Source organism: Dendropsophus ebraccatus, chromosome 7, assembly GCF_027789765.1.
Source record: "Dendropsophus ebraccatus isolate aDenEbr1 chromosome 7, aDenEbr1.pat, whole genome shotgun sequence".
In the NCBI taxonomy this organism is placed as follows: Eukaryota; Metazoa; Chordata; class Amphibia; order Anura; family Hylidae; genus Dendropsophus; species Dendropsophus ebraccatus.
In genome coordinates this window covers 144,312,513-144,456,691 of record NC_091460.1, presented here as the reverse complement: position 1 = coordinate 144,456,691, position 144,179 = coordinate 144,312,513, and the positions used below count along the sequence as shown (strand labels likewise).

The 144,179-nt window shown below is 45.3% G+C and overlaps 3 protein-coding genes across 5 annotated transcripts; 2 read left to right on the top strand and 1 right to left on the bottom strand.

The window, feature by feature from the left end:
- Positions 1-30,783: 30,783 nt before the first annotated feature.
- On the top strand, positions 30,784-73,812 carry OTUD4 (OTU deubiquitinase 4). Of its 2 annotated transcripts, none has more exons than XM_069978657.1 (20): positions 30,784-31,062; positions 37,916-37,999; positions 40,408-40,458; positions 42,096-42,142; positions 42,698-42,770; positions 43,683-43,764; positions 44,246-44,393; positions 44,864-44,918; positions 46,628-46,739; positions 49,145-49,209; positions 50,401-50,501; positions 52,060-52,166; positions 52,713-52,881; positions 54,101-54,257; positions 59,572-59,686; positions 61,040-61,089; positions 63,506-63,632; positions 64,369-64,623; positions 64,717-64,757; positions 71,592-73,812. In XM_069978657.1, exons 1-20 carry the CDS (start codon positions 30,916-30,918, stop codon positions 72,711-72,713), a joined length of 3,108 nt encoding a protein of 1,035 aa, XP_069834758.1. In that variant the 5' UTR covers positions 30,784-30,915; the 3' UTR covers positions 72,714-73,812. The 2 variants fall into 2 exon arrangements, with proteins under 2 accessions (XP_069834758.1, XP_069834757.1); XM_069978656.1 differs by having other exon boundaries at positions 52,060-52,178.
- Positions 73,813-85,694: 11,882 nt separating this feature from the next.
- ABCE1 (ATP binding cassette subfamily E member 1) lies at positions 85,695-101,443 on the bottom strand. The gene is made up of 18 exons (XM_069976867.1): positions 101,267-101,443; positions 96,520-96,670; positions 95,338-95,423; positions 94,445-94,542; positions 94,072-94,189; positions 93,117-93,254; positions 92,260-92,329; positions 91,688-91,784; positions 91,493-91,582; positions 91,062-91,183; positions 90,759-90,980; positions 89,471-89,530; positions 88,918-88,976; positions 87,714-87,824; positions 87,349-87,491; positions 87,093-87,215; positions 86,893-87,004; positions 85,695-86,108 (listed from the first exon to the last, which is right to left on the bottom strand). The coding sequence occupies exons 2-18, from the start codon at positions 96,620-96,622 to the stop codon at positions 86,061-86,063; spliced, it is 1,800 nt and encodes a 599-aa protein (XP_069832968.1). The 5' UTR covers positions 96,623-96,670; positions 101,267-101,443; the 3' UTR covers positions 85,695-86,060.
- A 98-nt stretch (positions 101,444-101,541) lies between these two features.
- Positions 101,542-136,254, top strand: ANAPC10 (anaphase promoting complex subunit 10). Of its 2 annotated transcripts, none has more exons than XM_069976865.1 (6): positions 101,542-101,759; positions 103,369-103,449; positions 105,044-105,168; positions 106,146-106,236; positions 108,658-108,778; positions 135,995-136,254. In XM_069976865.1, the coding sequence occupies exons 3-6, from the start codon at positions 105,054-105,056 to the stop codon at positions 136,223-136,225; spliced, it is 558 nt and encodes a 185-aa protein (XP_069832966.1). In that variant the 5' UTR covers positions 101,542-101,759; positions 103,369-103,449; positions 105,044-105,053; the 3' UTR covers positions 136,226-136,254. The 2 variants fall into 2 exon arrangements, with proteins under 2 accessions (XP_069832966.1, XP_069832967.1); XM_069976866.1 differs by having other exon boundaries at positions 101,545-101,649.
- Positions 136,255-144,179: the final 7,925 nt, after the last annotated feature.

Genomic DNA, 144,179 nt, shown 5'->3' with positions numbered 1-144,179 from the left:
CCCCCCCTCGGAGTTAGGGTTGTTCCCCCTGGGGTTAGGGTTATTTCCCCCGGAGTTAGGGCTGTTCCCCCTGGGGTTAGGGTTGTTCCCCCTGGGGTTAGGGTAAGTCCCCCTGGGGTTAGGGTTATTCCCCCTGGGGTTAGGGTTAGTCCCCCTGGGGTTAGGGTTATTCCCCCTGGGGTTAGAGTTATTCCCCCAGAGTTAGGGTTAGTCTCCCTGGAGTTAGGGTTATTCTCCCCAGGGCTAGGGATAATCCCCCTGGGGTTAGGGTTATTTCCCCTGGGGTTAGGGTTATTCCTCCTGGGGTTAGGGTTAGTCCTCCTGGGGTTAGGGTTATTCCCCCTGGGGTTAGGGTTAGTCCCCCTGCAGTTAGGGTTGTTCCCCCTGGGGTTAGAGTTATTCCCCCAGAATTAGGGATAGTCCCCCTGGGTTAGGGTTATTTCCCCTGGAGTTAGGGTTAGTCTCCATGGGGTTAGGGTTAGTCCCCCAGGGGTTAGGGTTATTCCCCCTTGGGACTTTAGTATTACCGCTCTGATCTCTCATTGAGTATAGATATACTGCATAGATCACTGAGATCGGTGTTCTATTGCTCTCGGCTGCTCCAGCCAAGAGCAATAGATTGCTGAGGCGGGATCAGAGCCATTACGGCGCAGACCCCCGGCCGAGGCAGATGCGGGGATCGCTTCACGTCCCGGGGGAGGGGGGGGGGATTGGATGATCCCCCACTAGACCACCACGGATGGGAGAAAGAAGCATTTTAAATGCAGCTGTGCACTTAATTGCTGCGGTCCTGGGCTGCAGATGGCACCTGGCAACGCAGTGGTTTAGTGTGGGGTCGCAGCGTGGCCCCCCTCTGAATGCCCTTAACAACACCAGAGTGTACATTTACACTGTTGGTCGTTAAGGGGTAAATGGATTAATGACAGGCAGCTGCGTGGACACTAAAAGCTGAGTAATGTGTGTGCAGGACATCCTGTATGGAATGTTTAGCAGGATAATACCTGCCTACACACTTTATCCAAAAATGTCTCTCCCGACTGCAGCACTTCTTTGGCTTGCCCAGTTGCCAGATTTATCGCCAATCAAGCACTTATGAAACCAGCTGTGATGCCAGCTTTAGCAACCTACAAGTGTGCAGCACCCATAGGCCCAGCTGCAACAAATGTGGACATATGTGCCACAGGATGCGACAAGGAACTTTTATGCCTCCATGCCTAGCCGTATCTCATACGTAACTGTTTTCCCCAATAAACTTATCCTATTGTAATCATTTACATATATCATCATTACAGTCATACATATCATGTTTCAACATAGTCTGTAACCATGGTGATCCATAGATCTGCATAGGAGCTGTAAACACTTTCTAGTAAGATATGTTATAATAATTATGAAAACACATCTAACGAGTTACACGTCAGAATTATTATTAACACTTTCTAGTAAGATATGTTATAATAATTATGAAAACACATCTAATGAGTTACACATCAGAATTATTATTAACACTTTCTAGTAAGATATGTTATAATAATTATGAAAACACATCTAATGAGTTACACATCAGAATTATTGTAAACACTTTCTAGTAAGATATGTTATAATAATAATTATGAAAACACATGTAATGAGTTACACATCAGAATTATTGTAAACACTTTCTAGTAAGATATGTTATAATAATAATTATGAAAACACATCTAATGAGTTACACATTAGAATTATTGTAAACACTTTCTAGTAAGATATGTTATAATAATAATTATGAAAACACATCTAATGAGTTACACATCAGAATTATTGTAAACACTTTCTAGTAAGATATGTTATAATAATTATGAAAACACATCTAATGAGTTACACATCAGAAATATTATAAACATGTACAGAAAAATCACTAATATATGCCATCTAAGCACCAGAGCATCTTTTACGGCATTTTCACTTCTATGCAGGTACATATGCCTTATCTCAACTTCCAGGTAGAGGGCACAAAATTTAAGGAAATAAAAGAAGATGACACAATGCAGCTGGAATGTAGCTGTGGTGAATCGTGAAGATGTAATTATTACTGACCACAGGGTTCCGTCAAGCTGTGCTGAAATGTGGGAATCCAAATGCGTTTGATGTCTGTTGTATTATTCTATAAAACATGGCAGCCAGTGTCCTGTGTGTGTGGTCTCCGGTCATTCGAGTGGGAAATGTTTACATTTATAGAGCATAAAATTGCACTTAAAACAGTCAGTAATGTGAGCGATTAATGGGGGATACAATGGGAGACATGTGCTTTTGCAATACAATCTCGTTTTCCAATGTTTTTCATGGATGGCGTTCAATGCAAGTTTAACACTGAACTAAACGTGACTCTTGTTTAATTAGTACTTATAGTATGATTTGTTCAGATAATATAACTGTATTACCGCACAAATGAGCTCCATTGCGATCGCATAGGTGAAATGTTAAAGGGGTACTCCGACGAAAATCTTTTTCTTTCAAATCAACTGGTTTCAGAAAGTTATATAGATTTGTAATTTATTTCTATTTAAAAATGTCCAGTCTTCCAGGACTTATCAGCTGCTGTATGTCCTACAGGAAGTGGTGTATTCTTTCCAGTCTTACACAGTGCTCTCTGCTGCCATCTCTGTCCATGTCAGGAACTGAAGAGAGCAGTGCTAAATTCCCATAGAAAACCTCTCCTGCTCTGGACAGTTCCTGGGGGTCTCCTATTTTCCTTAATTCTCTCTGAGATGTTTCTGCACCTTTATTGGAGTCACATGTGGTAAACTCAGTTGATTTGACGGTATTTGGAAAGACGCGGCCCTGTCTATATACGTAGCCGACAATGGATATCAGAGCAATAAAACAACCCACCAGGGCTGGATGGAGCAATGTGCAGCAATATTCTCAGTTACAATCTGATGCTCTGAACCTCAGACTGGGCCAAAGACAACAAGACAATGACCCTAAGCCCACAGCCAAGACAACACAGGAGCCTAGGGACAACTCGGCCAATGATTTGAACCTAGTTCAATACATACTCGATATTCGCTCATCTCTATTCCTAACTTTTACCAGAACCCGTCTGTTCCTGTTTCTGAACCCATAGCTAGTGTGTATTTTTAGTACAGTCTATGTTTGACCCGGCTATTCAATATGGGAGTTTGCCTCTCATTTTGGCCCTTGGATCTGTAGCTGTCTGTAGTTTTTCTGGTGCAGTGCTCTATGCACTGGGGGGGACTCCCAGTGTAACAATATCCCCTCCCCTCGATGTCGTGGTCAGGCTTGATCCTAATGGAGGCGCGTCACCGAGGGGAGGGAAAACGGGACACGTTTTAAAGAATGGAAGAATGGACTGCGCCGCCAGGATCTCCGCTTCGCCGCCGACAAGGTAGTGAAAGAGAAAAAATCTCATTTAGGAAATGGTGCATTCATTTTAATAACTAAACCCATTTGCATTTTTGCACAGGCCATAGCGCTTTCATTTTTTCATCCTTTTTTTTTTTTTTTGCGGAACCAAATGTACTTCGTATGACTAGAGATAAGCGAAGCGAATCTGGCTAATCTAGATTTGTTGCGAATCTCGCTGTCAATTCGTTTCGTCTGCAATGCGTTGATTTGTTAAGGAAATTTGCAAAGAAAACGAAATGGCGGCCACACATGCTGTCTGGAGTGTCTAGAGTGTCCATAATCCCTAGCACCCGTCCAATCAGCTGCAGGCCCCTCTGTGATGTCAGCTCCTCCCCCTCTATATAAGGCGGTTCCGTAACGGAGGCGGCCAGTCGGCTGTTTGTGAAGGAGAGAGCAGGATGGCAGCAGCCAGTTACAGCCAAGCAGGGAGAGACTAACAGAGAGATATAGGGATGGAGAGGAGGGACGGAGAGGAGAGGAGGGACGGAGAGGAGGGAGAGCCTAACAGAGTGATATAGGGACAGAGAAGAGAGGAGAGACTAACAGAGTGATATAGAGACAGAGAGGAGAGACTAACAGAGTGATATAGGGACAGAGAGGAGAGCCTAACAGAGTGATATAGGGACAGAGAGGAGAGCCTAACAGAGTGATATAGGGACAGAGAAGAGAGGAGAGACTAACAGAGTGATATAGGGACAGAGAGGAGAGACTAACAGAGTGATATAGGGACAGAGAAGAGAGGAGAGTCTAACAGAGTGATATAGGGACAGAGAAGAGAGGAGAGACTAACAGAGTGATATAGGGACAGAGAAGAGAGGAGAGTCTAACAGAGTGATATAGGGACAGAGAGGAGAAGAATGGCGGAAAATAACTGATTGACATTTTTTAAAATTGTGACTTTCCGATTTTTGGCACTTTTACAACAACATGCTTTAACAAATTCATCCTCCCGTAATAGTCCCAGTATTTTAGCTACTAAAGCTTTGGCTGTTTTAATGAAATTCGTTAAGATTCAATTTGCGACTCTTAATGAGTTTGAACGAAAATTCGCAAAGATCACGAAACAAATTTCCAGCTTCTTCGCTCACCTCTAGCCAGGAGCAACACTAAGCAGGGATCTGTGGTGGTCCCAGAGGTCAGGCCCCATCCACCCAGGTGATTGTATATTTAGCAATCTGACATCACTTTATGAAATGGAAATATTCCTATAACTTTCTTTCCTATAATACAAAGCAGACAGGTTGTATTTCTGCTTCACCGGCCCAAAAACATTGTTGGACAATGATCTCATTTGCAATTTTGACTGGCTATAAAAAATGAATATATTAATATTATAATAACGTATATTATTGTAGATTTAATTTATTTTACGGTCCTACATAAGTCGTTTTACTTTCATACCATAAATTAAATTGCGATTCCTCAAAGGAAAGGAGATTCATTGCGCCTGTAAATCCGAGCAGAGAACAAACTATTATTCAAAGATGATAAATAACGGAGATGAACGAAAGACCAAAGTAATAAGCAAAGCAAACAACAACAACATGCTATTTTCCAGCCTTGCACAGTGTGTACTATAAAGGACAAAAGCATTAGGTATAATAGGGGAACGAGGAGCAAACGAGCGCTGAACTCACAGGTCGGCGCTGACTTGCTCCCTCTCTTCGCCCCACGTAATAGGGGCTTACCATGTATTGGATGGCTGTAACTGATGTCAATCAGTAACTGGTGGGCGGGGGGAGGGGTGTGGCAAGAATCCTATTCTCCTGCATATTAGGAGAACAGTTGAGCAGAATGATGGAAGTAATACACCGACCTGTTCAGCATTTTTGTCACTAGTTTATGCTGCCCTCATTTAAGGCGGACTAAACCTAGTGACACATTCCCCTTAAATATTCTAATTAATGTGTTGTATTTAACTTGTTCCAATATGTGGAATAAGGTGATGCCTTTCCTTAATGAAACTTCATTTATTAGTGTCATGATCATTTTGTAACATTGCTTACGGCCTATTGCCATAAAAAGGAACAATTAAAATAAAATAAAAATTTGTTGCAGTTTTTTCAGCCATAGCCATATATTTTTACTTTGGCTAAAAAAAAAATTAATAAAACACTGTCATAAAATGTCAACATTTGAAAAAAACGACGTGTGTGTGTAACCTCCCTATTTCTTTGAAACTACAACTGGTAGAGGTTTCTGCTGCTGTAACCTTTTTTGCTAAATTTTTTTACAAAATTTGCTACTCACAGTAGACCCAGTCTATACTCGACCCGAACAAAATCACTACAAAATCACTACTGAGCTTGTTGACTCTCCACGTTAAGTGCTGGAATTCTCATGCATTGTTTGCCATATGCAAAACCTCATATACAGTAACTATATGGGCACGTTAATGAAAAGGTTTTTGTGTTAGGCTATGTTCACAGTGTCTTTTCAGCTCAGTTTAAAATGACATCCTTTATTTTGAGTCTAAAATAATGGACGTCATTTAGCAGCCTGGCTTCCCCTGGTGTTTGTATATTATTCTAGTTTGGTTACTAATTGCCCTTTGGATGCGGCTTAATTGAAAAGTCCATTGAATTTAATAGTAAAAACAGAGAACGAATGGTGACAAAAAAAAAAAAACTGTGCGTGAACAACTAATAAAAAACGTCTGCTCTTTGTAAAAGACGTCCGAAAATAATGAGCATGAACATTATTTTGACGTCCGCGGCAATAACGTCCGTTATTAAATACATTGTGTGCATCGGATGTCTGTCTTTTCATTGACTTCAATGCATTGCCATTGCAGTCAGTTAAATTGCGGCAAAAATAGACGTTATTTTAAATTGCAAAAGTGGCCGCCTTTTCTCTATTTTTGACGTTGTGTGAACATAGCCTTAAAGGGAAACTATCAGCAGGTTGGTACGTATGAACTTGCTGATATGTGCCTGTTGTACCATGTACATTCCAGTGCCGGTCTTCTTATTTTTTTTCATGGAGGAATTTGTTCTCAAAGAAATATGCTAATTAATCTGTTTGGTGCAGTGGGGGTGTTCCTCGGCCCCTCGGTGCAAAGTGCTGGCCGGCCGCCCACCGACTTGTACATCCCCACCTACTAATGTATATTCATATTTGTAGTAGTCACGTCTCTCTCCTTGGAGAGAGTAAGAGGAGACATACGAGTCGGTGGGTGGGCGGAGCTGTGCACTGAGACCACCCCCAGGGCACCAAACAGATTAATTAGCATATTTATTTCAGAACAAATTTCCCCTAAATGGCGCCATGGAGAAAAATAAGAAGAGGGGTGCAGGAATGAGGAGCAGGAACAGGTACATAGCAGCAGGATCGTATGTACAAACTCACTGATAGTTTCCCTTTAAATCTAGCAAACTCCAAGTTGCTGCAAAAATCATAATGCTCAAGGAACACATTCTAAAGATGATTAGTTTAAGGATTTTTCCAAGACGTGCTCTTTTTGACAAACATATTTCCATGTAGTCAGCACATCTGGCTGCAGATGGCACATGGGGGATTCTACCTCATTTGACACCTACACAATGATATTTAGAATTAAAACATAACAGACGTCTTTGCAGGGAGGACGACCAAAGAAATGCAGAGATGAATGCTTTAATATATAGCACGTACCATGTGATCAGCAGATGGTCAATGTACTATATCAGACCGTGCATACTTAGATAAAAACATAGGCTGGATACATAGCAACCTGTTTCTACACATCAGTAAAACATCCATACGAACAATATATGACTATTTTAATGAATTAGGTTTGTTTTACTCAGTATACTTAACAAAATGTCTGATATCCAGATATCTAAATATATAACTATAAAGTGTCACAGTTGTCATAAAAAAAACTTTAACGTGTCAGAGACACATGTTTATGTTTAGTAGATAGCTCTCTGTGTAGTCGCCCTTTAGTAGGTGGCCCCCAGTGTAGTCCCCCTTTAGTAGATGGCCCCCAGTGTAGTCCCCTTTAGTAGATGGCCCCCAGTGTAGTCCCCCTTTAGTAGATGGCCCCCAGTGTAGTCCCCTTTAGTAGATGGCCCCCAGTGTAGTCCCCCTTTAGTAGATGGCCCTCAGTGTAGTCCCTCCTTTAGGAGATGGCTCCCTGTGTAGTCCCCCTTTAGTAGATGGCCCCCAGTGTAGTCCCCCTTTAGTAGATGGCCCCCAGTGTAGTCCCTCCTTTAGTAGATGGCTCCCAGTATAGTCCCCCTTTAGTAGATGGTTCCCAGTGTAGCCCCCCTTTAGTAGATGGCTCCCTGTGTAGTCCCCCTTTAGTAGATGGCCCCCAGTGTAGTCCCCCTTTAGTAGATGGCCCCCAGTGTAGTCCCTCCTTTAGTAGATGGCTCCCTGTGTAGCCCCCCTTTAGTAGATGGTTCCCAGTGTAGCCCCCTTAGTAGATGCTCCCTGTGTAGTTCCCCTTTAGTAGATGGCTCCCTAAGTAGGTCCCCACTGTAGTAGATGGCTCCCTGTGTAGTTCCCCTTTAGTAGATGGCTCCCAGTGTAGCCCCCCCTTTAGTAGATGGCTCCCTGTGTAGGTCCCCTCTGTAGTAGATGGTCCCCTGTGTAGTCCCCCCTTTTAGTAGATGGCTCCCAGTGTAGTCCCCCTTTTAGTAGATGGATCCCTGTGTAGGTCACTACTTTAGTAGATCGCTCCCAGTGTAGTCCCCACTTTAGTAGATGGCTCCCAGTGTAGTCCCCCCTTTAGTAGATGGCTCCCAGTGTAGTCCCCCCTTCATCAGATGGTCCCCAGTGTAGTCCCCCCTTTAGTAGATGGCTCCCTCTGTAGGTCCCCTCTCTAGTAGACGGTCCCCTGTGTAGTCCCCCTTTAGTGGACAGCCCCAGTGTAGCCCCCCCTTAGTAGATGGCCGCCTTCTGTGTAGTCCCTCGTTTAGAACATGGCCCCCTCCTGTGTAGTCCTCCCTTTAGTACATGGCCTTCATGATGATAATAAAAGATGAAAAGAAAAAAAAACTCACCTCCCACTTGCTCCCCAGTTGCTGCAGCTCTCCTGGCACAGCTCTCCTCCTCTGTATTCTGGCACAGGCAGCGTTCAGGGCAGAAACAATTGAATAGTGTGTGAACTCAGGCGCAGCCTTCCAGCTTCACATCACTTGGGGTCCCATCGGAGAATCCTCTGGTGGGCCCCCGAGTGATATGCAGCTACAGGACAAGATCACATGGGGTCGTTTGGACAGCTGTGCACCCCCAGGAGCCTCAGTCACCGGCTGCCCGACCCACCTATATTATAATCTGCCACTGCATGCACACTGCATTTAAAACACTTTAAAATCAGCAAAGTTTATGCTAATAAATGCGCAAATAGTGAACACAAACACAGCAACTAGTAGTATCAAGTACTGCATACATTATTGAACGGGGACACCTGTCAGTTCTACACAGTACCAACTTAGATTTTACAGTGCTGTCATTGTTTTGGTTCCAGATTACTTCTGTTCTTGACGTCTCTTCTGTTCCTGATGTCTCTTTTGTTCCTGATGTCTCTTCTGTTCCTGATGTCTTTTTTTCCTGATGTCTCTTCTGTTCCTGATGTCTCTTCTGTTCTCTCTTCTGTTCCTGATGTCTCTTCTGTTCCTGATGTCTCTTCTGTGCCTGACGTCTCTTCTATTCCTGATGTCTCTTTTGTTCCTGATGTCTCTTTTGTTCCTGATGTCTCTTCTGTTCTCTCTTCTGTTCCTGATGTCTCTTCTGTGCCTGACGTCTCTTCTATTCCTGATGTCTCTTTTGTTCCTGATGTCTCTTCTGTTCCTGATGTCTCTATTGTTCCTGATGTCTCTTCTGTTCCTGATGTCTCTTCTGTTCTCTCTTCTGTTCCTGATGTCTCTTCCGTTCTCTATCAGTTGTAGCGTGGTAGAAAATTAGGATTCAGGGTCGAAACAGGCAAAGTCAGGAACAGCGAAGATATACAGGGAAATGCTGGTGATGTAGGCAGTGACCATCAATCCCCCTCTCATTCTGGAGTCTCGGCCTGCACATGAGTACTTGGCCCGGCCAGCCTGGCGTTTCCCCAGACAGCGATTGGATGCCCAGCTACCCCTTGTGACAGTTGGGTATCTATGACTACGGGGTCCCACCTTATGTAGGTGAAGTTCCTGACCATTATTTTATTAAAAAAGACTGTGTGAACATGGCTTGGGGCTGTGGGAAAAATTATGCAGACTAACTTCTCAAGGAGGAAGAAAACTGTCTCTCTTGTGCCACCTAGAGGTAGCTACTTCTTAAGTCAATATTCAGTCCCTTATTAACTCTTTCAGGATTTACTTATTTTTTTTTTAATTGTTGTATTGTTGTTGTATTTTTCTGTTAACATCGCCATATGCTAGCTTGTGTTTTGGTTGTTTTGTATTTTTATGACGTTCTATTTTACCATATAATGCATTGAGGAAAATAATAATTTTTTCAGTGGAGAAAATGCAATTTTACTAGTTGTCTAAAATTACATGTTAACTTTATCACAGTAATACTAGATTTATATTGTTTTGTTTTTCTACATTTTTCATCATCATATTCTGACCCCTATATGTTTCCTTTATATTTGTTCATATATGGAGATGACAATTGTTTCTTTTTATAGTTTAGATTTTGTGTGGGCATGTTTTGAAATGTTAATTATTTTTTGTTAAACTTTTTTACTTTTGAGCTATGTTCACTATAAAATGAAGGGAAAATATGCCCGTAATTTTGAGATACAAATACGGATGTATTTTCAATATATTATAATCATATTGAAGTCAATGGGAAATTAGCCGAAGGTAAACACAGAGTACAGAATAACAGTGCCCCCTGTAGATAGCTCGCAATAGTTTTCTCCCTGTAGATACAGTGTTGCCCAGAGGCATTTGCCCTTGTAGGTAGGCTCCCATAGGCAGTGTCCCCCTGTGGGTAGCCCCCAGTAGGCAGTGACCCCACTATATAGACCCATAGTAGGCAACGTCCCCCTCTGGATAGCCCCAGTGGCCAGTGCCCCCCTGTAGATAGCCCCCCAGTAGGTAGCACTGTGTCTCTGTAGATAGGCCCAGTAGGCAATGTCCCCCTGTATATAGGCCCCCAGTAGGCAGTAGTGTCTCCCTGTATATAGGCCCCCAGTAGGCAGTAGTGTCTCCCTGTGCATAGCCCCCAGTAGGCAATGTCCCCAGTATATAAGCCCCCATCACGCAATGTCCCCCTGTAGATAGGCCCCCATTGGGCAGTTTACTCCTGTAACTTGCCTCCAGTAGGTGATTTCCATCTGACCTCATTGCCAAAAAATAAAAAAACACACAACAAAACAGAAAAACATACTCACCCAGCTCCTGGCTCCCGTGCAGCAGTCACCGCCATGTACTGATCACCTTCTAGGCCGCTGGCAGCTTCCTGCCTGTGTCTGTTTCTTTCGGGTGTATACCGATCCAAAGAAATAGTCCCTGGAATGAACAATGCAAACCATGCGGGCACTACATTTGTTTTCCATGTTTACTGAACACTTCTTAGTTCTGAACTTGACCCCATAGAAAATAAATGCAACGCTGGCCACTTACATGTGGTGCGCACCATTCATTCCCAAGTGGAATTCTCCTGATCGGTGGGGGTCCCAGTGGTTGGACCCCCCGCACCGGTTAGCATGTTACATCCTTCAGAAGAAGAGATACTTTGCATTCTAAACCTGAGGTCTTCAGAATAACACAAAGCAGTATGTATACATCACGGTAATGAAAGAATCTTTGGACCAGGTGTAAAACCCCAACCATCCATCAAGCACAATGAAGGATCAGGACATGTGCGGGAATGTATAACAACATCTGGACATGTTTTCCTTTTGTTTAAAGGTTTTGTGAACACTGGAAAGTCTTAATACATCAGTCCAGATTTATCACTCTGAGATATGTGAGTTGTGATTGGTTGCTGTCTGTTTTCTCGGAAAAGTATTTCAAGGGAATCTGTCACTAGGTGTATTCCATCTTGAATGAAGGCAGAAATTCTGAACAGATCAGTGTATTACTTACATCATTCTGTTCAGCTGTTCTCCTAATATGCAGGAGAATAGAATTCTTGCCACACCCCTCCCCCCACCCTCCAGCTGCTGATTGTCAGGTGACTGCCTAGGCACAGCATGGATAGATAACTGCCAATCAGCAGCTGGTAGGCGGAGTTTTCTGCTTCTCATGAATATCCAGGACTACTGAGCTCATGCACATAATATAGAGGACTCCTTATTGTCCATGTTATTCAGGAGGAGATCCATCATTCTGTTCAGCTTCTCCGTCACTAGTTTGTGTTACCATTAGATAGGACAGTATAAACCTACAGAGTCTCTTTATTTGTACGTCAAGGTTATGTCTTAAGGTGGCCATACATCTTTAATAACAGACGTCTCTCTCGTCCACTGCCCGTCCTACCTGGGAGTGATGGTTATTGGTTATACGGTCAACGAAAGGTGTACAGGGACCTTCAGACTATACCCAGATGCTGCACCTTAGAGATATACTCAGGATGTGTAATATTTTTTGCACCAAGTTGCTTTTAGTTTTTCCTGGGCAGAGTTCATTTCCTTTGCAGATATTAATGATGTCTCACGCACACTCCGCCAATTGACATGTCCATTCTTTGGGCGGATGGAGGGGTGCACGTGAGACACACTATTGAATCAACGGGACAGGCGGAACTTCAAGTGGAGTTCACGGACTCCTCTTGAAATTCCACACTGATTCCGTAGTGTGAACATACCTCAGACATGGCATACAACATGGCATACAACATGGCAGGACACACGGCTGGAACCGGAGACAGCAAGAATGACAGGCAGGAATCACGGGCAGGAATCACTGAGAGCTGGGACCACATACTTACAGGAAGCATGCAGAGGCTCCAACACTAGGGTCAGGGCAAGCTGGAATTTATAGGGAGGTGTTTAGTGCACTTAATCAATTAAGGACGTGCTGTCCCTTTAAATTTTACAGGACCGGCGCGCTTGCGCCATAGGAGGCAGGGGATTGTGTGTCGGCGAGCAGGGAAGCATGCAGGAAGTGGTGTATTCTCTCCACTCTGACACAGTGCTCTCTGCTGCCACCGCTGTCCAGGTCAGGAACTGTCCAGTGTAAGTTTTCTATGAGGTTTTACTGCTGCTCTGGGCAGTTCCTGACCTGGACAGAGGTGGCAGCAGAGAGCACTGTGTCAGACTGGACAGAATACACTACTTCCTGCAGGACATACAGCAGCTGGAATATTTGTGATTTTTTTTTTTAAATATAAGTAAATTACAAATCTCTGGCACAAGTTGACTTGGAAAAAAAGATTTGGGGGGCACTACCACTTTAAATCTGTGGCCTGCACCATGTTAAATCAGAGCTGCAGCTCCTTTATTCTCAGCAGCGGTGGGAGTCCCAGAGATTACACCCCAGCAATATGCCAACACTTAACAAGATGGGAATAACCCTTTAACTGAGGCTGTGGAAAACGAAGGCTTGTGAGGACACATTCCATGCCTGGAGCTCCCAGCAATCGCTTTCTTTTTATAGCCTGACGGCCATCGTTCTGTGTTTCTTGTGTGTATGAAAGAAATAGAAAGTAATGAGAGTGGAGGGGGAGAGTGGGGAGTGGGGGGGAGAGTGGGGAGTGGGGGGGGGAGAGTGGGGAGTGGGGGGGGGAGAGTGGGGAGGGGAGAGTGGGGAGAGTGGGGGGGGGGGGGGGGGGGGGGGGGGGGGGGGGGGGGGGGGGGGGGGGGGGGGGGGGGGGGGGGGGGGGGGGGGGGAGGGGGGGGGGGGGGGGGGGGGGGGGGGGGGGGGGGGGGGGGGGGGGGGGGGGGGGGGGGGGGGGGGGGGGAGGGGGGGGGGGGGGGGGGGGGGGGGGGGGGGGGGGGGGGAGGGGGGGGGGGGGGGGGGGGGGGGGGGGGGGAGGGGGGGGGGGGGGGGGGGGGGGGGGGGGAGGGGGGGGGGGGGGGGGGGGGGGGGGGGGGGGGGGGGGGGGGGGGGGGGGGGGGGGGGGGGGGGGGGGGGGAGGGGGGGGGGGGGGGGGGGGGGGGGGGGGGGGGGGGGGGGGGGGGGGGGGGGGGGGGGGGGGGGGGGGGGGGGGGGGGGGGGGGGGGGGGGGGGGGGGGGGGGGGGGGGGGGGGGGGGGGGGGGGGGGGGGGGGGGGGGGGGGGGGGGGGGGGGGGGGGGGGGGGGGGGGGGGGGGGGGGGGGGGAGGGGGGGGGGGGGGGGGGGGGGGGGGGGGGGGGGGGGGGGGGGGGGGGGGGGGGGGGGGGGGGGAGGGGGGGGGGGGGGGGGGGGGGGGGGGGGAGGGGGGGGGGGGGGGGGGGGGGGGGGGGGGGGGGGGGGGGGGGGGGGGGGGGGGGGGGGGGGGGGGGGGGGGGGGGGGGGGGGGAGGGGGGGGGGGGGGGGGGGGGGGGGGGGGGGGAGGGGGGGGGGGGGGGGGGGGGGGGGGGGGGGGGGGGGGGGGGGGGGGGGGGGGGGGGGGGGGGAGGGGGGGGGGGGGGGGGGGGGGGGGGGGGGGGGGGGGGGGGGGGGGGGGGGGGGGGGGGGGGGGGGGGGGGGGGGGGGGGGGGGGGGGGGGGGGGGGGGGGGGGGGGGGGGGGGGGGGGGGGGGGGGGGGGGGGGGGGGGGGGGGGGGGGGGGGGGGGGGGGGGGGGGGGGGGGGGGGGGGGGGGGGGGGGGGGGGGGGGGGAGGGGGGGGGGGGGGGGGGGGGGGGGGGGGGGGGGGGGGGGGGGGGGGGAGGGGGGGGGGGGGGGGGGGGGGGGGGGGGGGGGGGGGGGGGGAGGGGGGGGGGGGGGGGGGGGGGGGGGGGGGGGGGGGGGGGGGGGGGGGGGGGGGGGGGGGGGGAGGGGGGGGGGGGGGGGGGGGGGGGGGGGGGGGGGGGGGGGGGAGGGGGGGGGGGGGGGGGGGGGGGGGGGGGGGGGGGGGGAGGGGGGGGGGGGGGGGGGGGGGGGGGGGGGGGGGGGGGGGGGGGGGGGGGGGGGGGGGGGGGGGGAGGGGGGGGGGGGGGGGGGGGGGGGGGGGGGGGGGGGGGGGGGGGGGGGGGGGGGGGGGGGGGGGGGGGGGGGGGGGGGGGGGGGGGGGGGGGGGGGGGGGGGGGGAGGGGGGGGGGGGGGGGGGGGGGGGGGGGGGGGGGGGGGGGGGGGGGGGGGGGGGGGGGGGGGGGGGGGGGGGGGGGGGGGGGGGGGGGGGGGGGGGGGGGGGGGGGTGGAGAGGAGAGTGGGGAGTGGGGGGGAGAGTGGGGAATGTGGGGGGGAGAGTGTAGAGAGGGGGGGAGAGTGGGGAGGAGAGTGGGGAGTAGGGGGGAGAGTGGAGAGTGGGGGGGGAGAGTGGGGAGTGGGGGGGAGAGTGGAGAGTGGGGGGGAGAGTGGGGGGGAGAGTGGGGAGTGTGTAGAGTGGGGGGGAGAGTGGAGAGTGGGGGGGGGAGAGTGGGGAGTGGGGGGGAGAGTGGGGGGAGTGTGGAGAGGAGAGTGGGGGGGAGAGTGGAGAGTGGGGGGAGAGTGGGGAGAGTGGGGGGGGAGAGTGGGGAGGAGAGTGGAGGGGAGAGTGGGGAGTGTGGGGGGAGAGTGGAGAGTGGGGGGGGGAGTGGGGAGTGGAGGGGAGAGTGGGGAGTGGAGAGAGAGTGGAGAGTGGGGGGGAGACTGGGGAGTGGGGGGGGGGAGTGGGGGGGAGAGTGGAGAGTGGGGAGTGGGGAGAGTGGAGAGTGGGGGGGATCACATGTCCATTCAATGCAAATGTAATGTAATAAAAGTAATTTTTTCTACCGTTAAACGAAAATCGGACTTTGGTGCAACTTCCTGGATGAGGAAAGAGTTAATAAAAACGATATTTAGTGCTGTGAACTCCAACACTTTCTGGTGAAACGGTAAAATCTATAACTGAAAGGGAAAGTTCTCTGCCCTCAGCGCGGAATGTAACTTAGACCACAATGTCAACGGTTCGGGCCTCGGCTGCCAGGAGATGGGTCACACGCTCCGCTCTAAGAATAGCCACCGATTGGTTTTCACTCTGGAGAAGCCGCTGCCAGTCCTCAGATGCTGCGTGAGACACCAGGAATCTCTATTCTCTCCAGCAACTGGGCTGACACTGGTACCAGGCCAAATCCTGCTCACATAGATCACCTATCCACGGACAGTGCAGAAACACGGACGGCTCCTCCATTCAGCAGGCTGGGACGTACAGATAGCGTTCCAGTAATAGAAGGTGACCTCATGCCTGGTCAATGCAGTGGGAGAAAATCATGTAAGAGATATGACCGTGACATCATTGCACTGGATTCATTGTTGTCACTACAGCTGAGAGCGGGGAAAATGGTGTCAGATTACATGGAAAAGCAGATACATGCAAAGGACGTCTCTATCACTGAATGAACCTAGCAGTTGTATTAAATTGTATTATTTCGAATTAGAAAGTGCCAAAAATTTGTAATTTACTTCTATTAAAAAAATCGCCAGTCTTCCAGTACTTATCAGCTGCTGTATGTCCTGCAGGAAGTGGGGTATTCTCTCCAGTCTGACACAGTGCTCTCTGCTGCCACCTCTGTCCATGTCAGGAACTGTCCAGAGCAGCAGCAAATCCCCATAGAAAACTTCTCCTGCTCTCGACTGGAAAGAATACACCACTTCCTGCAGGACATACAGCAGCTGATAACTAGTGAAACACTTGAAAATTTTTAATAGAAGTTAACTACAAATCTCTGGCACCAGTTGATTTGAACAAAAAATATTTTTGATGAACTACCCCTTTAACTATTCGATATAAACTGATTGAATTCTTATTAATTAATAATTAATGCAATTTTTTTTTCCAGATGACTGATCTTCCTGAATTCTACACATTGAGAAATGGCGGGATCTTCCATTTTGACATATTACTTCTCAGATTCCTTTGATGTGTTTATATTACGGAACTGATCAATGGATTTGTATTAATAAATGGTTTCTGTTGCTCTGGAAAGTGTCCTTCTAGTCCCCATCTGCATATTAGTCAGGCTGTCTATTCCATGATCTGTACTTTCTATTGGTTCCTAGGGAGGGGCGGGATGATAGTGTCACTGTCGTTTATTTTTTTGCAGAAATCAATAGTACAGACGATTTTAAGAAACTTTTTAATTGGGTTTATTAGCCAAGTCCCCCTGGGTGACTTCTATGTTAACTACACTGATCTTTCATTGAGATCTATGCAGTACATATGCACTGCATAGATCAATGAGATCACTGCTCAATGGCTTTGGGCTGCCGGAGCCCAGAGCAATGGACTGCCAAACCATGGCAGCTTTATTAAGTACTTTTGTGAGATAATTACAGAAATTAATAAGATTAGTCTGACATGATCGGCCGCAGTAAAGCCATGCTGGTTTGGGTGCATCAAAATGTGGATTTTTAGGCCCATTATCCATTATCTTTTTTAGAAGAGTTTCCATCATTTTTTGCTGCTGCAGTGGATCTGGCTCTTAATGTGACCATCAGTACGTATATTGTGTTCCTCAGAATATGCCGGAATGTGCGACATAGGTGAATGAAGACCCGGAAACTTCTTTATAGAGAAAAAGAAATACAGTGGGCCGTCCCGCTGTTCTGCTATACCTGTCATCTTCAGCCGTATAGAACAGATGCTTTTTCCTCTGAAATGTTTTTTCCATCTTCGTACAGTACGTGAAAAAGAGTTTTTATTAGAAAAGCTCCTGGTGCTGGGAAAGTGTTCTGGCCGGGATAGAGATCAGCTGGAAATCTATGTTACACTGAACGGACACGGCCGTATCCCCACTGTTATATTGGGGACTTATATTTCCACTTCACAGTCTTCTGTTTCAAAAGTTAAACCGCACTCGACTCCCTTCTCAGTCATCATAACTAAAGCATGAAGATAAATTACAAGCAGGAAATATGTTTTGTTAAAGGGGTACTCTGGCAAATATCTTTTTCTTTCAAATCAAATGGTGTCAGAAAGTTATATAGATTTGTAATTTACTTCTATTTAAAAATCTCTAGTCTTCCAGTACTTATCAGCTGCTGTATGTCCTGCAGGAAATACTGTTTTTTATTTTCAGTCTGACACAGTGTTCTCTGCTGCCACCTCTGTCCATGTCAGGAACTGTCCAGAGTAGGAGAGGTTTTCTATAGGGATTCCTATAGAAAGCCTCTTCTTCTCTAGAGAGTTCCTGTCTCGGCCAGAGGTGGCAGCAGAGAGCACTGTGTCAGACTGAAAATAAAAAACATTTCCTGCAGGACATACAGCAGCTGATAAGTAAGGGAAGGCTTGAGATTTTTTATTAGAAGTAAATTACAAATCTATATAACTTTCTGACGATAAAAATAGGTCCAAATTTTATTAAACAACCAACAATTTCTCGTTGGTCATTTAATCTTTGTTTGCTATTACTCTAACCGAATATCGTTTAAATCCGAACGATTTAACCTGTTACATGCTGTGGTCAAATCATGCCTGCAACGTGTAACACATGTGTAGGTGTCACTTACCCCCACTGGCAGTCGAGTGACGGTATTCCAAGTTGTTGATCAGAATCCATGGCGGCCGAGGGTCTTCTGGAGATCCAATTGGTCAATAATTAGTATTGCTGGGGGTCTTGGAGCCAAGTATCCTAACATATTGCTAGAGTGTCCTGTCTTTTGACTCGTGTTCGCCTCATCTTCATGACACATTGAAGTTTTGCATGTTCTGCCGTATGAGGCTTTTTTGCAGTTTAGTGGATTGCCACATTAGCAGAAGAGTTGCGCCCCCTGGTGGATATTACAACTAATAAACAACCGATCCATACAGATCCATGCAGTATATTAACCATGTCCTATAAAGTCTTCGCTGGACCGTTTTATACATTGCCTGCCGGGGCGTCCTCTCACTGCATAACAATAAAATGGAAATCAATAAGCCCCACATGATGCATTGATTACCATTAGACTGTGATCAATGCAGTAGCATATCAGGAACTGTCCTGAGCAGCAGCAAATCCCCCTAGAAAACCTCTCCTGCTCTGCACAGTTCCTGATATGGACAGAGGTGGCAGCAGAGAGCACTGTGTCAGACTGGAGAGAATACACCACTTCCTGCAGGACATACAGCAGCTGATAAGTACTGGAAGACTGGAGATTTTTAAATAGAAGTAAATTACAAACCTATATAAACTTTCTGACACCAATTGATATGAAAGGAAAAGATTTTCACCGGAGTACCCCTTTAAGTGTAAAATCTGTCTGCCTAGATAGAAGCAGATGTACCTATACTATATGGTGTAAGAGAAACATATGAAAGAGTGATGAGATTTCTGACCTTTATGCAGGAATTGAGCAGTCTGTCAAAAAACATTCCCTTTAAAACCCGGTGATACGCTGCCTACAGCGCTGAGGTGTGTGCGTGCAGAAGAACGTGTGCTTACTATTGATTCATGGGAGGTAAGAGAGTGAAAAAAGTATGGGAGAGCGTGAAAGCAACCGGAAAGAGAAGTAAACAAAAAGATGTCATTCAGATGGGGGCGCAGGGTCCTCGGCCAGAGAGGGAAGTACAGAGAGAAGATAGAACACATAGGGGGAGATTTATCAAACACGGTGTACAGTGAAACTGGCTCAGTCGCCCCCGGCAACCAATCAGATTCCACCTTTCATTTTCCAAAGAGTCTGTGAGGAATGAGAGGTGGAATCTGATTGGTTGCCGGCGGCGACTGAGCCAGTCTCACTTTACTGCTGTGATTTAACACTGGAAGTCACTCTCTCTCATACAGAATGCATTGTAAAAGTGTTCAATCACAGGAGACAGCAGAGGGGTCACAGCAGTGGATGACATGAGCACACGCAAGATTTGAACAGAGCCACGGCACCAAAGCGGGGGGGGGGGGGAATACATTTTTTTTTGTGAACTGCTGCTTTAATTAAAGACTTTCTAGTTATTTTGTGCAAAGTTTACACCATCTATTACTTAGCTTGAAGTCCGCCAGATTCAAGTGCAATTTTTGCAAAATAGACCACGCACCATTTTTTATAAATCCCGCCCCTTTACATACCTGATGGGAAAGTGTCTGAAATGCAGAATTAATGTGGAAAAAACTCCTGTGCGCCACTTTTTCAGCCAAAATTCTCTATATCTCTCTAATGTGTCTTTATATCTGGAGAACTCGCCTCGCCTTCTCTGTATACCTGCCTGCATCATATTTACCCAGTTATAACTATGTTTTATTACGACAAAGCTGCTCAAAATTAAAAGTGGACAACAGCAAGTGCCAAATGTCTTATTCAGCTTGTGCCTTTCACTTCCTCTGGGCTCCATTCTCAAACCTTTGGCAACACGGGGAACATTTCTGCCATAATCTACACTAATATCTGATGTACATTTTGGGCAGGTGACAGGAGCAGCAGTCTGACACAGTGCTCTCTGCTGCCACCTCTGTCCATGTCAGGAACTGTCCAGAGCAGCAGCAAATCCCCATAGGAAACCTCTCCTGCTCTGGACAGTTCCTGACATGAACAGAGGTGGCAACAGAGAGCACTGTGTCAGACTGGAGAGAATACACCACTTCCTGCAGGACATACAGCAGCTGATAAGTACTGGAAAACTGGAGAGAATACACCACTTCCTGCAGGACATACAGCAGCTGATAAGTACTGGAAAACTGGAGAGAATACACCACTTCCTGCAGGACATACAGCACTATCACTCACCAAATGGATCACTGCACCCACTGCGGCCCCCGTAACCAGGTCCCTCAGTGCCGTTAGGCTATTAATTATCTATGGATTATTTAGTGACACTGTGAGTGTGTTCAGACTGTGAGAGTGAGCCAGGAGAAGACTCAGCATGACCCGGCTCTGTGTCACATGATAAGACGGCCACATAATGTAAGTCTATGGGCCGTGTCTTTTCTCACTGACACAGAGGGGAACGGACGGCACAGCAGCACCGGCCGTGACTTTCCTTTTTCACGTGTTTACTTTATAGCCGGACAATAATCAATGTCCATTCTCTGAGCGGAGAGGCGCAAGGGATCCGATTGAAACAGATAGCAGGCGGGATTCCAAGCGGAGGCCTGGGTGGAAGAGGGATCCGCTCGGAATTTCCGCCTGTTTTCCATAGTGGCCCCTAAATGTGATTTGTCTCTACTAAATGCTGTGAATGGTTTCGGTTTATTACATAATGATCCATGAATGTGACTGGCTGGGAGTCTCACCTATCAAGAACAATAGCCGGGATACTTACCTGTGCTGGATACACCTGAAACTTACATGAGATCTCTGAAGGTGCCAAATGACTGTAGGGTCCATAGAAACGGACGTGTAACGTGTCACCTGTGCTGGATACCCCCGGAATGAAGGGGAAATATCCGTAGGGTATGGGGGGGGGCATATATTCCATAGAAACGGCTGTGTAACACCTTACCTGTGCTGATACACCTGGGATGGGCAGGCTCCAGTGAAATGACTGTAGGGTCCATAGGATCGGACGTGTAACGTGTCACCTGTGTGAGATACCCCCGGAATGAAGGGGAAATATCAGTGGGCACAGGTAAAGTATGAAGCATCCGTTTGTACAGTATATACTCTCCTAACCCTACGGATATTTCCCCTTCATTCCGGGGGTATCTCACACAGATGACACGTTACACGTCCGTTTCTATGGACCCTACAGTCATTTCACTCTCATGTTCATCCCAGGTGTATCAGCACAGGTAAGGTGTTACACAGCCATTTCTATGGTATATACACTTATTCCACTGTGCACTTCAGTTATATCCTGTTCATTCTGGGTCTATCTAATGGTACGTTTACACAGACAGATTTATCTGACAGATCTTTGAAGCCAAAGCCAGGAAAAGACTATAAACAGAAACAGGTCATAGAGGAAAGCCTGAGATTTCTTCGCTTTTCAAACCCATTCCTGGCTTTGGCTTAAAAAATCTGTCAGCTAAATCTGTCTGTGTAAACGCACCATAACTCATAAAACCAATTAAAACCTTATTTTGCATTTTTCCCCATTGGTAATAATTAGAGATGAGTGAACCTGGAGCATGCTGGAGTCCATCCGAACCCGATTGTTCGCCATTTGATTAGCGGTGGCTGCTGAAGTTGGATAAAGCCCTAAGGCTATGTGGAAATCATGGATATAGTCATTGGCTGTATCCATCTTTTCCAGACAACCTTAGAGCTTTATCCAAGTTCAGCAGCCCCAGCTAATCAAATACCGAACGTTCGGATGGACTTGAACCCGAAACTGGTTCGCTCATCTCTAGTATTAATGTTCATTGGTTTTTTTTCGTTTTTTTTTAAGTATTATTATTAGTGTATCCCATTACATTATTATTAGTACGTCCCATTACATTATTAGTATTAGTATGTCCCATTATATTATTATTAGTATGTTCCATTACATTATTATTAGTACGTCCCATTACATTATTAGTATTAGTACGTCCCATTACATTATTATTAGCGTGTTCCATGGCATTATTATTAGTATACCCCATTATATTATTATTAGTACGTCCCATTACATTATTAGTATTAGTATGTCCCATTACATTATTATTAGTACGTCCCATTACATTATTAGTATTAGTACGTCCCATTACATTATTAGTATTAGTATGTCCCATTACATTATTATTAGTATGTCCCATTACATTATTATTAGCATGTTCCATGGCATTATTATTAGTATGCATAAGGATGCTGTTTGACCTCAGGGAGATCAACCAAAACACCGCAGAGACACCATCACGTGACGTCAACCAGCGTCCTTTTGCATACACTTACTAGCATTGCTCCCTCTAGCCAGATTCCTACTCCCCACTGATGAGGGGCAAATACCCCGAAACAGCTGTCTGTGGATGGATACCTTGCTGAGGTGGTTTCCTTGATTGGAGACATTCCTTGGCCTGGTTGTTCCTTCTGGAGGGAAGGTCTGGCTAGCTCACTGAAGTGGAGACACATGATGGTGTCTCGGCAGTTTACTTTTGCATTATTATTAGTATGTGATATAGTCTTTTTATCAGCAATATACATAGATGTATCCTTTATTATCAGCATGTATATATATATATATATATATATATATATATATATACTGCTGATAATAAAAACTGTATGTGTGTGTGTACATTGCTGATTATACATATACTGATGATGATAAAGGATACATCTATGTATAATGCTGCTAACTATATATATAATCAGCAGTATACACTTATGATTTACGTTTAGCAGTATATATAAATATATATATATATATATATATATATATATATATATATATTAGTGATGCACGATGCACCGAAATATCGATACTACTATCGATATTTCGGGCAGAAAAAAGGTTTGGTACCAGGATTTCCTGGTATCGATACTTTATGTTCAACTGCCTAATGACGCAGCTTAACATAAAGTATAAAGCAGAGAACACGGCCGGCGGCTATCTGAGCGCCGGCCATGTTCTCTGTGTGCCGCCCCCTGCCCCCTAGTGTCCCCTCCTCCGCCCGCGCGCTCTCCGCTCCCGGCGGCGCCAAATTTAAATAGCCGGCGCATAGCGATCGCTAGTGCCGGCAATTTTCAGGGTAGATGCTGCTGTCACACCTGACAGCGGCATTTAACCCCTCCTGAGCCGCTCCATATGCAGCGGGAGTCTGCTGAATATGGAGCGGCCCCCACTGCTAATGACTGCTGCAGCCGGGTCCCCCTCGTTGCACCACCCCCAGGACCTGCCGGTGCAATGCGGTCCCTCGCACCCTCCGGTGTCCACAATCCTGCCCCCCCCTTCCCTCAGGGTCCTCCAGTACAGTGGCACAGCAACTCCCAGCATACCTTCTTGTGGGGAGTTGTTGTGCACAAGGAGGTATGCTAGGAGTTGTTGTGTCAGGAGGCTGCTAATGCACTACAACTCCCAGCAGCACACCTTCTTGTGCACTACAACTCTCAGCATACCTCCTTGGGCACAAAGGTATAATAGGGGTTGTAGTGCACAAGGAGGTATTCTGCTGGGAGTTGTGGTGCATTAGCAGCCTCCTGACACAACAACTCCCAGCATACCTCTGTGTCCACTACAACTCCCAGCATACCTTCTTGTGGGGAGTTGCAGTGCACAAGCAGGTATGCTGGGGGTTGTAGTGCACAAGGAGGTATGCTGGGAGTTGCAGTTGTGCAGCAGCAGCCTCCCGACACAACATCCCAGCATACCTCTTTGTGTACTACAACTCCCAGCATACCTCCTTGTGTACTGCAACTCCCAGCATACCCGCTTTTGCACTACAAATCACCACAAGAAGGTATGCTGGGAGTTGTAGTGCATAAGAAGGTATACTGGGAGTTGTTGTGCACAGGGATGTATGCTGCGGGGTAGAGGGGAATTAAAAAGTGTTAAAAAAGTTTAAATTAAAAAAAAATCATAATAAAGGTTCTAATAATCCCTGTTCCCTTTTTTTCAAAAAAATTATATTAAGGCTGCGTTCACACTACGTATATTTCAGTCAGTATTGTGGTCCTCATATTGCAACTAAAACCAGGAGTGGATTAAAAACACAGAAAGGATCTGTTCACACAATGATGAAATTGAGTGGATGGCCGACATATAACAGTAAATAACGGCCATTATTTCAATATAACAGTCATGTTTTAAAATAACAGCAAATATTTTATATTTAGGGTGCCTTCACACCTACCGGATCCACAGCGGATCTCACTTCTGCGAATTTGGAGCGAGATCCACAGTGGATCCGGTACCATTCACCCTAATGATAGCACATACCTGCAGCGGGATTGACATCCTGCTGTGAGTATGAGCTTTAACCCCCTGATGCCCGCAGCCCCGCCGCATCCCCGCCTCCTGCAGCTCCACCGCTGCAGCATCCCCGATCGCCGCCCGCACGCATCCTCGATCAACCCCCGCATCCCCCATCATCTCTGCAGCCCATCTGCATTCCCGATCATCCCCGCAGCCGGCACGCATCCCCGATCGCCGCCTGCAGCCCCCCGCATCATCCCTGCAGCCCGCCGCCGAGAGCGTACATTACCTGCTCCTCGGCGCAGCTGCTGGGATGATGCGGGCCGGCTGCGGGGATGATCTGGAAAGTGTGATGGCTGCAGGGATGATGGGGGATGCGGGTGGCGATGGGGGATGCGGGCGCCAGGGCTGATGGGGGCAGCGGTGGAGCTGCAGGAGGCGGGGATGCAGTGGGGCTGCGGCCATCAGGGGGTTAAAGCTCATACTCATACTGCGGGTATGTGCTATCACTAGGGTGAATGGTACCGGATCCGCAGTGGATCTCGCTCCGAATTTGCAGAAGTGAGATCCGCTGTGGATCCGGTAGGTGTGAAGGCACCCTAAATATATAAATAACAGCATTAATAACAACAGATAAATAACAGCAAATATTATATTATACGACGGCCATCCACTCAATTTCACCATTATGTGATCAGATCCTTTCTGTGTATTTAATCCACTCCTGGTTTTGGTTGCTATGAGGACCACAATACTGACTGAAATATACGTAGTGTGAACGCAGCCTAATATTTGTATTTTTACATATTTTTTTTTCAAACTTTATTTAGTATCGAATTAGTATCGAGTATCGAAATAAGAAAGCTGGTATTGGTATTGAACTCAAAATTCTGGTATCGTGACATCCCTAATATATATATATTCAGCAGTATACATATATATATATATATATATATATATATATATATATATATATAATGAGCAGTATACAGTTCTGTCGCGGTTGTTTCCCCCCGGTCTCCGCAGATCTCTCCGTACATCCCGCCGTGTATAAGCGGTGAGGGTTGTGTCTAGAATGGAGTTGCTCCTGTGAGGTATGATGTCACAGTGGGGGTGGTGCCTCTTAGAGGAAGGGGCGGGGACTCACAGTGAATATGCAAGCTGTGCAGAGCGGGAACAAGCTGAGGTCCTGCTGCACTATTCACTGTGCAATAACAGAGGGAGGCAAGCTGCAATATCCACAGTAACATGGGGGGCGGATACAGGGGGAGAGGACTGGTGTGTGTGGGGTCTGTATACAGGGGGAGAGGACTGGTGTGTGTGTGGGGTCTGTATACAGGGGAGAGGACTGGTGTGTGGGGTCTGTATACAGGGGAGAGGACTGGTGTGTGTGGTCTGTATACAGGGGGAGAGGACTGGTGTGTGGGGGGTCTGTATACAGGGGAGAGGACTGGTGTGTGTGGGGTCTGTATACAGGGGGAGAGGACTGGTGTGTGGGGGGTCTGTATACAGGAGGAGAGGACTGGTGTGTAGGGTCTGTATACAGGGGGAGAGGACTGGTGTGTGTGGGGTCTGTATACAGGGGAGAGGACTGGTGTGTGGGGTCTGTATACAGGGGGAGAGGACTGGTGTGTAGGGTCTGTATACAGGGGGAGAGGACTGGTGTGTAGGGTCTGTATACAGGGGGAGAGGACTGGTGTGTGTGGGGTCTGTATACAGGGGAGAGGACTGGTGTGTGGGGTCTGTATACAGGGGGAGAAGACTGGTGTGTGGGGTCTGTATACAGGGGGAGAGGACTGGTGTGTGGGGTCTGTATACAGGGGAGAGGACTGGTGTGTGGGGTCTGTATACAGGGGGAGAGGACTGGTGTGTGGGGGTCTGTATACAGGGGGAGAGGACTGGTGTGTGGTCTGTATACAGGGGAGAGGACTGGTGTGTGGGGTCTGTATACAGGGGAGAGGACTGGTGTGTGTGGGGTCTGTATACAGGGGAGAGGACTGGTGTGTGTGGTCTGTATACAGGGGAGAGGACTGGTGTGTGTGGTCTGTATACAGGGGAGAGGACTGGTGTGTGGGGTCTGTATACAGGGGGAGAGGACTGGTGTGTGGGGTCTGTATACAGGGGGAGAGGACTGGTGTGGGGTCTGTATACAGGGGGAGAGGACTGGTGTGGGGTCTGTATATAGGGGAGAGGACTGGTATGTGGGGTCTGTATACAGGGGGAGAGGACTGGTATGTGGGGTCTGTGTACAGGGGGAGAGGACTGGTGTGTGGGGTCTGTATACAGGGGAGAGGACTGGTGTGTGTGGGGTCTGTATACAGGGGAGAGGACTGGTGTGTGGGGTCTGTATACAGGGGAGAGGACTGGTGTGTGTGGGGTCTGTATACAGGGGAGAGGACTGGTGTGTGGGGGGTCTGTATACAGGGGGAGAGGACTGGTGTGCGGGGGGGGTCTGTATACAGGGGGAGAGGACTGCGGTGTGTGGGGTCTGTATACAGACAGACAGACCCCACACACACTAGGCCTCTCCCCCCTGTATACAGACCCCACACACACACCAGTCCTCTCCCCCTGTATACAGACCCCCCCCGCACACCAGTCCTCTCCCCCTGTATACAGACCCCCCACACACCAGTCCTCTCCCCTGTATACAGACCCCATACACACCAGGCCTCTCCCCCTGTATACAGACCCCACACACACCAGTCCTCTCCCCCTGTATACAGACCCCACACACACCAGTCCTCTCCCCCTGTATACAGACCACACACACCAGTCCTCTCCCCTGTATACAGACCCCACACACACCAGTCCTCTCCCCTGTATACAGACCCCACACACCAGTCCTGTTCCCTGTACAGCTAATAGTCCTATTACACCAAAAGATTATTGGCCGTACTCTTGATGATTTCTGGCCGTTCTGTCTGATAATCATTTGGTGTAATAATCCATGATATCGCTTGATTGTCGTCTTCAAACTGGTTGAGATACCCAGATCAGGATAATGCTGCTGTCTACAATGGGCAGCCTGAGCGATGTAAGAATAGTCCGGGCTGCCCCTCCCGCAGCTGCCCGCCGTTCCCCCGCTCACTGTATGTGCGTGTAATAACAAAAAGACAACGAGCGGGGAACAAGGGAGAAGTGAGCACTGACCTAACATGTTCCCACTCGCTTTCACCTCTTAATAGGGCTGGGCGATATACCGCAAAAATACCTATACCGTCTTTGGCGTCGGTTAACCAACCTCAACTTTGCCAGGATGGTATCTGCGGTATATTTGTAACTCCCTGTCTGAGCAGCCCGGCAGAGCACAACAACCACCCACACTAGTCCCATTCGCGTCCTGTCAGAGCACCCCCCCCCCCCCCCCCCCCGCGCCCAGCCCGTTACAGTCACCCAAAACCCTTGCACCCGGACCGTCACGTCAGAGTGCCCCCCCCGCAGCCTTCCCGTGCCCGATCCGTCGTGTCAGAGTGCCCGGCCCCCCCCTCCCCGTGCACGCATCCGGTCTGAGCGCCACCCCCCCCCCACGCCCGGGTCGGGCTGTCAGTACAGTCGCGTCCTGCAAATGGCAGCCAGTCGTCTAGCCTCCTGCCTGTCTTCCTGGTCCTCTGTTTTCAGTGTGAGGCTCCAGTTTCAGTGTGCGCACACTTGTGGCTCTGGCATGGCGGCCGCAGTGTCCCCCGATTTGCGATCGGACACGCTGGGGCACGCTATCAGCTGTACATGTGGGAGATGCAGCAGCTCTTTCCTGCGGACGTGCGGGGTTCTGTGACCGGGATCTGTCACTACCTTGCAGGAAGGAGCTGCTGTACCTGCTCCGGAGGCTGGAGGAAGGAAGCAGCTGCCAGCGCCTGCAGATCCTCTTCTCCTTTTGAGTGCTCAGGTGCGGGAGCTGCTGTGTACCCCCAGCCTGCCCCAGGTCTCTGCCTGAGCTGTGAGTGCTCATATACTGTGTGCTGGGCCCATATAGTAATACATCCCCATACCTATGTGCCCACCCCTGTATAGTCATACACCCCTATCCCTAGAATCCCCCCCCCTCCCGTATAGTCATACACCCCTATCCCCATATCCCTAAAAGCCCCCCATAAAGTCATACACCCCTATCCCTATAACCCCCCCATATAGTCATACACCCCTATCCCTATAACCCCCTGTATAGTCATACACCCCTATCGTTATGTGCCCCCTGTATAGTCATACACCCCCATCCCTAGATTCCCCCCGTATAGTTATACACCCCTATCCCCCTATCTCTGTAAGCTCCCCATATAGTCATACACACCTCTCCCTATAAACCCCCATATAGTCATACACCTCTATCCACCCCTCCCTGTATAGTAATAAACCTCCATCCGTCCCACATCCCTATGTTCCCCCCCCCGTATAGTAATACACCTCTATCCACCCCTCCCTTTAATAGTAATACACCTCTATCCGCCCCCCATCGCTATGTGCCCTCTGTATAGTTATACACCTCTATCCACCCCTCCCTTTGTAGTAATACACCTCTATCCGCCACCCCATCCCTATGTGCCCCCCCAGTATAGTCATATACCCCTATCCCTATGTGACCCCCTGTATATACACGTCCTGCAGTGTGTATATAGCTGTATACCGGTGTATACACGTCCTGTAGTGTGTACATAGCTGTATACCTATGTATATACACATCCTGTAGTGGGTACATAGCTGTATACCTGTGTATACATGTTCAGGTCTCTGCTGAAACTCCTAATAATAACAAATAATAATGACAATAGACTATATGGCCCTGCCTTGTGTTGCTGCTCAGTGAGTTCTTTTTTTTTTTTCTTCCCCTTCACTTTTTAGAATCAAAATATAGCCAATTTGGCATGTCATAATAAAAATTGTTTCTTTGTATAGCACACACAGATTCACCTTTCCACCTATCAGTATGTTTTTGGGTGTGGGAGGAAACTGGAGTACCCAGAGGAAACCCACGCAAACACGGAGAGAACATACAAACTCTTTGCAGATGTTTCCCTTGGTGGGATTTGAACCCAGGACCCCAGTGCTGCAAGGCTACTGTGCTAACCACTGAGCCACCGTGCTGCCTGTGTCAGAATTATTGTTCAATTATTGTTAACACGGCTACGTGTGCGATTAACTGCTATATTGATTTAGCCCAATATCGCCCAGCCCTACCTCATAATCATGCTGTGTAATACTGCCCGCTCAGTGAGAAGCTCAGAGGAGAGGATACGGACTAGACATTTCAATACTGAATCAGAGTCAGGAACTCAGAGAAAAAGGAATATTCTAGACCTGAGGTGTCAGCAGTTGCAAAACTACAATTCCCATCATGCCAGGACAGGTATGTCCTGATGGGAAATGTAGTTTATAACAGGTGTCAGACTTTGGCCCTCAGCTGTGTTCTAGACATTACAGTACTAAACATGCTAGAATATATGCCCTCTCAGAGGAGAGGATACACCTGGTGGTGAGGATCTACTTATACCAGCCCCAGTCAATGCAGAAGCCATGAACCTACCAGGAGCCACTCCATTCTAGCTGCCTCACTACTGACCTGACTAGAATGGAGTTGATCCTGGTAGGTTCATGATTTTTGCACAAACGAGCAGGTGTAAGTAGGTCCTCCATACGCCAACTCCATTCTAGCTGTCTCACTGCTGAACTGACTAGAATGAAGTTGCTGTAAGGAGAACCTACCAAAAGCAACTCCATTCTAGCTGTCTCCCTCCTGAGCTGTCTAGAATGGAGTGGCTCCTGGTAGGTCCTCCCTACAGCAACTCCATTCTAGTCAGATCAGCAGTGAGACAGCTAGAATGGAGTGGCTCCTGGTAGGTTCATGGCTTCTGCAATAACTGGAGCAGGTATAAGTAGGTCCTCCATACATCCACTCCATTCTAGCTGTCCCCATGATGAACTGACTAGAATGGAGTGGCTGCAAGGAGGACCACTTTTTACTGTAAAGTTATATAAAATGTAATGCTGAGTGTTATTGAGGCATACTAGCAGAAATCACATAAAATAGCTCAGAACATTTTCAGTTTTTAAAATGATGTATTCTTTCCATTTAGACGACTTTCAAAATACATTTTTTCTGAAAATGGACAAAAAGACCACCAGAATCACTGACAAAAACAGTAACACTGGCACCAATGTTACAGAAAAACGGGTTGATTTGATAAAAAAATATATAAAAATTAATACATATAAATTTACACTAAGTGGAATCTTACTCCATGTCTAGTCCAAATTATTGTGCAGCACTATTTATGAATGAGCTGCCAGAATAATGCACCTACTACAATAGAATCCTATAGGTCTTGTAAACAACTCCATTCTAGTCACTTCTGTGAAGACATGTCTAGAATGGAGTGGCTCCTAGTAGGTCCTCACTTCAGCAACTCCAATCTAGTCCCTCCACTAGTGAGTGAGCTAGAATGGAGTTGCTGAAGGGAGGACCTCACAGGAGCAACTCCATTCTAGACGCAACCAAGCGGTGAGTCCCGCCGGCCGCTGTGCGCCTGCGCAGTGATGACACTTCCTGCCCCGCCCCTGGCCCCGCCCCTCCCGCGCTCTCTCGCCGCCCCGCTCCCCTCACTCTTCTCTAAACTGAAAACAAAACTTTTCCCGTCCGCCGTCACTTTCGTTTCTGCCTGATCTCCGGCGGTCCCGTCCCCCCCCGGTGCCCTCTCATGCCCCCCACACACCGGCTCCATGCCCCAGGCCCGGCGTCCCCGCTCCCCGGCCAGCTAGAGAAGGACGTGTGGCCTTCAGTGACTTTCGGTTCGGCGTTTGCTTTCTGGCAGGTCGGCGGCCATGGACGGGAGAGAAGCGGGAGCCGCCCCGGGCACAGCGGGCAGCACCGAGGAGGCGGCCATGGACTCTTATCTGAGGGCCAACGGGCTGTACCGGAAGAAGATCGCCAAGGACGGCTCCTGTCTGTTCCGGGCAGTGGCCGAGCAGGTGGGTACGGGGGGGGGGCCGGGCAGTGGCCGAGCAGGTGGGTACGGGGGGGGGCCGGGCAGTGGCCGAGCAGGTGGGTACGGGGGCCGGGCAGGGGCTGAGCAGGTGGGTACGGGGGCAGTGGCTGAGCAGGTGGGTACGGGGGCCGGGCAGGGGCTGAGCAGGTGGGTACGGGGGCAGGGCAGGGGCCGAGCAGGTGGGTACGGGGGCCGGGCAGTGGCTGAGCAGGTGGGTACAGGGCAGTGGCCGAGCAGGTGGGTATGGGGGCAGGGGCTGAGCAGGTGGGTACGGGGGCTGGGTAGTGGCTGAGCAGGTGGGTACGGGGGCCGGGCAGTGGCTGAGCAGGTGGGTACGGGGGCCGGGTAGTGGCTGAGCAGGTGGGTACGGGGGCAGGGCAGTGGCTGAGCAGGTGGGTACGGGGGCCGGGCAGGTGGGTACGGGGGCAGGGCAGTGGCTGAGCAGGTGGGTATAGGGGCTGAGCAGGTGGGTATGGGGGCAGGGCAGGGGCTGAGCAGGTGGGTATGGGGGCTGGGTAGTGGCTGAGCAGGTGGGTACGGGGGCCGGGCAGTGGCTGAGCAGGTGGGTACGGGGGCCGGGTAGTGGCTGAGCAGGTGGGTACGGGGGCAGGGCAGTGGCTGAGCAGGTGGGTACGGGGGCTGAGCAGGTGGGTACGGGGGCTGAGCAGGTGGGTACGGGGGCAGGGCAGTGGCTGAGCAGGTGGGTATGGGGGCTGAGCAGGTGGGTATGGGGGCAGGGCAGTGGCTGAGCAGGTGGGTATGGGGGCTGAGCAGGTGGGTACGGGGGCCGGGCAGGGGCTGAGCAGGTGGGTACGGGGGCAGGGTAGTGGCTGAGCAGGTGGGTACGGGGGCCGGGCAGTGGCTGAGCAGGTTGGTATGGGGGCTGGGCAGTGGCTGAGCAGGTGGGTATGGGGGCTGGGCAGTGGCTGAGCAGGTGGGTATGGGGGCCGGGCAGTGGCCGAGCAGGTGGGTATGGGGGCAGGGGCTGAGCAGGTGGGTATGGGGGCAGGGGCTGTGCGTTCTGGAATATGTAGGACTTCTCTATCACTAGTCTTTGTACATTAGATCATACAGGAGACACAGCGGTCACAGCCGTCACCTGATGGTGAATTCACACAGAGCTGAAGCGCTGCTGATCTGTTACAGAGTTTCCACTTAACGTCAGCAAGGAAGTAATAATCTGCAGCATTTCGCTCCTGTGTGAATTTACCCTAAGGGTCCATTTACACAGATTATCTGCCAAAGATTTGAAGCCAAAGCCAGGAATGGATTTGAGAAGAGGAGAAATCTCAGGCTTTCCTTTATGACCTGATCTCCGTTTATAGTCTATTCCTGGCTTTGGCTTCAGATCTTTGGCAGATAATCTTTCTGTGTAAATGGACCAGTCTCTGTTCACACCTCGGTGTTTTTGACTCTTCTGACCCCCATGCTCTGCTCCCCGACTGTCTTGGATGGCAGCATACATCTGTTGTATACATGTTACAGAGGGGGGTACAGACTTGGAGCACGGTGCCTATAGAAATGTTTGTCTCCACATCTTATATACACGGCCGTCCTATATACACGGCCACTTCAGGTAATCAATGACACTTGTAGCTGTTTCTTGGGCTTGCACAGATTTTCACCTTGGCCTGCCTGCCGTTCAGCATGCCCCCCAGTACGGTTATTACTGGGGGCAGCAGCTACTGGCACCGCTGAATGCTATCAGGGCACTTTATAGATCCATAAACTCAATTGTTTCTTACTCCATCACATTATTGGTACATTACTGGCAAATGCCTCAATACTTTAAAGGGGTAGTTCACCAAAAAATATTTCAAATCAACTGGTGCCAGAAGTTACATAGATTTGTAATTTACTTCTATTAAAAAAAATCTCCAGTCTTCCAGTACTTATCAGCTGCTGTATGTCCTGCAGGAAGTGGTGTATTCTCTCCAGTCTGGCACAGAGCTCTCTGCTGCCACCTCTATTCATGTCAGGAACTGTCCAGAGCAGGAGAGGTTTTCTATGGGGATTTGCTGATTGTAGTGTAGTGATTAGTGTACCCCCAGCATACATAATGTAGCGCTGATCTGTAATGTGAATGGGGCCTGAGGCAGGAGAACCCATGAGTGATCTGAGCGTTCAGCACATTCCAGTAAGAAGGTGTGTGAGACCTCGCTGAACTCTCTGGTGTATACAGGAGGAGAAGAGACTCAGCGAGAGATCAGCTTGTGCTTAGCATGATATATGTATAGCGCTGTATACATACCGTGTAGGCCGGCCGAAATGGAATATCCAGGGTGTCCACTTCAGGTGAATAAATCAAGGGGTATTCCAACCACCTAAACTTTTAGTAGGTTATAAGAAAGTCGGTACATTAGACAATTGCTTTCTTTTCTTCTTTGTCCCCTTTTTTCTCATTGTACTTTTGATAGCGATTGCCTAGATTCCCGACCACCTTTCTCACTGTGGTGGCCGGGCTGTGACGCTGGGTCTGGCCACTATACAGTGAGTGAAGTCAGTAGCTCCCAGCCCCATGCCCTGTGTAATGAGGGTTCCAGGTTGTGGGTTCTCCTCCCATCAGTGACTGTTCTAGATCAGGGATGATCTCAAACTCCGGCCCTCCAGCTGGTGCAGAACCACAATTCCCATTATTCCTGGACAGCCAAAGCTTCAGGCATGATGGGAATTATAGTTTTGTAACAGCTGGAGGGCCGGAGTTTGACACCTGTGCTGTGTCTGTTTTGCTCAGAAACCCCCTTTAAGTAAGTTGGCCCGTGCCTTTAAAAGAAATGTGTCCCGATTTATGTTGCCAGTACAGGTAGTATAGTATTCCCCCCGCCCCCCCCCCCCCCCCCAGTACAGGTAGTATAGTATGCCCCCCCCCCCCCCCAGTACAGGTAGTATAGTATGCCCCCCCCCCCCCCCAGTACAGGTAGTATAGTATTCCCCCCGCCCCCCCCCCCCCCCCCCCCCAGTACAGGTAGTATAGTATGCCCCCCCCCCCCAGTACAGGTAGTATAGTATGCCCCCCCCCCCCAGTACAGGTAGTATAGTATGCCCCCCTTCCCCAGTACAGGTAGAATAGTATGGCCATCCCCAGTACAGGTAGTATAGTATGCCCCGCCCCCCCCCCCCCCAGTACAGGTAGCATAGTATTCCCCCCCGTCCCCAGTACAGGTAGTGTAGTATGGCACCGTCCCCAGTACAGGTAGTGTAGTATGGTGCCCCGTCCCCAGTACAGGTAGTGTAGTGTGGGGCCCCGTCCCCAGTACAGGTAGTGTAGTGTGGTGCCCCGTCCCCAGTACAGGTAGTGTAGTGTGGGGCCCCGTCCCCAGTACAGGTAGTGTAGTGTGGTGCCCCGTCCCCAGTACAGGTAGTGTAGTGTGGTGCCCCGTCCCCAGTACAGGTAGTGTAGTGTGGTGCCCCGTCCCCAGTACAGGTAGTGTAGTGTGGTGCCCCGTCCCCAGTACAGGTAGTGTAGTGTGGTGCCCCGTCCCCAGTACAGGTAGTGTAGTGTGGTGCCCCGTCCCCAGTACAGGTAGTGTAGTATGGTGGCCCCGTCCCCAGTACAGGTAGTGTAGTGTGGTGCCCCGTCCCCAGTACAGGTAGTGTAGTGTGGTGCCCCGTCCCCAGTACAGGTAGTGTAGTGTGGTGCCCCGTCCCCAGTACAGGTAGTGTAGTGTGGGGCCCCGTCCCCAGTACAGGTAGTGTAGTGTGGGGCCCCGTCCCCAGTACAGGTAGTGTAGTGTGGGGCCCCGTCCCCAGTACAGGTAGTGTAGTGTGGGGCCCCGTCCCCAGTACAGGTAGTGTAGTGTGGGGCCCCGTCCCCAGTACAGGTAGTGTAGTGTGGGGCCCCGTCCCCAGTACAGGTAGTGTAGTGTGGGGCCCCGTCCCCAGTACAGGTAGTGTAGTGTGGGGCCCCGTCCCCAGTACAGGTAGTGTAGTGTGGGGCCCCGTCCCCAGTACAGGTAGTGTAGTGTGGGGCCCCGTCCCCAGTACAGGTAGTGTAGTGTGGGGCCCCGTCCCCAGTACAGGTAGTGTAGTGTGGGGCCCCGTCCCCAGTACAGGTAGTGTAGTGTGGGGCCCCGTCCCCAGTACAGGTAGTGTAGTGTGGGGCCCCGTCCCCAGTACAGGTAGTGTAGTGTGGGGCCCCGTCCCCAGTACAGGTAGTGTAGTGTGGGGCCCCGTCCCCAGTACAGGTAGTGTAGTGTGGGGCCCCGTCCCCAGTACAGGTAGTGTAGTGTGGGGCCCCGTCCCCAGTACAGGTAGTGTAGTGTGGGGCCCCGTCCCCAGTACAGGTAGTGTAGTGTGGGGCCCCGTCCCCAGTACAGGTAGTGTAGTGTGGGGCCCCGTCCCCAGTACAGGTAGTGTAGTGTGGGGCCCCGTCCCCAGTACAGGTAGTGTAGTGTGGGGCCCCGTCCCCAGTACAGGTAGTGTAGTGTGGGGCCCCGTCCCCAGTACAGGTAGTGTAGTGTGGGGCCCCGTCCCCAGTACAGGTAGTGTAGTGTGGTGCCCCGTTCCCAGTACAGGTAGTGTAGTGTGGTGCCCCGTCCCCAGTACAGGTAGTGTAGTATGGTGGCCCCGTCCCCAGTACAGGTAGTGTAGTGTGGTGCCCCGTCCCCAGTACAGGTAGTGTAGTGTGGTGCCCCGTCCACAGTACAGTTAGTGTAGTGTGGTGCCCCGTCCCCAGTACAGGTAGTGTAGTATGGTGGCCCCGTCCCCAGTACAGGTAGTGTAGTATGGTGGCCCCGTCCCCAGTACAGGTAGTGTAGTGTGGTGCCCCGTCCCCAGTACAGGTAGTGTAATAGATTCCTGCACTCTTAGCTATTTGCAGCCACAGGCGGCTTGGGTCTGTTATCTCGCTGCTGCTTGTATCTGCTTGTTACTTGTTTTGTGGACGTCACGAGAACCTCATAAATATTCCAGACACATAAGAGCGTTCTATCAGCCTTGTGGTGGCGTGCAGTACAAGAAATCCCATTGGGGGGGGGGGGTATCAGGTTTGGGTGAGAATTGTTGAGCAGTCGCTGACTATGTGCTTAAAAAATAAGGTGCTTTGTGCGCACATTTTTTACCCCAGTTTTTTTGTAAAAGCAGGAGATGTATTCCTTCAGCCCCGCTCTCTGGCTGTATGACTATATACCTCCAATAGGTCATAGGTAGGGTATGACTATATACCTCCAATAGGTCATAGGTAGGGTATGATTATATACCTCCAATAGGTCATAGGTAGTGTATGACTATATACCTCCAATAGGTCATAGGTAGGGTATGACTATATACCTCCAATAGGTCATAGGTAGGGTATGACTGTATACCTCCAATAGGTCGTAGGTAGTGTATGACTGTATACCTCCAATAGGTCGTAGGTAGTGTATGACTGTATACCTCCAATAGGTCGTAGGTAGGGTATGACTGTATACCTCCAATAGGTCATAGGTAGGGTATGACTGTATACCTCCAATAGGTCGTAGGTAGGGTATGACTGTATACCTCCAATAGGTCATAGGTAGGGTATGACTGTATACCTCCAATAGGTCGTAGGTAGGGTATGACTGTATACCTCCAATAGGTCATAGGTAGGGTATGACTGTATACCTCCAATAGGTCATAGGTAGGGTATGACTGTATACCTCCAATAGGTCATAGGTAGGGTATGACTGTATACCTCCAATAGGTCATAGGTAGTGTATGACTATATACCTCCAATAGGTCATAGGTAGTGTATGACTATATACCTCCAATAGGTCATGTAGAGTTACAGACAGACCTGGTGCTGTATTGTTGATGAGACTGAGAAGTTACTGTACAGGACACGTCAAGCCTTTTACTGATGCTACCAGGGTGGAAGATGCCATAGGTTTCCACCTCCTTCATCAGAGCTCTGATTTTGAGATATAGCAATATTAAAGTAGAAGTCCCGCGAAAATTTTTATTATATTATTGAACCCCAAAAGTGCTTTTTTCCCCCTGCACTTACTACTGCATCAAGGCTTCCCTTCCTGGGTAACATGGTGATGTCCCTTCCTGGATAACACGGTGACGTCCCTTCCTGGATATCATGGCGATGTCACTTCCTGGGTAACATGGGGATGTCACTTCCTGGATAACATGGTGACGTCACGACCAGACTTCCAGAGCTGTTCGGGCTGTGGCTGCTGGAGAGGATGATGGCAGGGGGACACTGAGGGACACGGGGCACTGGAGGGACATTGAGCATCCCTCTGCCATCATCCTCTCCAGCAGCCACAGCCCGCACAGCTCTGGGAGTCGGGTCGTGACATCGCCATGTTATCCAGGAAGTGACATCGCCATGTTATCCAGGAAGTGACATCGCCATGTTATCCAGGAAGTGACATCGCCATGTTATCCAGGAAGTGACATCGCCATGTTATCCAGGAAGTGACATCGCCATGTTCTCCAGGAAGGGACATCGCATTAGGAACTGTCCATAGCAGCAGCAAATCCCCATAGAAAACCTCTCCTGCTCTGGACAGTTCCTGACATGGACAGAGGTGGCAGCAGAGAGCACTGTGTCAGACTGGAGAGAATCCACCACTTCCTGCAGGACATACAGCAGCTGATAAGTACTGGAAGACTGGAGAATTTTAAATAGAAGTCAATTACACATCTGTATAACTTTCTGGCACCAGTTGATTTAAAAGAAAGATTTTTGCCGGAGTTCCCATTAAAGTACTTTATGGCATTCTTAGCTTTTTCTGCTGTCTACATCAAGTTGCATCCATGTATTAGTGTTAGACTGATTATAGATCCATTGATCGGTCATTGGCCGTGATGGAGGATGTGATGTTACTATTTATGTACTATGGCTCTTATGTTCTTCTCTGCAGGTTCTGCACTCTCAGGCGCGACACTTGGAGGTCAGACAAGCCTGTATAAAGTATCTGCGGGAAAATCGCGCCCACTTTGAAGCAGTAAGTAAATGGGATTCCCTTTTCCCTTCACCCAATATATTCCGTTAGGTCTAACAAACACTCGTCGCTCTTCCCATTGGACTCTCCATTTCCAGACGTCAGGCCCGGCTTGTGGCATTGAGGTGACTGCTGTTTATATACGATAGCTGCCTACTAGCGGACGTTCCTCTCCTGTTCTGTTACCTCTGTCGGCCCCGTAGGAGACAATAGGCTTCATGGAGACTGTTAAAACCAGAATTACCTGTCGTACAAGTCATCAGCTGCTGCAGGCCGTTGCATGGTCGCAGGCAATAAGCCTTGTGGAAATACTTTATTTTGCGCAGTCATTGGGGGGACTTGCTCTGTTAGACTCTTCTCACACTGTGTTTGCGGGGCCTGGGAAGCTTCTAGATTATAGCATAAATGTATGTACTGACCTACATTATCAAAGAAGGTGGGAAATGTCATCTTGGTTCATATACATCAGGGGGAATTGCAAAATATGTTTTACATGGGTGCTTTTGTATCATAGAATTATTATTATTATTATTATTATTATTATTATATTAATAAATTATTATTTATATTAATAAATTATTATTATTTATATTAATAAATTATTATTATTTATATTAATAAATTATTATTATTTATATTAATAAATTATTATTATTTATATTAATAAATTATTATAATAATAATTATTCATAATTTAATAATGATAATAATAATAATAATGATGATAATAATAATAAATTATGAATATATAATAATAATAAATTATGAATATATAATACATTATGAATATATTATTATTATTATTATTATTATTATTAATACATTATGAATATATAATAATACAAATATTATATAATAATACAAATATATTATTATTTATTTATCTATAAAGCATCCTTAATTCCAGAGCGCTATGATGTGGAATTCCGAACTACATCGCTTAGACAAATGCTGTGAGACGCAGTGTGAAAAGACCACACAGAGCTGCTTTGTGGCTTCCAGCAGACTAAGACGAGCGGCTGAGCTCTATTAATAGAATAAAATGTATATATCACAACCCCAGCTAAGACCACAGAGCGGCGCGTCGTATGTGATGTGTACAAGGAAGTATACATAGCCGCCTAATGTGCAGTATATAGGAAGTGATGGCCTAGTGTCCAGTACGCTTGTCAGGCTATAACTTCCCTTTGTGTTTCTACGTTGAAACACAAACCAAGCTATTTTATATTTTGTCACAGAACGAATCCAAATATGGCTGTAAAAATGGCGGCGGGTTTAAGGTATAAGGCATATCAGGAAAGATAAAAATGTTAAATGGTTTTTCTAGAAAACACTAGAAAAACATGGCCACTTTCTTCTAGAGACAGCACCACTCTTGTCTCCAGTTTGGGTGGGGATTTGCAACTCTGTTCCATTGAAGTGAATGGAGCTTAAAGGGAACCTGTCACCCCCCGTGCCGGGGTGACAGGCTCCCGACCCCCCGTTAGAGACCCCTATACTTACCTCATCCCGCCGGGTCCCGCTTCTGGATTCGGTCGGGTCCCGGAGATCTCAGCCGCTGCAGCCCGGCGCGCGCGCTGACAGATGAGTCCAACGCTCATAGAGAATGACGGAGCGCTGGACTCTCCCGTCATTCTCTATGGGTGTTGGACTCATCTCTCAGCGCGCGCGCCGGGCTGCAGCGGCTGAGATCTCCGGGACCCGACCGAATCCAGAAGCGGGACCCGGCGGGATGAGGTAAGTATAGGGGTCTCTAACGGGGGGTCGGGAACCTGTCACCCCGGTACGGGGGGTGACAGGTTCCCTTTAATTGCAAACCGGACCTGACCTGGAGACAAGATTGGTGCTGTCTCTGGAAGAAAGTGGCCATGTTTTTTAATGATCAATAACTCATTTAAAGACGTAAATGTTTTCAGAAGGTTATATAGTTGTGTATCTTATTCCTATTTAAAAATCTTCAGTCTTCCAATACTTAGACTGGAAAGAATACACCACTTCCTGCAGGACATACAACAGTTGCTGACACAGTGCCCTCTGCTGCCACCTCTGTTCATGTCAGGAACTGTCCAGAGCAGCAGCAAATCCCCATAGAAAACCTCTCCTGCTCTGGACAGTTCCTGACATGGACAGAGGTGGCAGCAGAGAGCACTGTGTCAGACTGGAGAGAATACACCACTTCCTGCAGGACATACAGCAGCTGATGAGTACTAAGATCTTTAAATTGAAGTAAATTTTGAGTCTGTATAACTTTCTGAAACCAGTTAGTTTGAAATAAAGATATTTACTGGAGTACTGTCTATCCTTAGATGATGATGAAGGAAATACTAACAGGCAGACTAGATGGAGCAGGGGGTCTTTTTCTGCTGACATGATGCTTCTAACTTATTTTTTTCCTTCTATTCTCTTTTTAGTTTATTGAGGGCTCTTTTGAAGAGTATCTGAAACGTCTTGAAAATCCACAGGTATAGTATGGCTGTGTGTGTGTATATATATATATATATATATATATATATATATATATATATATATATATATATAATTACAGTGGTACCTTGGTTTAAGAGCGTTTTGGTTTAAGAGCTCAGAGTTTTTCAAAATTGTGACTTGGTTTAAGAGCATTGCTTTGGTTTAAGAGCTCCCTGTACTGGGTTGGAGGGCGAGTGGAGGAGGGGCATAGTCTGCATAGTGTGGTCTACAGCCCTGTACTCTGACCCAGAAAGTCTCCCTCACCTTCCAAATCATAGCAGATCCATTTCAGGCTGGGGCTCACATCAGGGGACAGGACTGTGGAGGTAATTTCTTCATAGCTGTAACCCCTCTTTCCCTGGACAGAGAGTGCTGCATGTATGTGCCCACATCTGTCCTGCTCATTCCTTCCTGCTCCCTGCAGTCTCTGTCCACCCTTGTGTGCCCCATCCTCTCCATTACTGTACAGTAACTTATAATATCACAGATTCTGCTGTTTCTAAATGTTTGTTTCATCTGTTTGACATGTTATTCAGAATAATAAATCATTATATTTGGGGTGTGGAACCAATTGTCTGCATATCAATGATTTCTTATGGGAAAATTTGCTTTGGTTTAAGAGTGGATTTGGATAACAAGCACAGCCCCGGAACGAATTATGCTCGTAATCCAAGGCACCACTGTGTATATATATATATATATATATATATATATAACAGAACAAAATGGCATTTATGTAAAAAGGAAGACCATTTCCTAGAACAATAATTTATTTATATTATCATGTGGAATATAAAAAGTCGATGCACCTACCTCGTCATCTATTCCGACATTTCTATGTTCCCGCTGGTTTCTACTTTCTGGTCTCCTCCAATAAATAAATAAATAAATATAAATATATATATTATATATTATATATATATATATATATATATATATATATATATATATATATATATATGTATATATGTATATGTGTGTGTGTGGACATATAGCAGAAACATGTTTAGAATGTTTTATCTTATTTCTTAAGGAATGTTTTAATGTTAAACATATTAAGAAATTTTTTCTCATTTTCAATTTTTCTATCTATATTATAAACTAATCCTAAAGCTATTTTTGTTCTGTACAGCATTGCAACGTCATGTGGCACCAGCAGATAGCTGAGACAATAGCATCTCCCTGGGGAATGACCTGTTTACAGGTCACAGAGCGCGCTCAGTAAGGTCTCACATTTATCTCAAGGGGACAGACAGTCTCTATTATCGTCTATGTCCATGAGTCTTGCTGTAAAGCATGCCACTAAATGCTGTTAATAACAGCTCGGGCAAGATGGCCGCCCCCATAACCATGTTCAAATAGTGAAATAAAAAAAATTACAGTAAGACTAAAACAACAAATTTTAATAAATTAACAAGTTTTAGTATCTGACTCCAATCAGTAAAAGAAAATTTAGGTGACACATTCCCTTTAAGTGGTAGCGCAGACTGTTTTTCTAGTCAATGGTCCTCAGTAAATCGTCTTGATACTAAAGTAAAAATATTTATGTAGTAGTTTTAGAGGGTTTTTATCTATAATAAGCTTACTGTCATCCTCATCCTCATTTAACGTAGACTCACTATTTTTTCTTTAGGAATGGGTTGGTCAAGTGGAAATAAGTGCCCTTTCTTTAATGTTCAGGTAAGTTGTGTTGTCATTTTCTTATGGGTGTAGGAAGGACGGCGTAGGTCGGTGGTGCTTAGGGTGGCAACATCCAGAAAGATCTAGAGGAAACCCGGCACTCACCATATAGTTCTGCTCATTTATTGTAGTGCAGACAGTAAGGAGGTGTTTCGGCCTAGCATGGCCTTCATCAGCTAAAGTACTGTCTGTGTGTACATGCGGATTTCTGTAAAAATATTCATACATAAGATGTTGTTCCAGCACCTTGTACATCAGAAATGACCACCTGTAGGTTAAAGCTTTAGTAACATAAAGGGAGGGGATTTTCCCTGTCACTGCATTGGTGGATTAGTAGGACGACATTGGTGACGTTATTCTGACCGCAGGCTTCTACGTTACATCCCGGCAGAAGGCCCAGGCGTCTCTGCACAGCCCCACACTCATACTTTCTCTTACACTTCTCTATAGGATCGCTTCCCTTTTCTAAGGGATTTTTATCTGTGTTTTTTTGGGGGGAAATTAGTTTACAAAATATCAAACTTTCTAAAAAAAAACCTTTTTTTTTGTCTTCAGCAAAGATTTTATAATTTATCAAGATCCCAATACATCTCCGGCCCGTGTGACTGATAATGGCTTTTCTGATAAGGTTGGTTGGATTTTTATACTCTATTAATGTATGTTTTGTCTGCAGTTTATTCATTAGGGTAATAATAATAATAATAATAATAATAATATTATTCTGTTTCTGGATGGACAAACCACCACGCTTGAGTTCTTTTACTCAACATTTTGGAGCTGTGAATAAAATTTTTGTATTTCTATTTTCTTTCTTGGTGTGCACATATTTCCATATTCCTATATACATGCTGCTTTTCTCTTCCCTTTGTTTTCTGATTCCCTAAGCAGTGTAGTTTTCTCCCATTTAAAGGGGTTTTCCACACAAACATAACTTTTGATATGTTGCGGCCCATGGTGAGACTAACAATTCCTTCCATACTTGTTGTTATCTATTCAGTCTCCTTCCCCCAGTTCTCAGCTCCTGTTTTCTGCTGAAGACACAAAAATCTGTGTGTGAGCTTTTCTCGATCTCCTCCCCCTCCTTTCTGAGACAGCTGATGTAAACAAGTTCCTGGCAGGCTGTATCGGTAACATTGTAGCTTCTTTTTAAAGCTGGCAGAGATAATCTCAGTAAGCTTATTAGCAATTTGACCTCAGAATAGCCTTAACAAAGCTTTATAAATAAGCTAGTGTTGCAGATAAAGCCTGCCAGGGACATCAGCTGTCTCAGAAGGGAGGGGGAGACAGAGAGAGGCTCACACACAGATTTTTGCGTTTTCAGCAGAAACTTGGCTTCATCCTCAGCGCCTTGTGGGCAATAGGGACGTATCAAAAGGTTAGATTCTTTTAACCCGCTAATATCTTCTCTTTATAATATTGTGTTGAGACACCTGTCGGTATATCCCTTATGGTTGGTAAGAAGAGATTTTAAAAATAAGGTTTTTTCTTTAAGGTGTCATATAAATTCTTAGTATTTTTTTTCTCTCTTTCTCTCTTTTAGATAATGCTTTGTTTTTCTAATGGGAATCATTATGATATCATATACCCTGCTGATTTTGCTGAGAATGCCGCTATGTGCCAATGTAGGTAAACCAATATAAAACAAAGGACACCTATATATACTGTTTTTCTTTTTTACTTGTTTCGATTTTCAGATTTTTTTTTTTTTTAAACATTTTAAGGGGGCTATTATCTTCTGAGTAATTTTATCTACTACTTTTGGATATACTTTACTGCAAACCTCATGAGTCATAGGGCACAATAGATAGAACCAGCTCAATTTGAATTAGTGAGAAAGGCTTCTGAGCATGCTCAGTGACCTTTTACAGGGGTCATTCTGCAGGGAGGGGGAGGCTGAGCTGTGAGCAGCAGCTGTTGTGTACACCTCGGTCATCTATATTCCACTTTTTTCTCTAATCCTGTGTGTTGATCAGGATGGCACTGTTGCAAACTGATCAGAACAGGAAGTCTCAGCTTAGCTTTAGGCCTAGTGGCCAAAATGGAAACTAAGATTTTGGGACTATTTTAAGCAGTAACGCAATGTTTTTCTATTTTTTTTTTTAGCTATCATTTATGAGTTGCTGTATGAAAAGGTATTTGGGCTTTGTGTTACCAAACATGTGTCAAAAGGAGGAACTTTTGATTCCAAACCTGAAGAAGAGCTCTTCATCAGTGGAGCTTCAGGGTCTGATGTGGAAAATGAAGCTGCTGGGTAAGAGCTGTGTGTGAGTAATAAGCTGTACACTGAACTGTGACTATGGTAATGGCGCTCTGTAGCTTTAATGAAATAAAGCAACGTGCCTTCTCCCATGATTATAGCAAATCATATTGGGAAATCCCCACCATGGTGTAAAGCTCTTTTCACATTGTGTTTTTGCAATATCCAGCGACATACACTTAGAGGTTGTCCAAGAAAATCAAACTCCTTCTTTTCCACTATGCTGTGGATAGGGGAAAAGTTGATCTATCTATAACCACACATGTATTGTATTCCTTTTATCTTTTTACTGAACCTTGCTGAATGAGATATCACAGAGGTCTGCATTATTCCATCCAGCAAATACATAAAGCAGATGGAACCCTCCTACAGGTGATGGCGGCCCATAGAGATTTATGCTATATGCCTGAAGGATGTGCTGCTCTTTAATGTTTGTTCACATCATATTATTCTAATTCTTGCAGGAATAATTTGAGCTTTGTGAATATGAATGGATTTAAGTCTCACAAGGATGGCAAGGTATGTAAGGGTTTATTCTGCTGATCTCTTCTTTTGCAAATCACTGCAAGGGCCTGTTCACACTGAGCAAATGTGGAGCCCGGGCCGCCGTGTGAATGGGCTTCAATATAGTGATTGAAACATTAGGAAATAGGACTCCATGTACTCATTGACTTGTTTCTTTAGAATCGGTTTGTGTCTGCCCATTCTTTGGGCTTAGATCCCTTTGGTTTGATCTTATGGGGGTTACAGATATTAGGTTCTCACTGATTTTGTTTCACATCTAATTGATTTGTGTTAAAAGTAAAATAGTTGCTGCAAAGTAGAAGTATAGTAAGTAGCTGTGAATCCCGATCACATCCTGGGGGACGTCATGAGTTCATAGAAGATAGTAGTCATACGAATTTGATAATATTTATATGAGAGAATTTTTTGCTTCTCTCGTAATCGATAGGACCAGCTTTAAAGTGAACAGGTACATCGCAATTTATTTATTCCCCCCCCCTTAATTGATTGGTGCTGGCTATGCCGGTGGCCTGGTCCTTTTATTGAATAGCCACCCCTCTGTGATGTGGCTCCATTGATTTTAATGGGGGGGGGGGTCATCCCACTGGAGGCCGATGGGCTTGCCCCCAGTGCTCCTGGGTGGAACGGTGCTCCCGGAAAGACCGGGGTGGCACAGATCGATTATGGTAAAAATAACAAAACCCAAAGCAATGTATCTGATGGTACACTTGTTTTAAGAGGACGTTTCAGTGTGAGTGTACCCCCTCCACCTCCATTTACAGACACTTAATCATCATCCAGTCATTGTATTCTAACTTGGAATTACTTCTCTTGAGTCTTCGAGGAAGTTTCGTCACAGCTCCCCATCACTGACCTTCCTGACTAATGTTCAGAAGAATCTATTTGTCATGTTATAGTGACTCAATTCACCACCAAAGGTCCCATTAAAATCCATGGGGACATCAGGGCTGGGCCCACCCCACCACCTGCAGTTCAGCGAGAGACGATCCTTAGTGAGCAATAACCTTAGTGGTAGATGCATCAAGGTCCGCACCTAGCGAGGACATGAAAAAGTAGTTATTTTTTGTGCAAAGCCCCCGCTTAAAGGGCAACAACAGCAAAAAAGAAACAATATTTCAAATTAACTGGTGTCAGATTTGTAATTTACTTGTTAAAAAAATCTCAAGTCAGTACTTATCATCTGCTGTATGCCCTTCACATAGGTATGCAGGACATACAGCAGCTGATAAGTACTGAAAGACTTGAGATTTGTTAATAGAGGTAAATTACAAATCTGTCACTTTCTGACACCAGTTGATTTAATTTTTTTTTTTCTGGAGTACCCCTTTAAGCAATAATTATGTGACTCTTACCAGTTTTGCTTCCCATGAGCAAGATTTATTGTAATCTTTACCTCGATTCTGTAAAATTTAGGCATAAAATCTTCACCAGCTCGGGGCTGCTGCACAGCGTGCGCCTGGTGATAAATCCAGCAGTGAAAACATGGAGCAAATTTCATATTAGAAAAATACATCTGCCCCTTAGTCTGTATTTATAGTAAGGAAACTAAAGTATTTGGAGGGAAGTCTACGAAGACAGGAAGAATTTATCTGTTGTGTTATATAAAGATAATATAATTAATACAAATAGAACCCAAATCCTATTCATTTTATTATAGCACTCTTCTAAATGTTTTTATTTTTTTTTATTTTATCTCTTTTTAGCTTCCCCAAAGAAAATCTGTCCCCCCTTCTGTCCCCCAGTCTGTTCTTCGTTCACTCAATACAGGAGTGTATAGAAATGTGGAATATGAAGTTTGGATGAAATCACAAAGAGGTAAAAATTGAGACCTGGATACGCTGCTGATTTCCCATATTATCAGTGTGAGGCTTCTAATAATTTTCCCTCGCTAAAAATAAATCACCATGTGACAGTATTGGACATTAAAGGACAACTCCGGCCAAAAGTATTTTTTAATATGTTATTACTTATAAAAAGTTAGACAAATTCCTAATGTACATTAATTATGGGAAATGCACATATACTGCTATTTCCCTTAATTTAGTAGATCAGGGAGACTTTTCACTTTTTTTTTTTTTTTTTAAGCGAAATTTAGAGATGTCACGAACCAGGGTGTAATTCCTATGGAGTGGCCAGCAGGGGGCGCAGTATATGTAGAAGCCTATGGACTTAATTGAAGTCTATGGAGTATGAAATGTAATGTGAAACCTACACACTATTAATGACTATGTGTATGGGGGATAAATGGAAGGCACCGAGCAGGGAGGGAGAGAGGTAGGTGCATCTATATACCTCCTCCCTCCCTTCTCGGTGCAGACTCTGTCCCGGATGTCACCCCCAGCAGCTCTCATCATCCGGGACAGAGTCGGCAGGATGCGGGGATGGCAGAGAGCTGACAGTCTGGACCGACATGGCAGGGAAGTGAGTAGGACGTGCGGCAGAGGCCGGGGGGCTTGGTGATGGGGGGCCATAAGCAGGAAGTTACCGGTGGCGGCGGGGGAGGCTAGGTCAAGGAAGTTACCAGCGGGGAAGGCTGGGGGGCCAGGTCCAGCGAGGTTACTGTCGGCAGGGGGCCAGATGCGGGGAGGCTACCGGCGGCGGCAGCAGCTGTGCGGTGGGCGTGGGGGCGATGTCGGCTGAGGGGGGGGGCTTGGTGCTGTGGATCTCCTTAGTACTCCTCCTCCCATCACCTGCTCATACTATGAGCAGATGCTGGGAGGAGTAGCAGTGTCTTTCTGTTTCACTGCACCGGGGAGGGAGGAGGTATATAGATGCACCTACTCTCTCCCTCCCTGCTCTCGGTGCCTTCCATTTATCCCCCATACACAGTCATCAATAGTGTGTAGGTTTCACATTACATTACATACTCCATAGACTTCAATAAAGTCCATAGGCTTCTACATATACTGTGCCCCCTGCTGGCCACTCTATAGGAATTACACCCTGGTTGGTGACGTCACGGTATTTCTGAGAATTTGAAGTCTCAATGATCTACTAAATTAAGGGAAATAGCCCTATATGTGCATTTCCCATAATTAATGTACATTAGGAATGTGTCTAACTTTCCATAAGTAATAACATATTAAAAAATACTTTTGGCCAGACTTCTCCTTTAAGTGACATAACTGACCACCATACAACTATATACTTCGGCAGATTGGAAGGGGAGCATGAAGAGGGCTCATGTTATTGCCAGGTGCTGTCTGTAGCTGATACTTGCCGCTAAAGATCAGTATCAGCAATCACACTGATGCCAGTCGTTTAACCTCCTAAATGGAACTCTAGTCCCCACTGTACCTCTATTCTGAGTTTAGGAACATGACTTTACTGGCCCACTTATCCAGTCAGCTGCTGCAGAAGTGTCTTACGGAGGAGTGGGCCTGTGATTGTGCTAGTAGTGTGCAGATATCACATCTCTGTGCAGTGCAATAGCATTGAGCTGTATAAGCAATTAAATAATTGCCTATGAAAGTCCCCTAGGGGAACTTTAACATTTTGTCGCTCATTTAAAGTACAACTGTTCTAAGGAATAACTAATTGTTATATCCCTCTGTTGATGGTAAAATAACAGGCTGGGTTTACAGTGTGTTTTTTATTTATTTTTTCATCCGTTTTTCAAAGGGCGGATGGAAAAATGGATGCAATTGTTTGCAATTTTTCCATCGACTTCCATTATACAAAAAAAAATCATAACGCATCAGTGTTTTTTTGCGTACACGCGGTAGCACACTTTCTGTCTTCGCTAAAAAAAAAAAGATGCATTGATCTGTTTTCTTTTATAATGAAAGTCAATGGAAAAGCAGATCAAAATGGATGCCCACAAATGCTTCCATTTTACCATATGTGAACCCATCCTTATGGGGCATGAAATAGTTGTTTAGTTGATTATTACCAAATTTTGACAACATAGAATCATGTCCTAGAAGAATTGTTCCGACAGCATCCAATAGTTAAGCAACATACACCATAGCCATTGCATGTTACTTGAATAAACTTTCACCAATTCTTCACTATTCGATGCTGTCGGAACAATTCTTCTAGGACAGTATATGGTCTCTAACTGGGATTGGAGACCCTCTGGCGTGCATCCATCTTCTACAACATTGAGAGGCATCTTCTACCAATTCAGGTGCTGTTGGACTTTTCACTATAACATAGAAACATGGAGAAAGGTTCTCCATCCCTGCTTTACTCCTTACTATATGTGTGTTATATTTTAGATCAGCAAAAGCTTGATTTCTCCATCGCAGCTGGAATGCAGTACTCGGTAGGAGACAAATGTCAGGTAAGCTATTGCAAATTACCTTTTCTTTTTCTTATTAGAAAAATCGTATTTTGAATTGAATAATCTAAATAGTTGCAGACTTTCCCCCCTTGTTTTGGGTGCATATACAAACATCTGTAATACGGTAGAAGTCAGTGCCATCTGTTTTGGATTTAGAACATCAAATGTAGAAATAGTTATGGCTGTCTGCTGGTCATATGGTACAACACTACCCTATAGGCAAGTATGGATAAAAGACTATATTAGGTATAACACTTAACATTTAGTGTTCCATAATTAAAAAAAAAAAAGTCATATAGACTCATTTTCAACAAGCACATAAACGTGTGAAAGAATATGACCTAAATCTCACAAGCACTTGCACTTGGGAAGGGTGATAGCAATATGAGCTAAAACATAGATGATGGTAATGGGACAGGTAGGGATAGTGAACTCTACTGTAGTATTCTTTCATACTGTCCTTTTGGGGTGATCCGACTCCTCAATAAGGTGGCCCCCAACCCAGGTGGTGTTCCTTTCCTATTGTAAGTGCAAGGGAGAAAACAACAAACACCAGGTGTCAAACGCAACAACTGAAAACTACCCCAAACAAAGATACAAAACACACTGTGATCTATTTACACTAATATATGATCAGGACAATTCTAAAAATACAGAAACAGTTTAAAAGTTGACGCTAGTGTACTGATACAGCTGCACGGCTGTGTCAGTACACTAGTGCAAAATTTTAAATTGTTTAGGAGCTCCCGACATCCGAATCAGGATGCTGGGAGCTCCCAGATCCAGTCCATAGAACGCTGACCGTGTACAGATGAAATCTTACAGACATATGAATGACCCCTAACTATCATTCTCAATCGTAATTCATATTTTACATGCAAACATTGTAAGGGTAAATTCACAGGGGTGGATCCGCCGGGAGTCTCTCACACGAAATCTGCAGCTAATCCGCAATACACGTATTATTCTTATTATTAATACGTGTATTGCGGATTAGCTGCGTATTTCGTGTGTGAGACTCCCGGCGGATCCGCCCGTGTGAATTTACCCTAAAGAACATTGTATAAGAACATACCTAAGATGCTTTATGCTACTTTTTTGTTACTGACTGTGATATCCTATTAAACTATATGGTAATGATAACCAAGTATATTGTAGTAATTTCTCTATTTTGGTACTCACCGGTTGTAGGTCCGATTAGAGTCCGGTGGGATGTTTTATAATGCGCACATCCAAGAAGTTGGTGTAGATAATGGACCGGCTGTTGTCTTTGTGGAAGAACTGGGACAGAGGTGGGTATTTCAGTGGGTATTTTCCAAGACTGCCTGCATTTTATTTTCTGCTGAAAACCTAGCTGCAGTTGGTTATTAAAGGGGTATTCCCCCCAAAATTATTTTTGCATTAATACATTGCCCACCCGTAGCTTTCCATCTTTCCAATATAAATTTATTAAGGATTCTGCACAGTTTTGCTGTTATCTAGGTGCCCCAACCCCCACGGATTGCATAGAATCATCAGCTCTCAGTCCACTCCGACACCGCTCCCTGCTCCTGGCCCCGACCCGCCGAGACGGCATCACGTGTCCTCCATCTCTTCAATGGGCTGGGTTAGCGCTTCTAACCCAGTCCACTGAAGTGAGGGAGGACAGTGAGACTCTGCAGCTGTCTGCCTCTCTGACAGCAGCACCGCCCACTGTGTGCCCCTCGCCCTGGAGGTCACCAGCTCTATGTAACCTCCCCACCCTGAGCGTACACACAGTCTGTGCCCCCCGTCTCCCGGTGGCCGCTGGCAGCATCCGATAAGTGCAACTGTGTAGCGGCGCCCCCCACAGAGATCACCCATATCATGCATCTCCCTCCCCCTACACTGTGTGCACAACCCCTTCACTCCTCCCCTCTCCATCAGGCTGTGCATTTACCCCCGCTCACCCGGTGGCTGCCCGCAGCGCTCCTGTGCCTGCAGCCCCAACTGTGTGACACCCCCTTATCCGCGGCCGCCCGCAGCCCTCTGACCTCTGACCTGCAGCCGCCCGCAGCCCTCTGGCTGCGGCCGCCCGCAGCCCTCTGACCCGCGGCCGCCCGCAGCCCTCTCACCCGCGTCCGCCCGCAGCCCTCTCACCCGCGGCCGCCCGCAGCCCTCTCACCCGCGGCCGCCCGCAGCCCTCTCACCCGCGGCCTCCCGCAGCCCTCTGACCCGCGGCCGCCCGCAGCCCTCTGACCCGCGGCCGCCCGCAGCCCTCTGACCCGCGGCCGCCCGCAGCCCTCTGACCCGCGGCCGCCCGCAGCCCTCTGACCCGCGGCCGCCCGCAGCCCTCTGACCCGCGGCCGCCCGCAGCCCTCTGACCCGCGGCCGCCCGCAGCCCTCTGACCCGCGGCCGCCCGCAGCCCTCTGACCCGCGGCCGCCCGCAGCCCTCTGACCCGCGGCCGCCCGCAGCCCTCTGACCCGCGGCCGCCCGCAGCCCTCTGACCCGCGGCCGCCCGCAGCCCTCTGACCCGCGGCCGCCCGCAGCCCTCTGACCCGCGGCCGCCCGCAGCCCTCTGACCCGCGGCCGCCCGCAGCCCTCTGACCCGCGGCCGCCCGCAGCTTGGATATAGACCATCTTTTAGAAAAACTTGTAACTCGGGAACGGAAGCAGCTAGAAAGACGGGAGACAGCTCAAAATTCTCAGGGGGACTTCGTGAGTAAGACTAGCTAGGTTTGGAGGCATTACATTTTTTTAGCTCTTGGGGGGGAATACCCCTTTAATATAATAGTGTGAGTGGTTATACAGGTCTAGTATTTGACTATATGATTCTAGAACTGTTCAGCTTTCCTTGATCTATTGTTTAGTAACCCTTCTATTCCTGTAGACATGTTCAGTTGAAAAATCTTAAACCGATCCCCTTAAACGCCGCTACAGATGGTTGGAACACTGTCGCAGGAAAAAAGATAAAGAAGACCTCTGCAAGTGGCACAGGTGGTCATATAGGTAACCTCTATATCTTCATATTTCTGCTTTCTGCATTAAAGGGGTGCTCCGGGAAAGTCTTTTTTTTTTTTTTTCTTTCAAATCCACTTGTTTTGTAAAGTTATATTGATTTGTAATTTGCTTCTATTTAAAAATCTCCCGTCTTCCAGTACTTATCAGCTGGTGTATGTCCCACAGGAAGTGGTGTATGCTCTCTAGTCTGACACTGCTCTCTGCTGCCACCTCTGTCTATGTCAGGAACTGTTCAGAGCAGCAGTAAATCTCCATAGAAAACCTCTCCTGCTCTGGACAGTTCCTGACATGGACAGAGGTGGCAGCAGAGAGCACTGCGTCAGACTGGAAAGAATACACCACTTCCTGCAGGACATACAGCAGCTGATAACTACTGGAAGACTGGAGATTTTTAAATTGAAGTAAATTACAAATCTATATAACTTTTTGAAACCGGTTGATTTGAAATAATATTTTTTGCCGGAGTACCCCTTTAAGAATGATGGGTGTGGCTGATCCTAACAGTTTTTTCCAATTTATTAGAAAAGGATTACAGAGGTCAGAAAAACTATGGAAAAGCTGCAAAAGCGCAGCAGCTACCTTCACGCCTGCAACAAACTTCCACAAACAAGCAGCATGGGATATCTTCAGATCAAGCTACCCTAATCGAAAACAAGGGACGGAGCAGGACTCCTCCAAAAGTGCCTGGAAGGTAAATTACATTGTCTGGAATTGTTGATATGAATGTAACTAAAAATACATATTCAAACCTATGACACCCTGGCATATCAATAGGATATAGGTTTCATGGATCTAACCATAAGGCTGCATTCACACGTTCTGCGTTTGCTATGCGAAACCTGGACGGCACAGAAGGTGAATGCCTGTCCTGGAGTGTTTTCCTGCCCGGCATGATGTATCCGTATCTCTGCAGCACTGTAATAACAGAACCGTGTGGATTCAACCATAGTGTGCTCCACTGTTGGTGCCAGTCAGAAGGGACTGCTAAAGATAGTTATCATGCAGTGGTTACACCTGTCACATTTTTTTTTTTTTTTGCGTGGGGGCGAAAAAACTGATGCAATTGTGTGCATCCATTTTGATTCATTTTTCCATCGACTTTCATTATAAAGAAAAAAAAAAAGATCTTTTTTTTTTTTTTTTTTTTTTTAACTGACACAACAATGAGGTCGACTACGTTTTTGTGTACATTAAAAAAAAAAACATATTTTTTTTGCTAAGGTGAGTTCAGGGATGGAATATTTGTAGGATCACCATCACTGTTGGGGTAGCATTACACGGGCCGATGAAGCCCCAATAATAACTGTAAACAAGCGGCGATCTGCTAGATCGGCGCTCGTTTACTGGGCCTATTACATGGCGCGATAATCGTTTAACAAGGGCTGCATGGACATCGTTACCGATGACCTTGCAGCCTTTGCTTTTACTTTTTATACATAACCTGTACAGGCTGCAGAGCTCCTCTTGCGGTCTTCTGCTCCCCGGGTCCCGCGTGCTTCAGCTTCAGAGCGGCCTGTCTCAGCTGACAGGCCGCGGCGGTCCTGGCTAGTGATTGGCTGAGCGGCCTGTCAGCTCAGACAACCCGCTCTGAAGCTGGAGCACGCGGGACCAGGAAGAAGACCTCAAGAGGAGCCCTGCAGCCTGGATAGGTCATCTAAATCGTCAGTCGACGCCTGACAATTATAGGTTCAAACCTATATCAATGATCAGCCGATGATCGCTGTCATCAGCTGATCGTTGTATTTATTACACTGAGCCATAATTGGCTGAATTGGGCCGATTATCGTTCCGTGTAATAGTACCCTTACTGCAACCGGCTTGCAGCTGCTGACGATCCTGTCATACAAATGATTGTCCACTTAATATATAAAAAGAACTCTGGATACACGTGACTATTGCTCTTATTACAGGAAGCTTGAGCAGAGTGAAGAATCCAATTATTTTAAACGAGAAAATGTTCACTTTGGCCTAACTCCTGAGGAACGTCGAGAGAAACAAGTGATAGAGGAATCAAAGTCTCTGTATGAAATGCAAAGCAGAGATGTCGACGCCTTTCCAGCTCTCTCTGTAAGTTATTGCTGTTTAATTGCACCCGTCACAGTAAAGTGTTAAAGGGAACCATTAACCCCGTGGCCCCCGGCAGAAACTGACATACAGTGACATAAAGGTCAATATACTTACCACATCGCTCCCGGTCCCGTCCCGGATCCCGTTGTTGACACGGAGAAATCGCCGATTCTTCTTCTCCCGCCCATTATGGTAATGAGCTGAGATGAGTCCAACGTCCATAGGAAACGACGGACGAGTCCAACTTATTCATGAGGTCCTCTTCTTGTCGCCGCCCATCCACGCCTCCTGGAACTTGATTGACGTCTTCAGTCTTCAGTCTTCTGCCGAATTCCCGCGCAGGCGCCGCTGTGATGGTCTCGTCACCTCTTCTGCGCCTGCGCGGTAAACAGGATACGGTGTTCGAGCAAATCGGCGCACGCGCAGTAAACAGTGAAGCTGCGGAGCGGCTTCAATTGTGAACTGCGCATGCGCCGAAAACGACTGTCACGGCGCCTGCGCGGGATTCGGCGAGAAGAAAGAAGACGAGGAGGAAGAGGACCTGGCGTCAATCAAGTGTCGGAGGCGGGGAGAAGGCTGGACTTCGGACCCGGCGGCGCTCATTACCATAATGGGCGCGAGAAGAAGAATCGTCGATTTCTCCGTGTCAACAACGGGCTTCGGGACGGGACCGGGAGCGATGTGGTAAGTATATTGACCTTTATGTCACTGTATGTCAGTTTCTGCCGGGGGCCACGGGGTGAATGGTTCCCTTTAAAGTGTCATTGTACAAAAACAATGAGACAAGTCAAAAGTTTTGATCGTTCCAGGTCTGAGTGTCCACACCTGTGCCAATCGGGAGAATGAGTGAGGAGAAGATGGTGCTGCAGCTCCTCCTCTCCCTGCCGTCGTCTTCCAGCTTGTTCTCCCCATTGGTACGGGCAGGGCCGCCATCAGGAATTTCGGGGCCCCATACAACCAAAGTGTCTGGGCCCCCCACATTAATAAAAAAAAAAAAATAGTGTGTTCGCCCCACGCCTTGCTGGGAGGTATAATTTGGTTCAGATCAATTCTAGAGAACTGGCTCATATACCCCATTTTTCCCAGTGGCTTAAAATGTAACCTCTGTTATACAGTTATAAAATTGTAGAAACTAAATGTGAACAGGGTGCAATTTAAATGTAACCATACAGACACTTACTTGTATAGCTGCCTCTTGTGCTCTGTATGCAGTGCATTATACTCACCCTTGCAACGTACAATTTATAGCGTGTCTACAAGCCCAGCGGGGCTCATTATGATGGAGACTAAAACTTATACAAGAGTGGGGTAGGGGTTCCCCTGTATTCAGAATGCTGTTGAGTACTAGGCAATGCCCCGTTTGGGGTTATTGAATTTCGAGGGTCTGGGGGGCTGTTTGATTTGTATATGTTCACCAATATCTCCCCCCCCCCCCCCGGTATGCTCACTAACATAGAATATGTTGATAAGGCTAATATAATGAGGCTGTTCCATGTTAGTGAGCATATACAAATCACCCCCCCCTAGGCAGACTAGTTTAGCTCACCCAAGACAGTGATAGCGAATACATGGCGGTGAGAACGCTTTCTAGGAGATCCTGTTTGTGCAGCAGAGGTGTCTTTATCCTGCTCTGCATAGACCCTCGAAATTCAATAATCCCAGACTTGGCATTGCCTAGCACTCACCAGCATTCTGAATACAGGGGAACCCCTACCCCACTCTTGTATAAGTTTTAGTCTCCATCATAATGAGCCCCGCTGGGCTTGTAGACACGCTATAAATTGTACGTTGCAAGGGTGAATATAATGCACTGCATACAGAGCACAAGAGACAGCTATACAAGTAAGTGTCTATTTGAATTGCACCTTGTTCACATTTAGGTTCTACAATTTTATAACTGTATAACAGAGGTTACATTTTAAGCCACTGGGGAAAATGGGATATATGAGCCAGTTCTCTAGAATTGATCTCACACACAGACACCAGCACACATGTATACAGACACCAGCACACATGTATACAGACACCAGCACACATGTATACAGACACCAGCACACATGTATACAGACACCAGCACACATGTATACAGACACCAGCACACATGTATACAGACACCAGCACACATGTATACAGACACCAGCACACATGTATACAGACACCAGCACACCAGGGCACGATGAAGTTTGAACTTCTGCAACCTGGAGAAATCACCTGATATCACCTGCAGTCCTATGTAACACCACATAACACAGTGGTATCTGAGTACAGATAATGTAGTAGATGTCACCTGCAGTCCTATGTAACAGCACAGATAACACAGTGATATGTCTGAGTACAGATAATGTAGTAGCTGTCACCTCGGGGCGCCCCTACTAAATGATGTTCTACAAAATAAGAAAACCGTCATACAGTGACTCACAGGTGACGTCTTCTTTGATCTGAGGCTTCACTTTCCCTTTTCCTCTCCATCCGGCCCAGACCTCCATGATGATTCCTTCCAGATATGTTTCATCTTTTCAGAACCTGTGAGACAAACAATTTAGGCTCCGCACATTTCTAGCAACTTCCTTCCCTTTCTCCCTCCTGTAGGCTCCCATAGTAACTGCGCTGTTTGGTGTTATGTGCAGTAAAGCGAGTAGGAATGTGGGATGCCCCCTGTATGTAGGATCCCCTGCTGTGCCCCCTGTATGTAGGATCCCCTGCTGTGCCCCCTGTATGTAGGATCCCCTGCTGTGCCCCCTGTATGTAGGATCCCCTGCTGTGCCCCCTGTATGTAGGATCCCCTGCTGTGCCCCCTGTATGTAGGATCCCCTGCTGTGCCCCCTGTATGTAGGATCCCCTGCTGTGCCCCCTGTATGTAGGATCCCCTGCTGTGCCCCCTGTATGTAGGATCCCTTGCTGTGCCCCCTGTATGTAGGATCCCCTGCTGTGCCCCCTGTATGTAGGATCCCCTGCTGTGCCCCCTGTATGTAGGATCCCCTGCTGTGCCCCCTGTATGTAGGATCCCCTGCTGTGCCCCCTGTATGTAGGATCCCCTGCTGTGCCCCCTGTATGTAGGATCCCCTGCTGTGCCCCCTGTATGTAGGATCCCCTGCTGTGCCCCCTGTATGTAGGATCCCCTGCTGTGCCCCCTGTATGTAGGATCCCCTGCTGTGCCCCCTGTATGTAGGATCCCCTGCTGTGCCCCCTGTATGTAGGATCCCCTGCTGTGCCCCCTGTATGTAGGATCCCCTGCTGTGCCCCCTGTATGTAGGATCCCCTGCTGTGCCCCCTGTATGTAGGATCCCCTGCTGTGCCCCCTGTATGTAGGATCCCCTGCTGTGCCCCCTGTATGTAGGATCCCCTGCTGTGCCCCCTGTATGTAGGATCCCCTGCTGTGCCCCCTGTATGTAGGATCCCCTGCTGTGCCCCCTGTATGTAGGATCCCCTGCTGTGCCCCCTGTATGTAGGATCCCCTGCTGTGCCCCCTGTATGTAGGATCCCCTGCTGTGCCCCCTGTATGTAGGATCCCCTGCTGTGCCCCCTGTATGTAGGATCCCCTGCTGTGCCCCCTGTATGTAGGATCCCCTGCTGTGCCCCCATTATGTAGGATCCCCTGCTGTGCCCCCATGAACTAATGCCCCCAGAGGTATGCCCCATACACTAATAATGCCCCCAGAGATGCCCCATACACTAATAATGCCCCCAGAGATGCCCCATACACTAATAATGCCCCCAGTGGTGCCCCCATGAACTAATAATGCCCCCAGTGGTGCCCCCATATACTAATAATGCCCCCAGAGGTGCCCCCATATACTAATAATGCCCCCAGAGGTGCCCCCATATACTAATAATGCCCCCAGAGGTGCCCCCATATACTAATAATGCCCCCAGAGGTGCCCCCATATACTAATAATGCCCCCAGAGGTGCCCCCATATACTAATAATGCCCCCAGAGGTGCCCCCATATACTAATAATGCCCCCAGAGGTGCCCCCATATACTAATAATGCCCCCAGAGGTGCCCCCATATACTAATAATGCCCCCAGAGGTGCCCCCATATACTAATAATGCCCCCAGAGGTGCCCCCATACACTAATAATGCCCCCAGAGGTGCCCCCATACACTAATAATGCCCCCAGAGGTGCCCCCCATACACTAATAATGCCCCCAGAGGTGCCCCCCATACACTAATAATGCCCCCAGAGGTGCCCCCATACACTAATAATGCCCCCAGAGGTGCCCCCATACACTAATAATGCCCCCAGAGGTGCCCCCATGCACTAATAATGCCCCCAGAGGTGCCCCCATGCACTAATAATGCCCCCAGAGGTGCCCCCATGCACTAATAATGCCCCCAGAGGTGCCCCCATGCACTAATAATGCCCCCAGAGGTGCCCCCATATACTAATAATGCCCCCAGAGGTACCCCCATGAGCTAATAATGCCCCCAGAGGTGCCCCCATACACTAATAATGCCCCCAGAGGTGCCCCTAAAAAAATAGACATCCTACTCACCTAATCGGCGCTGTGTAGCTGCAGGCAGCAGCTCTTCCTCCTCTTCGGGCTCCATCTTGCGAGCCGCAGGGACGGGACTTCCGGCAGGCGTGATGACGTCACATGATCACGCCTGCCGGAGAGGTCACGTCCCGGCCTCCAATAGGCTGCTGGTATGAAGTGCCGGCAGCCTATGGGAGAGAATACAGGAGGAGGACGCTGACAGGTCCTTCTCCTGTATTCTGATCGCTTTAATGTTCCGCCCGCTCAATGTGCGGGCGGAACATCAGAGCGATCAGTGCATCCCGAGAAGCTGCGCGGCCGCAGCTTCTCGGGATGCTCAAAAACAGGTGGCAAGGGGGGGCGTGCGGGCCCCCCTAGCGTAGCGGACGGGGGGCGGCGGCCGGCGGGCCCCCCCCCATGTCTCTTAGGGTCCGGGCCCCATACGGCAGTACCAGTTGTACTGCCCTATCGGCGGCCCTGGGTACGGGTATTAACATTCAGACCCAGAAGGTCAAATCTTTGTCTTTATGACATGTCAAAAGTTTTTTGTAACAACAGTGACACTTTAAATGTAAGAAGCTTTGTAATTGATCTCAAATTTACCAAAGCTCCCAAATCTTATGAGAAACATAGTGTATGCTATTGGTTGGTCACTTTTGTGCTTTTACCATGTCAGTCTTTTGGCAATGGTCCCTGGTAGTGTGATCACCAGTCTATCATGCATTGAAAGGACATTGACAACCTTTGAAGTGACTGGGAAAGTACTGTTATTATTCTAGGTCTCCCCACGACTGTAAGTATATTGTGTATTTTTAGCTGTTTGTCTCTGTTTCAGGCGTCCACCACTGATACTTCTGTACAGAGTTCTGATGTCTCGGCTTCGAAAAAGACTTCAACAAATGAAAAAGGCCCCAGGAAGAAGCCTGAAGCAGAAGATCCGAAAAGTAAAGGTTGGCTTATTAGTCTTTTTGTTTAGGTTATCATATATAAAGATTGTAGACTTGGTGGTGCTGTCAGCGTAGCATGACTTTTATGATGATTTGTACCGCTTGTAAATGGAACTCTGAGCAAGCTACATGTGTATGGGGAGGAGGGACAGTGCCCAGGAACACACACACATGCTGCAGAGAGAGAGAGAGACAGCTAAGAGACAGCCTGCAGAGACAGAGAGACAGCTAAGAGACTGCAGAGCAGAAATCTGCTGAAAATCTACAATATAAGTAGCCAGATATAGTGCCGCTCTTCATTTACATGCACAGGACAGCTGTTCCCCAAGTTTCTTGACGTGACAGGTATGTTTTTCTAAAGGTTCTATTTTCAAACAGTATAATTACAGTATTAAATGCTAGAAGCATAACTTCCTAATATATAAGCAGTGTAACAACAGGACTGTGTGTGATAATTTCTTAGGCCATTTTCACACACATAGTATTACAGCGATCCTGTACGAGTGAAATTAGCCTAAAAGAAGTACCTGTCACTTAAAGACTCAGTCAGTAGGATTATGGTGTCCTATCTCAGGGTAGTATAAACTAGTGACAGAGAGGCTGAACAGAATGATGGATCACTTATATTGTTCTGTGCAGCTGATCCAGAGATCTCCTCCTGAATAACATGGACAATAAGTCCTCTCCATTATGTGCATGAGCTCAGTAGTCCTGTTTACAATTTGATAATATATTCAAGTTAAATAGGTGTGTCGGTGAAAATCATAGAGTACTGTCGGCAGGTCCATTGATATTATTAGACTAGTGACTACATCCATTTCCCACACTGACCAGTTACACTGCAGGAGCAGCAGACCACACTTTTGAATCCCACAATCCCGTTACGGCCAATAATCGTCTTGTGTAATAGAAGGCAACGCTCAGCCGACATGAACGATGTCGGCTGATCGTTGCTGTCGTTTGTTGCTGTAACATGTTGAAAGACAAACGACTAATATAGCAGCGATCTGCTGCCGTTGCTCTGCGGAACAGGAGCGGCGGCAGCAGATCTCTGCTATCTTCTATGGGCTGCTCGCACGATCACCTGTGCAGCCCACCCGCAGCTTCCCACGGCCCCCCTGTACTCACCCGCTCGCTGCCGACGCGTGTAATAACTGACAGCACCTCTCTGCCGCCCTGTGTAATAGGGGGCTTAAGAAGCTGCTCTCCGTTATAAATAAGAGGCGATATACATGTAGTTATCGCTAGTCAGAGATAAATCTCAGGTTGTGTATATTTGCTTAATCTGATTTAGGTGCTGACATATCTGTATAGTGTTTACAGTATACTCATTTTATTTGTTTTTTTTATGTTTAGCCTCCAGACTAGCACCGCCTGCAAAAGTGATTGAGGAGAAATTAGATGAGGTAGGTACAAGATTCAACCTTTTTTTTTTTTTTTTTTTTTTTTTTAATTTAAGGTTTTTATTTTCAAAGACAGAAAAAGAAAATATACAATAGAAATGGGGACTCGGGACGGTAAGTCCCTCTGGGGGACAGGGGTAAATACAAAGAATGGTGTGGAAACACAAAATGCAGTCGTAATTATGAACTGTAACAAAGAACAGTAGAAATATCATTATCCTGGTCGATCTCAGCATAAGTCATTACAAAGAACAATATACTATCATATGCGAACTGTACTGCAGAAATAAGAGGCAGAAGTACAAACCGGACAAGATAGGACAAGACAACAAAGGGATCACAAGAGAGCGGCTGTCCCTGATGGCGAAAGATGGGGGGAAACACCCTCCAGGCGTCTAGATAGAAGAGAGCGTTTTCAGGCTGTGGTGGTTCTATAGGAATCAGAGTCTAGGAACGCGAGCCATTGACCCCACGTGGCCGTGTACCTCTTCACCGCCGCCGGGTTATAGCAATGAGGTCCTCCATGTGATGTGTCTGGGCTATCTCCGCAAACCATTCATCAATGGTCGGAGGGTCGACGGATTTCCATTTCCGGGGGAGGACTGACTTTGCAGCTTAGAGCAGGTGGCGCGCCAGAGATTTTTTGAAGCGCGACTGGGCTGTGGGGAACATGAAAAGCAGTGCACTGAATCCTGCGGTTTCGGTGCCCAGAGTGTACAAACAGCTGACCTTCATGTCACCTCTTCCTGCTCCCTCATCTCCCTCAGCCCCTCCCCTCTTCATAGGCTTACAATGGAGAGAGCAGAGCCCGTCTTCACTGGCTTCTCTGTAATGAAGACGTGTTTGCCTGATAATGCACAGATAAGAAGTCGGGGGGGGGAGGCTGGGAGATTGCTTCTTGAGTACAGAAGGAGGCTTTTTTGGCTATTAGAGTTTCTTAAAATTGCTTATACTACTGATTTCTGCAATAAAAAAAACCATGACAGTTACTCTTTAAGAACAGATAAAATATTTTTAGTACCCATCTCCATATCTGTGCCCCCATGCAATCCAGTCTGAGCTCTACCGCCAGTTCTTTACCCTTTTTGCGCTGATGCATTGTCAGCTGTGATATCTTGTATAGACTGGGCTGTGTCTTTCCCAATCATGTCCAATCAACTGAATTTAAAGCGAGCTCCAATCAGTTTTTAAAAGCTCTGCAGATTGATTGGGGGGAGTCCTTAATTTAGGACATGGGGCATAAACTAAAAAAAAAATGTGACAAATACAGTAATACCTCTGTTCTGGAACTTAATCTGTTCTGGGAGGCTGGTCCAGATCTGAGCAGTTCGAGAACCGAGCAGAGTTTTTCCATAGGGAATCATAGAAATACATCTAATAGGTTTCTACACTCCATGGGTCAGGTGCAGAGAGTGAAGAGATAAGTGGTGATTAGAGATGAGCGAACCTCAAACGTTCGGCATTTGATTAGCGGTGGCTGCTGAACTTGGATAAAGCCCTAAGGATATGTGGTAATCATGGATATAGTCATTGGCTGTATCCATGTTTTCCAGACAACCTTAGAGCTTTATCCAGTTCAGCAGCCCCCGCTAATCAAATGCAGAACGTTCGGGTTCGGATCGACTCGAACCCGGTTCGCTCATCTCTAGTGGTGATGCAATAGCAGCTACCACTGCATCACACTGCTCCTTACTGCAGGAGTGGGGAATCCCAGCTACAAACAGGGTTTCCCACTCTAGAGCAGAAAGCTGCTGCTCTTGTGGGGACCCTGTCTGTATTGCTGCTCAGCAGACTCAGTTTGTAACAAGGCAGGGGTTAAGTTGTGTGGCTGTGCACAGAATGACCTCTTATGGGTGTTGTGCTTCTCTTTGGAAAGGTTTCACATACCCTTCCCTGGCTCCTGACTGTGTATTTATGTGCACTGTAGCCTCTTGTGGAGATCCTGTGACTGTCACTAAAGATTGCTGTGCACATGAATACACAGGTAGGAGCCAGCGAAGGGTATGTGAAACTTTTCCAAAGAGGAGCACAACACCAAACACCAATAAGGGGTCATTCTGTGCACAGCATCACAACTTAACCCCTGCCTGGCTGGAAAACTGAGCTGGTTCAGCAGCAGCAGTACAGACAGGGCCCCCTCTGGAACAGAAGTCTTCTGCTCCTGTCCGGGAACCCCGTTTAGAGAAGCAGGGAATCCCTTCATAATTTCATAATGAAGGGATTCCCTGTTCAAAACAGTGTTACCTGAACACTTTCAATAACTCTTGGTTGAACAATAGTTAATTGGACTGTTATCTTTCTCAGGTTTGTTTAAATACCAAACTAAACTTTGGGGGAAATTGAGGTTCGAACACAGAGGTGTTTGAGAACCAAAGTACAACTGTATAAAATAGTAATCATGTATGTTTATCTTTGACAGGAAATAAAGCCACTTGCTACCTCCGAATCTGTTATTTTACATGATGTCCCCGTTCTTCCAACCACTGCTGAGCAACAGACCCCCACCACAGTGCCTTCCGTACCCGCCGTGGGCTCGCCTTGGTCAGGTTAGTCTGCTGCGCGACCATCCTCTTGCATGTAAATAAACGTAGGTATAAATGAATGACACACAATAAAGTAGTGAGAATGGTAACAAAAGAGAATATAATCTACAAGAGTTAATAAAAATGTAGTCAACTTGTACTAACCACTAGTGTTTAGTGAACCTGTCAGAATGTTTGGGTTACAGCCACAAGTTGTATCCATGTTTTCCTAGCAGTGTCATCCATCGTTCGCAGCCACAGGGTATCAAACACTGAGCGTTCAGGTTCAGATAACTTTGCCAAACCCGAACATTTTGACAGGTTCACCCAATACTAACAATCATCTTAATAGTCGATAGCAGATGGCGGCATAAATAGCCCATTCTGTATATGTTCCTGCAGATTAGTCGTCATATAGTGAACCTTTTTTTAAAGATTAACCAGCTTGCAGGATGGGCGGCAGGAACTGTCCCTGGATTGTACATGCAGCCTTTGCTTTTCATCATTTTAGATGGCACATTCCCAGCTTACACAAGGCAATATATCTGCCCATTGGACCAATCGTCACCCTGTGTAATAGGGCTCTTAGATATGACAGATCTTCTTTGTAAATGGGAATCTAGTAGTACCATGGAAAGTCGGGTAGCTGCCCTCTTAGTTTTATTTATTTGATCTACAGTATAGTTTTCAAATTTTTTTTGTTGTCTATTTATGAAAATCCAAAGCTCTCTAATGGTTGCTGCATTTGCATTTCTTATAGGGATTTCAGTGGAGATGCCTACTTCCCCCACAGCTGGATCTGACTCTGTATTACAACCTCAGGTGACATCAGCCCCGTTCTCACCACTTCCAGTTTCTATTCCAGCAGTTAACCAGCCTTTGCTGCCTATGCCGCAGACACTGAGTGCTTACCAGGACCCTCTCTATCCTGGATTTCCTGTAAATGCGAAAGGGGAGAGAGCGACTGCCCCTCCTCCCTACTCTCTCTGTAACAATGGAGATGATCTGCCCGCCGGTGAGTCAGACTGAAGTTGTCTTTTTTTTAAACAAAAAGTGAAAAATATGAGGGAAATGCTTTGAAATGTTAAACGTATATTTTATTTTTCAGATAAAAGCATCCTTCATTTCTTTTACAATCTTGGCATAAAGGTTAGTCTTCTGTCAGATATCACAGATTCTTGTTCTATGTGTTCGCTTTAAATATATCGTTTTTTTTCTTTAACCCCTTTGTGCTGCAGCTAGTTTGGGCCTTAATGACCAGGCTAATTTTTCAAAATCTGACCTGTCTCACTTTATGCTCTCATAGCTCAGTGATGCTTTAACGTATGCTAGCGATTCTGAGATTGTTTTTTCGTGACATATGGCACTTTATGTTAGTGGCAAAATTTGGTCACTACTTTGTGTGTTTTTTGTGAAAAACATCAAAATATCATGAAAAATTTAAAAAATTTGCATTTTATGAACTTTGAAATTCTCTGCTTCTAAAAAAAGAAGGTCGTAGCACATAAATTAGTTACTAAATCACATTACCAATATGTCTTCTTTATTCTGGCATAATTTGGTAAACATATTTTACTTTTTTAGGGTGTTATGGGGCTTAGAAATTTATCAGCAAATTATCACATTTTCGTGAAACTGATTTTTTTAGGGACCAGTTCTTTTTTTAAATGGATTTAGAAGTCTGGTATCCTGAAAACCCCCATAAGTGACCCCATTTTGGAAACTACACACCTTAAAGAATTAATCTAGGGGTATAATGAGCATTTTAACCCTACAGGGGCTGGAGGAAAGTATTCACAATTAGGCAGTAAAAAAATTTAAAATTTAAATTTTCCAATAATATATAGGTTTAGATTAAAGTTTCTCATTTTCAAAAGGAATATGAGACAAAAAGCACCCCAAAATTTGTAATGCAGGTTCTCTTGAGTACAACGGTACCCCATATGTGGGCGTAAACCACTGCATGGGCACACAGCGGGGCTCAGAAGGAAGGGAGCGCCAATTAGCTTTTCCAATGCAGATTTTGCTGAAGAAGTTTCTGAGCACCAGGTGCGTTTGCAGAGCCCCTGTAGTGTCAGCAGAGAGAAAACCCCCCATAAGTCACCCCATTTTGGAAAGTACACCCCTCAAAGAATTCATCTTGGTGTGTGGTGACCATTTTGACCCCACAGGTATTACAGGAAAGTATTCAAAAGAAGACAGTAAAAATGAAAAACTTGAATTCTTCCAATAATATGTTCGTTTAGTTTGAAATTTCTCAATTTCACGAGGAACAAGAGGAAAAAAGTACCCCAAAATTTGTAACGCAGGTTCTCCTGAGTACAATGGTACCCCATATGTGGGCATAAACCACTGCATGGGCACACAGGAGGGCTCAGAAGGGAAGGAGCGCCAATTAGCTTTTTCAATGCAGATTTTGCTGCAGAAGTTTCCGAGCGCCAGGTGCGTTTGCAGAGCCCCTGTAATGTCTGCAGAATAGAACCCCCCCAAAAGTCACTCCATTTTGGAAAGTGCACCCCTCAAAGTATTCATCTTGGTGTGTGGTGACCATTTTGACCCCACAGGTATTAGAGGAAAGTATTCAAAAGTAGACAGTAAAAATGAAAAACTCAAATTTTTCCAATATTATGTTCTTTTAGTTTGAAATTTCTCAATTTCACGAGGAACAAGAGGAAAAAAGTACCACAAAATTTGTAACGCAGGTTCTCCTGAGTACAATGGTACCCCATATGTGGGCGTAAACCACTGTATGGGCACACAGGAGGGCTCAAAAGGGAAGGAGCGCCAATTAGCTTTTTCAATGCAGATTTTGCTGAAGAAGTTTCTGAGCGCCAGGTGCGTTTGCAGCGCCCCTGTAGTGCTAGCGGAGTAAAATCTCGCCATAAGTCACTCCATTTTGGAAAGTGCACCCCTCATAGAATTTATTTTGGGGTGTGGTGAGCATTTTGACCCCACAGGTATTTGAGGAAAGTATTCAAAAGTAGACAGTAAAAATGAAAAACTCGAATTTTTCCAATAATATGTTCCTTTAGTTTGAAATTTCTCAATTTCACGAGGAACAGGAGAGAAATGTCACCCCAATATATGTAACACAGGTTCTCCTGAGTAGAACGGTACCCCATATGTGGGCATAAACCACTGCATGGGCACACAGCCGGGCTCAGAAGGGAAGGAGCGCCAATTAGCATTTTCAGTGCAGATTTTTCTGAAGAAGTTTCTGAGCGCCAGGTTCGTTTGCTGAGCCCCTGTAGTGTCAGCAGAATAGATTCCCCCCAAAAGTCACCACATCTTGGAAAGAGCACCCCTCAAAGAAATCATCTTGGGGTGTGGTGACCATTTTTACCCCACAGGTATTAGAGGAAAGTATTCAAAATTGGCCAATAAAAATGAAAAACTCGAATTTTTCCAATAATATGTTGGTTTAGTTTGAAATTTCTCAATTTGACGAGGAACAGGAGAGAAAACGTACCCCAAAATCTGTAACGCAGGTTCTCCTGAGTACAACGGTACCCCATATGTGGGCATAAACCACTGTATGGGCACACAGCAGGGCTCAGAAGGGAAGGAGCGCCGATTTACAGGAGCAAAACCGCAGCTAGTAATGGTTATTAGAATAGCGCAGTTACTAAAATAAGATAAAAAAAATTAGATTACAGGTAATGTGGGGTGGTTACGGGCAACCAGGGGTGGTTATGGGCAACCTGAGGTGGTTACAGGTAATCTGGGGTGGTTACGGACAACATGGGGTGGTCACGGGCAACCTGCTGTGATTACGGCAACCTGGGGTGGTTACAGGCAACGTGGGGTGGTTACAGGCAACGCGGGGTGGTTACGGGCAACGTGTGGTGGTCACGGGCAACCTGCTGTGGTTACGGCAACGTGGGGTGGTTACAGGCAACGTGGGGTGGTTACAGGCAACGTGGGCTGGTTACAGGCAACGTGGGCTGGTTACAGGCAACGTGGGCTGGTTACAGGCAACGTGGGCTGGTTACAGGCAACGTGGGCTGGTAACGGGCAACGTGGGCTGGTTACGGGCAACCTGCTGTGCTTACAGACAATCTGGGATGGTTACGGGAAACGTGGGGTGGTTACGGGCAACCTGCAGTGCTTACAGACAATCTGGGGTGGATACGGGCAACGTGGGGTGGTTACGGGCAACCTGCAATGCTTACAGACAATCTGGGGTGGTTACAGGCAACGTTGGCTGGTTACGGGCAACCTGCAGTGCTTACAGACAATCTGAGGTGGATACGGGCAACGTGGGGTGGTTACGCGCAACCTGCAGTGCTTACAGACAATCTGAGGTGGATACGGGCAACGTGGGGTGGTTACGCGCAACCTGCAGTGCTTACTGACAATCTGGGGTGGTTACGGGCAACGTGGGGTGGTTACGGGCAATGTGGGGTGGTTACGGATAAACTGAAGTTCTTATAGGCAATCTGGGGTGGGTACCTGTAATCTGACATGGGCACCGCAATCTGGAGGGGGTCATTGGCAATTTGGGGTGGTCAGAGGCGACGTGCGGTGGTCAGAGGCGACGTGCGGTGGTCAGAGGCGACGTGCGGTGGTCAGAGGCGACGTGCGGTGGTCAGAGGCGACGTGCGGTGGTCAGAGGCGACGTGCGGTGGTCAGAGGCGACGTGCGGTGGTCAGAGGCGACGTGCGGTGGTCAGAGGCATTGTGGCGTGGTCAGAGGCATTGTGGCGTGGTCAGAGGCATCGTGGCGTGGTCAGAGGCATTGTGGCATGGTCAGAGGCAACGCGCAGTGGTTACGTGCAATCTGGGGGGGTTACATGTAATCTGGCATGATTACGGGGAACCTGGGGGGGTTATGTGCAACCTGGAAGGGTTACAGACAATCTGGGATTGTTACTGATAAACTGAAGTGCTTATAGGTAATCTGGGGTGGGTACATGTAATTTGGGGTGGTTACGGGCAATCTGGAGGGGGTCACTGGCAATTTGCGGTGGTTACGGGCAACGTGCGGTGGTTACGGGCAACGTGCGGTGGTTACGGACAACGTGCGGTGGTTACGGGCAACGTGCGGTGGTTACGGACAACGTGCGGTGGTTACGGGCAACGTGCGGTGGTTACGGACAACGTGCGGTGGTTACGGGCAACGTGCGGTGGTTACGGGTAATCTGGGGAGGGGTTAGGGGTAATTTGGGAGTAAACTGCAATTATTACTATAATAAAAAGTGTGTGTTTTATTTTTTTGTATGTTTGTCACTTTTTGTACTTTACATATTCATTTTCACTGTATTACTATGATTACTGTGATATTTTCTATCTCAGTAATCATAGTTCAGTGACAGAGACCAAATTGGTCTCTGTCACTTTAAATTTTCAGAGTTGGCTGGTTGTGAAGCGCATGCGCACTTCATAACCAGCCAGGACGTCGAGGAGGAAGGAGCTCCGTCGATCCGGTGAGTATATGGGGAAGGGGGGGGTGACTGGGGGACGGGGGTGACAGGGGGGGTGGGGGGCGACTTGGGGGGTGGGGGGACATCACTTTTTATCCCCTGTCACCAATCATTCATGGTGACAGGGGATAAAAAGTGCCGGGAGCACATGGTACAAGCGATCAGCGGTATATAGTATATACCGCTGATCGCTTGTACCGGGACCCCACAGGGGGGTCCCCGATGACTGCCCCATGCTCTCCGCTACCTCCGGTGGCGGAGAGCATGGGGCTTTCATTCATTTTAACCTTTTAATCGCTGTGAACCGACGTTAGTCGGTTCACAGCGATAGCGGCGGCCATCTTGGAAATGATGGCCGCCGGGGGAGGGGGGTTAGTTATCGGGGCACTAGGGGGGGCTGATCTGAGGTCTGGGGGATACTTATTTCATCTCCCCCCGCCGTAGATTCACGGCGGGGGGAGATGAAAGGTGGCGGCGGCACCGGTACTCTCATTTACCGACGGTCGCCGCTATAACGTTAATAGCGGCGATCGTCGGTAAGGGGGGGGGCCGGGACGGACCTCACACACTGCCCCAACCCCTCAGCTACCTCCGGTAGCCGGGGGGATGGGGTGGGGGCCGTCCCGGCCCCGCAGCCTTATTCTCTGCCATCGCCGTAAAAAGCTGATGGCAGCAGAATAAGGCCCATTAGTGACCGCCGTAGAAAGCCGTATCGGCGGTCACTAAGGGGTTAACTTCTTAACCCCTTAACGACAAAGGGCGTATATTTACGCCCTGTTGTTGGTAAGGGTATTCAGAACGGGGCCGCACGGTGACCCCGCTCTGAACCGCCGCGATCCCGGGTGCTGCATGTAGCCCAGGACCGCGGCTATTAGCGGGCACGGTGCGATCGCTGTGTCAGCTAATCAGATGCAGCTGTCAATGTTGACAGCTGCATCCTTTTACCGTATGCAGCCGTTCCCTGGTGCCTAGTGGCGGAGATCGATCGCCCCCCCCCCCGATAAATAAAAACAAATACCCCCCCCCCCAATAAACAAAATGCGTTGTTTTTTTTCCAATTTCACCATACGTTTGTTTTTTCTGGCTTTCCAGTGTACTTTATGAAAAAATTCAGCCTGCCATTGTGAAGTACAGTTAGTGGCGCAATAAATAAGGGCTCATGTGGGTTTCTAGGTGGAAAAATGCAAGTGCTATGGCCTTTTAAGCACAAAGAGGAAAAAACGAAAACGCAAAAATCGAAATTGGCTCTGTCCTTAAGGGGTTAAAGGGATTGTGTCACCTAGATTTTCTTTTACTGATTAGAGTCAGATATTAAAACTTGTTGTTTTATTCTAATCTGTTTCTAATTTCTAACTGTCATTTCTTTTTTCACTATTTGTACATTGTTATGGGGGTGGTCATATTGCCTGGGCTGTTTTAAACAGCATTTAGTGACATGCTTTACAGCAAGGCTCATGGACATAGACGACAATAGACTCTGTCCCCATGATATGAATGTAAAACATTACTGAGCGCGCTCTGTGACCTGTGAAGAGGCCATTCCCCAGGAAGCTGCTATTGTCTCCTCTATCTACTGGTGTCATATGATGCTGCAATGCTGTACAGATCACTTTACTGCAGCCTCCACAGACACAACAGAAAGTCTCAGCTGCGTTTTAGCCCCAGTGGTGAGAAGGAAAACTGCAAGATTTTAAAAGATTTTATCACATAGATACAAAAATAGAAAATTAGAAAAAGCTTCACTAAAATTAAAAAGAAAATATGTTTAACAGAAAAATATTTAAACAGTAGGTCATTTTCTGATGACACATTCCCTTTAAGGACCCATGACGTATCTGTACATCAATGAGTCCCTAAAGGGGGGCACAGAAAGGGTTCTCCCTGTGACCCCACTCTGTACCACACTGCTCCTGGCTGCTATTAGCCGGCACAACCCAGTCACTGCACCAGCTAATTAACCATTTAAATGCCACTGTCAAAACTGATTGAAATGCTCTTAAAACCATCATACTTGTCCGGCCAGGCCTCAGCACGGGGCTAGGGGGAATATAAATAGTGTAAAAAAAAAAAAAAAAAAAAAAAACTTTTTCATAATCAAAGTTTAAATCACCCTCTCTTTCCCATAAAAAAAATACTACCACTGTGGGCAGAATCTCACAATCTGTTAAATTCTCTCATTCCTGATCTTGCGCGGTAAGTGCACAAAAACTACAAAATTGCTGATTTTTGGTCACATTATATACAAAAAAAAAACTTGCACAAGAAAGCTACCGATAGAAAGTACAAATCATACAAAAAACAAACTACAATTCCCATCGTGCCTGGACAGCTAAAGCTTTAGCTATGGCTGTCCAGGCATGATGGGAATTGTAGTTTTTTAACAGCTGGAGGGCCACAGGTTCCCCACCCCTGCTCTAGTTCATGTAGTGTGTTTGTTCTTTTTATATGTGCAGTGTTTAAAGTATTGTAACGTATGTTTTTATATAGTGACTTAGTTCTTTTTGAATATTTTTTCACCAGAATACATAAACCTTATTTTTTTTTCTCTTCGCTTTTCCCAGGCTTATACCTGTCCGATGTGGCCTCCACATTTATACCTGCACCCCCTTCATCAAGCCTACTTAAATGTTTGCAGGATGTATCCAAATGTTCACGTTTACCCACAAAGCCATTGGGTACAGGAAGCTGCTATAAACCAAAGTGAAATAGATCCTTCGGCCTTTGCCCATCAGAGTGTGATGCGGAGTGAGATCCAGAGTGAACAGCCTGTAGGCTTAAGCCCCTCAGTGGTTCAAACCCCACCTGTCCAAGCCCCAATAATTGGGGAGGAGATACCCCCACAGCCTAATTCATTGGAAGACAATCCACAGTTCCAGGCACAGGGTAGTGAATTTGAAGACCTGTCAAACAAGGCAATGCTCCCACAAGCTCCATTTGGGCAGGGTTCCTATATGGGACCACTTCCAATTGCTTCTCCATTTTTCCCACATGTTTGGTATGGATATCCATATCAGGGATTCCTGGAAAACCCAATGGTACGGCATAATGTCTTCATTAACCCTCAGGATGCAAGTTTGTCTGAAAACATTTCAGCAGGGTCTGTCTTAGAAAATAATGCAGTTCAGGGAGCAATAAATCAGCCCCATTTTGAGAATGAACCAGTTAGGCCTTTGTTGCCCACTGTTGCACTCGTCAGCGAGTCTGGGTCGGATACCCCAGTGGTCAAAGAGGAACCAACTACGGAAGTGGCCACAATGGAGCAGCAGAAGCTTCCGGATAAATCGACTGATCATCAAGTGACTTCGTTGGTGTTATCCGAAATACCAGCGGGCAAGAAATCCTTAGAGAAGGAAGTCGCTTCAGTGCCAGTAGCCGTGGCACAAATAATTCCTTCTGAAGAACGGCCGCTTAGAACAAGGGAAGAGAGCTCAGAGGACGAGCGGGAGGTATCGAACATGCTTAGTAGCGGAAGATCAAAAAACTTTTACAATCAGTCGTATGGTAGTAGGAGGCCTCGAAATGACCGTTATTATCCCACTAACAGGGGGGGCTACCAGTATACTAGGGCTGATGACGGCTGGAGGGGGCAGAGAGGCAGAGAAGATGGCTCTTACAGAAACATTAGAGGCCGGCCAAATCGAAGACGGCAGTTTGTGGATTCTTATAAACCACAACATGAATAGACGTTCGTAGCTGATCTTGGTTAAAAGCCTTTTTTTTTTTTTCATATTTATTTGGACAATATATATATTCAAGATATTAAAACGAGAATCATGTATTCATTAAAGTATAAGCAAAGGTGTAGAGGGACGATGTGTAACCCTTTTTTTTTTTGTCTTCCTTGCTCAGTTTCTACCACTTGGTTTTCTTACTTTTTATCATTGTCGTGAAATAGACTGATGGTGGGAATAGCTGAAAATAAAGTAACTGCGTGGTATTCATTAGTTTATTTATGTAGACGTTTATCGCCATGAATTGTAGAAAGAGGACGACTCGTAGTACGGCTCAATCTCCAGTTTCTCAGCACTTAGTAGACTTGCGGTGATACCTTAGATTGTCACGCTATGTATGGAGTAAGCTGTATGTTTAAATGCCTTATATTCTGTAAGAATACCGATCAGTTTTGGCTGTTGCTTCTGATTGTGCTTCCATTCCAAAGGCCTTTCATCTTAGAGACTCCTACACAGAGGAGAAACTTGAATGTTGTTACTTAAGGTGACGTGTTTGTAAATAGCAAACTCTTTAACCACTTTACTATTTTTTTAAGGGGCAAAAAGTGTTGCATGTCTATGCGGCAGTCACACATGTAACCAGTATTTGTGGTGTCATCATGAAAATGTTGAGTATATATTTTTTTTTTTCCAGCTCCTCCGTCCTAAGGTAACTTTTAATCATCATTTCGCAGTTCTTTGTTTAAAGCTTGGTTATGTGATAGGGTTATGACTAAAGATGAGCAAACTTACAGTAAATTCCAGGTTCACACAAACCTGATCGCTGAGGATTTGAATCCTGCGACCTGCATCCATCCTTTTCCAGGCTACTGGATTCAAATGCTGAGCGGTTAGGATTGCATGAACCCGAACTTAGGGCCCTGTTATGCGTATCAATAATCAGGCTGATTTGGCGATTATCACTCTGGGTAATCGAGATAACGATCAGCCAATGATACGATCATCGTCTGGTTGTTTCTTTAGGTCCAGACCTAAAATCATCAGCTGCAGACCGTGCATTGCTACATGTTATAGCAATGCCTGGCCCACGGCCAATGATTAAATAAACTGTTCATACGTCACCTCTCCACACTCCTGGTCTCCTGCTGCCTTCTGCTCTCTTCCCGGATCAGCAGCGGTCCCGGACAGTGATTGGTTGAGCAGCCTGTCAGATCAGAGAAGCTACAGCATGCGGTTCCAGGAAAAGAACAGAAAGGAGAAGACTGCGAGTGTGGACAGGTAATGTATGAACAGTTTAGGGCAAGGGCTGCACGGACATCGTTAACGATGTCCGTGCAGCCCTTGCTAAACAATAATCGAGCAGATTGGTGCTCCAATACATTATTGATCAGCCTGTGTAATGGGACCCTTACTGTAAGTGCACTCATCTCTTGTCTTGCCATTTGTGAGCAGGGGCGTGCACAAGAGACAATTGAGTAGAATCATAGTGTAAGCATTGGACTGTATAGCTGCTAGCAATAACCCAAGGCTGCAAGATAAACATTTGGGGGCTTGTATTCAGAGAACTTGTGAAAGCGAACATTTATGCTCTATTTTGCACTGACATATCGAAAAGACGTGTAAGCACATTGAGTATTTAATTTTAAATCTGTTTATGAGATGACAACGGTCTTTTCGCTTTGTGTTCTAGATTATTTTTAAATGTTTGTTGAGAATAATGCAAAATGTGTTTTTGTTATGCGGAAATATTTAATGTCCTCATTTATCACCCTTATCTAGTGAACTTTTTGTTGTTTTAAAGCTTGTGATGGACTTGAATGTTTTCTGGCAGATATTATGTACTTGATGCCGCTTGTTTCCGGGGACAGTTTCTCAGAATCATATGCTATTGTCCATATCCTTTTTTTTTTTCTTTTTTGTGTGGTGTGCTATAGAAACAGCTTTTGCTGTTGTCATGTTTACATGTTAAGTTGTTGGTTTTTATTTACTACATAAATCCATATTAAAGGATTGATTAAGTGCTACTGACTCCTTGGTATTGGTAGCTTTATTTCTAGTGTGCTTCTATTATCTAAACATCTTCCTTTTTTTTCCAATTTCACCTATTTTTATTTTTAAAAATAATATATTTGGGGGTTCCATTCACTTTATGGTAGATTCAAAGGTGCATTACAAAGTGCACTTGTTCCTGAAAAAAACCAAGCCCTTACATGGCCCTGTAGATAGAAAAATGAAAGTGTTGTAGCTTTTAAAAGGGTGGGAGGAAAAATGAAATGTAAAAATTTAAATTGCTGCATGGTCTTTTTGGGCTCTGTCATGAAGGGGTTAAAAAGCTTCACCTACTCAGTACTCATAACCTGTATGTATTTGTTTCTTGTTTAAAAAAAAAAACAAAAAACTGTCCACACAATTGCACTCCAACCTCTCCACCATGGCCAAGACCAAAGAGGACACCACGAACAAAATTGTAGACATGCACAAGGCTGGGATGGGATACAAGTGAGGAGGAGATAGTTGTTGGCCCAAATATTAGAAAATGGAAGAAACACAAGGCGATCGGATTAGATTTTTATAACATTTTTATCAAGACATACCTAGTATTTCTTCCTTCCTCTTGCTTACAAAACCCCACCTCACTAAAAAAATACAATCTCCCCCCAACAATCTCCCAACACATAACATAACTAAAAACTTACAGGGAGACATGAAAATGAACCAATCCCCCAGACGGGCAGATGATTGTGAACAGCAAGTGTTTATTATCCACAACCCCTTCCAGCAGATCTAAGAAACACTGAACTAGAGCCTGTGCGTCCTATTACACAAAGATTGTAGAAAGAAAAATCCTCAATGCTGTAGGATTTTATCTAAAGCTTTGGCTGTCCAGGCATGATGGGACTTGTAGTTTTGCAACAGCTGGAGGGCCTGAATATGACATCCCTGATCTAGATGTCAAGCCCTGGAGGTAAAAGTAGGTGAAAGGAAAAGCCTAATGCTTGTGCCTCTTGTCAGCTGCTGCCAGATACCTGGGATCGCCCTGACTGTGCTTCCTGAATATATACTTCTGATCAGCATAAGAAAACAGGAGAATTCCTGGATTAGTTTAAAGGGCAACTCTGATACCTTTCAAGAAATAACGGCCTCATTCTCAGATCAGCAGCAAGTCTCATAGGTCTGGGTCCCCTAAGCCATCTACCTCTGCTGATGCCAATAACATGACAGAAATGATTCTTAGTCTGAGCTTGATATAGTGGAGGATTTATTCCCGCTACAAAAAGGAAGGCTGCCTAAATTACTTTCTGCAGTTAAAAAGACTTTAGAATCTAATAAGGATGTTTCCCACAAAGCAAAGAGAGATCAACTCTTCTACTTTCCTTCCTTTAAAAAAATAGTCTTTCCCTCACAAAGAATGGTTTAAGAACCCTTGGCCTAAACCAGAGAAACTTGACTCAAATTCCAAGTCTGTTTATAAATTGGATGCTGGGACAACAGTAATGAGTGACTCCACTCATTACCAGTGGCTCTAGAGGCTGCCTGCTTATCGAAAAAGTCAGTTTTTCCTCTTCATTACTCTGTGATCCTATAGAGAGGAAAGCAGATTTGCTCTGCAAAAAAAGCCTACCCAGCAACAGCTGCATCATCCAGGGGGTCTATGGCTTCCACTCCGGTAGCCTGTGCCTTACACATCTCGTTGAGCCAACCTTAGCATGATATTGAAGATTGGGTGCCAAGAAAGGACTTATTAAGTGACATCTCAGTGATGAAGTCAGCAGCTGATGTGATGCTGCTTTATGTATTTTAAAATGTTCCTTAAGAAACATGGCCATTTCCAATTCGGCTAGAGGGGCCCTATGGATGAAGCAGTGGTCCGGTGATGTGCCCTATGAAAACCATTTTGTGGCCTTGCCCTTTAATCCTTCTCTGTTCGGCCCTTATCTTCTAGATATCCTGAAACGCCTCCGTGAGAACAAACGCATAGGGTTCCCTCAATAAGTGAGATCTCTTAAAACCTTCAAGGGAAGATTTCGTAAATCTCCAGGGAAGCAGTCAACTTTTCGTCCCTCAGGAAGACCAAAGCAGTACGGCAAGCAGCAGCCTAATATCTCTTCCAAGAAGAAGTCAGACACCAAAGGGGAACAGCAATGATGCCAGGCCACGGTCTCCCGGTTGGAGCAAGGTTTCAGCATTTTGTGACAGTCTGGGAAGAAACTTCATCAGATGCATGGATGACCTCAATAATATCAAGAGGATACTCTCTAGAACTCAGTTTTCCCCAGACAGTTTTCTCCTTAACAAAGCCAAGAATCCTGTGATTCATCAGGTCTCCTTCACTTCATTTGGAAAAATGTGCTCGAAGTGCCACATCCAGAAAAAGGCTCAGAAGTTTATTCACCGATATTCCAAAAAGCTGGGGGAGAATGGAGGCTCGTGATTGACCTCACATTCCTCAACAAATTCTTCTTAGAAAAGATATAAAATGGAACCATCCAGAAAGGGGACTTTCTAGCCACCATAGACCTCCAAGATGCCTATGCCCATGTGCCTATCCTAAAAGCTCACAGAAAATATCTGAATGGCAGTTCAAAATCACCATCAAGTTCAGCACTTCCAGTTTACCTGCCTGCCCTTCGTGATAACATCTGCACCCCGAGTCTTTACCAAAATTGCAGTAGTGCTGACATCCTATCTAAGGACTCAAGGGGTGTTACTTGGGCGATTGGTTGGTTAGAGCTCCCTCCAAAGATTATCCTCTACAATTATCTCAAATTGACTATGGACACTTTAGAAAACCAGTTTCAGAGGAAATCCAATCTCCTTCCAACAACCCAAATGTCTATAATTATACCTAAAATCCGGTTTTATTATAGATATCCGGCAGATGCACCTGTACCTCACTCCAGACAGTTTTCAAAATAAAAACTGCAATCAAGAATTTGTGTACCCTATGGAGCTGTTCAATCCGGTCCGCATGAAGGTCCTTGGCATTCTTACGTCTGCCATCGAGGCAGTGCCATGGGCAAGATCCCACATCAGAATAATGCAAGACTCAATTCTCGTGCATTGGGGGAGGTCCCCAGAAACTCTGGCTATATGATGGCAGTGTCTGTCAAAGTCAAATGGGATCTAAAATGGTGGTTAGCCACACCACATCTTCAAGAAGGCAGGAGTCTAGTGAGTCCTCAACAGATGATACTCGCCATGGATGCCTCTGCCTTTAGTTGGGGTGCCCATGTAGGGTCACTCTGGGTGCAGAGGAAAAGGACTCGGGAAGAAAAACATCTGTCCTCCAATATGAGGGAACTGAGGGCCATCAGGTTGGCCTTAATCTTCAAAAAAGTCCTGTTATCAACCAGTTTAGTTGCAAACAGACAATATAACATCAGTGGCACAAGAAGTCCTGTCTTCAGGTGTAACGCAGTCTTCTCATGAAAAGGGCCAAGAGCAATCCTTTGTCTATCTCTGTGGTGCACATGAGAGGGTCTCTGAATATAAAGGCAGATCTCCTCAGCAGGAAGTTCCTTCACCCGAGGGAATGGGAGTTGGGAACGTTAGTATTCAACGTCATTGTGAACAAATGGGGACAGATCTGGATGTGCGAGCCACCAGGAGCGATGCGAAGTTGCCTCACTTTTGCTCCTAGTCCAAAACGTACCAACCGGTTGCAGTGGAAAGGACTGTCTATCAGCTGGAAGAACATATTTGTATACGCCTTATCCTCCAGTCCCTCTCATTCAAAGGGTTGTAAAGAAGATTCGGGACAAACATGCCAGGGCAATTATCATCCTCCCGCACTGGCCCCACAGGGCCTGGATTCCTCTTGCGTTGCCATTATCGGAGAAACTTCTGGCTGCTTTCTCTTCGCAGGGACTTACTGCAACAACGAGGAATGTTTCATCCGAACCTCCGCAATGCTTATCTTGTGGCATGGAACATGAATGTGACAATTTGAGAAAATAAGCATTCTCAGATGAAATGGCTTAGACTCTACTAGCATCCAGGAAGCCCGGTACAATGAAAGTGTATGCCAGAATATGGAACACCTACTCCTCCTGGTGCTCTGAAAATGGAGGATCAGCGGGTGAGCTAGCCACCATACTTCAATTCCTCCAGGAGGGAGTTCAGAGTTGTCTTAAGGGTGGAAAGTTTAAGGTAGGTTTACACTACAGAACCCGCACTGAGAATTTCCATTCCATTTCCAATTCCATTCTATGCATGGTCGGATTACACATTTCGCCGAAAGAATTGAATTTTCAATTCTTTTGATGGATAGCAAAATTGGCCTGCCCATAGAATGGTGTCTATAGAGCTGGCGGATATGTGTGCGGCCATGAACGGGTATGAGCTATGGAATCTGCCGGAACTTCTCCATGCGGGTTCTGTAGTGTGAACCTACCCTTAAAGTCCTCTTAACAGCAGTGAATGCCCATCTTAATGGTGCTTTCTCCAGAGTTCCAGTGATGTCAAGGTTCTTCAGGGCTGTGGCGAAGTTAAGTCCTAACTATCGTAATCCAATACAATCATGGGCCTTGCGTGGTGTTCCAAAAAGCCTTTCAGAAAAACTTTTTGAACCCCTCTGGATTCTGTCGATCTAAAGTGGCTGTCATGGAAAACACTATATTTAAAAGCCATTGCCTCGGCGTTGAGAATTGGTGAATTACAGGTGCTGTCATGTAAGGGACCCTATTTAAGATGTAGTGCTCCTGAGAACCATGCAGGGCTCCCTGCCTAAGGTTCTTTAAGTGAACATTTTAAGCCAGGAGACTATTCTCCCTGTGGTGGACAGCAGCCAAGACTAGTCTTAACATCTCCCGCATGGAAAAAGATCAATTTTGTTTTATTGCTATATTAACCCTCTTCTATCAGAGTTCAAGGGACTCCTTAACCCATGAGGGTGCTGCCTATGGACTCAGATTTCAGATATAAATTTTATACTTATGGTGCATGTGGGATCTTGGCGCCTATGTGCCTTATGCAAACACAGGTCTGAAAGAAAGAGGGGAAGCTTCCTAGTCTAGTATACTAATCAGGTGTCTTCCAGATGAGAACGCAAAACACTTACCTGGTGCAGTTGTGCAACAGTATGACACGTTTTTCGGCAAAGGCCCCACGGCCCATGGAGGATGACCACCGGAGACTTTCGAAGCAGAGCAGCAGTTAACTGGGACCAGAACCCCAGATTGAGGTAAAAAATAAACCTGCTGCGGAAGCATATAGTGTTGCTTACCTGTCTAACCCAGTTTTGAAATCCATTTGTTTTGGGGGATTTTGTTCTGTATTGTGTGGCTGCACTTCCGGGTTGAGCAGTTGTGCATAGTACTACAGGTTCCAGAACAGTTCAAATTTTCTCACCAAAATTTCTTCTTTCCATGAGTCCCAAGGCAGCACACAAAGGGTTATCAGTTTCCTCTTTTCCTACTAGGACAGAAGAAAAAAAAACTATAAAAAAACAACTGATTGTTATAATCAGCAGAGACCAATCAATCACAGGTACCTTTCCTAGGAGTCCACTATAAGAAGGACAGAGAGACCACATAACACTGTTAGTATGCAGCAATAAGATATTTAATGGGGGGGGGGGGGTATATTGTGCTGCCTTGGAAAGAAGAAATTTTGGTGAGAAAATTTGATCTTTCCATTTCGTCCCTTAGGCAGCACACAAAGGGATCTAAGTAGCAGTGAAACAACATAGGGCGGAAAGACATCACCCAGTCGCTAATTCAAGCACTCTCCTGCCGAAGGCCGCCGCCTGGGAAGCTAGCACATCCACCTGGTAGTGCTTCTTAAAGGTGCATGGGCTTGACCACGTCGCTGCACGACATATTTCATCCAAGGATACTTGAGCTAATTCTGCCCATGAGACTGAAGTGGATCTGGTAGAATGAGATCTGAACCCTTCTGGAGGAGGAAGATCAGCTTAAGAATAACTCATAGCCACTGCACTGTGAATCCACCTTGACAAGGAAGCTTTTGTAGCAGGCTTCCCTCTGTTAGGGCCTTGGAATTGAATGAACAATGAATCCGAGGTTCTGAATGTGCTGGTTCTATCCAAGTATATCAATACTGCACGCTTTACATCTAGCAAATGCCATTTCTGTTGCTCTGCATCCGCCGGATCAGGGAAGAAGGAAGGAAAACTTCTTGATTAATATTTTCAGTGGAGGCCACTTTGGGCAGGAAGCCTTTGCGAGTTCGTAGAATGAGATGATCTTGCGAAACCCGAAGGTAAGGATCTTTAGCAGAAAATGATTGAATCCCACTCTCTTTGCGGTGGTGATAGCCATCAAAAATAAGGTCTTCCATAACAAGAAATTTTCGGCTACCTCAGACAATGGCTCAAAAGGAGGTTTAGTCATAGTGTCCAGTACTAAGGGAAGATCCCATGATGGCACAGGATCGCGAATCTGAGGGCGCAACAATCTGGTGGCCCTAAAAAATCTCACCAGGTCATTATTAGAGAGAGAACCTTGAAGAGAGGCATTAATGGCCGAAAAATGCACTTTTAGTGTATTTGCCTGGAGCCCTTTATGGAAGTCCTCCTGTAGAAACTTCAAAACACTGGAGACAGAGGTTGAAGAAAGAGATTTGTGAGAACACCAGGCACGGAATTTACTGAGTATTCGATTGTACACCTTGACTGTCGAAGGTTTCCTAGAGGCCATCAGTACTTCCACCACTTCGTCTGCTAGACCCAGACTCTTCAAGTTCTCCCTTTCAGACTCCAGACCGCAAGTTGGAGATTGCCCGGGGCTGGATGGTACAGGCCGTTCTGCAGAAGAAGGACCAGGCGTAGAGGGATTTCCCAACAGTGACCGCTCGAAAGCTTGCATGCAAGCAGAAACCAGGCTCTCCTCGGCCAAAAAGGAAGAATCGCAATGACAGTAGCCTGGTCTTCTAGAATTTTGCTCAGGACCCTAGGAATCAATGGGAACGGGGGAAAAACATAGATCAGCATCCCCTTCCAGGAGAGCGAGAGACTGTCCAGAAAATCTGCTTGATCATGCTTGTAAATTGAACAAAACCTCTCCACCTGCCTGTTCTGCCTGGTCGCCATGACGTCCATGTCTGGGTGTCCTAGAAGAGATGTAATTTGTGCAAACACTTCTGCATTCAGGCTCCATTCTGCTGGATTCACCTGATTCCTGCTCAGCCAGTCTGCTTTTGTGTTCACAATGCCTCTGATATGGACTGCTTGTAACTCTTGAAGATGATCTTCTGCCCAAGCCATCAAGAGGCAACACTCTTTCTCCAGGTGTGGGGACCTCATCCCTCCCTGCTTGTTGATATAGAACACAGCAGGGAGGTTGTCGGACTGGATCAGGACCCTGTGATGTAGGACAACTGGGGTAAAGGACATTAAGGCCAGACGTACCGCTCTCAACTACTTCCTGTTGGAGGAGAACTGAGCCCCACGCTTTCTGCACCCAATGATTGCCCAGATGAGTCCCCCAAGCCCGGCTGGAAGCATCTGTGGTCAAGACCAGCTGTGATGGCAGATGAAGGGATCTGCCCCTCGCTAACCTCCCTGGGAGTAACCACCACAGAAGGTCCCTCTTGGTTGAGGGGGAAAGAACCATACTCCTGTCGAGACCCCACGGTGGTCTGTTCCACTGAATATGTCCTTCTGAAGAGGCCTCATGTGAGACCTGGCCCATGGTACTGCGTCCAAAGATAAAGTCATCAGACCTAACACTGACATCGCCACTCTTTATCGAGGTCCTCCGGACTGACATCAAGGAGGTGACCTGGGACTCCCAAGTTGATCAATTTGTCTTCCGACAGATATACTCTCATCTGTGATGAATCCAGGACAAAACCCAGAAATCGACATCTCTGAGAGGGGACAAGACAGGACTTCTCGAGATTTATAATAAAACCGTGGTCTTGTAGAAGATTGATTGCCCTTGAAGTATGCTGGTTTAAAAGATGATGGGATGGAGCTTTCAGCAGACAATCGTCTAGATAGGGGACGAAAAAAATGCCCTCTGGCCTCAGGAGAGCTGCCAGAACGACCAGTACCTTGGTGAAAATGCGTGGGGATGATGACAGCCCGAATGGCAGGCAGGTGAACTGGTAATGCCTCTGATGCTGGCCCACTTGTACTGCTATGCGTAAATATCTCCGATGAGCTGGTAAGACTGGGATATGGAGGTAGGTGTCTTTTAGGTCAACCGTGGCCATGAAGTCTCCTTCTTGAAGCATAGCAATGACAGATCTTATCGGCTCCATTTTTAACCGCTTTTTCACCATGCAACGATTTAGAAAAGTGAGGTCTATGACGAGTCTACTGAGACCCTCTATTTTGGGTACCGCAAAAATACGAGAGTACACCCCTCTTCCCCGTTGATGCCATGATACTCTTTCCAAAGTGCCTTTTGTAATGAAGTCTTGAATAAGGGCAATTAGGTGAGGTTTTCCGGGAAAAAACACGTCTGGGGGAACTTGAGCCAGTTCTAGCGAATAGCCCCTTTGGATTAATGATGTCACCTAAGAATCGGATACAGGCATTAAACCTCATTCCCCTTAGCAAGGGGTGGAAACGGGCAACCGACATGCCGGTAACTTACCCCACCGGAAATTCTTCACCGAACGCTGCGTGAACGTGAAAGCATCTCTTGGCGTTACTGAACCTCCTCCTCAGCGAGGGGAGCTAGCTACAGGATACTGACCTCCGCTGCTTTGTTAATACTGCAGACCAACACCTCAGCGAGATATGGCAAGAGTTTGACTCTCAAAATCCAACTTCAGCGAAGTGGTGCTGGCAGGCCGGGGGAAGCTTGGTAAGGGATTAGTTTACCAAAGCTACAGAAACGACCTCTAAAGTCTATAAGACAAAGGATCCCAGGGGGAGGGGGGGCGGCTGAGCCGGGAAGAACCACGGTATGCCAGCCCTAAAAATAGTAAAAAAATAGAAAAAGTCCTAGGAGGACAGAAGAAAAAAAAACAGAGTTATGAGGTCTCTGTCCTCCTTATAGTGGACTCCTAGAGGAGGTACCTGTGATTGATTGGTCTCTGCTGATTATAACAATCAGGTGTTTTTTTTCTTCTGTCCTAGTAGAAAAAGAGGAAACTGATAACCCTTTGTGTGCTGCCAAAGGGACGAAATGGAAACATTGCTTTCCCTCAGCCGTTCATCACTGTCCTCCACCCTGCCCAACACTGTTGCAGAACATCTAAGCTGTGTTCAGTTTCCTTGTGTTACTGCATTGCATTACTTTAATTTAATTGTGGTCCCACCCACACAGCACACTTACTACGTATAGTGCAGATTTTGAAAAATAAAAAAAGACATTGAATTTAATCTTTTATCTTTGACATTGAGCCCCACTATAACGACTTTATCCGATATTATCTTACACTGGATATACTGTGTACGCCAGGTGAGATTTGCAGTGTCTGCTCTGATCCTCTGTGCTTTTTTAGCATCGTTTAAAATTATGTTGCTGCAGTACTGCAATGAAACTCCAACATGTGTGAACATAGCCCTGATGTCACTGCAGACTTTTGCACAATCAGTGAAGTTGCAGCAGCTGCTTCTGTCACTCCTTGCCTGCTCAGCTGTAGAGGCCGGTCAGAGATGGTGAATCACTCAGGGGATTGGGGGATCCAGCCAAGCCTCCTGTGACATCACGCCCTGTCTGAATCATCAGCCTGTGCTCAGCAAACACACACAATGTGAGAGAGGCATGGAAGATTTGTCTCCTAAGGTAGGAGAGCAGTGGGAGCAGAAGACAATGTGGATTGGCACAGAGGCCATTTGCTCTCGGCACTTGCAAGTTCGCCCATCTCTACCTGCAAGCACAAAATAAATAGTATATAAACACGTATTTCCATGAACCCATTGTAGTGTGCACAATCTGTAGTTTATCATTCATAGAAACAGATAAAAAAAAAACTCATTGAAACCTTCAGGAGAAACAGACCCCAGCAAGACTCACAGAAAGGCAAGAACAGACCCCTCTAATATCCTTAACATAAATCTGTAGATTCATGGAACTACCTCCTCCATGATGATCCAACAAAAAGGTCTAAAACCTGTTCTTCCTTTCGTAATTGGTCTCTTCTGGCCAATAAGAAGTTAGACAAGTGCTTGTGAATTGTCTTTTCAATTGTTGACTAGTTTGTGATGGAATTTCAATGTCTGATGCCTTAGTTCCTGAAGAGAGAGGCTGCATCTTACCTCTCCACATAGAGAACACAGGTACGTTCAGCTGCAGAGAATGAAAGGGAATCAGTCAGCTTCAATTCACTTTCCAAACTGCTGACGCTGTTAGGTGAAGGAGAAACACAGTACCTTTCATATATCTGTCTGTGCTTCTAGGATGTAGAGAATACTTTTATTCTCTGGTACAAGAAGTGAAAGAGGCTTCTCCAAGCTCCTGATCTGCTGGAAGCTTCTCTCCCCCTCCCTGCTTGATTGACACCTGGAAGCTGAGCCTGAGGCAGGGTCAGGTATCGGAGGGAGAAGGTGTTAAAGCCTAATGGACCTAAGGAGCTCGGGAACGCCTCGGAATCCTTATTCTATAGCATAAAATCATTTTTCTACATTTTAGGAGCACAGATAGATATGTGAAAGGTACCATGTGTCTCCTTGTCCTAACAGCTAGTACTGCAGGTCCCCCTGTGCAGCACAGGGGCAGTTGGCTCTGAGGTGCAATGTATGCTGGGAAATTTAGTTTCACAACAGACACAAAAAGACTGGCTTTTAGGAAAACCTGTAAGGGTATGTGCACACTATAGAATAGGCGCAGACACTTTAAGCAGAAAAGTTCTGCCTGTCCCATAGATTCGACTGCAAATTCCGCCATCTGCCCAAACAATTGACGTTTCCCAGGACTGGAACCATCTTTTCCCAGCACCTGCAGGAACAAGTTGAACAGCGGCCATAGTTTTTACTAAATGTGAAGATAGCCGTAAATGTATCTGTGACAGCGACAAAGCTTCTACTTACTGACAGCAAACCAATCTGATGAAATAAAATAAGAAGCAACAAGCCACTTTCATGTGGAGATTTATTCTTCAAAACCTCTAAAGAGGTTTAGTTATTTTTTTTTAAAATAAGACTCTTGATGGCAGTATTTAATAAACCATATTATAGAGAAATACAGTTTAGTGGGCTCTAAAAGTAGGGAAACTCACTTTGATGAATAAATTAGATATTAATGAAACGATAATCAAATCTGCACTGGTGCAGAAATAAGGAATGAACAAACCAATCCTTTCCCCTTAATTCAGCAGCTGTATGGTGGGTTGATGTTGGACACTTATACTGTAACACAATGCAGTATACTGGTCTGTAGGAAAGCCACTGGGCTCCACACAGGATATTTTAAATTTCTTAGAGCCGACGATGTATCTGCTTTAGTCGTCCAAGAAAAAGTAGTTTCCGCTCTTCTTCTGATCAACATCCTGAAATGTAAGAGAAAACAACAACTGAAAAACACCAATATTTCATGTATCAAGCTTGCAATGGTCGGCGGTGTGCGAGTGTGTTTATACTAGAGCGGTAATATGAAGCTGAGCAAAGGTGTCAGAGGCCTGTGTTCTCAAGCTTGTCCACTGTCAGCATAAAAGGTGACTCTAAAATTAAAAGACAACTCCAGGCAGAGCGATTATTTGTTAAAGTGCCAGGGAAGGGAAGGCTGAAAGAAAAAAGAGCATGTTTTTTTTTCAGCCCCCCCCCCGACACTTACTTAAAATAAATAAAAAAATTATCGCCCTGCCCGTAGTTGTCCTCTAATATATTAATTCTGATGGCAAAATATTGTTTACGAATCTAATTCAGTCAACCTCTGAGTTCTACTGTTAGGTTCACCTAATGCAGCTGCGCTTTGGCTATCCAGGCATGATGGGAATTGTAGTTATTAGAGATGAGCGAACCTCGAGCGTGCTTGAGTCCATCCAAACTTGATCGTTCGCCATTTGATTAGCGGGGGCTGCTGAAGTTGGATGAAGCGCTAAGGTTGTCTGGAAAACATGGATACAGCCAATGACTATATCCATGATTTCCACATAGCCTTAGGGCTTTATCCAACTTCAGCAGCCACCGCTAATCACATGCCGAACGTTCGGGTTCGGATCGACTCCAGCTGCTCCAGGTTCACTTATCTCTAGTAGTTTTGCAACAGCAGAAGAGCCTAGAGGTCCCCATCCCTGACCTAATAAGATGTCTCCAACCTTAATTAACACTTACCTTAATAGAGTTCAGCTTATTTATTCTTGGTCTGTAATTGTTGGGATCTCTCCTAAATGTGATTTCCAGCTGAGACAAGAACTTGTTCATACCGGCAAGAAGAGTTTGGGGGCTGCAGACAAAGAATGTACAAGAATTTTTACATTTAATAACCTACCATAAAGGATAGGTCAGATGAGAAACAATAAAATAAAAGTTACCTGTTGGCCACAGTGTCTTTAGAAGGGATACCATCGAAAACGATGACGCGGTCAGCAAGATAAGTGGCCATAATAAAATCGTGCTCCACAATAAAAGCGGTCTTCTTGGCGTGAAGTATAAATCTGCAAGAAACATTCACAGGCTGAGCAGCAATTCTAAATCCTCAGGAGGACATGAAACTTTAAATAACAAAGGTCAGCTTTTAAATACTATGTAACCACTAGATTTCATGTATGTAAAGTAAATTTATATTACCTTTTAACCACTCTGGCAGCTGTGAGACGCTGTTCAGAATCAAGGTAAGCTGAAGGTTCATCAATAAGGTACACGTCCGCAGGTTTCCCCAGACACAGAGCTAAAGCCACACGCTGTAACTCTCCTCCAGACAAAGTCTGAACCTGTGAGATCACATTAACAGACATAAGCCTTAGAAATCTAAGCTAAGGGTCCATTTACACAGACAGATTAGCTGCCAAAGATTTGAAGCCAAAGCCAGAAACAGACTAAAAAAAGGGAACAGGTCATAAAGGAAAGCCTGAGACTTTTCCTTTTTTCAAATCTATTTCTGGTTTTGTCAGAAATTAGAAACATGCAGGTAAATTAACAAATATATATATTACCTCTTGATCAATAATATTTTCAATCTGCATTGGTTTCATCACATCTGTAACAAACTGAGGGTGTGTGTAGGCATCTCGGATCTTTTCATGCAGCAACTGGCGGACAGATCCCTATTTAAAGAAACAGACTTTTTAAAAAATTGCTTCTTTGAGCTGACCATATTTATGATTATAGTCAGACCATGTCCAGAGTTTCTAACACTGTAATTTCCCATATGAGACCCTCATTATCATGGTGGTGAAAGGACTGTGCACCAAGCTAAATTTACTATGAACATGTAGGCCTTGGCTGATGTCCGATACCATTCCACTCAGGATGCATTGTTAACAGTCTTAGAAGACAGTTACCAAAGTGCAGACAAAATTGAGGAAGATTAAAAGGGGTTATCCAGCGTGGGGGCTATTTTTAGATGTGGCCAGGGAGGAGGTGGCTGAAAGAAAAGACGTCCACTCACCTCCCCGGTCCCCGCATCGCGGCGCTCTGGTTCCCGGACGCTTCCAGGTCTCTGATGCGGGCCCGAGACGTGACGTCTCAGGTCCGCTCAGCCACTCAGTGAAGGAGGCTGAGCGGACCTGAGAAGTCACGTCTCAGGCCCGCGTCAGAGACCAGGAAGCGGCCGGGAACCGGAGCGCCGCGATGCGGGACCCGCCGCTGGGACCGGGGAGGTGAGTGGACGTCTTTTCTTTCAGCCACCTCCTCCCCGGCCACATCTAAAAATAGCCCCCGCACTGGATAACCCCTTTAAGGAGGTCCGGAAGCTTCCAGCAAAAGAAAATTTGAGCTGCTAGTTGCAAAGGATATTGCAGAAGCGGGGTAGGCACAATGGGCTAACCCTCATTGTGTTTATAGGAAAGTTTAAGGCCACAGTACACTTAGGGTACTATTACACAGGCCGATTAATAATTGTTAATGAGCGTCGATCTTATTATCGTTTAGCAAGGGCTGCACGGACTTTTTAGCGATGTCCATGCAGCTCTTGCGCAACAGTTAATACATTACCTCTCCATACTACCAGTCATCTTCTGCGCTCTGCATGCTTCCCGATCCTGTGGCTGCAGCTTCAAAGCGGCCTGTCTGAGCTGACAGGCCACTCAGCCAATCACTGTCCGGCACTGCCACAGCCATGCAGAGCGCAGGAGAACCCCGGGAACATGGACAGGTGATGTAGTAACTGTTTGTTCAACAGTGTTGAAATATACTTACTGTTGATTTTGGGCTAATTTTCTGTGGTTTGTAGCTCACGTTCAGTACTGGTACATCACCTGCAAGATAAAACGGTTTACAATTGTCACATGTTCTTGCATATTAACATGTAAGACTCCATACACTGCAATGTCTAGTCTTGCCTGTCATTATGCATTGGATTATTATGTGATATTTACCCAGCATGTTTCTTATTTAAGTTTTGAAGTTATGTTACTTTCTTTTACTTCACTTCTTAATCACTATGCTCGCGTGATTTAAGACGGCAGCCACAGGATTTCCTGTTAGTTTTTACACAGTTTTTACATAGTTGTTCCTAGTATGATTTTTAAGATATTCTAATAAAACCTTAATTTTTTTTTTTTACTGATCATGCTGGATCCACTTTTTAGACTCATATTTGCTCTTTCCAAAGTTTTCTAGATTTATAATACTATACAAATTATACTATTTATTAGCTAATTTTATAACAAAGCATCAGATATGTCTAAAGCACCAATGGGATCAATAACTAAAATAAAACCATAAACTGCTTCAAGTTTTTTTTCTTTACCTCCTTCATCAGGCTTCAGTCTCCCGGCCAACATACGGATAAATGTAGTTTTACCAGTTCCTGTAGCATTAAATAACATTTATTAGTAACTGAAATACATCAAAAAAGATTTAAGAATTTATCACTCCACAATTTTAAGTGTCGTTTTATTTTTTATTTTTTTTTGCAAAAATCAATAGTACAGGCGATTTTAAGAAACTTTGTAATTGGGTTTATTAGCCGAAAAATGCATTTTTATCATGAAAAAGCAGTTTGAAGCTCTTCCCCCTGTCTTAATGGTTTTCTATGGAGAGGGGAGGGGTTGAGGGAGATGAGGCACCAAAACAGGACAATAAAGTTAATTTACAGCTACATTACCGGGCTCTCTCGTCTTAAAGGGGTAGTGCAGCGGTAAACAATTATTCACAGAATAACACACATTACAAAGTTATACAACTTTGTAATGTATGTTATGTCTGTGAATGGCCCCCTTCCCCGTGTCCCACCACCCCCACCCGTGTACCCGGAAGTGTGGTGCGCTATACATACCTGTCACATGCCAACTCGTCTCCGATCTTCAGTCTGCAATGTCTTCTTCAGCCGAATCCCTCCGAGCGTCCTGAGTGCCGGCCGCCCTCTGCCGCGTCATCGGCTGCCAAACTGCCAAACTGTGCTCAGCCAATCGTGGCTGAGCATCTGATGACGCTGAAGAGGGCGGCCGGCACTCAGGACGCTCGGAGGGATTCGGCCCGGCCGTCCGAAGAAGGCATTGCAGACTGAAGATCGGAGACGAGTTGGCACGTGACAGGTATGTATAGCGCACCACACTTCCGGGTACACGGGTGGGGGTGGTGGGACACGGGGAAGGGGGCCATTCACAGACATAACATACATTACAAAGTTGTATAACTTTGTAATGTCTGTTATTCTGTGAATAATTGTTTACCGCCACACTACCCCTTTAAGTCAGCACTGACCTCTCTGACCTCTGAGTAGAGGCATTCACACAGCTCCAACTGTGTAATCCTCTGTTCTTTGCTGGCGACTAATCTACCCCCTCCTCTCTCCATAGATTACACAGGGCCCGACTGATGTAAACCAGTCGAGATTTCCTGATAATGAGCAGTGAATGAGAGGGGGGGGGGGGGGACCTGGGGAAAGTCTTTTTGAATGCAGATAATGGCATATTTGCCTAATAAACCCAATTACAAAGTTTCTTAAAATCACCTGGACTATTGAGTTCTGCAAAAAAAACAAAAAAAACAAAAGACGACAGTGACACTTTAAGAGATGCATATGTATCGCTCACCATTTTCTCCCAACATGACCATGATTTCAGAGTCTGTGAACTCTCCAGAAACAATCCTCAGCTGGAACTCTCCCATCTGTTTTCTCATTGATGGATACTTGTACATGCACATTTTTTTAACCTCTTCCTCTGTGGCGGTTTCTGCTACTTTGAACACCAAAGAGCAGTCTCTGAATCTTAAATTTTCCGTAGGAACATAGCCATCCAGGAAAATGTTGATACCTGTTAAGACAGTGGACATATTAGATACCCGTAGTTATACAGCGACACTTTACTACTGTTAGTTTTGGAAACAAATGGTACCTTCTCTGACACTGAAAGGCATAGTGACTACACCATAAGCACTTGGAACACCATACAAGCAGCAAATGAAGTCCGAAAGATAATCAAGAACACTCAGATCGTGCTCCACCACAATAATGTAACTAGAAGAGAAAAAACAAACAAAAAACAAAATTTCAAATCTGCAGTATAGGAGGCAAGTAGCTAAAATGCTATTTGAAATAAAAAGAGTAAGAGGCTGTCTCCCACAGTAAGATATTAACCCCTTCCCGCTACACTGTGTATTCTGTATTCATCTCAATGGGGAGACCTCGGATGAAAAGGACATATGCAGAGGTTTCTGTAACAAATCTGCTGCGTGTGAAGTCACCCGTATATTTAGTTACAGTAGTTTCATTCTTAATTCAAAGTGTTACAGAGATGAGAACTGTGAACAGGATAAATTATCTTACCGGTCAGGATTAATGAGAGATCTAATGGTAATGGCAGCCTTAAGACGCTGCTTGACATCTAAATAACTGGATGGTTCATCAAACATGAAGCTGTGAGAAGAAAAAAAAAAAAGTGTAAAATGCATAAAAGTTCCTTGAATTATTCTTAAACACGACCTGTCAAAGTTCTCGGCTACACATAGAAATGTTTCTTACATGTCGGCTTTCTGAATGCACACTACAGCACAGGCAAATCGCTGAAGCTCTCCTCCGGAAAGGTCCTCCACATTTCGATCCCTCAGGTGGGTGAGATCTGTGACAACCAACATCAGAATTAAGGCGATATAGAAAAGCTTGATGATGTCACATCATGTATGTATCCATTAGTTATCAAAAGATATACATCTTATATAAGGTTCCTACAGTGCTACGCAGTCAAAAAAAATTATTAATATTACACACTGGCTACAGAAACTATTATGCTTGTCTATGACCCTAGTATTAGGCAGAGAGGGGGAGGCTGGAATCCACTCTGTCTGATCGTCTATACCCCTGGTGATAAGTGGCATCTAAAGTCTCTTCAGAAATAGGCCTGCATGTCCAGCTGATCCAACCGTGTCTGCAGACGAGTCTGCAAACTTACAACCAGGTCTCTCAGCAGCCCACACTATTATGAGCAAATGTTGCACTGGTGTGTAATAAACTGAGGATTCGTTTGGAAGCGTCGTCTCCTTTGCCTATCTGAGTCTGTAATCTGATACATTTTGAGTTTTTAGTACTGTACTTACCAAGCTGTTCACAAACAATAGTTTGGGTCTTGGTTTCGTCTTTACGATCCAAAATGGTCCCTACGGGGCCCTGTGAGAACAAAAGTCCTACATGTCAGAATTATATAATAGAAGAGCAAAAAAAAAAAAACTTTTCAACTGTCCAATAACAATGTTTTTGTGATTTCAGTGATTCTACTCCCTTTATTATGTGTGACCATACAACTTCAATAACTGAAATTAATCAGTTCTCTCTTCCATCTGGCCCCCATCCTGCCCATACATATCTCTATGGGGAGGGAAGGGTTAAGCTGCAACCAGACAGCTGGGGCTTCTGTCTTCCAGAATAAGGGGGTCAGGCAGTGATTTTCCATTACGTTCAACCCCTATCTTCACTGACATCCATCAGTAGACGGTCAGGATATCACCATTACAGGGGTATTTTAGCACTTCTAAAAAGTGCACTAGCATAGATCAAGACCTGCTCACTCAGCCGATCAATGACCTTATTGATGTTCAATCTCCTCACAGAGCAGGAAGATGACGGGAGCATTGGGAGGTGCGGCACCATCACAGAATCAGAGAATTATTTTTTTTATTTTTTTTAAAATAAGCAAACTAAAATACCCCTTAAGGGTGCGTTCACACCTACAGGATCTGCAGCTGATTTTCTGCAGCAGATTTCATTTAAATAACTGAACACAACATCAAATCTGCTGCAGATCCTGTAGGTGTGAACGCACCCTAAAGAATTTTTTTTTTTTATTATTTTTTTAGAAATCCTATACTATGAAATGGAGGGAATTTCTCTGATACAATAGCGAGCAGTTAACAATACCTCCTCCTAAACTACCAGAGATACAAAACTACATACTAACCTTTGCAGCCTTTGGGATTTGGTCCACGTACTGAGGCTTAATAATGGCTTTCAAGTCGTCCTCCAGAATCTTGGTGAAGTAGTTTTGCAGCTCTGACCCCCTAAAATACGTCAGGATTTCTTGCCAATCAGGAGGATCCTGCATTAAGAGAGATTAATCATGCAACATGTATAATACATTAGCATATGCAGAATCAATAGGATGTAAATTGGTTGATGAGAAACAGGTTAATTGCTCGCTCGCCGCATAACAGTGTGATCCCACTCACCTTGTACACGCAGGATTACTACATTCTCACATTTGACTGGATTTTACAATTTTGTTGTATAACTATGTAAATAAGATCACATGACTCATTGCTCAGTTTACCGATTAGTCACCTCTAACCTACTGATAGCCCCCTAATGAAAACAGGGCGCTGAGAAGGACGGAATGTCTCTTATCTTCCTCCTCAGCAACTTTCCTGTGCAGTTTGTAGTTGAATCCACGGCGTGGAGCACCGTTCGGAGCACTGCCCACCCCATAGTGTTGAGCTAATGATAATCAATGTAGCGTGCCAGCCGATGGGGCAGGCAGTACTCCGGGCTAGGGATTCATCTACAAACTGCACGGGAATGGCGCTGAGGAGGAAAGTAAGACATACCTTCCTCCTCTGCGCCCCGTGCACATTAGGGGGCTATCAGCAGGTTAGAGTCGTATAATTTGCTGATAATTCCCCTTTTTAGAATTCTGTCATTAAATTAAAATGTTGGCAATTTGAATCCACAAAGTAAGGACAGAGTCAAAGGATTAAAGGAGATCTAAATAGAAATAAATGCAGAAAGTATGGGAAATTAAGTTGCCAACATTGTTTCATGAGTATGCATAGAAATACATAAATAGCCGGGTTGTTGGATGCCATCTGGGACCCCACCAAAACCAAAGAAATATAAAAAAGAAACTCCAGCTCACTTACATCATACTTCCCAAGATTAGGTTTCTGTTTCCCAGCCAGAATTTTCAATGCAGTTGATTTTCCGATCCCATTGGTGCCAACTAGTCCCAGCACCTCACCAGGCCGAGGAGTAGGCAACCTGGTGGTAGAAAGAGTACCAAGATTTCAAATATTTTATTAAATGATTTTCCCACAAAGGACACTGACTATATGTCCTCAGGATAAACGATGAGTGTCTAACCGGTAAGGGTCTGACCTTCAGGACCCCCTCTTATCCCAAGAGGTCAGACATGTTTTGGGACATTATTTCCTGACGTCAAACAATCCCCCCCCCCCCCAAACCACCATTAAACCACAATTTGCATCTATAAAGTTGACATCTTGTGATTCTTACCTGTGAAGCTTAAAGGCATTGGCACAATATCTGTGGGTGGTTTCTTTCTCCAAGTTGCTTGGCAGGTTAACGATGGACAAGGCGCCAAAGGGACATTTCTGTCATAATTGTAAATCCATTTAGTCTCCAGTATATAACAAGTCAATAGTTAGCATGTAAGAGTATGAAGCACATTGTTAATTTAAAGAACACCTGTCACTATACAAGTCCCATGGTTCTATATAAAATAGCTAGTATAGGTTGCTTTATGGTTAGAAACACAAAGCTTCTTTCCTCCAGAAACACCAAAACTGCTCACACTGAGTCTAGAAACGCAGCCTGGCATCACTGCAATGAACGTGACCGAGCTGTGCATGAGTGCGGAAGTGTTCTTGGTAACACCTTCCCACATACTGGATCCGCAGCGGATTTCAAGAGAAATCAGCTTCAAATCCATGTAGTGTGATATGTAATGCGGACCCTTTACCGCCCAGAGCGTACATTACCTGCTTGGCGTAGCGGCTGCATGTGAGGCTCCCGGCGGTCCTCATCAGCCACAGTGTGTGCAGCACTATTTGGCTGAGCGGGACCGATGCGAGCCTCACATGCAGCTGCGGAGCCGCAGGCGGTTAAAGGATCCGGGTTACATATCTGCAGCAGAATAAAAATTCGGCTGCGGATATGTAACCCCATTGAACTTCACACTACCTGGATTTGTAGCCGATTTCGCGGCAAACTAGGAACGTGAAATCCGCTGCAATCCGGTACGTGTGATGCTACCATAAAGGTATATTATAAAGTAATCAGAGTGATGTATAAGCAAAAATAATAAAAATGAAGTTTTTCAGTCTGCAGAGTACCCCCTTTAACCATGTATAAATGTAACAAAAAAAAAACCCCTTCAATCACCATACCTTAATGCAGATGCCACATCCGATGCAAAGGGTTTCAGAAATCCATACAATCTTACTTTGTGGAGTGACTTCAATACACAATTTTCCTGAAGAGGAAATAAAAAAAAAGATCCATGTTTCTCTTTCCATGAAAGCCTCTACAGTCCACAGATTCACCAACCATGCTCCTGTCTGATTATAATGTACATCTGCTACAACAGATAAACCACCACAACTCTATCCACCAAACCACTGGTACTGTCCCGATGAGGAGTACATTCTTACCGGTTGAATCTTTTAGGGTAAAAAATAATCTTTTAGGCTGGGTTCACACTACGTATATTTCAGTCAGTATTGCAACCAAAACCAGGAGTGGATTAACAACACAGAAAGGATCTGTTCACACAATGTTGAAATTGAGTGGATGGCCGCCATATAACTGTAAATGACGGCCATTATTTCAATATAACAGCCGTTGTTTTAACAGCAAATATTTGCCATTAAATGGCGGCCATCCACTCAATTTCAACATTGTGTGAACAGATCCTTTCTGTGTTGTTAATCCACTCCTGGTTTTGGTTGCAATATGAGGACCCAAATACTGACTGAAATATACGTAGTGTGAACGCAGCCTCAATCTGTAGCAACCAAGTGGTGTGGTCTAGAATGTCTGTGCCTCAGGTCTGCGACGCCTCTCCTTTCTTTCTAATGAGGAGGAGGGTGGGGAGAACACCCCTGGGCAGGATTTCTCTGATCACTTGTCTAAATTGCACCTGTGCTGTAGAGACTGAGGTGCAGTTTAGACAAATGATGAATAGGAGAAATGCTGCCCAGGGGTTATTCCTAATGATGGGGAAGTTGGGAAGAAAGAAAGTAGAGGCATGGCAGACCTTGGGCACAGACACTCTAGTCCACGTTAGCATTGTATGGGGCACATTAAAAGCCGCGACTGGTAAGGATTTACTCTCATCAAACAGATTACACTAGCGGTTTGGTGGGGTGGATAGGTGGATACTTTAATACATCCAGATGTAAGAGGGGGTTACTGGCTGGGATATAATCTACATGTGCCCTCCACTTTACTTTGTAGTACATTACAAAATGTATATGCACCCCCTGCAACTGGAAAGAGCGACAGTCTTCTCAGGACAAAAGTGTTAAATTATATCATTACAATGTTTCCTATTTTTGCAGGCCACTTACCCATTCGCACTACAGGGCAACTCTTTTTGCACTCCTGGCGACATTTCTTTGGCTTGCATTTATCATGGTTAACAATGGCTATTCTCGTCAGCTTGTCTGCCATCTTGGGTGTACTGTTGGCTGCTCCGGTTTTAGGCAACAATTTTAAAACCTAAAATAAAATGAGACAATGAAGGCAAAATAATATTACATCTTTCTTTCCAAGAATAATTCCACCCTGGGTGTATAACTGCTTGTGGTACATTATCAATAAGAATCCTATTCTCCTGCATATTAGGAGAACGGCTGAGCAGAATGATGTAAGTGATACACCGATCTGTTCAGCATTTGTCACTAGTTTATGCCGCGCTCATCTAAAGCAGAAGAAACCTAGTGCCTAGAGATGAGTGAACCGGGTTTGGGTTCGAGTCCATCCGAACCCGAACTTTCGGCATTTGATTAGCTGGGGCTGCTGAACTTGGATAAAGCTCTAACGTTGTCTGGAAAACATGTATATAGCAATGACTATATCCATGTTTTCCACATAGCCTTAGGGCTTTATCCAACTTCAGCAGCCACCGCTAATCGAATGCCGAAAGTTCGGGTTCGGATGGACTCCAGCATGCTCCAGGTTCGCTCATCTCTACTAGTGACAGATTCCTGTTAAACTCACTACAACTATAACAATGAAAGTATGAAATACTGAAATAGAAATAAGAACACTTGTATATGTTATAATAAAGCATGAACCAGGTCTTCACTTTATGACAAGCAGAAAAAAATTGTTTAGCTGCAAAAAAAAGTGGAAGGAGGTTATAGAAGCACACTAAAATAATGGAATTTTTTTATAATCTGTATTTCCTCTAGAAGGGGGAAGAAAAAAAAAAAAAAAAACTTATCAGGAAGCACATTCTGTGCTATTACCCAAACCGTCCTGGGCCGCGTAATATACCAGAGTCTGCAAAACCCTGACAGCAGCCGGGGAACAGCTCAGCAACTGTGACACAAAGGCGAAAAAAGATAAGAATGAGAAAGCAAGTGCTGCATTCTGCGCTATCTCCCCGTGTGGAGGCCGGACAGTCCCAAACACAGCTGCACATCTGCAACTCCATGTACAGGTTATGTTCCCATGTGCTGGATATGCTGCAGATTCCACAGTGTATGAACATACCCTTATGCTCAGCTGTAGAATGAAGCTGTGAAGAGATTGCACAGAGGCTGCTGGATCGCCCACACTGGAGAAGCACACGCCTGTCCACAGTCAGCCTATATTCACGTCTGTAGGGCTGTCCAGAGCCGTTGACCTGCAGCTACAGACAGCACTATGGATGTGCACCTGTTGTCATCTGCAAAGCTCTGACCCATTACAATGGGTGACCAATGCCGCAATTTTTTTCGTGCACCACAGATCTTAGCTCCTGTAACACCTATGGCATGGGGCCATTCAAATAAAGGGGTCTCTAGTCTGTGAGCAATTACAGATGTGTGAATGTTGCCTTAGGCTTAACCCCTTAAAGACAGAGCCAATTTTGATTTTTGCGTTTTCTTTTTTTCCTCCTTGTGCTTAAAAGGCCATAGCACTTGCAATTTTCCACCTAGAAACCCGCATGAGCCCTTATTTTTTGCGTCACTAATTGTACTTTGCAATGACAGGCTGAATTTTTGCATAAAGTACACCGCGAAACCAGAAAAAAATTCAGTGTGGTGAAATTGAAAAAAAACAAACGCATTTTGTTTATTTGGGGGAAATGTGTTTTTACGCCATTCGCCCTGGGGTAAAACTGACTTGATTGCGCATATGCGACTTTTTGATCGCTTTTTATTACAATTTTTCTGGATTTGATGCGACCAAAAATGGGATTTTTTTGCGCTGACGCCGTTTACCGTGCGAGATCAGGAATGTGATTAATAGTTCGGGTTATTACACACGCGGTGATAGCAAACATGTTTATTTATTTACTTTTATTTATAACCTGGGAAAAGGGGGGTGATTCTGACTTTTATTAGGGGAGGGGGCTTTTTATTAATAATGACACTTTTTTTTTTTTTACTTTTACACTTATACTAGAAGCCCCCCTGGGGTTAGGGTTATTTCCCCTGGGGTTAGGGTTATTCCTCCTGGGGGACTTCTAGTATAAGTGCACTGATCTCTCAGAGATCTCTGCAGCATAGATATGCTGCAGAGATCGGCACTCGTTTACTTCCGGTTGCTGCAGCCGGAAGTAAACGAGTGCCGAGCCGGGGACGGCGCCATCTTGGAGCGGTCCCCAGCCGGCTTCAGAAACGGAGATCGCTCCTCCGGGATATCATCCCGGAGGAGCGATCTCCGCCACTAGACACCAGGGATAAGCTGCGTCCGGTAATCGGATGCAGCTGTCATGTTTGACAGCTGCATCTGATTACTGTATTAGCGGGCACGGCGATCAGACCGTGCCCACTAATACCTGCGGTCCCGGGCTACGCGCGGCCCCGCTCTGAAAACCCTTACCGGCAATAGGGCGTAAATATACGCCCTTTGTCGTTAAGGGGTTAAAGGGGTACGCCGGTGAAAATCTTTTTTTTCTTTCAAATCAACTATTTTTATAAAGTTATATGGATTTGTAATTTACTTATATTTAAATATCTGAAGTCTTCCCATACTTATCGGCTACTGTATGTCCTGCAGGAAGTGGTGTATTCTCTCCAGTCTGACACAGTGCTCTCTGCTGCCACCTCTGTCCATGTCAGGAACTGTCCAGAGCAGGAGAGGTTTTCTATGGGGATTTGCTGCTGCTCTGGACAGTTCCTGACATGGACAGAGGTGGCAGCAGAGAGCACTGTGTCAGACTGGAGAGAATACACCACTTCCTGCAGGACATACAGCAACTGATAAGTATGGGAAGACTGGAGATTTTTAAATAGAAGTAAATTACAAGTCTATATAACTTTCTGAAGCTAGTTGATTTGAAAGAAAAAAATATGATAGAATCTCATAACCTGTACTTTAAGCTGTAAATGTGACTGGCAGCCTGATAACTCCTGAACGGCTGGAGTAATACCAAACACAGCTTAGTCAATCATTACTCCGGCCATGGAACAGGGATAAGCTCTGTTATTAAAGCCGCCTATGATTCACTCTGAATACTGCAGGTCTGGTTGATATATCTCTATTATGTGGAGACAGCTGTCTATCCGGCCCGGCTGGGTGAGGACGCCTCAGTGACTGAGAGCCCCATTCTTGTCCATTTTCTGCTGTGGAGTTCGATGCCATTATATTAAGCAATGTTCCCAAACCTGTGGATCCTCAGCTACTGCAGGACTACAACTCCCATCATCTCCGCACAGCAACACTAAAGCCGCAAGTCACCGACCACTACAGGGATGTGAAACATTAGGCCCTCCAGCTGTTGTGAAACTACAATTCCCATCATGCCTGGACAGCTAAAGCTTTAGCTTCGGCTGTCCGGGCATGATGGGTATTGTAGTTTTGCAACAGCTGGAGGGCCCAAGGTTCCCCACCAATAATCTATAGAGAGATCTGTGCTGCAACGGCGGTCAGTACAATCCTCCAGCACTGGCTATGGCTCTGCTGACTAGTGGGTAACCTGGATGCCAACCATATGGCCTGGAACCCATAGAAGTCCCAGCATGCCTTGCAGCTTTTCAGCAGCCGCACACGGAGGGAGCGCCAACCCAGCAGCCGCATACGGAGGGAGCGCCAACCCAGCAGCCGCATACGGAGGGAGCGCCAACCCAGCAGCCGCATACGGAGGGAGCGCCAACCCAGCAGCCGCATACAGAGGGAGCGCCAACCCAGCAGCCGCATACAGAGGGAGCGCCAACCCAGCAGCCGCATACGGAGGGAGCGCCAACCCAGCAGCCGCATACAGAGGGAGCGCCAACCCAGCAGCCGCATACGGAGGGAGCGCCAACCCAGCAGCCGCATACGGAGGGAGCGCCAACCCAGCAGCCGCATACGGAGGGAGCGCCAACAGCAGCCGCATACGGAGGGAGCGCCAACAGCAGCCGCATACGGAGGGAGCGCTAACCCAGCAGCCGCATACGGAGGGAGCGCTAACCTAACAGCCACATATGGAGGGAGCGCCAACAGCAGCCGTATACGGAGGGAGCGCCAACAGCAGCCGTATACGGAGGGAGCGCCAACAGCAGCCGTATACGGAGGGAGCGCTAACAGCAGCCGCATACGGAGGGAGCGCCAACAGCAGCCGCATACGGAGGGAGCGCCAACAGCAGCCGCATACGGAGGGAGCGCCAACAGCAGCCGTATACGGAGGGAGCGCTAACAGCAGCCGTATACGGAGGGAGCGCTAACAGCAGCCGTATACGGAGGGAGCGCCAACAGCAGCCGTATACGGAGGGAGCGCCAACAGCAGCCGTATACGGAGGGAGCACCAACCCAACAGCCGCATACGGAGGGAGCGCCAACAGCAGCCGTATACGGAGGGAGCGCCAACAGCAGCCGTATACGGAGGGAGCGCCAACCCAACAGCCGCATACGGAGGGAGCGCCAACAGCAGCCGTATACGGAGGGAGCGCCAACAGCAGCCGTATACGGAGGGAGCGCTAACAGCAGTGCCAGTAGTTTAGGCCTGTACACTCCCCATACATTACATAGTACTGAGGGTCTGGAGAGGGGCCACAGCGCCACACCCGGTATAATACAGCCAGTACACACGGGCCCGTCCCCTCCACACAACCACATGAAGGACCCGCGCAGGCCGCCACAGACCGGTGACCAGACAGATGCCAGGCCCTAACGGCAACTTACCAGAGGAGGCCCGGAGAGGAGCTGCTACCGCTGCCGATGAGGCAGGTGGGGTAGGAAGGGATGTCGGACGTCCGGCCTCTATCCTCTTTTCTCAGCGGTAACCCTCCTACTTCTCCCCCGGGTAGCGGCAGCAGCGTGCACTGCACACGAAGAGAAACCGGCCAAGATGGCCGCCGCTACTACCCCCTCCCACAGCGCTGGCGTGCAGGACGACGTAGGCGTTGCGTTCCACTATGGAACGCTACGTTCGTTCGTGAGTCGCACAATATGACGTCACTAGCTGGAGCCGAGCTTTGAGAGGCTGGCGGGGGGAGACTGAGAGTCGTTGGCCGCGAAGCTTCTATTCCCTGGGATGGCGCGTGTGTGACCGGCGGCGGCAGTGTGTACGTGCTGCTCTCATACAGGGGGGCTCTAGTGTTGGTCTATAGGTGACTGCAGCCATCCCTTACATGTCCACTGCTTATAAGGTTCCTGCATCAGTCCTTATACACAGGTATAACATGTACTCACGTGACTATGGAGCTGCTTAAAGGGAGTGTCCAGAATTAGAAGACTTCTTTCTTCTATATATATACTGTATATAGCGCCACCCTTGTGTACAGGTTGTGTCTGGGATTGTAGATTTAAAGGGGGATTCCGGTCTAAGTTATTGCCTATTCGCAGTATACAGAATAACAATCTGATCAGTGGGGGTCCGACTGCTGGCAATGATGGAGAGCACTGCGCTAGGGGCCCGTTAGTTCTCTATGGGGCCATCAGACATGTGAGCGTTCAAATGGTACCAATGTTATTGATTTGTAAATTACTGCTATTTAAAAATTCCAGTCTTCCAGTACTTATCAGCTGCTGTATGTCCTGCAGGAAGTGGTGTATTCTCTCCAGTCTGACACAGTGCTCTCTGCTGCCACCTCTGTCCATGTCAGGAACGGTCCAGAGCAGGAAAGGTTTCCTATGGGGATTTGCTGCTGCTCTGGACAGTTCCTGACATGGACAGAGGTGGCAGCAGAGAGCAGTGTGTCAGACTGGAGAAAATACACCACTTCCTGCAGGGCATACAGCAGCTGATAAGTACTGGAAGACTGGAGATTCTTTATACAGAAGTAAATTACAAATCTGTATAACTTTTTGGAACCAGTTGATTTGAAAGAAAAACATTTTTGGTGGAGCACCCCTTATAGTGGAGGTTTGTACCTGCATACTTTTATATGGATTACATAGGAACACTGAATGTGGAATAGTTTGGCCCTTAGAGAATGTCGGGTGGTGATGGGGAATGTTCCTGATCCCAGCGGTCAGACCCCCCCCCCCCCCCCCCCCCGATTAGCTGACTATCCACCTATACTGTGTACTGGGTAATAAATTACCTAATGAACTGGAAATTCCCTATTAGGCCATTAGGCCAGGTTCACACATAATGGACTGGCAGCAAAATCTGATGTGATTCTCAACACTGTCAGGTTCGATAGGTTTTCATACTCGCATGGAAACGTGCGACTCCTGAACCCGCAGCGGCCCGGTGCATATATTACCCATCCACACTCCGGCCTGCTCCTAGGGCTCCTGCAATCCTAGCGTCCCGCTCAGCCAATCACTGCGCTGCCTTGCCACACCCACTGATTGGCTGAGCGGGACGTCAGGTAAGTTCTACAGCATAAGGGCCTGTTCACACTGAGCAAATTTGTCAGAATTCCACCTGCCTCAAGGTCAAACAGTGTGTCTACGGGAGGGCTTACCACCTCGGCTCTCCTCCGCTCCCAACATTGACATGTCAGCTCTTTGAGCAGAGGGCCGCTAGCTCTCCCAAAGACCCACTGTTTGACACTGAGAATTCTGCTAGATTTGTTCTGTGTGAACAGGCCCTAACAAAAAAAAGAGTACTACTCTACTGTTGAAATAACTAAAACCTTCAAACCAATCCTTGTCTGATGTCCCAGAAGCCTTTGTTCCTCTGATCTCTCTGATAGCCGCGTGTACCCAGCAGTCGCCACATTGTGGAGATTGGGATGTGCAGCACTTTACGTAGCTGAGTAATACTGAGACAGATAATGTGGACGAGTATTTTACTATGTTCCTGTATATTAACCACATTCTGTCATTTTCAGGTTCTTCCCCCCATGCTGACTGTACTGGCCGGTTTTCCAAGCTTTAAAGTTCAGAACATCTCTGCAAAGATTCATAACAAGGTCCGTCTGTCATTAGGCTTTTATTGAGAGGGGTAATAAACCGAGCAGGGAGTCACTGTAAGGATACCCTCCTGGCCTGATAAACTTTAACGTTCGCAGAAATCAATAGTACAAGCGATTATAAGAAACCCTGTAATAGATTTTACTAGGCAAAAAAGCCTCTTTCTTTACTCAAAAAGCTTTTTCCCGGCCTCCCCCACCAACTCTATCTGTGCATTACAGAGGAGCAAAGTAAAGACGGGTTTGCTTAGTCCATTATAACCTATGGAGGAGGAAGAGGCTGAGGGGGATGAGTGAGCAGGGAGAGCAGAGAAGCAGCTGTACAGTTTGGAGACTGTCTGGGCACATAGAACACTGGATTCACAGGTCAGAAATGTCAGTGCTTATCTGGGAGCTTGGTGAGAGAAGATTGCTGATGATGTGCTGTACAGGGCTGCCTTTTCTCCTCTCTGTGCTCACTCATCCCCCTTAGCCCCCCTCCCTCTCCATAAGGCATAATGGACACAGTAATCCTACTTCTTCTGAAGTGGTGAGGGTGGGGGTGGGAAGGGGGTAGGTAAACAGCTTTTTGAGTACAGAAGGAAACTCTTTTGTCTATTAAAACCTATTACAGAGTTTGTTTTTTAAATCACTTGTACTATTGATATATATTGATTTCTGAAAAGTGACTTTTATATGACAGTTACACTTTAAGTAACTATAGATTACAAAATCCTCCAAATATTTACAGAGGCAATGTGTTATATTACATTACTGCAGGTATGTACGGCTACTTGATATGACTTTATAGTAGGCAAATCTGCAGTTAGCCGTTTTGGGGTGGTTCACTAAGGGGGTTCACAGTGTGCTAATACAATTGTAAAGATTCTTTTTATATACTGTGGATTAAAGGGGTACTATATACTACTGGGGGAGCAACGGGGGTCTATATATACTACTGGGGGAGCAACGGGGGGTCTATATATACTACTGGGGGAGCGCACAGGGGTCTATATATACTACTGGGGGAGCGCACAGGGGTCTATATATACTACTGGGGGAGCGCACGGGGGTCTATATATACTACTGGGGGAGCGCACGGGGGTCTATATATACTACTGGGGGAGCGCACGGGGGTCTATATATACTACTGGGGGAGCGCACGGTGGTCTATATATACTACTGGGGGAGCGCACGGTGGTCTATATATACTACTGGGGGAGCGCACAGGGGTCTATACTACTGGGGGAGCGCACAGGGGTCTATATACACTACTGGGGGAGTGCACAGGGGTCTATATACACTACTGGGGGAGCGCACAGGGGTCTATATATACTACTGGGGGAGCGCACAGGGGTCTATATATACTACTGGGGGAGCGCACAGGGGTCTATATATACTACTGGGGGAGCGCACAGGGGTCTATATATACTACTGGGGGAGCGCACAGGGGTCTATATATACTACTGGGGGCAGTCACCCCCTTTGTACTTAATTTCAAAGTGCTGGTGAGAGAGAAAAAAATGCTAGTTTTTCCACTAATAAGCATCAATTCTGTATGTAAATAGTTCAACAACGGTTGTGAAACGTTTGTGTGTTTGTTTTTTTTCTCCAGGTATTTGGAAATGACAACGCCCAACAAAACCCCACCTGGTGCCGATCCCAACCAGCTGAAACGGACCGGAACTGTGCGAGAAATCGGCTCCCAAGCTGTGTGGTCTCTGTCGTCCTGTAAACCGGGTACAATGATCATAATTCATCAGAATTGCAAAGAAATGACAATCATAACGTGAAAGGGAAATATTTTGTCCTGGTGATAGGATCTCTGAGAGGTTGAAGAAGGATATTCCTGTCTAATCGGCTGTGGCCACATGGTGTCCGTTATTGCTGCAATTTAATTGACTTCAGTGCAACGCATTGAAGTCACTGGAGTGTCGGACGTCCAATGCACACAGTGTATAAAATAACGGATGTTGTCTGCGCGGACGTCAAAATAATGGTGACAGTTATTATCTGACGTCTTTTGCAAACACTGGATGTTATTTTTTAGTCGTCCATGCGCAGTTTTTCTTCCCCCCCCCCCCGTCCTTTCATCAAATTTACTATTAAATTCAAAGGACCGTAAATTGCGAGTAAAATCCAAAGGACTTTTTAAATAAAGACAAAGGGCGGTCAGTCCACCTGACCTAGAATAATGGACCAACAGATGTCACTGCACTGACCGGAGGCCAAACAGCCAAATGACAGACGTAAATTTTTCTTTTCAAAAACGGAGAGGAAGAAACCTAGTGTGAACAGCGCCATAAGGTGATGGCACAGCGCTAAATTGCTGGTAATAGTAATAATATGCCCTAGGAATGGATAGGAGAGATGGGAAAACCGCTTTAGGAGTATGGATGGGAAATCCTGACATATTGTGGATGAAATGGCTACAGTATTGCTTCTACATTTCTGTACAGTATTGGGCTAACAGGCTCTTACACTTTAAAAAACTAATGCAATACAAATGTGAGATAAAATAAGGATGTAATATGGATAAAAAAAAAATCCAGGGTGGGGACAAGGTGGCAGCATAACCAAACCTGTCCCGGTGCTCCCACAGCGCCACCAGCTCAGGGTCAGGTGCACCTGAATGTTTGGCAGGTTCTCTCATCTAGTTACAGGCTCTGTTGTTTTGCGTTTTTTATTCATTATTCCTGTCTATCTTTTTTTTTTAGGCTTTGGTGTTGACCAGTTACGAGACGATAATCTTGAAACGTACTGGCAGTCTGACGGATCCCAACCGCACTTAGTGAACATTCAGTTTCGGTATACAGATCCTGTTTCCTTTATTCCTTGTGAAACGATAACATAGTCACCTTTAGGGCCAGTTCACACAGAGTAAAACTGGCGGAATTGAATCCCGTCAGCCTCCGTGTCATACTCACAGTCTATGGGAGGCGAGCCCAATTCCCAATTCAATTCCGCCAGTTTTACTCTATGTGAACCCAGCCTTAGGGCATGTTCACACTTACCGGATCCGCAGCAGATTTCATTTAAATAACTGAACACAGCATCAAATCTGCACCATCTGATCTGCTGCGAATCCTGTAGGTGTGAACGCACCCTAATAACAAGAAGCCTGATATGTTATAGATCTATAAATGCTCCTTAATGTATGTAAAGCAAGTTATGTACTGTAAAAGATATAATTTATACATATAGTACTCCACCCATTGTGGCCCATGTGTTTTGGCACCTTTAGATTGTGGTAGGTCACTGGAATGTGCAGCATTTGATTGAAGAAGTTGGATGCAGCCCCAGGAGTCCTGGAAATCATGGATACATCTTATGGCAGCCAGGCAGCCTTAGGGCTGCATTCAATTTCTTGGGTGACTCTGTCAGCAGGTTTCTCCTGTCCTATCTAATGGTAGCATAAACTAGTGACAGAGAAGCTTAGCAGAATGATGTATCACTTACATTGTTCTATGCAGCTGATCCAGAGATCTCCTCCTGAATAACATGAACAATAAGTAGTCCTCTCCATTATGTGCATGAGCTCAGTAGTCCTGGATATTCATGAGAAGCAAAAAACTCCACCCACCAGCTGCTGATTGGCAGTTATCTAGCCATGCTGTGTAGTGCCATGCAGGCCGTCACCTGTCAATCAGCAGCTGGAGGGTGGGGGAGGGGTGTGGCAAGAATCCTATTCTCCTGCATATTAGGAGAACGGCTGAACAGAATGATGTAAGTAATACACTGATCTGTTCTGCATTTCTGTCACTAGTTTATGCTGCCCTCATTTAAGGTGAAACAAACCTAATGACAGATTCCCTTTAAGCAGCTCACACCTTGTGTTTTTTTATTCTGTTCTGGTTGGAGAACTCACTGAGAAACTTATGATGCACTATAGAAAAAAAAAAAAGCAAGAAAATAGAAACGCCAATGGTTGTCTTAGGATTATATGTGACAGGCACATTCGGTTTATGCTTTAAAGTATTTAAGATGATATTTTATTATATGTGTGTTACAGTAAGAGGCTTATCCGGTGATTTATTTTAATACATCGATACATAGATTAATAAAAATTTAAATATACTGGCTGTTACCCGCCCCAGGCGTCTCGTCCATTCTGGGACAAAAAAAGGCAGGTGCCCTGCTCTTCTTCCCCCATTTGCAGGGCTGGGTAGTCTTGCACCTCTAGGTGGACATTCAAAATGTAATTTACTTTGCTTGTACTGTAAATATTGCTGATTTCTAGCATGAAAAATCTGCAGCCACATCTTGCGGTGCCCTCAGGGTCTGTTCACATTGAGGAGTAGGCGAGGAACTAAAGAGGAAAGTTCTCTGCTTGAAGTTTCCTCCAAATTCAATGACTTCTATGGGATTTCTCTAGCGGAATCCGCCCAAAGAGCTGATGTGTCAATTCTTTGGGTAGAAATCGGACGCTCGGTGGAAAATTCTGCGCGTAAATTCTGCCGTGTGAACAACAGAGAGGAAATCCGATTGAACACAATGGGACATTGCTATGTAAATAATTTACGGATTGAATTTCAAGTAGAATCCAGAGGGAAATTAAGTATGGATTCCGCTTCTAATTCCTTGCCGATTCCTCAGTGTGAACATACTCTAAAAGGGACACTAAGGGGGAGATTTATTAAACAGTGTAAATATACACCTGGTGTAAACTGCTCACAGCAACCAATCACAGCTCAGCTTTTAGCTCTGGTAAAATATAAGAGGAGCTGTGATTGGTTGCTGTGGGCAGTTTACACCAGGTGTATATTTACACTGTTTCATAAATCTCCCCCTAAGCGTTCAAAAAAAAACAACTTTTGACACGTCCTATAAATTAGATACGGGTCCTGTCTCTTGAAGAGAAGTGTTTATATAATCCCCAAAACCCATTTCTCGATCTCATTGGCCCTTGGTGCCAAACAGTTTGTAGCCAGTGGTTGTCATGAATTAGATTGCTCTGTCTACAACTAAATGGTAGATCCGATCCAACATCCATGAGCCTGCACGGAGGGTTCGGCTCTCCTCCCCTCCTAATTACCGCGCTTCCGAAATATCCTGCAGCGTATTGTTTAACGGGACTTGTTTATATGTGCAAGTACGTTCCAAGATTTTCCAGATTATTTCTAGCATAAAAGTGCACAGCGCCCACGGTTTTTACGACGCTACAAAAACATTTTGATGAGCTTTCATTGTGGTTACTTTACTATGTACTTTATTTTTCTGGCTTTACAGAAGAAAGACTACCGTGAAGGCTTTATGTATTTATGCTGATTACAAGTCGGATGAGAGCTACACCCCAAGTAAAATCTCGGTCAGAGTTGGAAATAACTTCCACAACCTTCAAGAGATTCGGGTAGGTTGATTTCATTTTTTTGAGTTTGCTTAACAAACCAGTATTTCAATATTTAACAGTGTTAGTTATGGGTTATTAAGTTTATAAACGTTAATCAGTTCCAAGTAGACGTCATAGTTTGGAGACAGTCCTGATTGTGTAACTGATTCCAGTTCATTTAGGTTCACAGCATCCCTTTTCCATTCAAAACTAAAAGGGGTACTCCGGCGTTATATTTTTCTGTCAAATCAACTGGTTTCAGAAAGTTATATTGATGTGTGATTTAGTTCAGTTAAAAAATCTCTAGTCTTCCAGTACTTATCTGCTGCTGTATGTCCTGCAGGAAGTGTTGTATTCTCTCCAGTCTGACACAGTGCTCTCTGCTGCCACCTCTGTCCATGTCAGGAACTGTCCAGAGCAGGAGAGGTTTTCTATGGGCATTTGCTGCTGCTCTGGACTTTTATACAGAAGTCGTATATACAAATAGTTGCTTTAGAGGTGTTGAATGTGCACATTTACACTTGCTAAAAACAAAGGAGGTCTAGCTCTCCCAGATTTTAAAGTTTATTTTTTTTTCTGTTAATCTTTAACAAATGTGTAAAAATAGGTAACACCCCACTGGGGAAATTTTGAGTAGCGGAAGATTTCAATAAAGCCGAAACCCTTTTTGAATATATGGAGGCACGTAGGTCACAGTCGGGTAAATTTACAGCACTAATGGAAGTGAGACTATGGGATAGAGTGTGGTCAAATATTAGGAGATTGTTGGTAATTAATTATAGTTCTATATTTACACCAATCTGGGATAATTTTATATTATGTAATAGAAAATAATGCAGTACGGAGAGGTAGAGGATTAAAAGAATACATCGTTTTTCACTGAAGGATTTCGAGTCATTTGTACAGAATGAATTCAGTGATAACTCAGTGGAGGATAATAAACAGGTTACATTACCCCCAAATCTTCTATATAAGATGGGACGTTACTAGAGTGACAGATAAAGCATGAACCATATGCTAAACTATCAGAGTCTACTTAGAGCTGGGGGATACAGCCAAAAAATAAAATCTCAATATATATATTTTATTTATGTTTTAGACAATTCACAATTTAAAGGAAATCTGTCAACACCCATGCCCTACCTGAGGTGCTTACAGTGTGCTGTAGCGAGCAGTCCCCTAGTAAGCATGGTGCGTTTTGGTAATTTTCTGTGCAGTGGATTATGCACTCAGGTCTCCTACTGTACTCCGCTCTCTGGCCGCCTCACCATTCCTTCCTCCTCCCTCTTCTTCATGAATAATCAATGCTGCCCGGCCTCCTGCTCACTCAGCTGTCAGCCAGTGTCTCTGATTGCAGATCCGTCCTCTGTAGGCAGTTAAAGGAGAAGTCCGGTGAAAATATATAAGTATATATTGGTGATTTGTATAACTTTTGGGGGGCAATACAATATTTTAATAAAACGTTTTTGCCGGACTTCACCTTTAATGTCTGAAAGAAACATCCAGGTATAGTTAATTCTCCAAATCAAATGTGTTGGGGCTGTCTTCTAGGGGTAATTCACCTGTCTAGAGACCTGCCAGCAGTTCATCCTTTGGTTCAAGTCTCCTGATGGACAAGAAACACAGGTCTTTATTTTTTTTGCTCAGTATTGTGTTAAGGCTATGTTGCCACACAGTATTTTTGCTCAGTATTTTGAAAAACACAGAACGGCTATGCTCTCACACTGTTGAAATTGAGTGGATGGCCGCGATGTTATGTCAAATAACGGTCATCATTTCAAAACAATGGCCATTGTTTTAAAATAATGGCAATTTTTGGCCATTAAATGGCGGCGATCCACTCAATTTCAACAGTGTGTGAGCATAGCCTTTCTGTGTTTTTAATCCATTAATGAGAAAAAAAAAGAAAAAATAAAGACCTCGATTTCATTTCAGTCAGGGGATTTGAATCAAAGAAGGAACTGCTGGCAGGTCTCTAGACAGGTGAGTTATCCCTAGACCACAGCTCCTACAAATTTGGGCTCAGAGATTTAACTATATCTGAGTGTTTCTTTCAGACATAACCTGTCAACAGAGGACTGCGCTGCAATCAGAGACACTGACTGACAGCTGAGCGAGTAGGAGGCCGGGCAGCATTGATCATTCATGAAGACTAGGGAGGGGAAGGAGTGGTGAGATGTGCCAGAGTGCGGCACAAACAACTCCTCTTTGACTCATTACAGTAGGATTGTAGATAATCCATTGCACAGACAGGTGAGAGATTCCCTTTAAATTTCAATTCTTTTTTATTTTTTTCTCTCTAAATACCCTGAATGTAGTTTGTGTTTGAGAATGTTACTGTCTAGCAAACTGACTAGCAAAGTGTCCTTATATGTTATGGGAATACTGGCTGTACTTATGTGGGCACCATGCCTGGCACTGTTATGGGAATACTGGGTGACCTTATGGGGGCACTCCAGCTGGCAATGTTATAGACTAGCAGTGTACATTTCTCTTCATATATTGATTCATCTTGATATAATAGCATTAATAACAGTCTATCCATCCCCAGCCCCTTCACTACAACTCCCCAATGCTCTGGTCTCAGAGTTGCAGTTTTACTACAAATACTGAGCAAAAATACTGTGTGTGTGTGAACATGGGCAAAATTTTCTTTTCAGTATTTTTGCCCAAGTTTTTGCCTCGCATTTTCTTTTTACATTTATGCTCCTTCTTACTCCCAGTTTGTCTCACTCTCCTAATTTCTTACCGTCTTGGACCATAATGGCCGCCTCTGTGCGCTTTGTAGAAAGGCGTTAAGTGCAAATATCAAGTGTAATAGTATTTTTTTTTTGACCTCCAAGTCAATATGTCTCCAGCTATCTAAACATTGTTCCCCCGAGCCGTCTGCCCTCACGGTGAAGAAACCTATTAACCTCTGGTGTACTGACCTGTCAGAAGTCTCGCCCGCCGTGTGGATGTGCGGGGGGGTCATGTAATTATGCGCTGCTAGAACAAATACAAACATGGACGGCTCCGAGCGCCAAAAAGTCTTTCCATTTCGCACTGAATAAGTTCCGTTGCGACACTAGAAAAGTAGTAGCCATTTATTTTGCTCTCTGGGCTCAACCGAAATAGATTCTGTCAGTGATATTTCTGGCCCACAGGGGGTTTATTTTATATGCATTTTCCTTTTAAGATGTCGACTCTTCCTGAGTGTGCGGAATATAAAAATAAATGTTGGGATGGGAGCTGGGTACACACAGCTGCCTGCCCCATGTCTGGCCGTTCAGGTTACTGATAATAACGTCTCTACATTTACCCTGATTCCTAAAGAGCCAGAACTCCTTGCACAGTTGTAGGATAAGCGTGCCAGGCACAATGTCCTGCGGGGCGCTCCGAGAGGCGGGAAAACTTTTTGTTTCCCTGCCAGGCCGGTCGCGGTGCATTAATCAAAAGTCTATGCAAACAGATTCCTCGCTTCCAGCACCATTGGCAGCCGGGAACTTCTATGAGTTTGGGCAAATACAGCGAACGCCTCCGCCCTAAAGGATGTTTGTGTTCTGGGAAATGTCAGAAGAACGTTTTTAGCTTCCGTTATATACATGAGACCCCCTATTGCGCGTAGCTTTTAATAGACAGAAAGAAAGGTCTAAGAGACTACAGGAATCCGGTGGTGTGTATTTATAAAGTCTATAGTAAATGTCTGCAGTTAATAGTTCTATATACTGTGTGTGTATGTATGTGTATATATGTATGTGTGTGTGTGTATATATATATATATATATATATATATATATATATATATATAATATATATAAATTTTCATTTACTATTAAAGGGGCACTCTGGTAAAAATCTTTTTCTTTCAAATCAACTGGTTTTAGAAGGTTATAAAGATTTGTTATTTACTTCTATTTAAAACTCTCAAATTTTCCCATACTTATCAGCTGCTGTATGTGGTGTATTTTCTCCAGTCTGACACAGTGCTCTCTGCTGCCACCTCTGTCCAGAGCAGCAGCAAATCCCCGTAGAAAACCTCTTCTGCTCTGGACAGTTCCTGACATGGACAGAGGTGGCAGCAGAGAGCACTGTCAGACTGGAGAGAATACACCACTTCCTGCAGCACATACAGCAGCTGATAAGTAGTGAAAGACTGGAGATTTTAAAATAGAAGTAACTTATAATTCCAGTATAAGTTTCTGAAACCAGTTGAATTTTAAAGAAAAAAACATTTTACTGGAGTACCCCTTTAATAGTACTATCATCTGATGCAGTGCAGTACTCTAAGATCTTTAAGGAGTGTTCTGACAAAATCATGATATATTGCTAGGCATGATGTAAAAATATAAAAAGAAGCCATACTTGCCTACCATGGTCCCCTGTATCTGTCGTTCTTTGGATTTCCAGACCCCCTGCTGCTGCTGTCTAGTGTGGGTCCCTCATGGGCCCCTCTCGCCTGATTGCGGCAACCCTCTGATTTACTCATTGATGATGATGGAAGCTGCATAGGCGGCGCAGCTGCAGCCGGAAGCAATAGAGTACCGAGCCGGGATCAGCGCCATTACGGCGCTGACCCCGGACGGGGTAAGATGTGTGGATCCACCCCACTAGACACCAGGGAATGGCTGCATCAAGTAATCAGATGCAGCTGTCAACTTTGACAGCTGCATCTGAGTACTGTATTAGCGGGCACGGCAATCGGACCGTGTCCGCTAATAGCCGCGGTCCCGGGCTACGAGCTTTAGCTTTGGCTGTCCAGGCATGATGGGAGTTGTAGTTTTGCAGCAGCTGGAGAGCCGAGGTTCCCTACCCTGTTAAGTTCTTATGACTGTAGAAGAACCTAAGTACCCCATAGACACGTGCACTGTGCCTGGCCTCCACTAGATGGCAGAGTTGTATCGGTTTGCAGGATTCTGTAGTGCGGTGATATTCCTCTATTACACGTCCACCGATCGGCGGCTTTTCAGATACCAAGTAAATGCGGTAATTCTTCTTCTGATGGTAATGAAATCCTTACTGTCCACTCCCTCATTCATAGACAAGCCGTCATTTTATATTTTCCTGTACAAGCCTGGCTATAAAAATATTTGACTTCTATGTATTATTATTATGCTTTTATTTTATAGCAGCCATATCCTGTTTTTTTTCCAGAATAAAGCGATTCCGTAATGTTTCGGCTTAATTTACGACTTCCTCTTGACATTTCGATTGTTCGTGATGTTCACGAGTGTGCTTTGGGTCTGTGTATTGTTAAATACGTTCTTTAGGTCTGAATAAACAGAAGTAAATGTGACATCAGCGCTAGATGGGCTTGTACTCTGTAACATCATCAGTTCTTATAGGGAGCGGCTGGGGAACAGCTTTAAAAAAGTTAAAGGGGTTGTTCAACAAAACATTTTTCCCTTCGAATCAACTGGTGCCAGAAAGTTCCGGAGATTTGTAATTTACTTCTGTTAAAAAGTCTCCAGTCTTCCAGTACTTATCAGCTGCTGTATGTCCTGCAGGAATTGGTGTATTCTCTCCAGTCTGACACAGCGCTCTCTGCTGCCACCTCTGTCCATGTCAGGAACTGTTCAGAGCAGGAGAGGTTTTCTATGGGGATTTGCTGCTGCTCTGGACAGTTCCTGACATGGACAGTGGTGGCAGCAGAGAGCACTGTGTCAGACTGAAGAGAATACACCACTTCCTTATAAGTATGGGGAGACTGGAGATTTTTAAATAGAAGTAAATTACAAATTTATATAACTTTCTGAAACCAGTTGATTTGAAAGAAAAAGGTTTTTTGCCAGATTACCCCTTTAATCCTCTTATTGCCGCTTACAGAAGTTAAAGGCCATGGACACCTTTTGAAAAGCAAACATTTTTCCAAAGGTCTTTATTAAATTTTGCTTACTTTAGCTCGTACAGCCTCTGCAGTTTGATGGGTGTGCTCTATTTTCTGTCTATACTTGTCCACCGCAACCTGCCTGGTGTGTGTTCCCCTCATCTTTCTGGAGCCAGTGTGAGCCGTCCGCCAAGGGATCTCTCCCCTTTGTCCACAATCCGTACTGCTTGTGTAACCCCCTTCTCTTCCCTGTTGCTGGATATAACATGGAGTTAGCCGGTGGATTAACCTTATCTTGCTCTTAGCACCAGCAAAATTGTGGAAAATTTTAAATAAAGACTATTTACAAGGTTGCTTCATTTTGTGGTTCCGGAAACAAGTCAATAAAAATGTCCAAGATGTTTGTCACCTTTAAGAGATGTGTTGTGAACGTTGTTCAGAGGTTAGCATCAGGGCAGGTCTTATTCTATAATGTGTCACCAAGACAATGCTATCTAATATATTGATACCATGTTGTAGAGCAGAAAGAGTTGAGCAGATTGATTTATATCTTTGTGCGAATTCGAACGATGATCGTACGTGTAAACGCAGCGAACGATCAAACGACGAGCGAGAAATCGGTCATTTTGATCTTTCAACAACTTCTCAAATCGTCGTTGATCGTTCGCAAAAAACTCACAGATTGTTCCGTGTGAACAGTCGTTCGCCGATTTAACCAATGTGTGAGATAGGCTTAAGCGATCGCGAAACGATCACAAAACGAATTTTCCGTACGATACAGCCTACCGTCTAACCGCTGATCGTTACGAAAAGAAAATTGTTAGTCCAACATCGTTAATCGTACGAACGGGCGAATTATCGTTTCGACGAAACGTAGCATTACTTGTTTGAAATCCCTGCTCATTCTGTGGTAAGGAGTCCAGTGGGCGGAGTCACTCAATGGAGTGGACTCCTTAGCATGGAAACATCAGAGATTTCAATCAATAAATTACTAGTTATACTGAATCTTTTCCCATAAAGATATATATCAATCCGCTCAGCTCCTCCTGCCCTATAACATGATGCCAAGAGATTAGGCAGCATTTTCATGCTTTAAGTTCTATAGACAAAGTTAGGTGGTAAAGCCTTTAAACATGGTATCCAGAGCATGCTGCGTTGTGTGTATAAGGGGCATATACTATGATAAAAAGCAGTATTTGTGTGTGCATAGTTAGGCCTTATTCACACATCACGTAAAGTTGTCCCTAATTGTGGATCCGTAATCACAGTCCGTTTTAATTTTGATCTATTATCCATTCCATTAAAAAAATAGGACATATCCTAGTACGGATTGTGATCACAGTACGGATTACCTATAGAAGTCTATGAGATCTGTATTTTTTACGGACGTCACGAATGTCACATGACTGATCAAATCTAAGCAAACTAGTACTGTTCACATTTCATGGAAACGGATGCAAATACGGACGATCTTCCGGGGCCCAGAAAAATTCCAGAAGGTGTGGATGAGATCATATTGCACAAATCGGTCAGGGTGGTTTCCCTCTGATGTGGTTGGTGGCCCGTACATGGACTTGTCGTGTATTCTTGAGACTTTTCCTCCAGACTTCAGAGAACTTATGATAATACCAAAACCTTCACTTCTTGCTGTTTCATGTTTTTTTAGTTTTTGCAATTTGCTGGATTTCCACGTTCACCTCGTTTTATGGACCAGCGGTGTCCTCGCTGCAGCCGACAGTTTTTACTTGACTTTCTGAAGGTATCTCTTTCTTTGAGTCGGTTTCATTTCCAGTAAACAGGCGATGTTGGTTTCCTCTCGGTAAAATGAATTTCATATTCAAATAGTCTTGTAACGTCAGGAAATCTGAACAGAAGATCCTGTTTTTTAGGACTCCCCATGTGGCTCATCTGCCTCCAGACCCCACTTATCCCTTAGGAGATCGGACGGAGTAAAAAAAAAACAAAAAAAAAACTATATAGTATACGAAAATTTCTTTTCCGTGAATTTTTTGCCTATATGGTTTATTCTTTGTGGAGTCTACAGATCTAGTTTTTGTGGGTTTTGTTCTTTATTTTATGGCTGTTATACCGCTCTAGCTGAAATATAGTGGCGTACGGAGATCATCCGGGTAGTGAGATGACAGCATTGGTTTTTATAAGTTGCCCGATTAGAGGTAAGAGCCCCCATATCATTGCCGCTACCAATGTCACACCTATTTGTAGGTGTTGCAGTTAGAGTTCCCACTACAGAATCAGTGTGGGAATTTCAAGCGAAGGACGCACGGCAGACTCGGCTTTAAGTTCTCCCTGTCCCTATGACTTAATGATTCTGAACCTCAATCTGCCGAACGTCCAGACGAATGGGCCAATTATCAACAACGAGCTCTTTCAGCCTATAATCGGCTCGTATAAAAGTGAGCAAACGCCCACTTGGGACTCAGCTTCCAGGTGTCAATCAAGCAGGGAGGTGGGGGGAGGGAAGAAATTCCAGCTTGCAGCTATTCAAAAACTTGAGGACGCCTATTTGACTCCTTGTACCAGAGGAAAATAAAAAAAGTGTGTCTGTACATCCTGGAAGCACAGCTGGATATATGAAAGGTACCAAGTGTCTCCTTGTCCTAAAAGCATCTTACAGTGTCAGCAGTTTGGAACATGAATTACAGGTGACTAATTCCTTTTAATGGCCCCACAAGTGATACAGGGCTACTAGCGAGCACCAGTCTCTGTGATCGGCGCTTGTTTTTGGGCGGTATTCGGACTCGTTGGCTAATGTAAAAGGACCCTTAGAGCACTGCAACCCCCTCAGGCGGCTGATTTGCAGCTCTAAACAAGTCTGATATTGATGGGCTATCCAAAATGTTATACTCCCATGGGAGCCCGCCCCCATACCACAGCCCCTGGGTAGCCCGCTCCATACATTAGAAAGGGGCAGGGCAGCCAGGCTTAATCAGCTCTGTGGGGGCGGGCAGTGCTCCTAATGATCTTATTGGACCGTGTAAACTACTAACTGCATCGGCAGCGCAGAGGAGGAAGGTAAGAAACAAACCTTCCTCCTCAGCGTCGTCTTTGTAATAGAGGGCTATCAGGGCTATTCGTCTAACCTGCTGATAGTTCCCCTTTAACCATGTCATAGGTGTCCATGTGACACTAGAGCTCCTTTTGCCCCAGACATCTGATTTTCATTGAGGACATCTACATAGAGATGATGTATAGCGCCTCAGTCTAATGATGCGGTTGTGGTGTCCATACACGGATTTCGGAGTTACGGTGAAAATATTATATAAATATCTGGTATAGATATTAGCAGTGTGGAGCGGGATTGCTGAGGCGTGTTTGGCCGGCGCAGGGTAAGAGATGATTTTGTCATCAGTTCTCTATCTGCAGAACAGGTTAATGTTGCTTGTGGTCATGAGCTTAACAATATTAGTGTTTCGGATTTATTTTTTTAGTTTACTGATACATTTAGCAAACACGGAATGTGTCTTGGAACGTCTGTAAATTGGTTTACAGTTTGTACGGAAAGAGAAGAATGGAATTATCCATTTAGTATGATAAAGCGTCCTTAGATGTGTAGTGAAAGCGTTGTGTGTGTTCTTGGACGGTCACAAAGAACGTCCACACTAGGGCCAAGGTATAAACTGTAATAACATTTTATCTGTTCCCTTCACAGCTACAGCTTTCAGGGCACATCCATTTACAGTATGTGTGTGTGTGTGTGTGTGTGTATATATATATATATATATATATATATATATATATATATATATATATATATATATATATAATATATAATATTATGTGTATATATATATATATAATATATAATATTATGTGTATATATATATATATATATATATATATATATATATATATATATATATATATATGTGTATATATAATAAATATATGTTCCAAGAGAGACACACTGCCAGAAATTATTTGGGTGCCGTCAAGTAGAGGAAGACTGATAATCCGCTCCAACTGGTAACGCAAATCAAGACTTGTTTATTCCAAAGTAACCCTTGCATATGTGGGATCTTTCGATGCCACAATGGCGTCCTTCTCGAGCGTTTGCAGGAATGCAAGGTTTACTTTGGAATAAAATCTTGGGTTCCACATTAGTGAGAATGGGGTAATCACAAATTCAGGATCTGTTGGAAACTCTAAGGTCCTTTTTATATGGACCGATTATCTCTAACAAGAATTCCTAACATCGCTAGTTTACCCCATAATCGTCTCCAAAGGTCCAGCATTCAGCAAAGGAGCAAGTCATTGTCAGCTGCAGGAGATGTCAGGATGAAGACTATGTATGTAAATGGCCGCACTAATAATACAGTGATTGTTTGTGTGGCCCCGACCACTTGATTGATCGTAGCTTGTAAAGGCTCAATGGAATCGATGGAGCCACATTATAGAGGGGAGGGGCTTTCCTTCCTTTGGGGCCGGCCAGCCCACCTCCAGTGCTTCAGGCCGGGCCAGTGCTTAGTAATAGATTGGCGCCGTTCGCAGGAACTGGGCCGCAATAATTGTCATGATCATTATTCTGACGTCCGCGCAGTTGTCTGTAATTTTACACACTGTGTGCGTTTGACATCCGTCATTCCATTGACTTCAATGCACTGCATTAATATCACTTAAATTGCGGCAAAAACTGACATCTTTTATGTTTTTGGAACGTTGTGTGAACATAGCCTATCTTTTGGAAATCCTTTGTTTGTTTGTTTTTTCTGGAGTAGAAGACATTGTTGGTTACATTTTTAACTATGGTACTTTGTTTTTTAAAATCTTGAATGTCCTGTTGCATTATACTTTTAGGGTCTTATTAGACAAAGCGGATTGTTTATCGTTAACCTGAAATCGTTCACCGTATTACACAGAACAATAGTCGTTAGTTATACGACACATTAATGATTTTTCGATCATTCCCTGTAATTTCACAGAACGATTATTGTTTAAATTCGAACGATATAACGATTTTCCGCACGGTAATCATCCCGTGTTATAGGGCCCTTACTCATGGGCGTTCCTTGTTCAGTTTTCTCAGCTTCACACTTATAAGACGAAGGAGCTGTGACATAGGTTGCAAGTAACAAACAGAAGACATTTTGAAATGTAATGTACTCCATGTTCATATGCTGACCTCTCTCTGTGACCTTTGGCCCATAAGCCCCTCTGGTGTAATGCGGATGGAGTGCAGCGCGTGCTGAAAGAGAAATACATTGCCCGAAATCTAAGCCAATCATATAGGGTATATAAATTATCTGAATGTTTTTACTTGCCAGGAGCGAGAATGCATTAATATATTTAGAGCATATCATCTCCCTAAATCCAACAGAGAGACTTCTAAATCAATTGTAATTCTATTCATTAGGAGGAGATTTATGATGAGTATCAAGGATGTCCCCACCTGTCGAGTACAAACATGTGAAGACAAAGTTTATTTGGTGTAATTAATGGGGTACTCCAGGGGAAGGGCTTTTTTTTTTTTTTTTTTTAGGTATGGCCGGCAACCACGTCCGCTTACCTCCCTGGCTCCCTGTGGTAGTATCTACATATGGACCCGTACACTTAATCCCGTGGTTAGGGCAATATAAGGCAGCTTAGATAATGGAGGATGCTGCGTTATCCTGGTCTCCTCAGACACCGGTGAGCGTCTATGCTCAACCTGGTCTCTTCCAACCTCGTGACATGTGAGGAGACGGACACTCAATGCAAGTCTATGGAGCCATCTCCTGACTCGGGAGAGGATCGTGCACTTGACTCTTCGCTTACTCCTCTGATTGGTCAGGGCCTGAAAACTCAGACCCTGACCAACCAAAACTTTTGACATGTCTCTCTGACATATAAAAACAGAAAAATAGCACAGCCACAGCAAAAATGGCAAGTAAATTCAGGGGAGTGCATGGGGGGGGGGGCAGGGTTTTATTTTGGGATCAGCATATGGGAACACCAGTCTTGATAAATTCCCCCTTCTATGTAGTTGTTCTAGAAACTCCCATCTTGTCTGAGCTGTGTTTAACAAGATTTGCGCATGTACCATAAAGACCTTCTGCCATAAATTCTGAAGGAGACACTCCCACTAATATATGAAGCACGGTGCCTCTTGTCCACAACACCAACACAGCTCCGAAACCAGGGAGGAAGTAGGATGTAATAAGACTGGGCTTCTATACCAAAAACTACACAGCCAAGGGCATTTTATCGGCAGGCAAGAAAGCCTTTGTCCATCCACCTTCTGAGATGGTCTCCTGTAACTCCCTTCCCCAGGCTTTTGTATATCCCGGTAGGCCCTGGACTACCTCCTCCAATAGCATATAGTACAAAAGTGACAAGGTATGTGAAGGTCTTACTATTCCAAAGAAAATCATCTTCAGTCTAGTTGTGGGTTCTATTAAACAATTTTTCCTTATTGAGGTGTTTACAAAGGAAAAAAGCTGATTATATGATATCTACAAAATACTGGCCATTCTTCACAGGTTGGGAGCACCAAACCCCTTAGGACATGATATGCCCTTATGTCTTTCTCAGTTGGCCACCCCTTCCCTAAACTCATACCCGGGATGATGGCTGAGTTATGAAGAATAGGCATCAATGGGCCATTTCTCCTGGCCACCGATCCCCTGTCACCCTATCCCAACAGGCCAACAACTCTTCCGAGAAAATAGATTTTTCCCTTTCTGTCGGTCTATCTTCTGGTGAAACCCAGGGAAGGAGATAAAAATCTGGATAGATCATTTCCCCCTCTATGACGACCCATTGCTTAGTTTCCCTGTGAAAATGCTAATCAAATAAATGCAGCAATACCGCAGCTGAATGATATAACTTAGGATCGGGTAGCCCAACTTCCCCCCCTCTCTCTTGATTAAGCCATTTTCCGGTAGCTGATTCAACATCCCGACCTCCCCAGATAAATTAAGAAAATGCTGTTTCTAAGATTCTGAAGAGATCAAAAGGGGGGGCGGGGGCACGGTGCGTATGGGCAACGCCTGGAAGATATACAACAGTTGTGGCATCGTATCCATCTTGAGGACACTAACGACAACACTAACGACACTGATATAAAACGACAATGTTTTATATCAGTGGCGCCACAAAATTCTCTGTTGCCCTCTCCAGCAATAGCCTGTAGTTCAGTTTAAATAACTGGATAGGATCTTTCGGGATTTGGAATCCCAAGTATCTGATCAAACTATTATTTAAAGAGAAACAAACAAGATAGATTTTGCGCTTCCCCTATCGAGATTGTTACTTCCAACACCTCAGTCTTACAGTATGTGAACACTACAGAAAAGTGGCGGAGAACTTCAAGCGGATTCCACTGCATGCCCCTGCTTGAAGTTCCACCCATCCCATGTGGAAGTGTGCAGCGGAATCTGCTTGAAGTTCTCCGCCAATTTTCCGTAGTGTGCACATACCCTTTATCTTAACGTTAGACAACTGTCCAAATCTCTTCGTACCATCCTGGACGCATGTTATTTTTTTTTTCTAATCTTTTATTGTATTTTTGTATTTTCAGCACATTGATCATGTTTTAATGAATTAATAGTGTTTTTACCCCAAATTAACAGTACTGAGTGTTGGAAATTCAATCCTTCATGTAATGCCTGTGCAATAGGAAATGAACATGTATAATATACAAGAGTGAGTGAAAGATAAAGCTAGGTAGCAGATGTCAAACCTTGGTGCCTTTCTGCAAGAAGATACTTTTGGGTTGTTTTTTTTTCTTCTTTTGGAACAAAAGAGACAAATCTGAAATACAGACGCAGAGGGCGGATTAGTCCGTGCTTGTTGAATAAATTCAAAAATTATCCAAACTGAAAATAAACCTTAAAATCTGCAGTCGAAACAAAATGGTGTATTTTACCTAAACTGCAAAGTACAATGTGTAATAAGGGATTTTGTGGTTTTACAGCTCAGTGCTTGTCCTCGAAAGCTGTTCTCTCAGCAACGTGGGTGGCAGGTTATGCTACTATATAATGTATTGTCGTTGGCTCTCCACACTTGTCAGGGTTAGCGTTCAGCCATTCGTAAAATTTTCCCATTGTTCTATCATGTGAACCAAGGCTGTTTTAAAAGTGCCCTCAACCCCCTGAAAAGAGTCTAATTAGAAAGTATGATATTGAAGCACTTAATATAGCGCCTCTCTCTGTTGTGTGCCATTGAGAAGTTTGTTTTCGCCAACGAGACCCTCGCAAATAAAAATCACTGTCTTAATGCTGTAAATTGTATTCTTTCAGCCCCGGTTTTATATTGAGCCTTTTTGCATTTTTGTTCTATTTCCATCTTTCTTTCTTTTGATGTACCTTCTCTTTTTTGGCAGCTTTTACTATTTTAGCAAATAATGCTGTTTCTAGTCGGAGTTGCGAAAGAAGAAGAAGAAGAGGAGGGAAAAAAAGCACTTTGTGTGAGGTCCTTGTAAAATGAACCTCGGGAACTTTGCGTTATTGCAGCATTTTTTTTTCTTCTTCTTTCTCGATTCCTTCTGTCCTTGACGTGTTGTGATTAGAAATTACATCTCTTGAGTAGACGGGCTGAATGCATTTTATTTTATCATGGCCATAATTTACATACATTTTGTTGTACCTGTTATTTCTCAGATTGGCACCCACAGGAACCAGCAATTATGCTATTTAAATTCCATTGTGCCAGCACCTCCAAGGCACGGTCCAAAAAAAATACAAAAAACTGGCCTGCTGGGCTGCATGCAGTATACTTGTGTGAACATCACTGCCTGCTGTTCACACATCATTTTTCACAGAAAGTTCCATTGGGAAGAAAGGCTCTGTGTTACTGGAGGCCGCTGGGACATTTGTTGTTCTCGGCTTGTAAAGGCCCCAGATTAATGTTGTTTGCACGTCTTAGTTTCTGCTGCGGCCGCTTGTTCGTCTTCGATGCTTTACTAAGTCTTATAACCTGCCTGGGTGTTCTTGTTATCATGACAAAATCACTTTAATAGTTTCTCTGTTACATTTTTACTTTTTGGCCAAGGAGGGTGAAGGAGTATATTGTGGACATTTTGCAGATTTAAAGATTGTACATAGATATACGGCATATACACAGATTTGGAGCTGCGTAGATTGGTTTATACAGAGACCGGGATCAGGAGAAGCCACAGATCCTTTTTTTTTTTTTTTTTTTTTTAAAGGGGAACGATCAGCAAGTTAGACAAATCTAGGATCTAGGAAAAACCGAGTAGGAGGGTATGACTCTTATAGTACGTCTCTTACCCTCCACTTCCCGTGCAGTTAGTTGTGTTCCCTGTGGTCCGGTGAGACCATTAGGAGTGCTGATTCGGCCCCGACCCACCTCTTTCTAATGATAGTGAATGGAGCAGGACAGACTGCGTAGGGGCGCTATGAGTGCAGGCAGTACTCCCCCCCCCCCCCCCCCCCCCCATGTGCAAGATCAAAGTTTGTTTTTATTTATTTTTAAACTGAGCATGATCTCTGACAGTGATCTGTGATAGTGACCTGTGACAGTCATCTCTGACAGTGATCTGCGATAGTGACTGTGATCTGCCAGTTTAGTCTGCCATGTTTTGGCACAGTTGATTGTTACAATGATCCCATTGGAGCTTAATTGGATGTGTGCCTTGTGTTAACCCCTTAAGGACCCATGAAGTACATGTACGCCAATAAGTCCTGAGGCTCTATTAAGCGATCTCAAAAGCTGAGCTCGCTTCATAGAGAGTGAGGTCCGGCTGCTATCAGCACTTGGGTCCTTATTGTTAATGACGGGCCGCCGTGACTGCGTGGCTGCCCGCCATTAACCCTTGCAATGTTTCGATCGCGGCAATTAAATGTCACAGCATCTGTGCTCCTGTCACTGTCCGATCGGGATCATTTTAGCTGACAGCCGGAGGTCTCTTACCTTCCTCCCTGCAGTCAGCTCTGCCATCGTTGCATAGAGTCTGCCTCAGGCAGTGTAAAATAAAAAAAAATGGAAGAAAAAAAAAGTTTTAATAAACATGACATAGCCCCTCCCCCAATAAAAGTTTAAATCGCCCAACTTTCCCATCTTTTATGTATAACATTTTAAAATACCTAAAAATAAATAAACAAACACATTCTATATTGTATTGTCCGATCTGTTAAAATGTAACAACAGTGTTCCTGTACGGTGAACGGCGTAAATAGAAAAAAAAAAAAACCCTGCTGGAATTGTTACAATATGCATCAGAAAAAACAGCAATCAAAACGTCCCATCTACACGAATATGGTACCAACAAAAACTAGAGGTTAACCTGTAGGTTAAAATAGAAAAGCGCTATAGCTCTTAGAAGGCGAGGAGGAAAAACGTAAAAATGAAAATTGGCGCCGGGTCCTTAAGGCCAAAATTTACTGTGTCCTTAAGGGTTAAGCCCCTGTATGTCCTGCAGCCTGTACTCAGAATTAACGTGACTGGGCCTATGATAACTATGAAGAACCTCCAAAAATATTCATGTCTTGGAGGCAGACTCTGCGTACTATTTTTTTTTTTTTTCACCCTCCATGTGCCTTACCACTACAGGTTTATGGGAGGGTGACAAACAGCTAATATACTATTGATCAAAGATGTATCACAGCTTTTTTTTACAATATATTGATTATTTTCTCTTTTCACTTTTTTTTTTTTTTTTTTTTTTTTTACTATAAAACACGTAAATGCTGTTTTTATTCCGGCAGCCCCGTACACCAGGACTTTACGCTCAATACTTTTATATGCTTTACGTAAGGTGTCAAACTACAGCACAGGACATTTGGCGGGATCGGCATATCTGTTTCTCATTTGAAGTGAAGTAGTATTTCAATGATTTTGCAATGTAACGTGCACACGTAAAATATTAAGTATTAATGGAAAGCGAGGGCGTTCCGAGCTGTTTTATAACAGGCGTTTCTGAAACTGCACTTTTATTGGGGCTTTGAAAAAATGGAACAAATTATGAAACTTCACAGATTAATCCACTTTGAACAGTGTTACCGCAAAAAAAATAAAAATAAATCAATACCTTTTCATGGCCGTTCTTCATGGGCCTATCGACAGCGGCCTTATAATAGGGAGAGTGCAGCCATTTTATCAGGATTGGGTTTCGGCCAGCCGAGATGGCAATAAAACCGGAATATAAATACCTTAAGTTCTTTGGAGTGGCTTTTATTCCTTTTAATCGTATTAAGCTATTGGACATTGTGCGGAGCTCCTTGGCAGCCGAGCGGCAGAGGACGGGAGCCCAGAATGTTGGCACTTAGAGGCTTTAGACAGATTTCATAAATCATTGCCTGAGAAGTGTTTCCCTGGTCGTCCGGAGCTGAGCCTAGAATACATACCCTATACACTGCTGGGGGATACTCTGCCGCTAGGTAAATATTACGGATTTAAAGCAGATTATTGTTAAAGCAATAGTTCACCCAAAATGTTTTCTTTCAAATCAACTGGTGGCAGAAAGTGCCAGAGATTTGTAATTTACTTCTATAAGGAAAAAAAAGTCTCAAGGAAGGGGGTGTACTCTCAGTGCTCTCTACTGCCACCTCTGTCCATGTCAGGAACTGTACAGAGCAGGAGAGGTTTTCTATGGGGATTTGCTGCTGCTCTGGACAGTTCCAAAGGTGGCAGCAGAGAGCACTGACTGGAGAGAATACTCTCCTTTCTGCAGGACATACAGCAGCTGATAAGTACTGGAAGACTTAAGAGATTTTTTTTAAATAGAAGTAAATGACAAATCTTTGGCATTTTCTGCCACCAGTTGACTTGAAGAAAAAAAAAAAATCTAATTTTTTGGGTGAACTACCCCTTTAATCCTTAGGCGTTCAGAGCGGGGCCGCGGTACTGGGTGCCGCTCGTAGCCCGGGACCGCGGGTATTAGCGGGCACGGTCCGATCGCCGTGCCCGCTAATACATTAATCGGATGCAGCTGTCAAAGTTGACAGCTGCATCCTATTACCGAATGCAGCCGTTCCCTTGTGTCTAGTGTGGAGGATCGCTCCTCCGATCCACACATCCTACCCCTTCCGGGGTCAGTGCTGTAATGCCGCTAATCCCAGCTCGGCACTCAATTGCTTCCGGCTGCGGCAGCCGGAAGCAATCAATGTGCCTATCTCATGGATCTGTGCTGCATATCTATGCAGCATAGATCTGTATGAGAGATCAGAGTACTTATACTAGAAGTTCCCCAGGGGCACAATCCTAGCCCCATGGGGGCTTCTAGTATAAGTGTAAAAGTACAAATAAAAGTGTTATTAGTAAAAAGCCCCCTCCCCTAATAAACGTCAGAATCACCCCCCTTTTCCCAGGTTATTAATAAAAATAAATAAGCAAACATGTTTGGTATCGCCGTGTGCGTAATCGCCCGAACTATTAATTTATCCCATTCCCGATCTCGCACGGTAAACGGCGTCAGCGCAAAAGAATCCCAAAGTGCAAAATTGTGCATTTTTGGTTGCATCCAATACAGAAAAATTGTAATAAAAAGCGATCAAAAAGTCGTATATGCGCAATCAAGGTACCGATAGAAAGAACACTTCATGGCGCATGGCACCTGACAGCCCCATAGACCAAAGGATAAAGAGCTATAAGCCTGGGAAGGGAGCGATTTTCAGGAACATATTTATGTTAACAATGGTTTGAATTTTTTACAGGCCATCAGATACAAGAAAAGTTATACATGTTACATATCGTCGTAATCGTAACTTGAGGAACATATATAACAAGTCAGTTTTACCCCAGGGCAAACAGCGTAAAAACGAAAGAACCCCAAATAAAATAAATGCGTTTTTTTTTCAATTTCACCACACTTTTGAATTTTTTTTCTGGTTTCGCAGTGTACTTTATGAAAAAATTCAGCCTGTCATTGCAAAGTACAATTAGTGGCATAAAAAATAAGGGCTCATGTGGGTCTCTAGGTGGAAAAATGCAAGTGCTATGACCTTTTAAGCACAAGGAGGAAAAAATGAAAATGCAAAAATTGAAATTGTCCGGGTCCTCTAAGGGTTAAAGATCATCAGGCTATAATTAACTGGTGGTGTACATTGACGGTTTAAGAGGTTGTACATTTTGAACAATTCCCTCTTCCAAGAAAGGTCCCCCCTACAATGCACTAAGATTAGTCGCCAGCAGAGAACAAAGGATTGGGAGCTGTGTGAAAGCCGGTATTCAGAGGTCAGTGCTGACTTCAGAGGAGAGAGCCTGGTGATGTAGCTGTAAATTAACTCTTTGTTGTCCTGTTTTGGTGCCTCCTCTCCCTCCCTCCACCCCTCCCCTTTCCATAGAGAACATGAAGACAGGGGGGAGATCGTCAAACTGCTTTCTCATGACAAAAATGCATTTTTGGGCTAATAAACCCAATTACAAAGTTTCTCAAAATCGCCTGTACTATAAAAAAAAAAAAAAAAAAAATTAACGACAGTGACACTTTAACAATTGGTCTGAACACCGAGCCTCTGATCAAACTTTTTGATACGTCAGATGCTTTTTGTGAAGTGATAGTAAGGATCCTATTACATGGACTGATGGCCGCCCAATATTGTAAACCAGCGCCAATCTGCTAGATCGGCGCTCGTTTACTGGGCCTATTACATGGCCTGATAATCGTTTACCAAGGGCTGCACGGACATTGTTAGCGATGTTCATGGAGCCCTTGCCCAAACCGTTAATACTTTACCTGTCCACGCTCCCGGTCTTCTCCTGCGCTCTGCATTCGTCCCTGCACCCCGCGCTGCGGCTTGTCTGGGCTGACAGCCAATCACTGGCCACGGCTGTCTGAAGCTGCAATGCCAGGGCGCATACAGAGCGCAGGAGAAGACCGGGAGCATGGACAGGTAAAGTATTAACGGTTTGGACAATCGGCGGCTGCCAGCCGCACATGGTTATTACTCGTAGCGATGAGCAGTCGGCTGATGGTTTTAGGTCTGGTCCTAAAGAAACGATCAGTTTATTGGCTGATCTTTGTATCTATTACACAGAACGATAATCGTCCAATTATCGCTGTTGTACGGAGGATGCTTCATTCTAGTGATTCTAATGCAAAGCGATAGGAGGCTCCTCCAACTTTCACAGTTAAAACTGAAGTACAGTAAATCATCCGTACAATCTAAACATGATACTAAAACCTCTCAAATAAGATTCTTGTTCACAGCCAAGCTGAAGGGCATTGTGCCAACGAACATGTCGTGCTGAGAAATAACATATCATAAAAGATAATTCAAGCCCCATTGCCTGCCGCTGTCCACATATGCGTTTAACATTTACCATGAGGATATGTTTAATGTGTCTGTATACACAGACACTTGATGGACTGTACCGTTGTGTGTGGCACTTCAGGGCAGCCAAGAGGGCAGGACCCTTCGTTTCTTCCAATGTTGACACCAGTCATGTCTTATGAATCAGCTGCTGTACGCTGCTGAAAAGTTCTTCTCATGGTAAATGTTGAGCAGTGCCTCTCTTATGCCGCAGGACTAGATAACCTTTCTGTATAGAAGATATGCTGCTGTGTATGTAAACCAAATCTTCTAGTAATATTATAGAAGTCGGGAAGGAGCACGGGGGAAAGTAACAAAGACTATTAACTCACCTCTCCCCAGCCTCTTCAGTCCCAGATTGCCGCTCCGAGATCTCTGGCGCTGCTCACTTCACGACCCGGCTGATGGACTGGTTGCTCAGCCAGTCAGTTACTGGGGCGGGATACTACTCCAGGCTCTGATTGGCTGAGCAGACTGTTCCGGGGCTGGTCCCACCACTCACCACAGGTAAGTTAGGACTCATTATTACATTCTCCCCTGGCGGCTGCCCGTTTTTTAAAATGACAACTAAATGCCGTCTTTTTTTTTTTTTTTTTTTTTTTTAATATCCGCATTATTTACTTTTTCAACCTGGTGCGGAGTAGATAATTGTGTTGACCCACATTGTAGGTTTAAACCCTAAGGTTGCCCTTGTGAATTTTATTTTTAGACCACTTACACATCTGTGTGTGACTCCGGACTGTGTGTTTTTGAAAGGCTTTAAATTCTCTGGGTTCTGGGCAAATGTACGAACCATAACAGCCTTGATTGTATCCGTTGTCCTGTAGACCTCAGTGGGTCCGCATTCTGTTTAGGATACGGATGTGTGTAATTGGCCTTAAAAGTGTGGTTTGGCTGCCACCCATGTTCCCTTTTTTGCTCACCACCATGCTCCTGTCCGCATGTTGCTTCCGGGTCTGCTTTTCTCCCCTGGCATCCTTGTGTCTCCTGGCATCTGCTTCCTCCTCCTGGATGCTACTGCAAAGCCACCTTTGGCAACCAAGGTGTGTGCACAGCCACCTGCTTTGGAACTAAAGGGCCATCTTGTCTCCTTCTGCTGCTCCCTTTTTGACAATCCAGGTCCACCTGCGTCTTTTTAAACTCGCTGTGACTGTTCCTTCCTGTCTAAGCATTGTTGGATTCTTGTATTCCAAGCAAATGTCAGTAGTTTTGCTTAATTCCTGTGTATCCTGACCCATGCCTGTTCTTTGGGTAATGCTTACTGTCTGTACCATTTGCCACTCCTGTTGCCAACTCGAATTGCCTGACCTGCCTGTAAAGCTGCATGCCCTGATCTTTTGCCTGTCTGACTACAATTGTTGCCTCATCCATGGACCTATGCTGACTTTTAGTGAGGACCCTGCTTACTGATAACATTTACTCAGACTGTCCGCTGGTGCCTTGCACCAACTCTGTCTGTCTGGTGTTTGGGGCCCAAAGTCAAACTGGTTGAGTAGCACTGCGGGTCTACACTCTTCTTAATTTCTTTAACGTCTTTAGACCCTTTCCCTTTTTCACCTTTGGCAGTAATTACAGCCTTCCGTCTTGGGCATGATGTCACAAGGTTTACATGCAAACTTCTTTGCAGATCTTCTCAAGCACTGTCACATTGAAAGGGGTCCGTTGGGGGCCAGCCATTTCCAAGTCTCTGCAGACTTGTTTAGGGTGCGTTCACACCTACAGGATCCTCAGCAGATCCGCAGCAGATTTGATGCTGTGTTCAGTTATTTAAAAGAAATCTGCTGTGGATCCGCAGCAGAAAATCAGCTGCGTATCCGGTAAGTGGGAACATACCCTTAATGTGGTGCAAGTCAGGTCTCCTGCTTAACCACTCACAGTCGCCCTTAAGCCACTCTGGTGTTTTCTTGGTTGTGTGCTTTGGGTCACTGACTTGTTGGAAGGTGGATCATCAGCCCAGTCTGAGGCCCCGAACCCTCTGGATAAGGTTTTTATTCGGAACAGTCTCCCTGTTCTAGATGCTGAAAAACACCCCCACAGCCTGATTCTGCTGCCTCTATGCTTTACTGTCGGGATGGTATTGGGCAAATGATGAGCAGTGCCTGCTTTCCTCCAGATATGACGCTTAGAGTCCTAATAGACCAAGAGATTTTTTATGATTAACAATAAATGATCGCAAAGATAGTTTATCGTTAACCTGAAATCGTTCACCGTATTACACACGACAGTCGTTAGTTACGACTATTAGACAAAACTATTTTTCGACAATCTTAAACGACCATTTTGGTGAACCACCTGAAATCGTTTACCCAAGTACACGGAACGATGATCGTTACTTCTGATCGTTCTTGCAGTCTTCTTGTCCTCGCTGATTGTTTCAGAGCTATAACACCTACAGAACCTATGAGAACGACGTGTTATTACACCGAGCAAACAAACGATGCTCAATTTCTCGGTTGTTCGATCATTGGCTGCATTTACACAGAATGATTATCGTTTGAATTCAAACAATATTACGATAATTTGCACGATAATCGTCACGTGTAATAGAGCCCTTAGTATTGAAGTCAGAAAGTTCAACTTTGTTTCATTAGACCAGGAAATCTTGTTTCTTACAAGTTGAGAGTCCTTTAGGTTCTTGCTTGCAAACTCCAGGGTACTATTGCACAAAGCGATTTTTTCAACGATAAACTATCTGAAACGACCGCTATGGCGAATGACCTGAAATCGTTCACCTTTTTACAAGGAAAGATAGTCATTACTTATGATTGTTCTTGCGGTCGTTTTGTTGTTGCTATTGCGTTTGTCGCTATTGCGGACGTCTTATTCCATGCGAACGATCAACGGTAAAAATAGGTCCAAGTTCTATCAAACGACCAACGATTTCTCGTTGGTCGTTTAATCGTTGTCTGCTGTTACCCTAAACGATTATCGTTTAAATCTGAACAATCATCCCGTGTAATAGGGCCCTTACCAAGGAGAGTATGACCGAGCTGCATTATCATATCCAAGATCTGGAACCATGTCTGGTAAACCGTGAAGAGGCTGTGGGATATGAGTTCAGTGTCTTCAGTGTTAGTCACAATCCTAATTTGACAGTCTATTGTATGGGCCCGCCATCACTTTTCTAGACCTGAAAAGAATCTTTAATTATATTCAAATATACCTTTCAGAAATTACCTAGCAAGTCTGATTTCCCACTCGCTTTGAGTAAAACAAGAAGCTGGTATGTATCCCGAACAGACAGGATGAACAATTGGTTTAAAGGACTTTGAATTTGCGCCTGAACATCTGGGTTAGATAATTTTCCCAGTACCAAAGCAATCGCCAAGTATTCACATCACACCCGATCAAATCCTGTGGTTAGAAACTTTGACCACGCTAAATAGAAGTTAACAGTTTACTGGATGCATCTCCAAGAATCATCGTATGGCTATGGCTATGTTCACACGACATTCAAAAAACAGAAAAGGTGTCTGCTTTTTCTATTTAAAAAGACGTCTGTTTTTGCCACAATTTAATTGGCTGCAGTGCAATGCATTGAAGTGAATGGAATGACGGATGTCCAGTGCGCACAGTGTATAAAATAACGGACTTTGCGCGGACGTCAACATAATGATCATGTCAATTTTTTTCGGAAGTCTTTTGCAAACAGCGGATGTTATTTCTTAGTTGGTCACTCAGTTTTTATTTTTTCACTGTACTTTCACTGTTTTTAATATCAAATTCAATGGACTTTTTAATTAAAGACAAAGGGCGATCAGTCCACCTGACCTAGAATAATGGACCAAGAGACGTCACTGCACTGACCGTAGCGGGACCATAGCCAATAAATGTTGCGTGTAAAATAGTTTTAGACGGATTGCTACAGATGCTGTGAGGGTTCAGTATCTGTTCATGAATATTCTGGTGATATAATGCTTCAGCTGTATATTTAAAATTAAAATAATTAAAAAAAAAAAAAAAAGTTAATTAGGTAAAATGTTGCATTTTTTTTATTCCTGATTGTATATAAAATTATTTCAGGTGCTGTTCACGTAGCGCCTCTCGTCTCCGGCCTCCATGCTTGTTTAGTGAGTGCTGTGCCTTTTTCTCAGCCGTGCCGTTTTTTTTTAGCTATTTCAAGTGAAAATCAAAGCTTCTGATCTGGCCGAAGAAACTGCCAAAGATGCCGAAGTCATCTCCTTCCATGGTGGTCTTAATGTCTCCTAACTGTTTGCTGCTATAAAAGAGCTTTCTTCCTACAATTGCCTCTTTCACCAGAATCCATTCTGCTTGTTTTTGTTTGGGTTTTTCCTTAAAGCGTCTCTTGTAGGGGCTCTCCTTTTAACTCGCTTGGAACTGTGGAAGTTTCTTTTGGATCTAGTAACATCTCTCTTTTTGGAACTACTGCCTCATTTCTGCAAGATCGTCTTCTTCCTACATAAAAAGGAGGTGGCCACGGGCCAGATTGTAACACTTTAAGTGTTGACAGGTACAGTGCTATGGCAAAGCCGTGATATCTTTTAAAGGACAAGTGACTATAGATTTGAGAGCGAGCTTGCTTTCTGGTTGACATTTGTTATTGAGGACCGTCCAGACAGGAAAACATACATGCAGATCTTCTGGCAAAGTGGCTGAGTTTTTCCTTAGCTCTTTCTCTATGATTTTCCACAAAGATACTTTTTTTTTTCTCCTTATTTCAGCCAGTCAGTTAATAAGTTTTTACACCTTTCTGCCTTTTTAATATCAATTTTATTTTCTGCTTTGGTACAAAAGAGTCAGTCTGAACATATACCCAGTCTAAGTCCGAAAATCTTGCAGCCGGCAAAGGGGGGTGGGGATATCAAGAAACCACTACTTACCTCCCCACGTGCCCGCGAAGCGTTGCACAGAAGGCCCCGGGACTCCTGGAGGAAGGCATTTTCCCCCTAGTCATGATTACGTCACAACTTGGGGGAATATGCCAACTTTGATGATGGAAAGCCCACTTAGCCAATCGGTGTATGGAGCGGTGTCCCACCCCAGTCATTGGTCGGTCCATTACTATGTTGTGACGTCTGCAGCACCAGAGATCCCGGAGACTGTAGGGCAAAAAGGGGTATTTTGGGAGTTACTAAAATTTGATAACTTATTCAGTTTCATGGTTATAACTTGTTACTTCCAGATCAACACACTGAGCCAATCCCTTGTAATAGTGTTGGTTTTCTTTTATGTCCCTGAGGTGTGGGAGATTGTTCACTTGTGCTAAATCGGTTCTCCGGAATACTGCACCCAGAGTCATTACACTTGTTACCAACACAATTTCAAGTGTGCCGTAAAGAAACATCTCTTGAGGCACGCCTATAACATTCCCTAAATGTATGTTCCCTTCTGCTGTCCCCTCACCGTTTACTCCATATCTCAATGGTTCCATGCACTTTGTACCTGTACTCAGAGAGTGGCAGGTGACCGGCTCACCCAACACTTATAAACACTTTCCAATTCTATGCACAATGGCTGCACCATCTGCAAATAAAGCACTTACTGCCTTTGTGTACTCCCCAGTCCTCCTAGTGTGTGAGCTTTTGTGCCCCCCCCCCCAGTCCTCCTAGTGTGTAAGCTCCCCTCCCCCCCAGTCCTGGATATCGCTGCATCCTATGAGTGCCCAGTTGATTTATCCTACTTTTATAATAATAATACTGTTAAAAAAATGAATCTAAATGGCTTAACAATCCAAGGTGAATGGCCATATCCTAACGACATCTTAGGATACGTTCACACATAGCAAAAGTAGCGGAATTTCCGGGGCGGAATGCTGCCAGCCTCCCTGTCACAATGACACGCACGGCTCCTTTCTCCGCGCTGAAGAATGGACATGTTCTCCGCCGTGGAATTCCGCCACTTTTGCTACCTGTGCCTGTAGTCTTATTTGGGAAGAATTGGGTAATTCACCAAGCATAGTCCTTTGTTTTCCCAAGCAGCATTTCCCATTAAGATATAGATGCATCTTGGGTCATACTGTTCATTTGTATGGAAAGTTGAGGGTAAATGTAGAGCAATCCTATGTGTATAGGCAGCATTGGCTGCTCTGGCTGTGAGATGCACACATTATGGTTTTACTGTTAAAGATTTGGTGTTTAAAAACAAAAACAAAAAAATCTTCCTTTAATTGGAGGTCTTGAAAGTAGCCTTCTTGCTTTTAGTTTTGTTGTTAGATTGTCTGAAGGAAAACACTGGGGAATAGAGCCTAGAAGATGCTCGGAAGGTATGTCATGGCTGTATGTGGCTCTCAGAGGAGCTGATAGGGGCTGAGGCGGCCATTACTAGAATAGAGTTAGATCAGATTTGTTATTGGGTAAATGTCATTTACAAAAATATAATTTACAAAAAGTAATATATATATATATTTTTCAAAATTATGTTCAAACAGGATAAAACATTGTATGATTCAGCTAAATACCGATTTTGCAAGAAGGAATAATAAATAGAGATGAGTGCGACTCGAGCATGCGGGATTCGGATGGCTCGGCATTTGAGTACTGGTAGCCGACAAAGTTGCCTCTAGTCCTAAGGAGTCCAGGAAGACATGGATACAGCCTATGGTTTTTTTCAGATACCGAACAAAACTTCAGGGGGGAACTTCATTCACCAAAGTGTTTGGAAACCAAAGTATTAAGGCCCTATTACACGAAGCGATTATCGGCCATAGAAACTGACTGTGTATTATTTTATTACACAGTCATCAGCTGTCGTCCTGGCATCGATATTACACGTAGTGATGCGTGCCCGGCAGCCATTGATTTTTAGTTTGTAATAAGTGACAATGATCTTTTTTGTTGTTTTTTGTTGTTTTTTCAATTTCACCACACATTTAATTTTTTTGCTGCTTTTGCAATGTACTTTATGCAAAAATTCAGCCTGTCATTGCAAAGTACAATTAGTGGCGCAAAAAAAAGGGGCTCATGTGGGTTTCTATGTGCTTAAAAGGCCATAGCAGTCGCATTTTTTCACCATCAGGAAAAAGCGAAAATGCAAAAATGGAAATTGGTCCGGTCTTTAAGGGGCTAAAGAAAGATGAATGGCGTTCCTATTTGGAATGATCATTATTTTCAGTTTCATCGACGTGTAACTAACTTTTTTTTTTTTACTGTCTTTATCTATAATTTCACATTCTCTTGCAGGAATTAGTAATATTATTCAGTATAAAGTCAGGAATTTTTTTTTGCTTGAATAATTTATAATTTTATTTTTTTTCCCTTGCAGCAACTAGAATTGGTGGAGCCCAGCGGTTGGATCCATGTGCCCCTAACCGATGCACATAAGAGACCAATCCGAACTTTTATGATCCAGATAGCAGTTTTAGCAAATCATCAGAATGGAAGAGACACTCACATGCGGCAGATTAAAGTATTTACCCCAGTGGAGGAGAGCTCTATAGGCAAATTTCCCAGATGCACAACTATCGATTTTATGATGCATCGTTTCATCCGGTGAACCAAGATCCAATAAATGGTTGGCATTGACATGTTTCTAGATGGACACTTTATTTTTTTTTTATATCATTGCCGTAAAGTACAAGAAAGCATTTACACGTTCCAGGATGATGTGCTACGGACCGGAATCACAGAACTCCCGACATCACGATTAGAGATGAGCAAACCGGGTTCGGGATCGAGTCCATCCGAACGTTCGGCATGTGATTAGCTGGGGCTGCTGAACTTGGATAAAGCTCTAAGGTTGTCTGGAAAACATGGATACAGCCAATGACTATATACATGATTTCCACATAGCCTTAGGGCTTTATCCAACTTCAGCAGCCACCGCTAATCACATGCCGAACGTTCGGGTTCGGATCGACTCGAGCATGCTCCAGGTTCGCTTATCTCTAATCACGATTCATTATGATGCCGGGAGCTCCGAATCAGTTTAAATCTTCGCCACACGCCTATGTCAGAGCAGTGGCACAAAGAATTAAACTGATTTGGTTCTCCCGGCATCATAATGAATTGAGATGCCAGCAGCTCCTTACTCAGTTTCGTAACACGTCATCAGTTTTTAGGGACCGTGCACAGAATGTGGGGATAAGGCCTTATTTTATTCCACAGCACAAATTTTTAAGTAAGTTTCAAGCTATTTTATTCTAACAGAGAAAAATATAATTTGTCCTATAATCGTTTTTCGTGATGTACATACGTTGTTGTTTTTTTTATTTCATCTTATTTTGTATCACAATTTATATAGGTTTACATAGACATTGCAGACATGTAAAAATCCACACCTGGTTCACTTAAAAACATTGTGACAGATGTGTTCATCTGTACTTTCATTACTGGGAAACTATACCATGTATACTGTTGGCAGGTGTTTTTGTTTTTTTTAACATGTAATTTGATAGTACAGTTATAAAATGTGTTTGACCCTGTTCAGACTAGTGTTATTAGTAATGATATCTCCACTCGATACCTGCTCGGATGATACAGTTGACATCTTTAGGTCCCGCTTTATGTTTATAACCTGAAATGCAGAAATTATTTTTGTAAATTCTTCTTTACTTTGTGCCAAACATGATCTGCGCTCTTATGTAACTGTGACTTCTTTTATCTGTTTCTCGTGATATTTAAACGTGTTCCATGAAAAAGCGAAGCTTAATACCGACAAGGATTCATCTCCAGATCTTGTTTTTTTTCTTTTAATCTTACTAATAAACTGTAATTCACAGTTCACAATATATATTTGTTTTATTCTTTGTTAGGCGTTTTTATTAGATATAACAATAATACACTTGTGGAGGAGGTAAGAGCAAACATATCACGTCTTTATTATTATAGTGCTTGAAAAATTTATTAAATTGCAATCCCTTCTATTTCTTGTTCTTTTCCCGATTTTCTGCAATTAATACAGCCTGAGCAACTTTACGTACAGACTCCATTCAAACTGTGCTTCAAAGCTCTCGTCAGTGACAGGTGTCCTGTGTATTTTTGGATTTGATCAAATTTGTCCTTTTTAAAGAAATTTTATGTTTAACGCCTTGAGGGGGTGATCCCTGCTTCTGGCCAGGCCAGGCCAGGCCTCAACACCACAATGATGCTGATCCAGGCTCTGCATTCTACTGTTATGGGCTCCAGCAGCCCAAAGTAATCAAGCACTGATCTCATGGATCAATGCACTACATTGATCTCTATGAGAGACCATTATAGCTAACATAGAAGAACCCTGGGGGGACCTCAAAGTACAGTGTGTGTATTAAAAAAAATAATAATAATTTTTCATAAATTTACCGTTACCACTGCCCTTGCTAACTGGCATACATTTTCCTATCCATGGTCCAGGGCTCCTCTTGTGGTCCGCTTCTGGCTGCAGTGGTCCCAGCCAGTGATTGGCTGAGCGGCCTGTCAGCTAAGACAGGAGGCTCTGAAGCTGCAGCGCGTGGGACCCGGGAAAGAAGTACAGTGTAGGAGGAGCCCTGGACCATGGATAGGTAATGCATTTACTTTGCTAATCTTCAGCCGCCGTCCGCGCACCGGTGCGCTGTCGGTGGCCAACAATTATATGTCCAAACCTATATCAACGCGTTGTCATCGGCTGATCGTTCTGCGTTTATTACATGGACCGATAATCTGCCGGATAGGGCCAATTTGGCCTATTATCGTTCCGTGTAGTAGTACCCTTACACTCAACGTTACTCTTCTAGATCTGTCATTAGGATGTTTAAGATATGGGGGGCAAGTATCAAGACCGGTGAAAAGTTGGGTGCAACTTTTTTGTGTGAAGACCGGTGACAAGTTTTTAAGAAGGGGGCACTGCATTGCGCAAAGGGAGGAGTGACATCCCTGTGCAAGAGATTTATTCCAATTGATACCTTCATCTGAGTCTCATACTGTGATGTCTAACCCTAATGCCTAAAATAAGAGATTAGGGGAAGCACTATGTGCAGGACAGTAAGGCAACCAGGATGATTTGAGATATATATATATATATATATATATATTTTTAATAATTGTATTTTTATTAAAAAAAAATTCAAAGAAAATTGTCAACAATGTAGACATCAAAACAAAAAAGAGCATTGTACATATGATAGTAACCCAGTATAGCCCGAATACACAGAGATAACAAGTCATTGTCCCTGATAGCACAAGAGGGGCGATGGACCAGAACAACAATGTCGGAGCTCCAATGTAAGGGCGTATGGCTATCTCCTAATGATACCATAAAGAGCTAAACTACATAAAGACACCAGACAGTACACAGAAGGGAAGAAAAGAAAGGGGGGAGGGAGGGGGAGGGGTAAGGGAAGAGCCCACATCCAACTGGACTAGTTTAAGAGGCAGAAGGGTCGGAGCGGTCAGTATTCCTCTCCACCCAATAGAGATCCCATGGGTCCCAGACTTTTTTAAACAGGTCCAATTTGTTGTCCAATCTGGCTGTTAGATGTTCCATGTTCCTTACATCTAGGATTCTGGCATACAAGTCACTTCTAGAAGGTGGTGCTACTGCTTTCCAATGATTTGAGATATTTAAAAAAGCGTGTCTATCTGGTTGGGTTCTTCAAAGGGCACGACACCAATTGAAGGTTCAAATGGAGAAACCCAGGCAATCTGAGGGTCACAAAGAGCTGCACCCAATGGTCTTTATCCAGTTCAGAAAAAAGAAAAGAAGAAAAAATGCGTTCTCCTTCACGTCTTCACAAGGCTTTACAAGTTGAGCTGCCTAAGAGATAATCCTAGGGATCTTGTTTTTATCAGTTGTAATATCCTGCAAATTGGCCTCCATGTGATTGGCAATGTGGGGATATACTTTAGGGCTTATCCCAAGGCTCAAAAGCCTCATAAAGAAACAACAAAGCACTAACTGTGCATGCGCAATGCCCCTTGTTTATCTGGGGGACAATTGACCTCCTTTTTCAGTATTATTGGGGTCCCACCAATAAGTGAGTTAACCCCTATCCCATGGTTAAAGAATATTTTTGGATAACCATTTTGTTACAGTCTTTGGGTGTATCAAACACATGTGAAATTAAGATGCGTAAAAGAAATCAATAGGAATTTTATGTTTTTAACATGATGGAAGCCAACTACTTCCTTGCACTAGTCATCGGCTTTTCATTACGACCACATTGGTTTCCTCGCTGTTTTCACAGGTTTAACTACAAAGGCCTATTAAAAAAAAAAAAAAAGAAACATCTGGAGCCCACCACCCAGATCCTTACTAACATTTATCAGTGGTATCAAAAGCTGAAACCTGCCCGGCGAGAAGAGTTTTATTTCAGTCGTTAATAGACTGTTGCCTTTCCGATGTCTTGAAGATGCTCCTGGTAATTCTGGTGGCAGGGATATGGAAGCTGGAAGAAGAGAAGGCGCGGCCACCTGTGTGGAGAAATCATGTAGGCCTCTGCAGTTTGAGCCAAACTGATATTTTATCTTCCCAATGGTGACTAAAAATCTTGTAAAGAGAATGGAACGGAATGGAGCCGTTTGATTTATTTGTGAGCATTGAACAAGCCATAAAACATTCTATTGAAAAACCACAAAATATGTATAAAGCAGATTTTACAGCTGGAACAACTAAGTTCCTTTCTTTTTCCCCCCAATGTCCTCTTAAAGTTCACATTTATTGAAACTCTTATTTTAATTTAGTTCCGAATATATTATATCTTTTTTTTTTTTTTTTTTTTTTCTCCTCCGAGTTTCCCAGAGATTAGCACAATGCATATTACTTATTACATCAGTCCGGTTGCAAGTCTAGTGATATTAGCATTGGTAACTGTAGAGTGCCAACTTGGCGCTGCCTCAGGGGACACAACGTTTAAGTCGAGGTTAAATGCTTTTGTTTCGGATCAACACCTTGCGGCATAAAAGCTAAAATTATTATGTTAATTTGTTTTCCCTAAGACCCATTGGCATCACAACATATGGGGTAAATTCGCCCCTGCGAGCCCCTGGGACGAAGGAATATTTAATGAAAAAATAACAATTAAATTTTAATCCCCTCCTCCATGAGGTATAAATAGGCTCCACCCCCCCCCCTAGACCTCAGTCTAATTATAAAGAAACATAAAACACAGGGAGGGAGTCTTGTGATGCCAATGGGTCTTAGGGAAAACAAATTAACATAATAATTTTAGCTTCCCTTACGTCCCATTGGCATCACAACATATGGGGAATTAGCAAGCATTATCCCCAATGGGCGGGTTATTTATTACGTCCGCATTAAGAACAGATCTTGCAAAGGTTGTTCTTGACAAGAAAGAAGTATCCAGCCTGAAATATCTCACAAAGGTTGTCAAAGACGACCAGGTAGCTGCCTGGCATATGTCCTCAAGTGGCACAGCGGCACGCTCTGCCCAAGTGGAGGCCACAGCTCTAGTAGAGTGAGCCCTGGTAAATTCTGGTGGATCCAGATCAGCAGAAGAGTAACATAAGGCAATGGAGTCACAGATCCATCTGGATATTAAAGGTTTTGAAGCCTTTCTCCCCTTGTTCTTTCCTGCGAAAGGGATAAAGAAATTCTCGTCTTTACGAAAATCACCTACTCTATGTAGATAGATCTTGATAGCTCTGGATACGTCCAATAAAGAAAGATCCAAGTCTTCTTTAGATGATCCAGTAGGAGAAAATACAGGCAATACTATTGGCTGGTTGATGTTGGCAAATGAAGCCACCATAGGCAGGAATCCTGGAAGGAACCTAAGGATAACTTTGTCTTGGGAAAAAGTCACGTATGGAGGTGCGGAGCCAAGGGCTTGAAGTTCTCCAACTCTCTTAGCAGAGGTAATGGCTAGTAAAAGAGAAACTTTCAATGTTAACTTGAAGTCTACTTCCTCCCAAGGCTTAAAGGGAGGAAGACACAGGCGTCTCAACACAAAGGATAAGTCCCATGGGTCTACCTGCTTTACCAGGTTAGGCCTAGTCTAGCCTTAACAAAATTCTTTACCTCCAAGATCTGAAAGAAACGTGAGTTTAGGTGTGCAGAGAGGGCTGCTATCTGCACCTTGATGGAACTAGGTTTTAATCCTTTATAGAAGCCTTCCTGTAAAAACTCCAATGACTGTGGAGTAGAAGGTTTAAGTCCATCAATACTCCTGCTTACACACCAATCTTGAAAATCTTCCAAATCCATGCATAAGATTTATTTGTAGTGCAACTACGAGCGTGAGAAAGGGTATACTATACCTTCTCAGAAAAACTAGAGTCCAATACGGTCCTCTCAGTCTCCGAGCTGTCAAGCTGAGGCTGGAAAGATTCCTGCACAGATGTTGACCCTGGAATATTAGATCCGGATGCAGAGGTAATCTCCAAAATTCCCCTCTGCTCATATTCATGGGCAGGGTGAACCATGCCCTCTTCGGCCAGAAGGAAGTTATTATTATCACTGACAACTGATCTTCATCAAACTCTGGGAATCATGGCTATGGGAGGAAAGATATACGCCAGCTGGTATGTCCATGGTATTGTCATTGAGTCCACTACCGTGGGATTGTCTGCCCTGTAAAGGGAACAGAAATTCCTCAGTTTGGCATTGCTTGCTGATGCCATGAGGTCTCTCTGAGGAAGCCCCCACCTCTGGGTTAACTGAATGAACACTCTCCTTGAGAGAGACCATTCCCCCGGTAATGTCAGGCCTCGACTCAGTCAATCCGCCAATATATTGTCGACACCCCTGATATGAATCGCAGAGAGTCTGGTTATTCTGGTTTCTGCCCAACAGAAAAATCTTCTCTACTTCCCTGAGGAGAGAAGGGGATCTGGTACCTCCCTGTTTAGGTACGCCACACAGGTCATGTCGTTCATCCGGATTCTGTAAAATAGGAGGAGAAAAATGAAGAAGAGCTAGGTAAATCGCTCTAAGCTCCCTCACGTTGGAGGGCAGAGCGGATTCCTGTTGACTCCAAGATCCTGCAGTCGTGATGACTGTCAGATGAGCTCCCCAACCTGTTCCTGAAGCATCCGTCGTGATGGTTATCCAGTGTGGTTCTGAAAATAAACTCCATGTTTGACTTGTCTCCACCACATTAGAGAATGTCTTGTTTGAGTCGATAGAACATGCATCGCATCCAAGTCCTTCAGTCCTCGGTTCCATACTGTTAGTGCTTCTCTCTGAAGAAATCTCATGTGCCATAACGCCCATGGCACCGCGTCCGCAGCTGAGGCAAGGAGCCCTAAAAAGCGCATTTATGTTCTTATGGATACCTGACGAGGAGGAATTAGGAATTAAGTCTGATTTCTCTATGTTGATAAGCCAACCTAATTGTTGAAGTATGTCCTGGACATAGTTCAACTGAACTCTCAGAAGATCCTGAGTCTGAGTCATAATCAACCAATCATCCAGGTAAGGGATAACTTTATCCCCTGTAAACGGAAGCGAACCATCATGGTGACACTACCTTTGTGAAAACAAAGGGTGCGGAGGTATTCCGGGTGGAAGGACTTTGAATTGTAAGTGTCTTACCTTCCCCTGGATTTGGATGGCGAAGGCTCTCCTGTGAGCCTTCAGAATCGGTACATGAAGATATGCATCCGGTAGATCTATGGTGACCATAAAATCTCCCTCCTGGAGGATAGATTTTACCGATCTTATGTTCTCCATGTGGAAAGTCTTCTTTACGATGCATCTGTTGAGATATCGCAAATCTATAATAAGCCTCCAATTTCCGGATGGCTTCAGCACTAGTAACACTGGGGAGTAAACTCCCTGACCGATCTCTGATAGAGGAACATCCTCTAGAGCCTCAATGGAAAGGAGGCGAAGAATTTCTGTCTCTAGGACTAAGTGTCTTTCTGGCTTAAGATTTCTTGACAGAAGAAATCTTGGAGGAGGAAGAGATGATAAATGAAGGACATAACCATTTTGAATAATATTTAACACCCAGTGATCTTTTCTTAATTCTTCCCAGGCAGGGAGAAACAAACTCAGACGTGTTCCCACTGGACAGCTTCTGCGTCAGAAGTCTGGTTTCTTGTTGGTGTCCTTATTCTGCTGCTTCCCGGAACCTCTTCTGGAATAGTTTCTTCCTCGACCTCTGTACTGGTATCTCCCTTTGCCTCGCTGAGGAGATTTTGCTCTGCGAAAGGAATCACCGCTCTTATAGGACAATGGTAGGGACTTCCCCTCCTTGTCAGACAATTCCTCCATTAATTTATCCAGCTCAGAGCCAAACAGCCTACCTGGCTGGAACTCCATATTACAGAGCTGAATTTTGGAGTTAGCATCTCCAACCCAGGGTTTTAACCATAGCGCCCTTCGGCAGCGGTTGAGAGCGTACTAGTTTTTTTACGCTAACCTGGTTCCCTGAGATGCATCATCGCAGAGGAAGTCAATGGCCATAATGACCTTTTTTAAGGAGCGAAGGACCTTGTCCCTGCTAGCTCTACCTTCCAATTTTCCTGGACCTTGGTCAGCCATCTTCTTAGGCTTCTAGAAACCTCAAAAGAAGAAATGGAGACTGCCC

Excerpts from the sequence above, each read along its gene's own strand:
- OTUD4 (XM_069978656.1), top strand. The coding sequence starts at position 30,916 with ATGGACGGGAGAGAAGCGGGAGCCGCCCCGGGCACAGCGGGCAGCACC. Across the intron at positions 40,459-42,095 it reads AACGTCTTGAAAATCCACAG|GAATGGGTTGGTCAAGTGGA; the intron begins GTATAGTATGGC and ends TTTTTTCTTTAG. Across the intron at positions 52,179-52,712 it reads TGGCACAGGTGGTCATATAG|AAAAGGATTACAGAGGTCAG; the intron begins GTAACCTCTATA and ends CCAATTTATTAG.
- ABCE1 (XM_069976867.1), bottom strand. The coding sequence starts at position 96,622 with ATGGCAGACAAGCTGACGAGAATAGCCATTGTTAACCATGATAAATGC. Across the intron at positions 93,255-94,071 it reads CTAATCTTGGGAAGTATGAT|GATCCTCCTGATTGGCAAGA; the intron begins GTAAGTGAGCTG and ends CTCTTAATGCAG. Across the intron at positions 87,005-87,092 it reads AAAGACACTGTGGCCAACAG|CCCCCAAACTCTTCTTGCCG; the intron begins GTAACTTTTATT and ends CTTTGTCTGCAG.
- ANAPC10 (XM_069976865.1), top strand. The coding sequence starts at position 105,054 with ATGACAACGCCCAACAAAACCCCACCTGGTGCCGATCCCAACCAGCTG. Across the intron at positions 105,169-106,145 it reads TCTGTCGTCCTGTAAACCGG|GCTTTGGTGTTGACCAGTTA; the intron begins GTACAATGATCA and ends TTTTTTTTTTAG. Across the intron at positions 108,779-135,994 it reads ACAACCTTCAAGAGATTCGG|CAACTAGAATTGGTGGAGCC; the intron begins GTAGGTTGATTT and ends TTTCCCTTGCAG.